General features: G+C 46.1%; 1 protein-coding gene and 1 long non-coding RNA gene across 2 annotated transcripts; one reads left to right on the forward strand and one right to left on the reverse strand.

Annotated features, from left to right (window-relative positions):
• Window positions 1-21727: 21727 nt before the first annotated feature.
• Window positions 21728-96239, reverse strand: LOC135378496 (neprilysin-2-like). The gene is made up of 8 exons (XM_064611545.1): window positions 96019-96239; window positions 93454-93681; window positions 90706-90995; window positions 80347-80495; window positions 71232-71374; window positions 51512-51776; window positions 31268-31623; window positions 21728-22387 (listed from the first exon to the last, which is right to left on the reverse strand). The coding sequence occupies exons 1-8, from the start codon at window positions 96172-96174 to the stop codon at window positions 21728-21730; spliced, it is 2247 nt and encodes a 748-aa protein (XP_064467615.1). The 5' UTR covers window positions 96175-96239.
• A 4177-nt stretch (window positions 96240-100416) lies between these two features.
• LOC135378497 (uncharacterized) lies at window positions 100417-108470 on the forward strand. The gene is made up of 3 exons (XR_010418420.1): window positions 100417-100486; window positions 106378-106546; window positions 106806-108470. It is a non-coding gene; the product is annotated as an uncharacterized LOC135378497 (long non-coding RNA).
• The last annotated feature ends 35709 nt before the right edge of the window (window positions 108471-144179 follow it).

Genomic DNA, 144179 nt, shown 5'->3' on the forward strand with positions numbered 1-144179 from the left:
CGTAGACGTCAGAAGTGAGGTCATTTCGTGTTGCTTTTTTCGTAGGTCGATGAGTTGATCTTCGCAGTGGCGTGATGCAATAGAGAGAAGGGCGAGCGACGCATCATGTAAGACAGCTTCCCACTCGGACAGATGAGTTGCGTTGAAGTTAGCAAAAGGTAGCCTGGATGAGAGTCGCGCTCCCTTTGGAATCGATTTGTTGTGTAGATGTTTGGAGATGAAACTGAAATGGCTCTCGTAGCGCATGATTTTGTCAGACAACTTCCTGGATTTCAGGAAAGCTCCGGATTTCTTTTCTTTCGAAGACGGTGTGTGAGGCAGTCTGGTGTCTAGTTGTGACAGACTTGTGGGTTCTTTTACCATGTCGGTTGCATATTCCGTGCGGCTGCGGTCCTGTCTACGGTCTTGCATTTCGTGTAGTCCTGGTTGTTTTTGGTACCAGCAGGGTCTTAGTGTCCGTGAATGAACAAACTTCAAATTCCATATCAATGGCACTTTTGACTGTGGGACTCAAAACGTAATATACCTTCTACATTGCACCATATGCCAAGCTCAATACATTGGACAAACCTGCACATCATTCAGAATTCGCTTCAACAACCACAAGTCCCACACCAAAACAAAACCGGAACTCCCGCTGTCTAGGCATATGGCCCTTCCAGAACATGCGATTGAGAAACTCTCTATTGCCATATTACAATCCGGATTCAAGAGCGATAGGGATCGTGAAATGAAGGAATCATTTCTAATACATAAATTCAATCCGGCACTAAACGAACACCCGGGATCACTGTCCACTGTGAAAAACATGAAGAAATAATAACGCCTACAACACAACAAGAAGCTACACCCGTTTACGCGACGCAAACGAGTCATTTCCACACAAATGCGTCTTAGGGAAAGACCCCCCCCCCCCCAAAAACCCCCACCCACGTGCGAAACACACTCGACAGGACCCCGCACAAAGAATTTATGACCTCCCTTCGGCAACCTCAACGCACTGCGATTTCCCTTCCCCCGCTACTGTCGAAGCACACGAAAGTGAGTGTTTTCTGTTTGACCAACTCATTATATCTTTTCACTTGAAAAAGAACGGTCCACCGTTCGAAACGTCGTGTCTGTGTAATTTCAAAATGAATTAAATGAAGTCATCTGAAAATATTCCTTTGGTGGTGCTCTGTGCGAACTTATTTATTCTGTGTATTAATACGGCGCCGTCTGAATCTTCAAGACCTTCAAGAATGTGTTTGCCAACGGCACCTGTTCCCTCTCGCATCAGAGTGTCCACAACCAATGAACCTTGGAACTGGAGCAACATTGCAATCATCGGAACTTCTCTGCTCGAGCATCTGCATACCAGGTTTGACAACACTCACCATCCTCCCTTGTTTATAATAAGAGATCAAGCTCGGATATTCGACACTATTCCTATGATAAATCAGCTTCCTTCTCACGTCACTACGATTTTTCTCTACGTTGGAACTCACGACCTTGAGGATTCGCATCCCATTGAATGTTTCGAGAAGTACAAGATTGTGATAGATCATATCTATACTGCAAGACCATGGACAGCAAAAGTAATCGCAACATTCGTGCCTCCCCGCTTCGTCAATCGCCATCCACACTGCCCTGACTGGGGGCGCATTACGCGATTCAATATTGACACCCATCAGCTCAACACAATGCTCCTTCAGCTCGCTGCAAACGACGAAAGAGTTGGCTGCCTGGATCATCGTTTCTATGACCACGACCCACTTCTAGTCCTCTCAGCCGACGGACTGCACCCCAGTCCGCTCGGAACCGACATAATGTCATCGCAACTGTCGCACATAATACCCTTGCTAGAAGCGCGATATTCTTCATATACATCCAGACATCCAGCATGCTTAACGGATTCACGGACACTAAGACCCTGCTGGTACCAAAAACAACCAGGACTACACGAAATGCAAGACCGTAGACAGGACCGCAGCCGCACGGAATATGCAACCGACATGGTAAAAGAACCCACAAGTCTGTCACAACTAGACACCAGACTGCCTCACACACCGTCTTCGAAAGAAAAGAAATCCGGAGCTTTCCTGAAATCCAGGAAGTTGTCTGACAAAATCATGCGCTACGAGAGCCATTTCAGTTTCATCTCCAAACATCTACACAACAAATCGATTCCAAAGGGAGCGCGACTCTCATCCAGGCTACCTTTTGCTAACTTCAACGCAACTCATCTGTCCGAGTGGGAAGCTGTCTTACATGATGCGTCGCTCGCCCTTCTCTCTATTGCATCACGCCACTGCGAAGATCAACTCATCGACCTACGAAAAAAGCAACACGAAATGACCTCACTTCTGACGTCTACGGAAAAACGCGCTCTCGCTGATTTTGAGACAAAAAAATCCAATGCCTTGCGGATAGTAAAGGACAGAAAAATGGAACGCGATCTTCCGTCGGCACACCAGGGAACTGTGCAGTCGCCTCAGGACCCGACGAAGGCCATTATTGAACCACCTTTGGCAGGCCGTTCTCACACTCCCTCCAAATCCATGGTAAATCTCTCATCAGTAACGCTAACAGACATCGAGGAACGCCTTCTATCAAGAGGACTCTCCTTCTGTCCAAGTACAACAGGATTGAACGAATTCCAACTGCACACAGATCTTGAAAATTTTGCCCGTAAACTGCGCCTGAGGGAATTTTTCCACGATAAAGAGAACTCCAGACAGACAGCTTCTCCTTTCAAAACAGGTTCCAGCTGGTCACCCCCTGAACACAGGGACCGCCATCTCGATGATTACATCCAAGCTGTGCAAAAGGACATCCTCAAAGTAACGTCGAAAAAAGGACCCCCACGACACAATCTGTCAAGTGAAGAACGCAAAGCACTCAGCGATCTTGAGAAACGAAAGGACATTGTCATCAAACCCGCGGACAAGGGAGGTGCTATTGTGGTCATGGACACCGAGGCATATATTCGCGAGGGAGCCCGCCAACTGGAAGACACAACGTTTTATGAGAGGCTTGATCGCGATCCCACACCAGACTATGCGTCAAAGATCGAGAGGACCCTAACCGACCTCCGTGATAGCAAAAAAATCACGCCTGATACACACAAACAACTCCTTCCACAATCTCCGAAACCTGGTCGCTTTTATCTGTTACCCAAGATTCACAAGCCAGGCAATCCAGGCAGACCCATCATATCTGGCAACAGCACAGTGACAGAGAACTTGTCAACGCTTGTGGACTACCTCATCAAGGACATCCCCCCCACCCTTCAGTCATATGTGAAAGACACCAACCATTTTCTAAAGACCATTCGCAACCTCAAACTACCTGAGAACTGCTTCCTTGTCACCCTTGATGTAGCGTCCCTCTACACTAATATTCCCCACTCTGACGGCATCGAGGCGGTCGTGGAGGCCTACACGAAATCACCGTCGGACAGTCCCTACCACGTGGACAGCGCCACACTGAAGGTACTATTGGAAATGATACTAACGCTAAACAACTTCGAATTCAATGACCAACACTACGTCCAGATAAATGGCACAGCTATGGGCACAAAAATGGCCCCAAACTACGCGAACATCTTCATGGGTAAATTGGAAACATGTTTTCTGTCGCGGTGCCACATCAGACCATTTCTCTATAAGAGGTATATCGATGACATATTCATAATCTGGGACAACACTGAGAGTTCACTACTGGAATTCATTCGGGACTTCAACAACGCGCACCCCAGCATTAATTTCACCCACCACTATTCGACCACAACTACGAACTTTCTGGACGTCACAGTAACAGTCAGGGACCAATCACTGGAAACTAAGGTGTACCGAAAACCAACTGACAGTCAGCAATACTTACACTTTAATAGCTCACACCCCCGTCACTGCAAACTCTCTCTACCTTATAGTCAAGCATGCAGATACCGGCGTATCTGCACAGGGGACAGCGACCTCGAACAAAACCTAGGTGATCTACGGCACGCATTCACCAATCGCAACTACCCTCCCGATGTCGTTAATGACGCAATTGAAAAAGCTCGCCGTTTAGGTCCCAACCAGCCCACAGCTTCCTCAAAAACCGATGAGTACTGCGCGCCGAGCTTAACTTTAACCTACAATCAAAATGTAGCTGGCATCGGATCCATTCTGAAACGCCATCTCAATATTCTGCACCAATCTGAACATCTTCGGGAAGTCTTCCCAGAGGCTCCCAAGATTGTTTATAGACGACCGCGAAACTTACGGGACGTACTGGTGAACTCAAAAGTCACGAGGGAACAAAAAGAATTCCTTGGCTGCAGGCCTTGCAAAAAACCCCGCTGCAAAATTTGTCCCCTCATGTTGTCAGCACGGGAGGTTACCAGCACCACCACAAACTTCAAATTCCATATCAATGGCACTTTTGACTGTGGGACTCAAAACGTAATATACCTTCTACATTGCACCATATGCCAAGCTCAATACATTGGACAAACCTGCACATCATTCAGAATTCGCTTCAACAACCACAAGTCCCACACCAAAACAAAACCGGAACTCCCGCTGTCTAGGCATATGGCCCTTCCAGAACATGCGATTGAGAAACTCTCTATTGCCATATTACAATCCGGATTCAAGAGCGATAGGGATCGTGAAATGAAGGAATCATTTCTAATACATAAATTCAATCCGGCACTAAACGAACACCCGGGATCACTGTCCACTGTGAAAAACATGAAGAAATAATAACGCCTACAACACAACAAGAAGCTACACCCGTTTACGCGACGCAAACGAGTCATTTCCACACAAATGCGTCTTAGGGAAAGACCCCCCCCCCAAAAAACCCCCACCCACGTGCGAAACACACTCGACAGGACCCCGCACAAAGAATTTATGACCTCCCTTCGGCAACCTCAACGCACTGCGATTTCCCTTCCCCCGCTACTGTCGAAGCACACGAAAGTGAGTGTTTTCTGTTTGACCAACTCATTATATCTTTTCACTTGAAAAAGAACGGTCCACCGTTCGAAACGTCGTGTCTGTGTAATTTCAAAATGAATTAAATGAAGTCATCTGAAAATATTCCTTTGGTGGTGCTCTGTGCGAACTTATTTATTCTGTGTATTAATACGGCGCCGTCTGAATCTTCAAGACCTTCAAGAATGTGTTTGCCAACGGCACCTGTTCCCTCTCGCATCAGAGTGTCCACAACCAATGAACCTTGGAACTGGAGCAACATTGCAATCATCGGAACTTCTCTGCTCGAGCATCTGCATACCAGGTTTGACAACACTCACCATCCTCCCTTGTTTATAATAAGAGATCAAGCTCGGATATTCGACACTATTCCTATGATAAATCAGCTTCCTTCTCACGTCACTACGATTTTTCTCTACGTTGGAACTCACGACCTTGAGGATTCGCATCCCATTGAATGTTTCGAGAAGTACAAGATTGTGATCGATCATATCTATACTGCAAGACCATGGACAGCAAAAGTAATCGCAACATTCGTGCCTCCCCGCTTCGTCAATCGCCATCCACACTGCCCTGACTGGGGGCGCATTACGCGATTCAATATTGACACCCATCAGCTCAACACAATGCTCCTTCAGCTCGCTGCAAACGACGAAAGAGTTGGCTGCCTGGATCATCGTTTCTATGACCACGACCCACTTCTAGTCCTCTCAGCCGACGGACTGCACCCCAGTCCGCTCGGAACCGACATAATGTCATCGCAACTGTCGCACATAATACCCTTGCTAGAAGCGCGATATTCTTCATATACATCCAGACATCCAGCATGCTTAACGGATTCACGGACACTAAGACCCTGCTGGTACCAAAAACAACCAGGACTACACGAAATGCAAGACCGTAGACAGGACCGCAGCCGCACGGAATATGCAACCGACATGGTAAAAGAACCCACAAGTCTGTCACAACTAGACACCAGACTGCCTCACACACCGTCTTCGAAAGAAAAGAAATCCGGAGCTTTCCTGAAATCCAGGAAGTTGTCTGACAAAATCATGCGCTACGAGAGCCATTTCAGTTTCATCTCCAAACATCTACACAACAAATCGATTCCAAAGGGAGCGCGACTCTCATCCAGGCTACCTTTTGCTAACTTCAACGCAACTCATCTGTCCGAGTGGGAAGCTGTCTTACATGATGCGTCGCTCGCCCTTCTCTCTATTGCATCACGCCACTGCGAAGATCAACTCATCGACCTACGAAAAAAGCAACACGAAATGACCTCACTTCTGACGTCTACGGAAAAACGCGCTCTCGCTGATTTTGAGACAAAAAAATCCAATGCCTTGCGGATAGTAAAGGACAGAAAAATGGAACGCGATCTTCCGTCGGCACACCAGGGAACTGTGCAGTCGCCTCAGGACCCGACGAAGGCCATTATTGAACCACCTTTGGCAGGCCGTTCTCACACTCCCTCCAAATCCATGGTAAATCTCTCATCAGTAACGCTAACAGACATCGAGGAACGCCTTCTATCAAGAGGACTCTCCTTCTGTCCAAGTACAACAGGATTGAACGAATTCCAACTGCACACAGATCTTGAAAATTTTGCCCGTAAACTGCGCCTGAGGGAATTTTTCCACGATAAAGAGAACTCCAGACAGACAGCTTCTCCTTTCAAAACAGGTTCCAGCTGGTCACCCCCTGAACACAGGGACCGCCATCTCGATGATTACATCCAAGCTGTGCAAAAGGACATCCTCAAAGTAACGTCGAAAAAAGGACCCCCACGACACAATCTGTCAAGTGAAGAACGCAAAGCACTCAGCGATCTTGAGAAACGAAAGGACATTGTCATCAAACCCGCGGACAAGGGAGGTGCTATTGTGGTCATGGACACCGAGGCATATATTCGCGAGGGAGCCCGCCAACTGGAAGACACAACGTTTTATGAGAGGCTTGATCGCGATCCCACACCAGACTATGCGTCAAAGATCGAGAGGACCCTAACCGACCTCCGTGATAGCAAAAAAATCACGCCTGATACACACAAACAACTCCTTCCACAATCTCCGAAACCTGGTCGCTTTTATCTGTTACCCAAGATTCACAAGCCAGGCAATCCAGGCAGACCCATCATATCTGGCAACAGCACAGTGACAGAGAACTTGTCAACGCTTGTGGACTACCTCATCAAGGACATCCCCCCCACCCTTCAGTCATATGTGAAAGACACCAACCATTTTCTAAAGACCATTCGCAACCTCAAACTACCTGAGAACTGCTTCCTTGTCACCCTTGATGTAGCGTCCCTCTACACTAATATTCCCCACTCTGACGGCATCGAGGCGGTCGTGGAGGCCTACACGAAATCACCGTCGGACAGTCCCTACCACGTGGACAGCGCCACACTGAAGGTACTATTGGAAATGATACTAACGCTAAACAACTTCGAATTCAATGACCAACACTACGTCCAGATAAATGGCACAGCTATGGGCACAAAAATGGCCCCAAACTACGCGAACATCTTCATGGGTAAATTGGAAACATGTTTTCTGTCGCGGTGCCACATCAGACCATTTCTCTATAAGAGGTATATCGATGACATATTCATAATCTGGGACAACACTGAGAGTTCACTACTGGAATTCATTCGGGACTTCAACAACGCGCACCCCAGCATTAATTTCACCCACCACTATTCGACCACAACTACGAACTTTCTGGACGTCACAGTAACAGTCAGGGACCAATCACTGGAAACTAAGGTGTACCGAAAACCAACTGACAGTCAGCAATACTTACACTTTAATAGCTCACACCCCCGTCACTGCAAACTCTCTCTACCTTATAGTCAAGCATGCAGATACCGGCGTATCTGCACAGGGGACAGCGACCTCGAACAAAACCTAGGTGATCTACGGCACGCATTCACCAATCGCAACTACCCTCCCGATGTCGTTAATGACGCAATTGAAAAAGCTCGCCGTTTAGGTCCCAACCAGCCCACAGCTTCCTCAAAAACCGATGAGTACTGCGCGCCGAGCTTAACTTTAACCTACAATCAAAATGTAGCTGGCATCGGATCCATTCTGAAACGCCATCTCAATATTCTGCACCAATCTGAACATCTTCGGGAAGTCTTCCCAGAGGCTCCCAAGATTGTTTATAGACGACCGCGAAACTTACGGGACGTACTGGTGAACTCAAAAGTCACGAGGGAACAAAAAGAATTCCTTGGCTGCAGGCCTTGCAAAAAACCCCGCTGCAAAATTTGTCCCCTCATGTTGTCAGCACGGGAGGTTACCAGCACCACCACAAACTTCAAATTCCATATCAATGGCACTTTTGACTGTGGGACTCAAAACGTAATATACCTTCTACATTGCACCATATGCCAAGCTCAATACATTGGACAAACCTGCACATCATTCAGAATTCGCTTCAACAACCACAAGTCCCACACCAAAACAAAACCGGAACTCCCGCTGTCTAGGCATATGGCCCTTCCAGAACATGCGATTGAGAAACTCTCTATTGCCATATTACAATCCGGATTCAAGAGCGATAGGGATCGTGAAATGAAGGAATCATTTCTAATACATAAATTCAATCCGGCACTAAACGAACACCCGGGATCACTGTCCACTGTGAAAAACATGAAGAAATAATAACGCCTACAACACAACAAGAAGCTACACCCGTTTACGCGACGCAAACGAGTCATTTCCACACAAATGCGTCTTAGGGAAAGACCCCCCCCCCCCCAAAAAACCCCACCCACGTGCGAAACACACTCGACAGGACCCCGCACAAAGAATTTATGACCTCCCTTCGGCAACCTCAACGCACTGCGATTTCCCTTCCCCCGCTACTGTCGAAGCACACGAAAGTGAGTGTTTTCTGTTTGACCAACTCATTATATCTTTTCACTTGAAAAAGAACGGTCCACCGTTCGAAACGTCGTGTCTGTGTAATTTCAAAATGAATTAAATGAAGTCATCTGAAAATATTCCTTTGGTGGTGCTCTGTGCGAACTTATTTATTCTGTGTATTAATACGGCGCCGTCTGAATCTTCAAGACCTTCAAGAATGTGTTTGCCAACGGCACCTGTTCCCTCTCGCATCAGAGTGTCCACAACCAATGAACCTTGGAACTGGAGCAACATTGCAATCATCGGAACTTCTCTGCTCGAGCATCTGCATACCAGGTTTGACAACACTCACCATCCTCCCTTGTTTATAATAAGAGATCAAGCTCGGATATTCGACACTATTCCTATGATAAATCAGCTTCCTTCTCACGTCACTACGATTTTTCTCTACGTTGGAACTCACGACCTTGAGGATTCGCATCCCATTGAATGTTTCGAGAAGTACAAGATTGTGATCGATCATATCTATACTGCAAGACCATGGACAGCAAAAGTAATCGCAACATTCGTGCCTCCCCGCTTCGTCAATCGCCATCCACACTGCCCTGACTGGGGGCGCATTACGCGATTCAATATTGACACCCATCAGCTCAACACAATGCTCCTTCAGCTCGCTGCAAACGACGAAAGAGTTGGCTGCCTGGATCATCGTTTCTATGACCACGACCCACTTCTAGTCCTCTCAGCCGACGGACTGCACCCCAGTCCGCTCGGAACCGACATAATGTCATCGCAACTGTCGCACATAATACCCTTGCTAGAAGCGCGATATTCTTCATATACATCCAGACATCCAGCATGCTTAACGGATTCACGGACACTAAGACCCTGCTGGTACCAAAAACAACCAGGACTACACGAAATGCAAGACCGTAGACAGGACCGCAGCCGCACGGAATATGCAACCGACATGGTAAAAGAACCCACAAGTCTGTCACAACTAGACACCAGACTGCCTCACACACCGTCTTCGAAAGAAAAGAAATCCGGAGCTTTCCTGAAATCCAGGAAGTTGTCTGACAAAATCATGCGCTACGAGAGCCATTTCAGTTTCATCTCCAAACATCTACACAACAAATCGATTCCAAAGGGAGCGCGACTCTCATCCAGGCTACCTTTTGCTAACTTCAACGCAACTCATCTGTCCGAGTGGGAAGCTGTCTTACATGATGCGTCGCTCGCCCTTCTCTCTATTGCATCACGCCACTGCGAAGATCAACTCATCGACCTACGAAAAAAGCAACACGAAATGACCTCACTTCTGACGTCTACGGAAAAACGCGCTCTCGCTGATTTTGAGACAAAAAAATCCAATGCCTTGCGGATAGTAAAGGACAGAAAAATGGAACGCGATCTTCCGTCGGCACACCAGGGAACTGTGCAGTCGCCTCAGGACCCGACGAAGGCCATTATTGAACCACCTTTGGCAGGCCGTTCTCACACTCCCTCCAAATCCATGGTAAATCTCTCATCAGTAACGCTAACAGACATCGAGGAACGCCTTCTATCAAGAGGACTCTCCTTCTGTCCAAGTACAACAGGATTGAACGAATTCCAACTGCACACAGATCTTGAAAATTTTGCCCGTAAACTGCGCCTGAGGGAATTTTTCCACGATAAAGAGAACTCCAGACAGACAGCTTCTCCTTTCAAAACAGGTTCCAGCTGGTCACCCCCTGAACACAGGGACCGCCATCTCGATGATTACATCCAAGCTGTGCAAAAGGACATCCTCAAAGTAACGTCGAAAAAAGGACCCCCACGACACAATCTGTCAAGTGAAGAACGCAAAGCACTCAGCGATCTTGAGAAACGAAAGGACATTGTCATCAAACCCGCGGACAAGGGAGGTGCTATTGTGGTCATGGACACCGAGGCATATATTCGCGAGGGAGCCCGCCAACTGGAAGACACAACGTTTTATGAGAGGCTTGATCGCGATCCCACACCAGACTATGCGTCAAAGATCGAGAGGACCCTAACCGACCTCCGTGATAGCAAAAAAATCACGCCTGATACACACAAACAACTCCTTCCACAATCTCCGAAACCTGGTCGCTTTTATCTGTTACCCAAGATTCACAAGCCAGGCAATCCAGGCAGACCCATCATATCTGGCAACAGCACAGTGACAGAGAACTTGTCAACGCTTGTGGACTACCTCATCAAGGACATCCCCCCCACCCTTCAGTCATATGTGAAAGACACCAACCATTTTCTAAAGACCATTCGCAACCTCAAACTACCTGAGAACTGCTTCCTTGTCACCCTTGATGTAGCGTCCCTCTACACTAATATTCCCCACTCTGACGGCATCGAGGCGGTCGTGGAGGCCTACACGAAATCACCGTCGGACAGTCCCTACCACGTGGACAGCGCCACACTGAAGGTACTATTGGAAATGATACTAACGCTAAACAACTTCGAATTCAATGACCAACACTACGTCCAGATAAATGGCACAGCTATGGGCACAAAAATGGCCCCAAACTACGCGAACATCTTCATGGGTAAATTGGAAACATGTTTTCTGTCGCGGTGCCACATCAGACCATTTCTCTATAAGAGGTATATCGATGACATATTCATAATCTGGGACAACACTGAGAGTTCACTACTGGAATTCATTCGGGACTTCAACAACGCGCACCCCAGCATTAATTTCACCCACCACTATTCGACCACAACTACGAACTTTCTGGACGTCACAGTAACAGTCAGGGACCAATCACTGGAAACTAAGGTGTACCGAAAACCAACTGACAGTCAGCAATACTTACACTTTAATAGCTCACACCCCCGTCACTGCAAACTCTCTCTACCTTATAGTCAAGCATGCAGATACCGGCGTATCTGCACAGGGGACAGCGACCTCGAACAAAACCTAGGTGATCTACGGCACGCATTCACCAATCGCAACTACCCTCCCGATGTCGTTAATGACGCAATTGAAAAAGCTCGCCGTTTAGGTCCCAACCAGCCCACAGCTTCCTCAAAAACCGATGAGTACTGCGCGCCGAGCTTAACTTTAACCTACAATCAAAATGTAGCTGGCATCGGATCCATTCTGAAACGCCATCTCAATATTCTGCACCAATCTGAACATCTTCGGGAAGTCTTCCCAGAGGCTCCCAAGATTGTTTATAGACGACCGCGAAACTTACGGGACGTACTGGTGAACTCAAAAGTCACGAGGGAACAAAAAGAATTCCTTGGCTGCAGGCCTTGCAAAAAACCCCGCTGCAAAATTTGTCCCCTCATGTTGTCAGCACGGGAGGTTACCAGCACCACCACAAACTTCAAATTCCATATCAATGGCACTTTTGACTGTGGGACTCAAAACGTAATATACCTTCTACATTGCACCATATGCCAAGCTCAATACATTGGACAAACCTGCACATCATTCAGAATTCGCTTCAACAACCACAAGTCCCACACCAAAACAAAACCGGAACTCCCGCTGTCTAGGCATATGGCCCTTCCAGAACATGCGATTGAGAAACTCTCTATTGCCATATTACAATCCGGATTCAAGAGCGATAGGGATCGTGAAATGAAGGAATCATTTCTAATACATAAATTCAATCCGGCACTAAACGAACACCCGGGATCACTGTCCACTGTGAAAAACATGAAGAAATAATAACGCCTACAACACAACAAGAAGCTACACCCGTTTACGCGACGCAAACGAGTCATTTCCACACAAATGCGTCTTAGGGAAAGACCCCCCCCCCCCCCCAAAAACCCCCACCCACGTGCGAAACACACTCGACAGGACCCCGCACAAAGAATTTATGACCTCCCTTCGGCAACCTCAACGCACTGCGATTTCCCTTCCCCCGCTACTGTCGAAGCACACGAAAGTGAGTGTTTTCTGTTTGACCAACTCATTATATCTTTTCACTTGAAAAAGAACGGTCCACCGTTCGAAACGTCGTGTCTGTGTAATTTCAAAATGAATTAAATGAAGTCATCTGAAAATATTCCTTTGGTGGTGCTCTGTGCGAACTTATTTATTCTGTGTATTAATACGGCGCCGTCTGAATCTTCAAGACCTTCAAGAATATATATATATATATATATATATATATATATATATAATGAGGGGGACAAGCCATTAAAGAAAGAAAGAAATGACACTTGACGTGTTTGAAATATATAAAAGTGAAATAATAAGACTTGGACTACAGATCACAGGAACGTTAACAAAAACTAATTTATTTAATGGGCAATTTAACACATAGATTAAAAAAAGAATGGTCGATGTTTCGACGGTGGCACTGTCTTCGTCAGGACAAACTCTGTAATCTGTAGTCCAAGTCTTTTTCAAACTAAATTTACTTAAAACTCGAAGAAACGATCATCCGCGTCGTCGAATGCGTTTCGACAACACGCCGGGCAGCGTTTCCCGGACACCCATTCCGAAACCGAACGCGATTCAGCGCCCGACGCGTTAACACGACATCCCGCGCGAGCGTGTTGCTTTCTTCCGGAAACGGGTTCGACGACGCGGATGATCGTTTCTTCGAGTTTTAAGTAAATTTAGTTTGAAAAATATTCGTAACTTTTACTATCCACGTCATAGAGAATTCACATTACGTTATAGAGTATTTAGAAAATGTCAATACACTCGATTAAATTCTTTGACATCGTCAAACAGTTCTTAAAACCTTCGCGTATCAAAGTGAACCAGCTAAAGCTGCGAAATTACAGTTTCTACAACTCAGTTCGTAAATTGCGGCAGCAGTTCAAATTTTAATTAAACACTTACCGATAGTCACCACTGCTCCGGAATGTGATCTGATAAATTTTAGCAATTAATGTACAAACAAATATATTGTATACAATGTGTGACTATATAGACAGCTTTTTAATCTAGATATTAAAAAATTGTAAGAAATAGTATACAGTTTTGACTTTGAAAATTTAAACAAGAACCTTTGGTGTTGGAGTTTGCGTTTTGTTTCATTATGATCTAAAATCTTCTAAAATTATTGTATGTCCTTCCCATTTGTAGTGCCTCACATACCGTGACATTGTGAGTAGACTCATAGTTTTTCAGTATGGCTAATGAAGAAACTCATGTGCGTTCAGTGAATTGGAGCTACGTTTATGTGTGCTGCTTTGGTTAAGTTTACAAAAGGAATATTCACTTATTATAATTACGTATCTTACGGATAGTGCTCATCTTCATTGGTTAAACATTTCTGATGACAGTTGCGTGATTCGATTCTCCCAAAATCTTATTGGAACTGTGTGCCGCGTGTTATGATGATTAGAAATGTAGACTCCGCCTGCGCATGATGCTTGTCCATCACTTGCATCGCGTCATTTGATAATAGATTCCTTTCAATATACTATTGTCAACTGTCCAATCGTTTGAGAAAATATATACACTGTGCAATTTAATTCATAAAATAAGCTTTCGCAAAATATTCGTGATCCTCTTTTGTAAACAAAGACTGATGTAACATGTCTCTAAATTTCTATTAGCGATTCTTCTACAATTCTTTCCTTCGGTTGTCGGTGTTGTATAGAGTGTGGTCGTGTAAAAATATCTTTGAATGCCAGCGCTGATTCCATGCGAAGGTCCTTGTACATATTGTCTCCTTAGCAATCTTCGATCTAATCATAAGCTGTTTTCGTTGCGATGTGTAGAATACATTACAATGATGACAAAGAATACATTTATTATTTCAGTTATACACTTGTTTATTTTGCTAAATTACAATTCTATTCCAAACTCTGAAGTTTGCGTTTGTTCTCTTGATTGATGAATTCCGAAGACATCAAGTAGTTTATTCTGATTATTGGGCGCTTGAATCCAGCGTTGATTAAGGCAGGTGATATGTTGTCGCCCTGTTTGTATTGCTTCAACAACTTGCACTTTGTCGCGATGAACCTACACAGTCTCTTATTGATGCTTCCTTTCTTTGTATGAATGTTCTTGAATGGCGTACAAGAGAGTATTAGATGAAAATCGTCTGGTGGTCCACCGCAATTGATATGTTTGTTGAGTTTCAACAGGTGATAATACATCAGACCTTGCACGACAATATTGAACTTCTGTTCATTCGACATCCTTGACTGGTAGAATAAAATAAATGTGTAGAGGTTCTAGGGTGGAATATACCACGTGATAAGATTTTTTATGTACTTTCCATTTCAACCGTTAGATGTAATTTCAACAAATCCGTAATGAATTGTGCGATATAGACTGCTTGTATATGATAATTTGATCTGATTGCTTTCTTGATTAATGCAATGCCCATTGCAATGATTACAATTGCGTTTGGTCTAGTGTATTTCAATTCTTCGTTAGCGAACCTCAAAAACTCCACCATCAGCCCAAGTAGTCCTTCCGACGATGACGTGCAAATATTTTTATAACTATTGTAGATTCGGCATACAAGTTCTCGCATCTTGAATTCCATAATTTGCACCATATCTCCGAATACGACCATGTCTAGGACGTATTGAAATGCAGCGATAAATGAATCGTTTCGCGTCTCCTCCTTTTCGAAGCAACTTTTTATCAGGTCCTCCCATGACGTATGGTAACGAGTACAAAATCCGTCCATCTCTTCAATGTATAGCAATTGTCTGTTCTGTTTTGTAGTGTGCCTCGACATTTAATTAAATCATATCGATGCTAATTTAGTTATTATGTTATCGGGTTTAGAATGTTCCACCCGACGATAGAATTATGAAAGTCAGTTTACAAAAAAAGATGTGATGTGTAATGAAAAAATGTGTGCTTTCAATGATTCTACGTACAAGACAGCGCTAGAGTCCCTCCTTCCCTAACTTGACTTGCGGGAGTCGGTTTATGGTACCAAGACCATTGTTTGGATTCCCCTACTCCCTGCGGGCGTAACCTTAACGAAAGTGTGCGGGAACTCTGCTTCCCTGTCTCACTTCGTTTCCATTAGTGGGTCCTGAATGAAAAAAGACATGTTTCCGTGATGTATATTTGCGCTGCATGGTTACAAAAAATGTTTGCCTAAATTAATTACTGCTTTCGACTTTGTTTCAGATGATCACTCGATTCATATTAATAAAAATATTCTACTAGTTTGGAATGTTGTGCGCGTTGATTTTCGTTGTAGCAAACACAATAATTTACATTTCAGATGAGTTGATTGTGGCTTCTGCGTGTAGAAATTACTGTTGCAAAGTTATCATAAAAAATATGTAATTAAATTTGTTTCTCGTTTTCGAATGAGTATTCTTTCTATCATTGAATAAATTTGACTTTCTCTCGATTGATATTTTGTGAGTTGAGAATAATGATTGCCTAATAGTTGTGTCAGATATGAAATACATTAAAATGCATCGTTTCTCGTTTGGTATTGTTTGCGCCGATAATATTTTCTCGTTTGCTTAGATAAAGTTTCTCTAAAATCAGTTTGCACTGACATAAACGTCTATTCTTAGATTTTTGCGTGCTATTGTTTTTTGATAGAATTCTTATTGTATTCTTGAGAGTCGAATAATTCCAATGTCTATTTGCAATCAATAAAAAATTTCGCCTCTGTACACTGGTCCTAAGAATATTTCCTTTCGGAGGAAAGAATGTGAAAGAGAGAGAGGGTTTCCCCACTTCATACATTGACAGCGGATTCTTTGCTTTGGGCTGTATAGATGGAGAGAGTGACCCCCACCGGGCTGCATAGAGGGAGAGAGTGACCCCTCTTGGCTCCAGTGCGGTTGTACTATGGAAAGCTTAGCTGTGGTGCGTGTTTGGACACCTCTGCCAAGGTAATGTTTATAATGGCTGAGTAGTGTGAAAATTCTATATTGTTAGCTCGCAAGGTTGATTTTATGATATTTCAAAAGATATATTATTTCAAATTGTAATGTTTGATAGTTTGTTTCGCTATTATTTTCCGGTGTGTTGTTTACATGTTGGCAGATGCATCGTTCAAAACGTTTTCTCTGCTATTCATCCGTGCATGTTTATCGTTTTGATTGATTATTTTTTCAATTATTTTCCTGCATGTTGTTTACCATTGGTAGATGCACTGTTTAGAGTCTTTCTCTGCTATTCATTCGTACATGTTTCTTGTTTTGTTAGATTGTTCTTCAACTATTTATCCTTTGTGTATCTCTTGTTTACGTGTTGGATTTTGGCTCTCTATTAGCTGTTGATCTTGTTTCAGCAATATTTTCCTGTCTGATGTTTACACTTTGGCAGATGCGCCGTTTAGAGTGTTTCTCTGCTGTTCATCCGTGCATGTTGATGGCTTTGATAGATTCTTTTTCATTTATTTTCCTGCATGTGTCTGTTGTTTATGTGATAGGTTTTGGCTCTCTATTGGTCGCTTTGTTTGTCATTATTTCCGTATGTCTATGCTGTTTACTTAATAAGAAAATGATTAATTGTGTAATGTTCGAATAATCTTCCCTACTGCGCTCGAAAATGTTCATAACTGTCAGGTGTACGCCTCCCGTCTTCAACAAATCAGGGCAGATATTATTAGAGCTGATTGTTGGCTAGGAGCGTGCTATGTGTTGATGTTCATTTTTTAATATATTTTCTGTGTTGAATTCATAAAACAAAGTAAGGTTTGTAGTGTCTCTTAGAATGAAAATTGTATGGGGAAGTCACGAGGATGATTTTATGATAGTTAAAATGATAGATTATTCTCCTCCTCTGTTGTTTTGATTAACCAATGTATTGTTATAGATTTTATTTCCTCTCGTGTTCGTGTCTCATGGTCTTCCAGGTTCTCTGCTGTTCACATACATATATTGGCACTTGTAATTAAAGCTCCAGTATGGTGGCCACGCATAATAATGTTTGACTTTTTATAATAAAACTTTTAATTTTGATTGTAATTATATTGATTAAATGTATCATAATGGAATATTAGCTATGTAATTAAACTCCGCTATGGTTGTCATGTTAGACTTTTTATAATAAAACTTTTAATTTGATAGTAATCATATTGATTAAAAATATATATTTTATTAAAAATGTGCTACTCCTTCTGCTTAATTGAAAACTTGCGTGATTATCACTAATAAAATACCCCTTCAATGCTACTGCATCAGATTTTTTGACTGAGTTTTTCTCCTTCACACGGAGTCATAACATAATTCCTGACACTAATGACTTTAATAAATATATTTTCACTCGTACTTTTGTGTATGGCTATCCTTCGCATGTAAATCGCCTACTGCACACCTGCTGTAGCGGGAAAAAAATTGCGATTGAAGTCGACACAGATTGAAAAATGATGAAAGAAGTCGGCCCAGGCTGAAAAATGTGAGCAAGTAAGCGCTCACGCAACCCTCCGGCCACCCTCCGCCCACCGCAGCAGCCCTCTACCCGAGCGCCGCCTGTCGCGCACAGGAAAAAGTCGCGAAAAAATTCGGTGCAGATTGAAAAATGACGAAAGAAATGGGCCCACTTTGATAAGAGATACCTCTTTAATGCCATTGAGTCATATCCATATGGAATCTGTGAAATTGGTAATGAGTAAGTATGTTCTTTATTATGTGTGTTGTGTTTCTTCTATTACAGGTTGTGAAGGTTTTTCGGCTGGGTTTTTCTCCTTCACCTGATTGGCATCACAATTGGCACAATTCCCAGCACTGGCTTTACAATTGGCAACTTGATTGGCATTAATAAATATATTTTCACTTGTACCTTTTGTGTATGACCCTTCTTTGCATGTCTCTGCATGTAAACCGCTCACCTGTTGTATCGCAAAAAATATGTGAAGTCGGCCCATGTATGGCCAAAGAAGTCTGCCCAGGCTGAAAAATACGCTACGATGAGCGCACGCGCAGCCCTCCCCCGCCGATAAGCGCGCGGACAACCTTCCGCACTGGCGCCGCGCAGGGAAAAATACGCGCAGGGCTTAGGGGCAAGGATACTGTAGTTTGGACACCCTGTAGCCTGGACAAGGCCTATTACTACTTACTACGCACTTAACCGTATTGAAATGTCGTCCGCTTGTTTGTTGTACAGGTTCGAGGCTGCGCGTTTGATTACGCAAAGACCATAAACAAGAAACGTGATGAGCTCGGACTGAGGACGGTTTGCAGAGAGAACGGTAAACTCAACAGGTGGTTCATTCGAGTGAGGCACCTGCCGTTCGTTCCGGACGACTTTCGTGTGCAGTTCGCCAGCGACCTCCTGTTTGCGAAGCCCTGTCTGTCGCAGCTTCATGCAGCAAGAGTGGACCAGTTTGGACGTTACTACAGAGGCTACTGGCTCTCAAACGCCCTACTGCGGGATCGTCGGGGACAATTTGGCAACCGGGGCCCCAGGACGACGAACATGGTCGAAGGCTGGCATAACGGCCTACACAGCCGCTTCACATCCCGCCACCCTAACTTCACTGAATTCCTGGAGTTCTTGCGTGTCACCTAGCACGCTACACAGAACAGGATACAAACACTCCTGCTTGACCCCCTCGCCGTGCCGACGCCGACATCACTGCCATCGAAGAGAGGAACCAGGGACTCTTGCAGGAGATGGACACCATGCTCTCAGACATGAGCGCGAGCCCAGTCTCATTTGCAGATCTGGAAGTGTATTTGGACAAAATTGCTTCGGTTGGAGTACTTCCCTCGGATGTATAATTTTATTTTCCATTTGCGCTTTGAATTGGATTTGTACAGTGCTGGACAAAAGTTTACGAAACATGCTTCGGCGCATTCCTTCCTCAGAGTGACACGCTAGCAGGAAATGGGACCGTACGGACTTAGACATGCGCCTAGGTAACCGAGTCACCTGTTTGCAAGTCCGTACGGTTACATTCGCCGGTAGCGTTTCACAATCAGGAAGGAATGCGCCAGAGCGTGTTCCGTGAACTTTTGTCCAGCACTGTACAAAGCAAGTAATTGAATCAATAAAAATTAGATATTGGATTTGCCATCTGAACTTTTATTTTATTTATACCGCACATAAAACGACTGCTTCGTATTTAGATCCGAATACTTTCTGCATAGCGCATGTTAGAGTTAACGGCGTAACACAAAGGGGACGAAAGAATCAACCCTGTGACGGGTCAAGAGATCCAACCGAGCCAAGAGATCCAACGGGCCAAGAGATCCACCGAGTCAAGAGATCCACCGGTGGATCTCTTGACCCGTTGGATCTCTTGACGTGGAATCGAAGAAACGATTAAACTGGTATGTTGGTCAACAATAAGAACTTTAACAGCTTAGATAAGGTACAGCTTCCTTTTCTTTTTCTTTTCAGACGAACTCATGACACCCTCCCCGACCCAAGGACGATGACCTCACGCCTGGACGTGACACAACAACGTTCCAGAGTTTGACCTACTGACGACCGCCACGTGGTGCGAACTGGTGCGAAGTTTCAAGGCACTCTAGTCCTGGCAAAGGCGCAGCTTACACTGCAGCATTGACCATACCCCTAGATACCTTTCTAGTAGTTTGAATTGTGTTGTAGTGTATATATTGTAATAAGTCACCACTTTGTGTTTCCCCTACCTTCGTTGTATGCCTTTCATTCTTCCAGAATTATCGTATTTACTTCCTGGCCTTCTGAACTTTTATTCATGAAGGAACACATTTTTACTTTATCCTGTTCATTGCCCACATCTAGAGACGCGTCTTTTCTTCACCCCCAATATGAGAGGATGAAAGAGCACATATCGCCTCTGGCGCCCAGGAAAAAGGTTAAAAGAAAACAGGAAATGCAACACAAGGTAAGGACAGTTCCGATATAGTCACCTGATACATTAATAAAAGCTACGAAGTTGTCCCAATGAGAACATCTGTTCCTTTCGGTGACTTGACATCGAAACCGTTTTCAGAACAAAAATTCGTTCGGTAGATAGTCTGCAAATCTGTATTTAAAAAAGGCACCCTGTATATACATATAGAAAGTGTTTCACTTAAGAGTGACCCCTAATTACTAATAAAATGTACTTGAAATAAAAATTGTCTACGTCATGCTTGTGAAAGTTTTTGTCGCCCAAACAGATGGTTTCCGTCAGTGCACCTCATTAATTTGTCTAATTACCTTAGTTGAACTCAAAATTCCCAACTTTTTTTTGCGCTAATTGGAAGTCCATGGCCACAACACCCCATTTCAGTAGCGCTCATCAAGGCGCGCTCGTTCAAGTGGCTCCGCCTAAAGTAAGGAGAGGATAAAAGGACAACACGGGAAACAGCACAGAACATCCGACGTCGGTGATTATCAGTAACTGATGGCTGCGAACAGATAAGCTTGCGAAGACAAAATGCGTGATTGAGCCGGTCCCCGCCCTCCCTTTTTTTTCTGTTTTTCTCATGCTGTTCCATGCGCAGTCTGTGTGTCTTGCCGATAGCGCCGCCACTGATGAAATCCGAAAACAGGCTTGCAGAGATGGCAAGTTTAGGGGTGTGAAATGTTTGGGGAAAGATCGTGAAAGATCCCGTAATCGTGACTGAAATGGGGTGTTGTGGCCATTGGCTTTCTAATTAGCGCAAAAAAAGTTACCTGTCCTTGGGAATTTTTTTAAATTCAATTAAGCTAATTAGACAAATTAATGAGGTACAGTGATGGAAACCACGTGTTTGGGCGACAAAATCCTTCACAGGTATGACGCAGAAGGTTTATAATTTTTTTCTCAAGTACATTTTTTTAATAATTAGGGCTCACTCTTAAGTGAAACACCCTGCCGACACCCTCTTGCCCTTCTTGGGATACCGTTTCTATTTAACAGTCTTAACCGTTAATTTGATAATTTTAACCTTCGTGTCTATCAACAGAGGTCTACTTTCGAAGTCTCTCCTACAGGTATAACGGTAACATGCCCCACTTGGCAGAAATAGAATACAAACGCAATCGATTCAAAAGAAAGTACATTTATGTCCCGGGTTCATGAACGACCCGTCCTTGCAACGAAAAGCCTGTGCGAACGGCTTGAAATTCTTGAGAGCCTTATTACACCTGTCCACCGGCAAGTTCGTAACGGAATCACCGCATAAACTGTGACAATAAGACATAAAAAATATTTGCTCAGCAGAGTACGTTTCCATAGACAGGAGCAACGAGTCCGGGACTTGGCTGACCACAGACATGTAGGCGCCGTACGCAATCTCCAGGGCGGGGACTTCCGGAAAAATTCCGACAAAGCTGGAAGAGTCGCATGCGACCTTTTTCGTGTAATTTGATAAGCTGCTGTTCGACCACCAGGATTGGTATTCGCCTTTGTCGCTGAGATGAATCCCTTCGGGATCAAAGACGCGCACAATACGCAAGGCGTATGTTGCGCCAAGTCCCCCATAGTTCACGGAAGAGGTGGCGTCCTGGTAGAAGAGCGGTGCCTCAACGGTGTTCATGGCGACGGTAATAGCGTGGTCGACGTAGTGGTAGTAGACTGGATACTCTCGGATATTATGTGGCAAGGAGGTGAGCTCCGTGTACCGCACTTCGCCCAGCAAGCTATGGAAAACCTTGGCGTTTTCGGTCCAATCTCTCATGTAGTAAAATGTGGCGCTTGGGAACACCTGCGTGTGCAAACAACAACTTTATTTTGAACCATACTGACCGACACATTGTCACATACTGCGAAACATGATACAGTGTGAAACGTGTTCCTTCTTTGGCTCGAATTTCAGGTTTCTGAGGGATTTGTGTTGTTTCGTTTATTGTTCATTAGAGGTTCATGAGAGCATCTCGATTATGTATCACGAAACTTTTGCGTCCCACCTATAACCACCAGGCGAATTTTTCGAATTCCGGAAGTAAAATTCGTGCCAACATGGAACATTCAAACACGCAAGAGAGTTAAGAAATTTTCCCAAGATGGAACTCAATGGCACAGAAGAGGTGCAGTTTCTTCTGTCCTTCGTCAAGTTCGTCCGCTGGATCGTTCCGCGTAATACCTTGCGGTCTATAATGTAAACGCCTGAGTCTGTGCACTCAGAGGGACTACACGAACACACGACTCAAACCAGCACTCAGACCAGCGAAGTTTTCAAGCAGCAAAGTTTTGAAAACCTTACTGGTTTGATTGCTGGTTTGAGTCGTGTGTTCGTGCGTCCCTCTGTGCGCCCAGACTCCGGCCTTTACATTATGGAGTTCATCCACTAGCTGGCCTGCAAATACGCCATCTTGTCAGCTACCCTGCGGTGGCTGGTTTCACGTCAGTTCAGGCAGGGAGGTCCCATCGAGCTCCTGGATTTTCATTATATTTTTATATTTAGAAACTCATCGTACATGATGATCAACCTCTGTAAAATGAATACATGGCACCGAATAGTTTTCGTGCAAAAAAATCGGGAACATGCGGTCCTAAATTCGAGGGTTTGTTTTACCGTGTTTGCACGCGTATATCTCTTGAGTGTTAAGATATTGTAGTGATTTTTCTATGTATTAGTATGCCTACAGGCTAACAGTCCGAGCGCAAATTCTGGCGCGCAGGTGCAACACTCTGTGCTATAAAAAATAACGAACATGTTCGCTTTCGCAGTTTTGTTCCAACTTTGACGTGTGATTTTTCTGGCTGTAGATGTCCTTCACTACCATATTTGGTATCAGTTCACTCGGCTTTTAATGCTGTTTCATCTCATGTATCCATCGTGCGGGTACCTCCTACAAGTATCTGCTGAAACAGGCAAATGTTTAGGCATATGTTTGGCATATTAGGTTTTTCGGCCTATTTTATTTCGGCCTGTTTTTCGGCCTATATTAGGTTTTTAGGGTTTTAGGCCGTTTCTCGAAACGGCCCGTTTTGATTTCAACTATATTTTGCCAGGTAAGACCCTGCACCTGATGTAAAAAAAAAACTGCTTCAAAAGGCGTACACTGGCGATTAGCGCATTAAAACGCGACCCTACTCTGCGTGTATACGTGTCAGAGCCCGGCTAGTGGTACCGCGGGATGGCGTATCTCAGTCGAGTCGTACACGGAAAGGGACAACTTTGTAATCAAAAGTAGCAGTTTAGGTCGATATATTTACAAGACTGCGAGAGCGGAAGCAGCATTGTGCAATGACAGCGACAAACGATTTCACTCAGGCACCTTTTCATTTCATTTACATTTTGCCAGGACATGGCCCGATCTTAGCCGTTTCACCTGACCTAAAAAGGAAAAAAAAACAGCTTCAAAAGGCTTACACTGGTGATTAGCGCGTTAAAACGTGGCCCTTCTCCGCGTGTGTACATGTCGGAGCCCGGCTGGCGATACCGCGGGATGGGGAACCTCCTGTCGTTGCATCCTCTGTATGGGCAAGGCTGTCTGGCCATATCCTTGCCTCAGCTATTCGTCGGCAAACTTTTGACATCCTGTTGAAGAAAGAATCCACGTATGGGAGTTTGCTATTTCCCCAAAAGCATCTAAATGAAATCCTACCTTTGCCGTAAAGCCGCATTTCAACGACTAAGTGGTCAGCGAAGGAAAAACCTCTCTTTTGCACGCTGCGTACACGGTGACATGCATACTGTACAAATAAATATCGAGTTAGGGGTGTCTTTTTCCCGCAAGTTCCTACGAAGCGTGCTTTATTTCATTTTCCGATATTTTTAAGTTATGCAGAGGGCTTTCAGCCCAAAACGCGTGGTTTGTGCTGCGGTTGCAGCACAGTACATTTCTTCTCAAAGCTAAGGAAACGCGCGGGTTCTTACATTTGTCACAATTACATTAGAGACGTTCAGAGCAAAGTTATACGGGAGAAAAATACTAATCCGCCTTCCACCACGCACATAATTTACTTCGATTTCACTGAAAGCAAATTGGAGATTAGCTATGCCTAGCGAAATACAAGCGTGTCACCGGGAAAAACAGATTTCACAACTCATATGTGCGTTAACAGCTGACACGGAAACGCGAGTGAGCACATTGAGCGATTGAGCCCACTAACTGTTAGCTTCCGTCGGTATTGAAGAGTGGCTTGCTGAGAATGTTCCTCTACCGGCTAACGATTTACGTGTCAGATGGAGCGGCAAGACATTTTAAAAATCGGTATAGGCGCTATGAGCTCTCCAAATCTGTTTTTGCGAGCGCGACATGGCTGTTCACAGGAACACGCTGCGACAAAAGTGCGTGTGTGACAGATTCGGTGGAATAATGAAGCACCATGCCAGGACACCTAACTTGCGTTCACCCGAGCAAGATGCCATCCTATGCTCACAAGATATGATGACGCGCTTGCCAAAACATCTAAAGGGCATTACTCCAGTTACGCGCTGAGGACGTGGCCTCTTTTAGAATACAAAAAGAAAAGGAAGGGGTAAATGTATACCGCATCAGAGCGGCATACAAGGTTGGCATGCGTGGCAAAGCGAGACTTCGGAAAGTGGAGGCCGAGAAACATTCACTGCTCGTACCGTGGACAGTGAATGCAGGAAAGTGACGTTTTCCCAACTGAGTGAAATCATTTGTCGCTGACATTGCAAAATGCTGCTTCCGCTTTCGCAGTCATGTAAATATATCGACTTAAACTACTACTCTTGATTACACAAAGTTGTCCCTTTCCGTGTATGACATCGACAGAGATACGCCATCGCGCGGAACCGCCAGCCCGGCTCCGACACGTACGCACGCAGAGTAGCTAGGGCCGCGTTTTAACGCGCTAATCGCCAGTGTACGCCTTTTGAAGTAGAATTATTATCTTACTTCTGATGCAGGGTCTAACCTGGCAAAATATAGATGAAATCAAAAGGGGCCTTTTCGAGAAACGGCTGCACAAAATCCTTGTTTTTCCGAAATACACCTAAACATTTGCCTGTTTCAGTAGGTACCTGCTGGAGATACACGCACGATAGATATATCAGATGAAAGCCCATTAAAACCTTATACCAGGTAGGTATGGTAATGAGGGACATCTGCTGCCAAAAATCACGCGTCGAAATTGAAAGAAAACTGCGTGCGAGAGCATGTTCTCCATTTTTATAGCACACACCGCTGCACCTGCGCGCCAAAATTAGCGCTCAGACTGCCGGCCTGTAGGCATACTATAAGCCATTAAAAATTACTCCAATATCTTTTAAAACTCGGGAGATATAAGTGTACAAACACGGCTAAACCGAAATCCTCGAATTCAGGGCCGGATTTTCTCGATTTTTTTGCACGGAAAATATTCGGTAGAACTTTGTCATTTTATCGCTGTTGATCATCATGTACGATGAGCTTCTAAATATCAAAAAATAATGAAAACCCAGGAGGTCGATGGGACATCCCTGCCTGAACTGACGTGAATCCGGCCGGTATTCTTTCTTTGAAAAGCAAGAAGGAAGAAAAACGGGACTGTAGAACGCCCATGCAGATGAATAGCCTCAGCTAAAAGATATCTTTTTCATGATTTCGAAGGACGCTATGGGTAGCCATTAAAGGAGCACAGAAATGATCGGAATAAAATATGACGGGGGAAGTAGAAACTACGATTCGGAGCCCTGCGATACATATTCGCACAAAAAGTTTGAGCGTAGCGCGCAATCCTGGCGCTCGAGGGAGCTTTAAATCTCGCGGCAGAAATGCCCCCTCTCTCGGCTGCCAGACGCTGACGTCATGTGGCCGCGCCGTCCTTTCCTTTTTTTTTTTTTTTTTGCGATTTGTACGGCGTCGCGGCGCCGGCAAGCCGATCGACCAGGAAGCGTTGTTCTTCATCGGACGTCGTGGAAAGGACAGGTGATGAACTGAACACTCTACAGGCGACACGTCTGCTCTCCTTGACAAAACTTTTTATGGAGTTGGAGCCTAAGCTTCGCCAGCTTCGATTTCACCACACGAGACTGGTAAGGGATGCTGCTAAGTGTGAACAAACATTGGGATTGAAATAGAGTGCTTCTTCTTGGTTACAAATGCATAGTCATGAAGATGCGGCGCAGAGACCACTGTTGTCATTTGAAGAGGTCGTGGACCATCCTGACTTCTCCGTGTTGTGGTCAACGCTATGGGCTCTGAACCGAATGGACACTAGCATCTCTGAGGCGCAAGAGCGGGCCGATGAGTGCATAGCTGTGTAACATTGCACTTACAATATCTTACTGATAGCAGGAGTGCGACACCTCCACAAGCACAACAACAAGGATTCCAAAGTAAAGTCAGTAGAGTTCATCTGCTCGCGATCTGTGGGAAACCCCAAAACACATGGCCAAAGAAGCGTTTTTTTTAATGGTCATATGCAGCGCACAACAGTGGTACATGGTATAAATCTCTAACTGACAGGAATGGTATCTAGTCGTATCATATACAGGGTGTCCCAGAAAACGTGTCATTGAATTATAATAAAAAAAACTACACCACCTAGAGTGATGCGGTCAATGGCATTTGTTCTTACTGGGTTTTTGCCACCTTCTCATGTGAATGTCGTGTAACGTAAGTTTAATTATGTACATTTTTGCGAGCTTAAGTTCGAAACTTGCCTAGTAAAGGTCACTTTTTTACCCCACCAATGTGAAGAGCGTGTCTAATTTAGTGAAATTAATGATAATTGACAGGGATATTCAGGAGCTATTCCATCGGAAAAAATAGCCGCACATCATGCTCTACGGAGGTCGCACAGAATAGCGCACGATGAATTTTTCAGCGCAATCTTTGTCAGTCCGACGAAAGGAGGTTGGAAACCCAGCCCTCCCCGACATCGCAGAAAGAGATAAAACAGGCACGGCTTATCACGTCCGACTGTCACTGGGATAACGCTTTCCCTCTCCCAATTTTAGGAACTGTTACTTTTTCTACTATCACTCTGTGGGCTGGCTTCGGAACCTCCTTTCGTCGCACTGAGAGCCATTGCGCTCAAAAAGTCATCGCGCGCTATGGTCCGGTGTGTATGGTCCAGCCTGTACCCATAGGGCAGTACCCTAAGGAGAATACCGTTCAACGTCGTAATGGCTGATCTAAACTCAATCATTCCTCGAGATGGTCGCGTTCCTTCTATATGCTGCTGATGTTCAACTGTTTGTCTGTCTCCAACAGCGGGAAACTCGCGATGTGCCATTCTGCGACGCCTGCATCTCGCATTAAATAACATCTACAACTACCTCAATGAATGTCTCAAAATATCCGAAGAATGTTGTACACCCAGCCGGCCCACGCGTAAGGCTATCACGATTTTTTCGATTGTGAAGTGGAAGCAACAGGCTTGGGGGCGGCACGCTTCCATTGACTTCGAGGCGTGATCATCCGCTGAGACTTTCGGCAGACTCACCGCATGAAGCACCTTGATGACAAGGCGTTACGACGAATTTCCGCTGGTCAACATCTTCCTAGGCCAGGATGGAGTATCTTATAGAGAACAACGATAGGGCTAGGACGAGCAATCTCGTCTCACAAAGCCAGTGCAGGCGACTGCGATTTCCAATTTAATGCAAGGGCTGACCCAACGGTCTCGGATGCAGCTCAGTGTTACTTTTACTAGTGGCATACGAAACCGCTTGCGAGAGGTGGACTCAAGGAACTGTCGTCACTCCGTTAACGTTGACATCCTGGAGTGCTTCATCATTGCCCGCGGTACTAAACTTCTAGGGCTATACACTTACAATACTTAAATTCAGCTGGTCTCGTCTCAGCATTCGATATATCCCGGGATCCCGCCTCTTTTTCACGTCCTGCAGCCTCCAGGTTTTCTATAAGAAAGGTGGATTGCCGGACTTAAGGGGAATACTACAAACCTAGAGTTGGCGCAGTCGTGACGCATAACTGTGGGACGATTACGTGTTGTTTGATTTTTAGCGCTGGTTTGAATTACCTACAATTCTTTGTTCTTAGGTGCCTCAGAAGCAACCCACGCGTACGTATATTTTCTTCCTTGCGCGGGACCGGCAAGCGGTATTCGATTGTTCACGCCAGTGACACACGCGTTGGGCTCCGTCATAGCTTAGCACATAGGAGTATATAGTATCGGCTGTGTAGGGCCTTGAAACGTGAGAGCAGCAAAGCTTCGACCAGTCTGTGGTTATATTTCCTGTGTGCATATCGGATGGACTCAACGCTTATGCGGCGAAATACTCAAAGCTCTCGCACCTTTAAAACAAGGTGAACTGCTTGCTTGGCAACTAAACTACCGGGAGTTTCGTAGGTCCGGCTTTTTTTCAACATTAAGTAACTGGCCGCATCAGTTTCCGGTTGTGCGCCAGGTGTTGATAATTAAATGATTAATTTAAGTGGAAGGTTGGTTCCGCATTTGGTGCCATTGTGAAATTGATTGATGCTACACGCGACCACTGCTCATAAAACAGCCTTTCATTTGAGAATATAAAAAAGACATGGTCACTTGTCCTATAAAAAGCGTTGAATATTCAACGTGTACTCGACAAACGTTCGCCACTTGGAAGCGCGCAATATAGGTTTCAAGGTCAACTTCTCGATGCCTAAAAGGAAACTCCCTACAAGAGGGCCTATGCCCATTCTAATATAGACTTGGCGAGCCTGTCAGGATGCTACATGCAGGGGGCGCAACTTTTTGACGAGAATAGGTGGTGCGAAAAGAGATAGTTGAAATGAAGATAGTAAATATATTAAAGCTAGTAGTTTGAAGGAACTGTGTATATTTACAATATGACAATATTATTTTGTTCCATCAGTTTAGTGCATATTTATTACAGTAAATGAAAGAAATGAAATTGCTTTTAAATATAGTGTTATTGCTGAAGCAAGTCTGTGGGTGAACGTTGCAGCGGCAGCAACAGAAACCGGAGTTTGCGATTCTCCGACCATGACAGATTCTTGGAATGGACCCATGTCGCGTCGATGGGAAGGTCAACGTGGTCGTCACGGACAATTTTTCGAAGTTCGTGGAAGTGAAGCAGTTACAAGTAACCACTACCAAAGACATTATTAGGGTTCTGAACCTCATGTTCACCAGGTTTGGTACTTCTGAGACAATACGCTCGCATAATGGTCCGCAATGCGCCTCGCAAGAATTCAGGGCGTTCCCGGATAGTTGGGGCATACAACTAGTGACGTTAAGCATTTATCATCCGCAAAGCAATGGCGAGGAAGAGAGAGCAGTCCAGACGGCAAAGAGGTTCGTGATGAAGTCTCCTAACATCTCAGCTTTGCTCACACACAGAACGATCCCTGGCCCGGAGGGTTTTCCCCTGCAATAATCCTTTTGCGATATCGTTATGTGTGTGCCAGAACCATGCATGTCCGTCGGATGGACTGTCATGGTGCATTTCGAGGACTCTCCGGACAACGTGTCGCTTGTTATCATCTTGGTTAGGATAGGACGGTATCACGGGCGGCAAGGCGGCGAGTCGTCTCACGACTCTGTTCAACACAGGACGATGGTACGAGAAACAGACGTAATTGAGGCACTTGATGCTGGAGTTGAGTGTAAAAGTGAGATCTAAAAAAGTATTGCGCAGAGTAGGACCCATCGTCACCCGTGTCGCGCAATCGATGTTGAACATGTCCTTCATCAAACAGACGAAGTGTGTGTTCCGCGTTATGTCCACATTAAAGTCGCCACGTAGGACTATCGATATGTCGGCGACCACTTGGAGAAACAGATGAGCACTGTTGTTGGCGATGTAAATATCCAATGACTGAAACAAGAGCATACCGATGTCATGTGACAGCGAGACGGAGCCGAGGACGAACCTCAGATAGAAGAAAATGTCCTTGGGATCCGTTGAGACGAGACTGCAATCTCCTTGGTAGAAAGACATTTCTCCTAGGGACATTCCGCGGGAATACGAGTGGCCGGGGTTCGGACCTTCCCTGGAACGTCCGTTCCCTGGCAATATCTGGATGTAACACGGAGCTACGCGGATATCGCACGGGGTTAGTGCATATACCCGCGATATACTACTTACTGTTACCAAAACAAATGCAGACACAGCCGATAGAATCATCGTGTCGACGAAGCTTTAAAAATATTAGGAAAAATCTTTCCATGGAGCAGTAGTGCAAGCAATACTCTGCCCAGCGACCGTTCGGTCGTATTGCAAGACACGATCCACCAAGGCAGATCGCTTTAACAGGAGAACAGTCTGACATCTGCCCCCATCGTCACGTAATTACGCGGTGTTGGTGAGAGACCTGAACATCCTTCATTCATTTCCAAAGAGAAGACAGATACTATACACGGCTTCCACGAATTCGAGAGTGCTGTTCACTTCAAGAGGGGTGAAGGTTTATTCGATTACGCACACAAAGAAATATTGAAGTAAGGAATTGCTTGGAGTAGTAAATCGTCGTCAACATGACGTCTGTTTCTTACTGGTTTCGTTTAGGATATCAGTTGGTCGACCGAAATTAAAGCTTCCACACTGCTACAAAATCTCGCGTTTCTCTCCCTCCCCCCCCCCTGCGCGGAGAAAGCTTCTAAGCCTGTACACATTTCTAAAATACAAAACGATTTCACTTTAGTTTTTTGTTCAGTTCTGACCCTTATTGCTTTATTTGGCTGAACACAAAATAAATAGCAGGAGTTGACTCACGCTGTACAAATCCTGCAGTTTGGTATTTGTCATAGCTGCTGGCCAAAGCGTGCGCTTCAAAGTCTTCAGTTTAGCCACCGACTGCTGCTTGCTATTGTCGTCTATCCACGGAGAACTCGCAAACATGTGCATCGTATGGTTCTCTATTGCGTCCAGGATCTCATCGACTTTCTTTCGAGCCGATTCGGTAAAGGTCTTCGCCACGTGGTCAGCCACAATAAGGGTGCGGTATACGTCCTCCACCAACAACTCACAGATCGTGGGGCTGTACTGGCTGGCCAGTTTAGGGTCGCCAAAATGGATGATGTTCGCTCTTGCGAAGGCTATCCCTGCATACTGTTGAACAAACCACCAGCCTGCGAAAACAACGGCAAATCATTGATTTTGTGTAAACATCGAATACGCATTATAAGTACGACGAAGTGTACGAGCATTGGATGACTTGCGGCACCTGCACTAGTCAATGTTCTACTTCACACACCCTGGTTCAGCGGTGTTGAAAGGTTGGTCAATATGCTCAGGGACAATACATGAGGCATATCATGAGAAGACAAGTTTGATTACAAAACCAGTGTCGCGAAAACCTCACTGAACTCTTTCTAGTCTGTTGCTTGTCCCATTTGCACTTTCAGTGGCTTTACTGACGACGCTGGCTACTACGTGGCTACGTTTGGTTGCCTATGAACACATACGGTACGCGCTGTCAAAGAGCTTGTTTACATCCCCTTGCATCAACTTGTTTTTTTTTTTTTTACATACTGGAGGCATTATTTTTATTGCATTTCCTTTTTCCGATGTGTCCCGTTACAAGATCTCTATCTAGGTATATGTCATGAATACTCTTCCAATGTACCTTTTATTCCACTCTACAATACCGCTTGGTGAAACATGTAACGAGTTGTTGCTGTACATGCTTTAATTTCCCTTTTTTTTCTAGCTTTAAACAGTTCAAGAACTGCTTGAATTTTAATTATAAGCCTAGTGTGTACAGTACAACAACTTTATTTAAATAATGATGGTGCATGGGGAGTTTTGTGTGCACAGTACGATTACCTGCTCTCAGTTGAGTATATGTTTGTTCACGCTACGTGACGGTATTTTCCAGAGTTCGAGGTAACTCGTTACTGTAACTAAGTTCGTTTTTTGGTAACTTGTAACTTAACTCGGTACTTTTGCGCCGTCGTAACTTTCAGAGCAACTCGCTCCTTTTTCAGATAACTTTGCCAAAGTAACTTAAGTTCTGTTCCAAGTTACTTTTAACTCGCTTTTCACTGACGTCTACATATTTTCTTGCTTTCTCTCGAGTTCCTTCGTGGCATTTTTGGCCATAAAACGTGATGTTCAACCAACGACAGTACTTTATTCAGGAAGTAAGAACCGCTGTAAGTTACTTTTAACTCGCTTTTCACTGACGTCCACATATTTTCTTGCTTTCTCTCCGGTTCCTTCATGACATTTTTGGCCATAAAACGTGATGTTCAGTCAACGACAGTACTTTATTCAGGAAGTAAGGACTGCTGCCATTGAAATGAAGCTGAACCACTGTGCGCCCACAGGGAGTAAGATGCAAACCGTTCGAATAGACCTCTACCAGAGAAACGTCATCATGACATTGGTAGACAGACTGAAACCGAGACAAATCTGAAGGAGAGGGCTGGGTTCCACGAACCGGCACTTGTTCGCTGCCTCCCATTGAAAGAAAAGTAGGACCGAGGGTCGCGTCCCTTTAAGGGACCATATCTTATTCCCCTCAAGACCGTGGCTTTCGGGACCTTTGTTCACCTCTAGCTTCGAGCGTAGTTCAATTCTACCAAATTTGGGCGCTGTCAAACACTACGACGTCATTTGTTTACAAACAGGGAGAGGACTATTGTTGGACATAAACGAAAGCGATCTAAGCGTGTTGCACCCTTTCATTTCTTCTTTTTTTTTCTGTCAATAAATCCCCCCACACCCTCTGCAGGCAACTCAAGGTCTAACTCAACTGCTCACGCGCGCTGGACCTGCATAATGTTATTTTGTGTCCGAAGTAACTTGGAAGTAATGCGTTCTTTTTTTAAAGTAATTCAGTAACTGGCCGGTTTCACGTCAGTTCAGGCAGGCAGGTCCCATCGACCTCCTGGATTTTCATTATTTTTTTTATATTTAGAAGCTCATCGTACATGATGAGCAACAGCGGTAAAACAAATAATTTCTACGGAATAGTTTTCGCGGAAAAAAATCGAGAAAATCCGGCCCTGAATTTAGGTGCTTCAGTTTTGCCGTGTTTGCGCGCGTATAACTCCCGAATCTTAAAAGTTACTGCAGTGAAATTTTTTATGCTTTAGTATACCTACAGGCCAGCAGTCCGAGCGCAAATTTTGGCGCGCAGGAGCAACGCTTTGTGATATAAAAAATGTCGAACGTGCTCTCTCGCGCAGTTCTGTCCCAACTTCGACGTGTGATTTCTCTGGCTGTAGATATTACTCACTGTCATATTTGGTATCAATTCACAGGGCTTTTAATGCTCTTTCATCTGATATATGTATTGCGCATATACCCCCTAAAGGTATCTGCTGAAACAGGGAAATGTTAAGGTATATTTCGAAAAAACAAGGAGTTTGTGCGTCCGTTTCTCAAAAAGGCCCCTTTTTATTTCATTTATATTTTGCCAGGACATGGCCCGATGTTAGACCTTTCATCTTACGTAAAAAAATTCTGCTTCAAAAAGTGTACACTGGCGATTAGCGCGTTAAAACGCGGCCCTAGTCTGCGTGCGTACCTGTCGGAGCCCAGCTGCCGGTACCGCTAATGGCGGGCCTTCTGTGATGTCGTACAAGAAAGGGACAACTTTGTGTACTCAAAAGTGGTAGCTTATGTCGATATATTAACAGGACTGCGAAAAAGCAGTATTTTGCAATGACAGCGACAAATGATTTCACCCACTTTCTATGAAAAAGTCACTCTTCTGCATTCACTGTCCACGGTACTAGGTATGAATGTTTCTCGGCCTCGACTTTCCAATGGTTACTTTGTCACGCATTCGAACCTTGTATGCCACTTTGATGTGGTATACGTTTACATATTCCCTTTTCTTTCTTTCCCTTTTCTATTTTTTTTCTTTTCCAGAACAGCCATGTCGCGCTCGCAGAAGTAGATTTGGAGAGCTCATAGAGCCTATGCCGGTTTTTAAAATGGCTCGCAGCTCCATCTGACACGTAAATCATTAGCTGCAACAGGAACATTCTCGTCAAGCCATTCTTCAATAGTTATGGAAGTCGACAGTGACCGTGCTGAATCGTGACACAAGCCTTCGCTCACAACACCAAAACTGTGTGTTTTCGTGCAGCTGTTACCGCACATGTGAATATGGAAATCTGTTTTCCCCAGTGGCACGCTTGTATTTCGCTAGGCATGGCTACTGTGCTGTTTTGAGCGAAATAGAAGTGCATTAGGTGCGTCTCTCGTATGACTCTGCTCTGAACGTCTATAGTGTTACTATGACAAATGCGAGAACCCGCCCACTTCCCTAGCTCTGAGAAGAAATGTACTGCTGCAAGTTCAGCACAGAACACGCATTTTGTGCTAAAAGCCCTCTGCATAACTTGTAAAATGAAGTAAAGCAAGCTTCGCAGGAACTTGGGGGAACCGTGGAAAAAGCAACTCCTGACTCCATATTTATTTGTACAGTATTGGTATCACCGTGTGCGGAGCTTGAAAGAGTGAGCTTTTACCTTCGCTGACCATTGAGTTTGACCTAGCCGTTGAAATACGGCTTTACGGCAACGTAGGATTTCATTCAGATGCTTTGTTGGAAATAACTAACTCCCAGGCGTGAATTATTTCTTGAGCAGAACGTGAGAAACTTGCTGACGAATAGCTCAGGTAGAAGGCTAGACAACCTTGCCCAAACAAAGGGAGCATCGACTCGAGGCCCGCCATCCCGCGGTACCGGCAGCCGGGCTCCGACACGTACGCACGCAGACAAGGGCCGCGTTTTAACGCGCTATTCGCCAGTGTACGTCTTTTGAAGCAGGATTTTTTTACGTAAAATGAAAGGTCTAACATCGGACCATGTCTTGGCAAAATATAAATGAAATAAAAAGGGGCCTTTTCGAGAAACGGACGCTCAAATTCCTTGTTTTTTCGAAATATACCTTAACATTTTCCTGTTTCAACAGATACCTGTAGGGGTTATATGCGCAATACATATATCAGATGAAAGAGCATTAAAAGCTTAGTGAATTAGTACCAAATATGGCAGTGAGTAATATCTACAGCCAGAGAAATCACGCGGGACAAAACTGCGCGAGAGAGCATGTTCGACATTTTTTATATCACAGAGCTTTGCTCCTGCGCGCCAAAATTTGCGCTCGAACTGCTGGCCTGTACGTATACTAAAGCATAAAAAAAATTCACTGCAGTAACTTTTAAGACTCGGGAGATATACGCGCGCAAACACGGCAAAACTGAAACACTCGAATTCAGGGCCGGATTTTCTCGATTTTTTTCCCCGAAAACTATTCCGTAGAAATTATTTGTTTTACCGCTGTTGGTCATCATGTACGATGAGCTTCTAAATATAAAAAAATAATGAAAATCCAGGAGGTCGATGGGACTTGCCTGCCTGAACTGACGTGAAACCGGCCAACTGCAAGTTACATTTCAGGCTGAAGAACTTCGTTATTAACTTACTTACATTTTGCACACGGTAACTTAACTTAACTTGTATCCAGTTCTTTTTGACGGGTAACTTCTCAATCTATGGTATTTTCTTTATGCTGCCTTCTGACCAATAATGCCTGTAATGTGGTTTACTCTTCACAGTTCGTGATGCTGAAGGGCACGTCATTATTGCATTTGTGATAAGTGTGTATTTTTTCAATATCTGCTTACCTATCTTCGTTCGCATAACTGGCGAGCTTAAAAAACTATACCATACCATATCATCCACTCACAATGATACCCAGTGCCACTAGTTTCACATTTCTTCCTTCGCGAATACAACTGTTGATGCCTTTCACCATGCTGCTAAAATATGTAATATAGGGGATGCATTATACGAGTGACCAGAATAAGATTCAACAGACATGTAGAGTAGAGATATGCAGTACGTTTTTAAACGTGGTAGTACACGTTCCATGCTTGCTTTCCGGCATCTTCCGCTGCTATGAGCAATTAAAGGAGCTTGGTATGCTGTACGTCAGACAAAGCATGGAACAAACAGCTGCGCGTACCTTAGAGTATACAGTGCTGGATTAAAGGTTACGGAACACTCTTCGGCGCATTCCTTCTTCAGAGTGACACGTTAGCAACTATTGGTATCATACGAACGTACAAACAGGTGACTGGGTTATCTAGGCCGATTCGCTGCTAGCTTGTCATTCTGAGGAAGGAATGCGGCAGAGCGTGTGCCGTAAACTTTTGTCTAACACTGTACCACTGCACAGACTTCGTGTGACTCGCACATATATACAAAGCTCGATGTTCACAGGTTTCACGAGACAAGTAACTCACCACTGACGCATTCAATTAATGCACACCCGCAGGCAGGCATGGGTCCAGACTCTTGCTTGGGAGTGGGGGGGGGGGGGGTTCTTCGTCGGAGCGAGGAGTGAGAGATGGGAGAGAGCACCAACTGACTTTTTCTTGGGGGGGGGGATCGCATAAGCCCCCCCCCCTCCGGATCCGCCGCTGACCGCAAAGCACCAGTGAACAGCGGCAGACGCTGGAATCTCGACGGTTCTGCCAATGGATGGATGGATGGTAGTGCCCCCTGGTGCCTCTTTGTATCGAGGGTCCAGCACAGGACTAATTCCAGGCGGACGGGCGACGGGCTAGATATACTTAAAGGAAAAAAAGTGGATCTACGTTTCTCATTCACTACTGTTCGTGGTGCACGTCCCCGATGTCTTGTACGCTACCTCGCTGCTGTTGGTCAAGCGCGCCATGTTGCGTCAATGTTGCTCGCTGCCGACCACGGCGCCACCATTCTGACAACCTCCTCTTTGTGCTGTCGACAGCAAGCCTCCCATTCAGTGAGTGCTCGAACCGAAGCGCTACCTTCAAGCCGATGTCTAGGGTTTCACCGAGTGCAGGGCACCGAAGCACGACGTGCTCTAGGGATTCCGGAACCCGTAGATCGCAGAAGGTGCACGTGACGTCCAGCTCTTTGTACTTGCTAACGAATCATCTCGTTCGGAGGACTCCACTGAGTGCTTCGAAGAGTAGCGAGCTGCCTCAACTATTATCGTACAATGAAGCTTCTGCGCATGCCTCTTGCTTACATTCGCAGTAACGTTGGAGTGATGGCTTGAGTTCCGCCTTTCGACGCCATTCGAATGTCTCAGCTTTCGCAACAGTGTCTCTTATTATTTTCTGGCTAAGGGTGTTGTGGCTAGTGTAAGTCATTTGGGTAGGTATGCCGTATTTCCAGCACAGCTTCCTCGTACGTAGGATCCACTTTGTTGAGAGCCCGGAGAAATGCATGGCCTTAAATATTTCTCTCGGCCAGCGTCCCTCGTCCATGGTGCACAAACGTAGCTCATAACTGTCAAGTATATTCGGACAACGTGTCCGACAGAAGTTTGTTGGACAGTTAGTTTTGGTTTTCTTCCTCCTTTTGTCTGTTTGGCCTGCCGCCGCGCGCTTTGAGCGGACCGCGCTGGCTCGTTCATTAAAACCGTAGTTCTCTATCGAACAGTACTGGTTGCCTTTCTCTTCTCCTGGCATCCTACCCAACAGGTTATGGGCCCAGTACACGCTGGACAGTGAGACGACGAAGCCTTCCACTGACCAGGCGTACCTCTACGTGGGTGCTGAGGACACGTCCGACGGCAATAGGAGCTTTGCGTTGACCCGGCACATTGAAGTTGACGTCTAGAACACATCTATCAGTGCGACGAAGTGGGACGACGACGTATACCACTGGACAAGCGCACTTCGCAAATGAGGAGCTAAGCTACAGCGACATGTCTTTGAAAGACGAACTCCGAATTCCGAAGCTGACGTCAGAAAACTATCATGCCTGGTCGATCCGAGCAAAAGCTGCAATGGTACAGAAGGACTGTTGGGAGGCAGTTGAACCCGGATACCAACAAGCACCCTTGACTAATGAAGAGAAGAAGGTTAACGATAAAGCCCTCACGTTTCTCTTCCTGGTGGTCGAGGACAATTACCTTGACGACATCGGTACCTGTACCACTGCAAGAGATGCGTGGAACATCCTACGCGAGATCCATACGAAATATGGTCTGCTACATATCCTTCAGCTTCTCCGAGACTTCGTCAATGTGAAGAAGGACCGAGAAGAACCTATGAAGGACTACTTGAGCAGATTGATGGATCTGCATCGGAAATTATCCAACGGGGGTTACGAATTCACTGACAGGGAAGTCGCCTTGGTGATGTTGATGGGGTTGCCGGAGGAGTATGAACCGCTTATTCTGAAGCTCGAGCAAGACGAGGCAACGCTCACAACAAAGGCAGTCAAAGCAAGGCTCTTGATCGAGGAGAAGCGAAAGCAGAGGCGAGATGCAGAGAATACGGCAGACACCGACGGTGAAGCAAAAGCCCTAGTAACTAAGGAAAAGTTTACCAAGCGTGGCAAAACTTCGGAGGAGAAGGCGTGGGACAAGAGACATAGCGGAAAGCCGGGAGCGAAATGGGACCCGCCGAGAAGACGCGTAAGGTGCTACGCATGTGGGAAGTTTGGACACGTGGCCAAAGATTGTGACGCAGATGATGCTGAACATGGAAGCCGGCTACGTCCGCAGGACGGAACAGGCTACGCGAAGTTGACTTACGTGGCACTCTCTGCGACACGCACGAGGGCAAAAAGAAGTTCTGTTTGGCACTTAGATAGCGGTGCTACGGACCACATGACGTCGGAGAGAGCGAAGTGTGATAGGTTTTCGCCTTGCACGTCAGCCGTAGAAGCGGCAAATAAGGAGATCATGCAAGTTCTCGGAAGAGGAGATATCAACTTCCAACTTTCGGAAGAGCACGGCGGAACTTTAATCAAGCTCAAAGATGTGCTATATGTGCCTGAGTTGGATGGCAACCTTCTATCCGTCGGAAGAATTGAAGAGTTAGGGTTTAAAGTCACTTTCGATGATGGAAAAGCGGAAGTGAGAGGAAAAGACAACGAATTGGTCCTGTTGACCAGGCGTACGGGGAGGCTATATATCGTGGACGAAGACTTCCTTCCTTCAACGAGACTGTCCAAAGAAACGCGTGCGACAAGTGGTCTATGGCATCGGCGTCTAGGACACCTCCACCAGAGCGCTGTGCATCAGCTACGTCCGGAGGGAACTGACATTGAGGAGGAGAGGTGCTCAACGTGCATGCAAGGCTAGCTCAAGAGGAAGAGCTTTCCAGTTGCTGATGCCTCGACGCGAGCCACAGGACCGTTGGAGCTGGTCCATTCAGATGTCGGGAGCATCACACCCCCATCGAAAGGAGGATCACACTATTTCGTCACATTCATCGACGACTACTCGAGATACACCGTTGTGTATCCGATGAAAACAAAGGGGGAGGTGCTTAAGAAGTTTGATGAATACAGGCGAATGGTTGAAAATCTCCACAACGCAACCATTCAGATCCTTAGAAGTGACAATGGAGGAGAGTACACAGGAAAGGAGTTCCGGCAGTACTTGGTCCAGTACGGGATTCGACGACAGCTAACGGTACCTGGGACGCCACAACAAAACGGAGTAGCGGAACGGATGAACCAAACACTACTCGACATGACGCGATGTTTCCTGATCGAATCGGGACTCCCCAAAGCGCTCTGGGTGGTCGCGATCGTCACAGCTGCCTACGTTCGTAACAAGTGCCCATCAAAAGCAATCGGCTCTCTCGTGCCAGAGACTCTATGGTTCGGAAGCAAAGCCAGCATCGACCATCTCAGAGTATACGGCTGCAGAGCTTGGGCCGTACAAAGCAAACCACGCAGTAGGAGAACGAAGCTGGACCCAAAGGCAGTGGAGTGCGTGCTCGTGGGTTACCCCGAAGGAGTTAAGGGCTACAAACTGTGGGATTGGAGAAACGATGAATTCTTTTTGGGACGAGACGTCGTTTTTGATGAGAGCACGTTCCCGTGTAAAGTGGAAGCGGGGACGCAGCCCGTCAGTGGTGACAGTGACGTAGTGATCGTAAGCAGTAACGCCGAGGACTGTGAGACGTCCATGGAGTCACCAGCGTTGGAAGAAGTTGTCTTAAGGCCGGTCATCGGAGAAGGGGGACAAAGTCTGGAGGCGTCACCGCCAGAAGCTGCACCGGCTGCGTCGTCACCGCCGGCAGCTGAGCAAATGTTGGAAGCGTCACCACCACTAGGGGCGCTAAGACGGTCCGAGCGGCTGGCAGCCAAGCCCCGGCCGAATTACTGCTGTATAGCCAAAGGAAGTGGTGCCGTCCCGGACCCCGCAACTGTGGAGGAGGCATTGCTCATGCCTGACGCAGAAGACTGGCGGAACGCCATAGAGGAAGAGTTGGGAAATCTGAGGAGAAACGGCACGTGGGAAATTGTCCCAAGGCCATAAGGCCGTCAAGTCGTGAAATGCAAATGGGTATTCCTGAAGAAGTATAACGAGGTTGGTCAGCTGGAAAGGTATAAAGCCCGCTTGGTCGCTTGCGGTTATTCTCAAGTTCAAGGAGTGGACTACAATGAGACCTACTCCCCTGTGATTAAGCTGAAATCCATTCGCATACTACTTGCGATCGCAGTCGAGAGAGGATGGATTATCCACCAAGCTGACATAACCGCAGCCTATTTGAACGGAACCCTGAACGAGACTATATACATGGAACAACCGATTCCATTCCACGAAAAGAGCAAGGAGGACGTTTGCCTCTTGAAGAAAAGTCTGTACGGGCTTCGTCAGTCCGGAAGGCAATGGAACATACGGCTGGACGATTTTCTGAAAAGCGAGGGACTAACAAGGTCTAAGGCGGATCCTTGTGTGTATTTCAACCTTGCAGAAGGTATCATAGTTGGAGTGTACGTAGACGACATCCTGATCCTGGCTCAGACTGAAAAGAAGGCTGAGAGTTTCAAGAAAAACATGGGACACGTTTTCGAAGTGAAGGACCTTGGGGAGGCAAGCCACATCTTATCGTTAAGGATTCAACGCCAGAAGGACGGAAAGCTCACCCTGGACCAGACGATGTATGCCGAAGGAATTGTGGACCTGTTCGGCATGAACGATACGAGAGGAGCCTCTTCGCCACTTGATCCTGGAACGAAGTTCCTACCAGCCTCCGAGGGACATCAAGCCTCGAATGTGCTCTCTCACAACTATCGCCAAGCAGTCGGAGGCCTACTTTATCTCGCCAGCGGCACAAGGCCAGACTTGGCATTCGCAGCGGCTTACATGAGCCAATTCAACCAGAACCCTACGGAGCAGCACTGGAGCGGCATCAAACATATTTTACGCTATGTCAAGCAAACTAAGCATCATGCGTTGACGTTCGAGAAGCTAGGGAGGAAAGTGAAGACCTTTTGCGACGCTGACTGGGCGAGCGATAAGGTGGACAGGCGGTCGTTCAGTGGCTACGTTTTCACCTTAGCTGGCGCAGCTATCTCTTGGAGTAGCAAGAAACAGAGGTCAACCGCTTTGTCGACCGTGGAGGCAGAATATCTTGCCATGTGCCATGCAACGAAGGAGGTCTTGTGGATGCAACATTTCATGCAAGAGTTGGGAGCGAGCGAGTTCATCGACGCACCACACACAATGCATGTCGACAACCAGGGCGCGATCGTACTGGGGACGAACCAAGTGACATCGGAGCGCAGCAAACACATCGAGCTCCGACACTTTTTTCTGCGAGAAAAGATGGAAGAGGGCAAACTAAGGCTCGAGTACGTCAAGACGTCGGACAACCACGCTGGCATACTGACAAAGGCGCTGGACGGCAAGAAAACCCGACAGCACCGAGGGTCTCTACGCCTTCGTGACATCACGGGCACTTTGACGACACGTTGAGGGGGGGTGTCAAGTATATTCGGACAACGTGTCCGACAGAAGTTTGTTGGACAGTTAGTTTTGGTTTTCTTCCTCCTTTTGTCTGTTTGGCCTGCCGCCGCGCGCTTTGAGCGGACCGCGCTGGCTCGTTCATTAAAACCGTAGTTCTCTATCGAACAGTACTGGTTGCCTTTCTCTTCTCCTGGCATCCTACCCAACAATAACAGGCTTTGCTGACCGCCTCGCGGGCTTCAAAACTGGACCACTCAAGGTCGCCCATAATAGCTTTGTTGGGGGTGTGCTTACCAACTCGGAGTGCCATCCTCACTACCTCGCGTTGTTTCCTCTCAAGGAATTCGCCAGATATGCACGTGTCTGCATTTGCATACGTATGGTAAGGGACGACGACCATCTTCCACAGCTCCCGCGTCACGTCAAAGCAGCTGTAGCTCCATTCTGCAAGGCTGTTCAGATGACCCTTAGCTTTCATGACTATAGCCTTCAGTCTCTCCTCAAAATTTGGAAGGCCCAGTGCTTCAATATCCACCCCGAGGTATTTGTAATTGTTGCATCTTGGTAGCTGTTGGCCCTATAGTGCGTGCTGGCAGCCTGTGTTCACGATGTGGCTGGTTGTCAGGAAGGCAGATTTGCAGATGTTAAACGACAACTGCAGGCTGTTTGCAACATCTCCACTTATGTTCAGTAACTGCTGTAGATCCTCACATGATTCTGGATAACGAGATCCTCACATGCCAGGATAACGAGATCATCTGCATAGAGGAGGCCAGGTATTGTGGTAGTTCTTTTCACTCCTCCTTCCCAGTACTCAACACAGAACCCTAACCCGGATGCCATGAGCCTGGTTTCCAATGCCGATATGTAAACATTGAAAAGAAGGGGTGAAATAGGACAGCTCAGCATCACCCCCTTGTCAATTCGGACCGGTGCAGTGGTTTGACCCTCCACTTCACCACAACATCTGTTCTTAAGTAGATTGTTGCCAACAGTTCACATAGGGCAGGATCTATCTTCTTGTTGCTCAAGATTTCCCATAGTTTTGCACGATCCACCGTATCATACGCCTGTTTGATATCCAGGAACACTGCATGTATACCTGTACCTCACTTTCGTCCTATTTCCAGAGCCTGTGTTAGGATGTAGATGTTGTCTTCTGTTCCTCGCCCCCTCCTGAATCCATTCTGCATTTCGCCTAGGATCTTTTCTGCCTCCAACCAGTCGTCAAGTCTTGTTCTGATTATGTGGGCAAATAATCTGTACAGGACAGGGGTTACTGATATTGGTCGTTAGTGGTTCAGGTCTTCCCTGGAGCCATTTCCTTTGTATATAAAGCTCACTCTGGTTTGGGTCCATCGCTCGAGGACCTGTTTGGTTTCTGCAATGCTATTAAACCATCTCAGTATCTGTTGTTTCATACTTGGTCCAATTGACTTTATCACACTTGCTGGTATATTGTCTAGGCCTGTGCTGGTTTGTGTACTGATACGTTTAAGGGCTGATTCTAGCTCTGACATGGAGATTTCTTGCAGGTTAGTGCCTTGGTTGGAATGTAATGGTCGCTTCAGCCTCTGTATTGCCTGAACTAAACTTTTGCTTGATCCACTTTTCGATGTGTTGCAGGACATCCTCCACTTCTTCCCCTGTCTCTGTGTTCCTTAATGTTGGTGTCCTAGTGGGTTTTCTGGACAGTTGCTTTACATACTTCCAAAACTTTTGAGGTCCATTTTTGTCTTTTCGGAGTTCTTGTATGAGTTGAGAATCTACCTGCTTGATCTTCTGTTGTATTGGCGATGTTGTGACCCTTTTCTGTTCCAGATATACCTCCCATCAACGCTTTACAGCGGCCATGTCCAACCCCGCAGCTCTAGCTTTTCGGTGCTCTGCACACGCTTGCTTCCTACACTGGATGGCATTAGCAACTTCTGAGTCCCACCATTTCTTGGGGTTGCTTCTTCTGACCTCGAAACTCACACTTTTGCTAGAAATTATCTTTGTAATTAAAGATTCAGGGCTACTCGTACCCTTGTTTGGCTCGTCTTCTAGCGCTGTCATTACTTCATCTATATTAAATTTTGTCGTTGTTTGTGGCTTCTGGTATCTGTTGTTTCTACCTCCAAACTTAATACAGATACTGTTATGGTCACTACCTGTGCTCCAGGTGCCTTCATCTATATGCATAGCTCGCAGGGCTTGGTGGAGTCTATGTGACATGAGACAGTAGTCGATACAGGTTTTCGACTCTCTTGACATCCAAGTGTATTTTCCTTGGCATTATTTCTCCAGGTTCACAATTATGAGGCCATTGGTCTCTGCAAATCAACAGATTTGCAGAGCAAGCTGCCTTGTTCATCTGTGTACCCATCCAAGTAATCAACATGTGCGTTAAAATCACCTATTATTAGTGTCTCCTCTACATTGGATAATGACTTCAGATCTTCCTGTACACAATACAAAAATGGCCCGACTCTTGTCAACAGGTCCTTGTCCCGTCCACAGGTATACAAAAGCAGTTTTGACGTCCATGTCTCTAATTTTGCCTACCATCCACAAATGCTCCTTGCAGGTTGCATTTACCCTTTCCCACTGGATTCCAGTTCGAAAGGTAACTCCTATTCCCCCACCTTGTCTGTCAGCTGTATCTCTGTTGCAACATTCTACATGGTAACCTTCATATTGAGGGGGAGCTTCCGCTGCTCTGAGGTGCGTCTCCACAAGTCCGTAGACATCTATGGCTCCTTCATTTATGGTTTTATATATTTCCTCCCATTTCCTTCTATTCCTTCCTCCTTGCATGTTCAAGAAAGCAATGCAGATCCTCTGATGCTTTTTCCTCTGTCGTCTGCTTCTCCTCTTTTTTACAACATTTATTTCTCTCCCACTTGCCCCTTCTGCCCTGACCACCTGCGTCGGCCTCAGGTTCAGGTTCAGGATTGGTTCAGGAGGGCCGTGACCAGTGCTTGTACCATTTCTCCATACGAGTTTTTTGCCACTGTGCTATTGTGCCTTCCTCGCTTGATATCTCTTTGCATTCTCGGCCTGTTGTATTGCTGGTACCCTTCTCTCCTGACATAGGCGATTTGTACCCCCAGAAAGCTTCCCATCTTGTTACCAAGTCCCACTTTGAAGGCTGTCTCGTCATTGAAGTGGATGCCATCTCTGTCAAGGTTATGCGGCATGGAAGGGAGGCCCATAGTAGATACTCTTGTGTGCCTTGCTTTGCATACCTCATATATTTGTCTGTTGAAGTTTTCACCTATACCCTCAAGCCCTGGGCCTCCTCCATATATGCCTGGGAGTGTGCATATTTCAAACAGAGCTTCTGGGTAAGCTGTACATGCCCAGTCCAGCCATTTCTCCTTGGCCAGGTCTTTGGCCCATGCTCCTCTTAAGATGTCATTTGTGCCTGCTTGTATGACTACCAGGTGCTTCTTTGCGTTAGATTGTTGGATTTCTCGGGTTGCTGCTTCTAGGATATCGTTCAAAAATGCTCCAGCCATGCCTATTATCTTCACTCGGTTATCACCTTGAACGTTTTCTAAAGCACTACGCTTCAACCTTAGCATGTTGGAGTCACCTACACACAGCACTCTTCTTTGATCATAAGAACTCTGCGAGTGACAAGGGAGCGACAGCGGAACTGTTGCCAACGTCAGGTCTACTTTGCGCCAAGTAGAGCGCATATAATACAAAGCATACTGACAACCATGAAAAAGGCCGCAGCATTCCTGCCTCTACATTAGAACGAAGGACTCGTCTTGTTGGTGCTGGCTCATTTGGATGGTAGAGATTTTCAAACACACGTACACACCCGCACGGCCTCACTGGAAGATGTCCAGAAGTTCCACCCCATCTGGACATCTTCCAGTGCACTGCAGGCAGTGCGGATGTGTACCTGTGTTTGAAAATAGCTGCCACATTCCAGAACCAGTCTGATAAGAATATTTATGAAGCCTTCTTAACAAAGAAAGTGGAGAGAAATGTGTGCACTCCTTCCTAGAGCTCAGGGAAGCAGAGGTTTTGTTTTTAACCGATGATAAGTAAGACAAAGGTGATCTGTGAATCCCACAATGGTTGCCAAAGCTCAAGAAAAAGTGCTGGCCCATCGTTTCAACAAAGATGGTAGCGTTGCTGTGCCTGTGTCATCACTTGGAGCTGCTTGGAGCTGGACTTTCCTAGTCGGGATCGCTGTACAAGCAACCATCCAGCAGTCATATGCGAAGAACCAAGGGAAAATAAAAGCAGTTTCACGGCTTTATGAAGAAGCTGCGCTCCAGGAGTACCTGCGAGACTACTGGGTAATCTCTGCTAAGCGTCAGAAGGCATTTCATCGTTGCGAAAACGGAGCAGTAGAACATCGGGTACTGTTAAGTGTGCTGCTAACGTTCCGTGCAGACGTATCGATCCTTCCTCGGTAAGCTGTGCTTGGACTGCCTCCCTGCACAAGCGTATATTGAAGGTCCTCCAGGTTGACTTATAAGTGGCAACGTTTCGGTCATTTCTCTGATCGGTCTTCGGTCATCTAAGCTGCCGAACATGTTCCGGGCCCCATAATTATCAGTAGTTCACAGACCGCAGGTAGCTCATGTCCGCTAACTGTGGCGGGCCCCATGCAGCATCTTTTGTGGAGTGCCCCGTGAAAATGTCCGCCGCACGTAATCGGAAACTCGAGGTTCTGCAGGGCAAACAAGCCCATCGACACACTAGTCCATTTAACAAGGACATGATGCGTCCACCTATCGCGATTACGGGAACCACCTCTGCCACTTCGAAAAGTCAAGGATGTCAGCAACCCAGTGCAACGAGTCATCCTCGGAAAACACATGATCATGTTGCGACAGTCCGGAAGGAAGTGAGAAAAGAACATAGCTATACAGGGAGTGCGGGCTGTCCTGAGAGCCGAATGTCGGCCTCGATAGAAGCTTTCCCGGACACGGCATCATCCATTCGACACAAAGAAGATTGGGTAGAATCAGCCACAAAAGGCTCGCTCAGGTAATCAAGTACCCCCTGTTGCGTTCCCACAGACCAGGGAATCGCCGGGCAGTTTGCGTTTTTTTTTCTTTTTTCTTTTTGTTTTTGCCAACTGCTCCACACATGTCATCGTGCTATTGTCGCTGCTTCTCCAACTGCGCAAGATCTCCCGGAAGTACACACGTTTCTGGCCATGGAGTCTGTATTGAACACCTCAGTGTCACTTCAGAGCACGGTTCCCCATAAATAATGGACAAATCGTATAGGTCTACTTCTATTGTGCAATGCAGTGCTCGACGTCAGCGTGGCAAACTCAGTGATTTACGTAATATTCTTTACAACTACCAATTTCCAACATTAACCATCAGTGTAGGGCAAGGGTAACTGGATCATTCCGTATGTCGCGGTATGCTATCTACACCTCTCAACGGCCGGTAGGCTAGAACCGCTTTGCGTGAGCAATGCTCTGCGTGCGGCAGGACCTCCCAGCGATCTTACTACAGCACTGTGACAGACATCTGTGAATTTGTGCTGTGTGCCGTTGACCATGCTGAGCGTATATTTACCTCCAGCTCCCACAGTTCCTTATTGTGACTTGCGTGGCATATTCGCCGGACTGGTCCAACCTTTTGTAGTGTGTGGTGACTTCAATGCGCACAATTCTTTGTTGGCGAGTGATGCAACTGAATCCAGGGCTAGAGTGCTAGCTCACGTCATGGAGGACCTAGGGCCGTGAATACTTAACAATGGATCGCCACACTTTTTTCCACAATTCTTCTAGCTCATGCTTGAACTTCACATTTTGCTCTCCGGATATTTCCAATTACCTAACTTGATGAGTAGATATGGAGACATGGGAAAGCGACCACCTTTCGATACTGATAATCACTCCTGCCTGATAACATCTGGGACCTGAAAGCAAGTTCCGCTTACTAACGGGAAAGAATATTACTCCTTGATCGAGGCTACTCCTGCAGCAGGGTTCAACGCTGACAGCTTCTCCCGTTCTGTGCGTTGATGCTATGACAGTGCTACTACGTTGGTTACCGTCGAACAAGGCCGTCACACTGCTGATCCAGAGTTCCAGCGACTTCCTGCGTTCCGAAGACGAGCCCAGAGGAAAGCACGATGCTCTGGTCTTCTGGACGACATAACAGACGCCAGCAGATCACATGCTAAGGCAAAGCGACATATGAACGCTTTAGATCGCAGACGATGGCCGAACTTCTGCGCCTCCCTCACACCGTTGACACCTACGACTTGTATCTGGAAGGTTGGTCCGAGGTCTGCAATCGCAACCAGCGCACACTTCTCCTTTCAAGATTCTAGCTGTACATCGTGGGGAACCAGAAACGTGGTTGTTGATGAGTTCTGCGCTACATAATGCGTCCTTCGGAAGCGGCCCTTCAAACCCGCTGCAAAGCCACCGTTGCTGACATGTGGACAAGTAGTCCCACACTGCGTTCTGCTCACCCTGCCCTGGATGAATCCTTTTGATGATTGAGCTACGATCTTCATCACTCGCAGAATCGCGCTTCAGTGGGGCCAGACGACATCTCCTACCTATAAGCCCGGATGTTATGCGCTCTCTGTTGTCTATCATCCACCAATCAAGTTGCCTCTCTCATGGAAAGAGGCTACTGTCATACCTTTGTTAAAAACGGGAAATATGCAATGACGGACATCTTTCCGACGATTCAGTCTGACCAGTTGCGTATGCAAGGTCATTGTACGCATGGTCCTGCTTCGGCTGAGCTGGTGGCTGGAGGTACATCAGGGTCTGCCTGATGGCATGGCAGGATTCCGCCGCTGTGTTCGTCACCGTAATCCACAGCCATATTGTCACACCATTGCAAAGCAGAAGTGTTGAGGGGCGCATGATATCCCGGATAGGAGACTTCCTGGGGGACAGGTGGATGACACTAGGTGTTCTGCAGGGAAGTGTCCTTGTCCCTGTGCTACGTTTAATATTGTACTATGTTATCTGCCGAAGCTCCTCACTAGAAATGTTGACATTTTTATGTCTGTCGTCTATGTTTTGCATATGGACGTCAGGCAACGCTCGACCGCGAATAAAGCAGCCGCTTCAGAAAGCACTTGACAATGTAGCCGACTACCTTGCGGAACGAGGTATGGATGTCTCGCCTGAGAAGGCTCCTCTGACGCTTGGGAACCTGTACGCTGGACAAAACCAGCAGCGCTTTTTGGGCGCAGTTCTTGACGCTGGCTTGACATAGACTCCACACGTCAGGCTCTTCGGTACATACAGACGGCAAAGCCTAATCGTTCAGTCTTCTCCTGCGACAGCGAAGTCGTTCTGTCTGCACTTCTTGCACGTGACCCGTACTCGTCGTGCGCTTCACTTGTGTATAAAGCCCTTTTTATCCATGATGCTGTTGTCCCCGGTGGAAACGAGATTGTATTTCAGTGGTTATGTGGTCCCTGTGGCATCTCAGGAAACGAAAACGCGGCACATCTCGCTGCAGAGGTACGTTGTATACGAAGAAGGCCACATCCCATCCCCTCCAGGCATGGAATGCTCGTCGGTTACTGCGTAGTGTTGCACAAGACGTTTTCCGTAGACTATGATTCTCTGACAATGGGCCTCGCCTGACTGAGCTCCAGCTGCTGCATCCCAACTTACGATTCTGCATACGTAACAGCATTTCTCGTTCGTCAGAGAAGCTCGTCCACCGCATTCGCACTGTGGTCCCATTTTGCCGGCGTGGGCTTTACAGAATGGAATGGGACTGGTGGACTCTCTAATAAACCTTGTATGTGGTGTAGTGGATGACCTCAACCACATATTGCTAGAGCGTAGACAATTTACATCGGAAAGAGTATCGCTTCTGACTGGTGTCTCGCGCGTGACAGACCACCCCGCTTCTCTCGATAAGCTGGGACAAGTCCCTGGGACAACCCCCGCAAACAAAGACAAGCGATCTCCCAGGCTGGACTCAGCAATGAAATGCGAACAATGGAAATAAATTGCTCTTGCTCTAATTCCGTACACAAACTGGAAGACGTCCATCTGACGATGACGGTGTTTTTATTCGTTTTCGTTTTGTCTGTGTGTTTTTTTAGTTTTCGTTCTAGTCTCGGAGTCTGCTGCGGTTACCCATCCCTGGCAATGGAGCATGTAGCGCCTTCAATGCCTGCTGATAGCTCCAAGCTTTAGTCTTATTTTTTATTCCCATCGAAATGTGATTGACGGCAGCAGCTGTAAGTGTGTGTTCTATTAAAGATTAACCAGTTGCGAGTACACAATCACACTGTGCGTTGCCTTTCTCTTGTCCTTTAGCCGTGTTTTGCGATTCAAGAATGGCATACCAACTACCCCGCTTTAGTACTTTGCTGAGGCACTTCCCTTCACATTTCCTTACCGGTTCACGGGATTTTCTACCCTTCTGCCTTCCACGCAGTATGTTAGTTGCTACAAAAGGTGTGCCCCATTCTCTTATAAGATCCTAAGGCCACTTGTATCATCAATCCGCATCCAGCGCTTTGGTCAGCGCTGACGTGTTATGCGGTGAAGTTTTCTTTTCAAAGCGTACCATGATTACAATATGAAAGCGTTCGGGTTGGAAGCAGCGGAGTACTATTGGTACGATATGTACCACCGCTGCATTTCTTTCGTAGCTCCATTAGTATACCTTGAGTTATTACGCGGCCGTTACTGTAGTAGAGGACACATTGATCGTTGGATGTGTGTAGGGAGGGTACTGCCGCCATATTCTTTATGGGCTGCTCTCCAGTATGGGCATTTTTGTCCACTGTCTTGTTTTCCCATCACGTGCTCTCCTATAACTCCCACACTTAAAGCGCCCATGAGGAGGTTCCCAAAAAATCGGAGTTCTCAGTGGAAGACGGCTCGCAAGGAGGCCTATCATATTTTTTTGCCATATTGCGCTCAACGTGAGCGCAGTTCATGCACACACACACACAAAAAAAAAAAAGCGTCGAGCGGGATCTCGACGCACCCCCTGCAAGCCAACTGACGTCACTTACATCCCTTGGTCACTCCAAAGTTGCACAAAGCTACCCCGCTAGTGACCAAGGTCACCTGCTTTTCACGTCACAGCCAGAGCCAGAAGCGGTGGCGTCTAACCAGTCGGCCTTTTGGGCCGTGGTTTTTAGTTATTCCGTTATTCTAACCAACGTTGGGTTCATAATCCGCATGGTGAACGGATTAGCGACTAGGAATGCATTACATATGCTTGCACATGTTTTTGGGATCTCTTCATGGTCCCTTTAATGAGCCTCCTAATATCCCATATAGTGACACAGTGTGCCTCGCGGTGCAACTTACCTATGTGGTTGAGGAGCTCTTCATTAGTGTGGGTGCTAATCAATGAGTCTACGGTTTCCAGGAATCTTTGGTTGTCGCACTTGACAATTGTATTCGGGGAGAACCTGTACTTTGGGCCGTAATGTCTGTACAGAGCTTCTAACCAGCGTTCGGCCCCCACGTTCGGAGTGTGCTTCAACGACACATTTTTCAGCGAGCCGCCTACGACCTTCTTCACGCTGTCACTCACAACGTCGGCCATGACAAACATGATTTCTTCTTCTACCTGGGCGTAGAATATTCAACCCGTGTAATTCACCACTGTATCACGCGGAAGTCACACTGCAAAGCACACGTCACCAAACTGCTCTACTCGGTTCCCGTATTTACGGTAGTAGTGCAACTCATTTACAAAACAAACTCATTGCAAACTGTTGCACACGCAACAATCCACGTGAACTACATCGGTTCGTCGAGTGACACACTGTTATTGCTTCATTATTTTCTTGTCATGACCAAAATAATGAAAGGCTCTGTGCGGCCGACACAGGAAGAAAATTAATTTCCCTGCCGTGTTCGTTCGGTTTCAGAATGACCCTGTAATTTTTGTACTCACGGCAAAAACATTATTGTTTTTCAAAAACCAATCGTTAACAGATTTCGCGGCTATTCTTTTTTAATAACTTCTAGATGTTGCTCGAATCGGTTAGATCATATCACAGTTCCCACGGCGGACTGAGTTAGTTGTACTACCTACCCTTCGGTATAGAGCAGCTTATTACAAACCCTACCTAACAGAATACCGCTCCTCCACTGACAAGTAACCTGATACCGCTACTTCTACCACATAACAGTAACTTGAGTACTTTACCGCAAAACTTCCGTCAACTGTACTCTTGCTCTTCAAACACCTCGTGGTGCAATACAGCATTGACGTTATTGATTATTGATGATATTGTAATTGATGTTGTTTCAAACAGACGTCACAAGGTACACGTTATGCTTATTTACGTACGTTGTGTGATGTCATCATTTTCGCAGCAGAGAACTGTCGTTCTGCAAGAACAGCTTCTTGTACGACATATCGGCAGTTTCATCAAGCTTGTCCCTCTGTGTACATACTGCATTCCAATTATTGAATTTTCCTATATTTCGAATACTCTCCAAAATATTCAGACATAGCTTTTAGGATAGGTTCATTTCTTGTTTTTTATTCGTTATGACATGAGAACTTTAGAAATTTACAACTTTACATATTCTTTCATAGGGGATGCAAGAAGCACCGAGCATGCAGAAGCGGACGAGCACTACGCTTAGTAGAACCATCTAACAAACATTCATTAGTTTAGTCATTCATAGCCATTAGTGCGCACAGCTACAACCTTCGCTCATTGTTCATACCACGCGGAATCAAACACATGTGCGTTGTTCGGTAGATATGAACCGAAAGAAAGCTGGAACGCACGCGGATACACGCGCGAATACACTATTTTGATGCATGTAGATATTTTTATTTATTTTAGATATAGCAGAACAAAATTTACTTATTTTTTAAATAATAAATGGGACACGAAATGGTGTCTTGCTCCGACACACGTGTTCGCTTTTACGGGAGGTAGCGGTAACAAAGTGGCGGAGAAAAAGATGGCCGCAATCCCAATCTGGAGCGGAGATAGTTTTCCCGCTACCGATTTGAAACGCTACAATTAAGGAAGCGGAGCCGCTACAATTAAATAATGTTAAAATGTGGGCGTGTTGGTTGTACATACAGGGTGGTCCACAAACCATGACAGAAATTCATAGTAAACAGGCAGCGCACTTCGTCGCATTGTAGGCCAACCAACCTTCAGAATAGTATCGTTTTATTTTCCGATTCGAAGGAAAGTTGGTGTGCGCACTCTTTCTCAGTTTATCAGGAGACACAAGGTTATCATCCGCGATGGTGATTGGCATACTATGGCATACTATGTGCTATGTAGGGTGCCTCAATAATATCTACCTCTGCAGAGGGTGAAGACAACCGCGTCGTCTGCTACGGATTTCCGCCATCCTGACGCCCACGCACAGCTCGCGATGCGCTCACACAAGTGTAGCTACACGCTACATTCTGGAGTTGAGTGATACATAGCAGAGGTGGTTTGAAAAAGTGGGTGAAATCAGTACACAGCATTCATGCATGGTAAGCGTAGGCGTAAACATGGCGGCTTTGCGGCATTCGTTTCTACAAAGGGTGACTCCACCCTACACGGAAGGAGCTAGTACTCATTCACACTAGTGCTATGCAGCGCCGTGTATGCCAGATGGAGTTTGGCCATTAGGAGGAGCCTAAAGAAGATGCTTGACCTGTCAATCAAATTGAGCTTTTTTTATTGGCTGCTGTTTCCTATGCGGACTGCCACGACACCTAAAATTTCCTGAAAATGGCAGCGTAGCTTGGAACGGCGAAGCGAGGAATTCATAGCAATTTTTTTTCACAAATTACTTCAATTTTATTCCGTAAGTGTACATTCTGTTGCGATTGTCTTGCAAATCACCTCTAAATTACGCTCCAGTGTTGATGTTTACCTGAAAAGAATATGTTTCGTCGTCCTTATTAGGCCTAGTAATGACAGCGATCACAGGAAAATAGCAAATGGGCAAAATTTTGCATTTGATGACATACTTTTATTCATATACACACCTTTGCCCGTTCTTGATTCAATCTCGTTATGTTTCATTGTTAAAATATGTATAATAGCGGCAGTCTGTTTCAACAGGCGGTTCTTCCGGCCAGTCAGTTCTGCTAGCAAGCACTTCTGCTATTCTGAGTCTTCCTGACATGCCCCACTCCATACAGATGGCGCGTTTAAAAGTGGATGCAAAATCCATTATGTTGGTAGGTCGTCAGGGAATATCCTATTCAATCTAATCCAATCCAGTTTCCCGAAAATGTCGGCACCCAGTAAATACAGGTAATATATACCTTGGATAGCTTGGGATTAATGGCGAACTGTATTTTGGATAGTGATTGGCCAGAGAGCTCAAAAAGTGGGTGGAGCTCCAGGTATAGGCAGGTCCCATTAATGGCCAGACTCCCTTTGGTATACACGGAACTGGTTCTATGCAGGGCCGTAAATTAAAAGGGAGTCTGGCCATTGGGAGGAGTCACAATAAGAGGCTCGACCTGTCAATCACAATTTCGCTCCTCTGATTGGTTTGCTCTTTACCAAGGGGGTCGCCATGACACCATACTGCCACCCAAAATGGCGACGAAAACAAACACAGTGAAGCGGGGATTTCGTGACAAAGTTTTTTCCTCATATGTAGGTTTCTCGGAAATTAGTTTCAACTTACGCTCATCCATCGATATCTAACCGAAAATAATACGTTTCGTCGCGTGTGTTGGGCCTAGTGAACACGGCGATCACAACGAAATCATAATAAAAACGGCACTCTGCTGTACAATCTGATATTTAATTGCTGGATTTCATGGATATAAACACTCTTGCCTTTTATGTTCAAACTATTCATGTAGATTCGTTTAAAAATATACCGACAACAGGATGTGTCCCAGCAGGTAGTTCTGCCGGCAGCGGTACAACGACGAAAGCAGACGACAATTCCCGATGTGCCTTACGCTCCCCAGGCGGCGCACATCAAGTTTGCACCAAAAATCCACTAGATTTGCAGATTGCGTGAGGTATCCATTTCAAACCCATCCAATCCATTTGCCACCCAAAATGGCGCTGCCCATGTTGGATACGGGGACAACTAGTGAGGATAGGCTGATTGATAGCGCCCCATATTTCAGAACTCTCTTGGTGGGAAAACTGAAAAATTGGGTGGAGTTTCAGGTATAGGCATGACCCATTAATGGCCAGATTCCCTTTTAATATACGGCTCTGATGCTATGCAGAGCCGCATATTAAAAGGGAGTCGGGCCATTGGGAGGAGTCACAAAAAGAGGCTCGACCTGTCAATCACAGTTTCGCTCCTCTGATTGGTTTGCTTTTTACCAAGGGGGTCGCCATGACACCATACTGCCACCCAAAATGGCGACGAAAACAAACACAGTGAAGCGGGGATTTCGTGACAAACATTTTCACAGACTAACCTGATTTTACGCTGCAAATGTACATCCTAATATAAGTTTCTCGGAAATCAGTTTCAACTTATGCTCATCCATCGATATCTAACTGAAAATAATACGTTTTGTCGCCGGTGTTAGGCCTAGTGAACACGGCGATCACAACGAAACCATAACAAAAACGGCGCTGTGCTATACAATCTTATATTTAATTGCTGGATTTCATGGATATAAACATTCTTGCCTCTTATATTCCAACTATTCACGTGGATTTGTTTAAAAATCATACCGACAACAGAATGTGTCCCAGCTGCCGGCAGCGGTACAACGACGGAAGCAGACGACAATTCCCGACGTGTCTTACGCTCCCTAGGTGGCGCTCATCAAATTTGCACCAACAATCCACTACTTTTGCAGATTACATTACGAGATGTATCCATGTCAATCCCATCCAATCCACTTGCCACCCAAAATGGCGCTGCCCATGTTGGATAAGGGGGCATTTAGTGGGGATCGGCTGATTGATAGTGCTTCATATTTCAAGACTTTATTGGTCGGAAAGCTGAAAAAGTGGGTGGAGCTTCAGGTATAGGCATGACCCATTAATGGCCAGACTCCCTTTTAATATACGGCTCTGGTGCTATGCGGCCAAGAGCGCCCCCTGTTATTGCTTAAAATTCCGCTCTCTATAAATAATCTAGGCAACGCAGAGACACGTGGTCAAGGGATTATTTTTCTGCCAGGAACATCTGCCGCATATTGGTGCCGTTTGCTTGAATTTCTTGAATTGAACTCCGAAATTTCCCATGTCGACCTAACGTTGTGTTTGCGGAAGTGGGTTCCTCGTGGTCATTTTATTCAGTATGGCACCCTTAATGTAACGACAATTGCTCAAATTGAACTGAAATAAATTGATCAAAAGCCGGGGAAATGAGTCCTTGGCTCCGCCTCTTTTTGTGGGGCTCTAGTTTAAGCGTCAAAGCTTGTCGGCTTGTTTCGCGACGTCAAGCCACGAATTGTTATATATTAATTTATAGGCTGTAAAGGCGGAGTTTTATATAAAATCCATTTAAAATGTAAACGGGTTTATATCGGACAGACGTCGAGATGAATTAACGTATGATTAACAAGAACGTGCAGCAAGTGAGAGTTTAGTGTGCATCGTACGCTGGCACCTTTGCGTACGTAAGTGATGGCATTGGTGGTTCCGCGCACGCGCAAAAGAGAAAGAGCTTCGCGAATCGCGCTGATCCACCACGCAATTCCTTACGTACGCAAAGGCGATAGCACTAAAGCTCAAGGATGATGGTAATTCGACCTTACACGTTCATTTAAGCACGGTCTGAGGTCTTGTTCCACAACTGTACTAGAGACTTTTAGTACATCGCACGCAAAGTGGACAGCGTACGTAAAAATAGCGTTGGTGTACTGAGCCGAGCACTCTTTCTGTTATGGGCGTGCGCAGAACCATCAACCATCCCTTAGGTATAGGGATAAATGTGAGGGCGTTGGCGGCCTTTTATACAGGGTGCGTTCCTAAACAAACCATCAGGTAGGTTGTCACATGACTATATTGTACAACATGATCCAGTGAGTAACTGGGTTTTGGAACGGTGCAGTGGGTCGGGATGCCCAGCTGACAAGCGCGATTACTGCTGGCAAACGAGAACGACCACACTCTAAGAAAAAAAGGAGTACTTTTACTCATTTTGAAAACTAAATGCATTGCCACAAAAAATAATCCCATTCGGGAGTAAATGCACGGGAGTAAATGAATGTCACAGAGTGGAGACCGTATTTCACGCGCTGTTGTAAGAGTCCCAGGTACATAATTGGTGTGCATGCATGAAACTACTTTGAAGCAAACCGTCAACCATGATATATCGAGTGATATAAAATCTTGCGCCATACTAGGGCACAATTTGCGAAGAAAGATGCGCTAACTGTTTCCTACTCTGTGTGGCTGGAAAATTGCTACGTTGTCTGAGTTACACAGCCTTATGTCGTTGAAATTGACCAAAGCCACATATTTACGTAGACTGTTGCATTCAGGAGACCATTCGCGAAGTCACAATTTGCAGTCCTGGGGAGTAAATGTCGGGTTAGGGGACTAAAATAGGGAGTAATTGCAGACTAGGGGAGTAGAAGCTACAATTACTCCCGTTTTACTCCTTTTTTCTTAGAGTGCAGAAGGGTCAAATAATCACATTTTGCTGGCATACTACCTTGTGGGACATAAAAATAAACGATTGCAAGAAAACGACTTGTCTTGTTTGGAATTGTTCCTGCACTTTATAGCCGACATGACAGCGACAATGGTCGATAAAGCGAATCTTCGTACATTTCAGCTCAGGGCAACCAAATTTTTCCACTTCCACTGGGATGACGATCGCGATGAAGCACTTCCCATTCTAAGTTGCAGTCCGAACGAGGAAGAAATATGCGTTTAATCTGATCAAGAAGTTGATTGCGTGTCGCATGTGACCTATGCAGTGGATGACGACGACTAAGGCATCAGCTGGAGGCTCTCGCTCTCGCACATCGCGCTATCAGCTGTTCGCAGCAACTGGATCCAACTGATCGTACCAGAGTAAAACGCTGCTCCCGCACGAACCCTCACGTATTGTGTTTATGGTGGTCACGTATGTGATGCTATAGCTGACCAACCACAAGCTAGCAGGTTATTGCAGAATACATCAGGCTGCATGCTTTTTTCCTAGTCTTTTGTTTTGTGTTTTGTTTGGTTTGGTTGCGGCGATACTGCGTACATGACAGCGCAGCTTTAAGCCTTTTTGGATACATGCGTGTCATCAAAATGCTCCAAGCTGAAACTGCATCACGGCACTCGTGTTTTTCTGACGATTCTGACAGCTTCATATTGTGGTCCAGGCAAGCATATTTACCGGAGGTTGCCACTATTTTTGTCCTGCTTAGCAATTTCTTTTAAAAATACATGCATTTGTTTTTCACCTGGGTGGATGACACAACTGGCCTTTTTCTTGAAGCGCAACCGTGGCCCTATGCGTACCGAAGTCGGATATAGGTAAATGCAGTGAACCATGATATGGTCGAACACAAGTGAGCATAACATACTGCATCAAGTGCGTTGTACTGCATGCTCATGCGTTAGATCCCTGCACAACTCAATCGGGTATTTCACTGCAGTGACCAGTAATATGTTAGAGATCCCGACTGCCGTGTAGAGAGGCTCCAATCACAACAGTATGCATTGATGTGGTTTGCAAAATGCTTCCTATATCGCTAATCCACCCGCAGGCAGTACAACTATCTAACAAGATCGCAATTAAAAAAATCAAGGTAATATTAAAAATTGACACACGTATCATCCACGTCCAATAGCGCGAATTTAGTTAGATCCGTTGTGACCGTTGTTGAGTAAAGTTACATACAGTGAAGCAAACCGAAACGATGTGAAAGATTTCTGTGCGACATATCCCGAAAAACAAACACCACCCGCCAAACGCTTCCCTTTTTCTAAGAACTACCATGCAGTTTGCAACCGCCCAGCGCTACCGCAGTTTACTAACCATATTTGATCAGGAAAACGAATCTTGCGAACGTGCGTGTGTGCCTCCCCTTTACAAGGAAAAGCCCTGTCACAAAAAGCAGGCAGATACACTGTTCATAAATAAACCGATTGTATCGCATTACGGCCGATGTCTCTATACGGCAGAAAATCTCAATACGGCCGATAATCCTTTAATCCCCAAGTGTGTCATTATGACCAACGTCTCAATACGACCGAAGGCAGTCTTATTACGGCCGAAGATGTCTTATAACGGCCAAAAGTCAAAATGTGTATTGTAACGCACATTGACATGCAACGTTGCAGCCAGGTATGCAGCCATGCAGTGTGCCCTTAGGGCCATTATCATATTGTCACGAAGCGAAATGGGTCGCCGAGTCGTCGAATAAACAGCGAACGGTTTATTAGACTACTTGGTAGCAAAACACAAGAGTGATAGCTCTCTGAACACAACTGAGTCCAAAGAATGAATGCTCCAGCTTGGAGCGCACAAGCATTTAAGCGTCGCGCCGAAAAGTCTAGAAACAGCACATGCGTTTGCCAGAGAGCAGGCGATGTGTCTGGAAGCTTCTTGCTTCTTCTTCAGCATCCGCCGGGATGCGATGTATCGTTTCGTGGCTGCCCAGTTTCGCGATCATGATTCGTGACATTGCCCCCTCCGTAGACGGGGCATCGTCTCGATGCCGTTTCTTCTCCTTTTTTTTTTTTTCATGTTGTTTCCTTCCAGCCAGTCTTCAGCGCTATCTGCTGTAGTACGGCTTGAGTCGAACGACGTGAACTATTTCAGTCCTCGGGGGTCGTCGAGAGGGAACGCTGCCCTCAGGTACCACTTCGTAATCCAGGTTCCAACGCGTCGAAGTACTTTGTAGGGACCGAAGTACCGCTTCAGTAGCTTCTCGCTCAGGCCTCGTCGTCGAATCGGCGTCCAAACCCATACCAAGTCGCCTGGACTGAAGCGTACGACTCGTCGGCGCAGATTGTATCTTCTTTCATCGACGCGTTGTTGTTGACCAACCCGTAGTCTGGCCAGCTGGCGGGCTTCTTCTGCTCGCTGTGTGAAGTCCAGAGCGTCGTTTTCCACATCACTAGGTTCGTGGGGCACCATCGCGTCCAGCATAGTCGATGCGTCATGGCCGTGTGCAAGGCGGAACGGTGTGAATCCCGTTGTTTCCAGGACAGCCGTGTTATAGGCGAATGACGTAAGGCAGTATTTCGTCCCATGTCTTGTGCTCGACGTCGACGTACATCGAAATCATGTCGGCAAGCGTTTTGTTTAGGCGTTCGGTGAGCCCGTTCGTCTGCGGATGGTACGCCGTTGTCCTCCGGTGAGCGGTGTGGCTGAGTCGAAGGATTTCTTGTGTTAGCTTGCTTGTAAATGCCGTTCCCCTATGCGCGAAGAGAATCTGAACTACTATGCGAAAAGGTTAAAGAGCGTTTTGCTCCCCCTACCAGCCGATAGAGAAGTACCAATGTGGTTTGAAGGGGTAGAGGGCGTCTTCAAGTGGTACCAAGTGCCAGACGACGTGCAAACTCACCTTAATTCTACCGCTCATGGCCAACAGAGTAGGGCATCTCTATTCCAAATTGAGCACAGACGACCTCAACGACTACGAGACGGTAAAAGAAGCCGTGTTGGCAGCTCTGCGACTATCGCCAGTGGAGTATAGAAAGCGCTTCACAGAAGCAGTCAAAACCAAAGAAGAAACATGGTCTAACTATTGGGCTAGGCTTCCGAGCTACGTAGGTGCGTACGCGAAAGCAAGAGAAGCAACAAGCTATAACGATCTAATCACGCTCCTTATCGCCGACCGCTTCGTTGATTCACTCACCGAAGAAGCGCGTCAGTTCGTAACACTGCAACTGTGTGAGGTTAAAGCCTCGGAAAGTGACCTAGTAAAGGCCGTAGAGAAATATGAGGATGCGAAAGGCAGGGGAAGCGCCGTGCAAGGGACAATGGAGGCCCCGAGCGGCGAAAAGAAATGTACAGAGAGAAAGCGAGGGTGGAAGATAAGGGATCTCCCCACAAGGGAAACGGGAAGGATCGTCACGAGGGAAGACATGGGTTTTCCTGTTTTATTTGTGGCGGTAGGCACTATGCCCGGAATTGCCCAAAGAAGAATTCGCCGAGCGCAGACAAAACGACACCTAAGGTACTAGACAACGGGGAGGCTAGTCGCAGGAGGGTGAATCGCGTGGCAGTAATCGGCAGTAACGAGACCGACAACCACAATGGCCGAAGTGGGGTTACGTGACAAAGCGATCGTAGCGAAGGTCAGTCCTGTGGCGACGGGAGACCAGGAAAGTTTCGCAATTTCGAGTCGCGAGGTTGAGCTGCAGTGCGGTACACAGAAATTCTGCGCGTTGATTGACAGCGGTGCCGATGTACCTGTCGTGCGAGCAGACCTTTTTCCCGAACATGAGAGCGACTCCCGGAGTCCACTGCGGTTAGAGTCAGCGTTTAGACACGAGGTAGAGGCCAAGTTAGGTATTCTGCTCCTAAGGCACGTGGGCACAGAAGGTGACCACATACAAGTAAACCGAAATGTTCCGATAGAGTGTGCTTTCACGGACAAGTTAGCTGGAGGCATAGATTGCCTACTGTGAAGCGTGGAACGCTTTCCAGAATTTAGGGAACCCAGCAGTCGAGCGTCCAGAAGTAGAGGTAGAACCGCTGAGCAACGGCAACGAAGCCAACGAAGAGAACGAGAGTCTCACCAGCTTGTTCGAAGAGAGGGTCGATCGTGAAGACGACACCACCATAGCCGCAGTGAATGCGATTAGAAGCAGCGAAGAAGCGGTGCATCTCCAAAGCGAGAGGAGCACATTTAGGACAGCTCAGCGCGAAGACGAGAGTTTGGCGGGCGCCTGGGAGAAAGCCAGGGCAGGTACCCACGGGATGTCCATCGACGACGGCGTTTTATATCACAGCGATACGGTAGCAGGCCAGAAAGTAAGACAATTAGTATTGCCGGAGGACAACAGACTACAGGTACTGCAGCTTGCGCACGACACGCCGTGGGGAGGACACCTCGGCCTGCGTAAAACCTTGAACCGCATCAAGGGAAGCTTCTACTGGCCAGGTATGGAGAGCGAAGTACGCCGATACTGCCAATCTTGTCATGGGTGTCAGGTGAATGCTGATAAAAGCGTGGCAGACAAAGTGCCAATCGCGCCGCTCACGGGACCCGACTACCCCTTTCAGGCTGTGAACATAGACGTGGTGGGCCCATTCGATGTGCCGTCAGCACGCGGACACAAATACGCGCTATGCGTCACAGACCTGCATACCAGGTGGCCGGAGGTAGTCCCGTTAACGTCACTGACGACAAAGAAAACGTGCGAAGCGCTACTAGATATAATTTCGCGGACAGGTGTTCCCGAAACCCTTTGCTGCGATCAGGGCACAACCTTTACCTCGCAGCTTACCGAATAATTTCTCACACAGATAGGATGTTCGTCCCGTTTCTCCACCGCGGAGCACCATGAGAGTAATGGGGCAGTCGAACGATGGAACCGCATATTTCGCAGAATGTTGTTCCATGTAACCCGGGACGATCCCAGAAATAGGGACAAATTTGTCCCCTTTCTGCTCTGGGGTACCGGGAGGTGCCCCATGATACCACGGCCACCACCATTTCAGCTGCTGTACGTGCGAAAACCGACAGGGCCGTTGGCTATCCTAAAAAATACTTGGGAAGGAGAGATCAACGTCCCGCGTCAACTAAGAGAGGCCCCTGCAAAGTATTTGGAGCAACCGAGAGAAAAATTCCGCGCAGCCACAAAAACCGCAGAGTTAATCGCGGGAGAGCGCTAGACAACGTACTACAACCGCCGAAAACTACAACGAAAACTACAACCGCCGGGCGAAGCAAAAAGGGTTTAAGCCAGGGGACCAGGTGATAGTTTTTGACACACGAAGGTCGGCTAAACACAAACCGAAATGGCTGGGTCCCTATCAAGTCATAGGACAACGGCGTCAGCACTCTTATGAAGTGCTTATGGACGACGGCAAAACGCGCACGATTCACGCAAACAACCTTCGGGCGTACAAAGCGCTAGTCGATCATCAGGAATACGCTTGCGCCTATCTTGATGATATCGCGGTGTATTCTAAAGACTGGGACGAACATTTAAGACACGAGATTAATTCTTGCCGCATTAGAGGACGCGAAGTTAACCGTGAACGTAGCAAAGTGTCAAGTGGCGCACGGTTCTATCCGCTATCTGGGCCACATCGTGGGCTCAGGTGCCCATTCTCCTGATCCAGAAAAGGTAGAGACCATCTCAAAGCTCAAGAGACCGACCACAAAGGTAGAACTCGGAAGCGTGTTGGGACTTTGTGTTTATTACCGCGAGTATGTAAAGGGATTTGCGGAAATTACGCAACCTTTGACAAGGTTGACCGGGAAGAAGGTCCCCAATAAAATTCCATGGGACACAGAGGCGGAGGCGTCGTTTCAGACTCTAAAGTCTAGGCTGGCCGATGCGGTAGCACTTGCGACGCCGGACCCCGAAAAACCATACTGGATTTTCACAGATGCTTCAGCGCACGCGGCTGGTGCGTGCTTGGCCCAAGTTAATGACGTCGGCAAAGAGGTACCAATAACATTCGCGAGCCACAGATTCTCGGGAGCGCAGACTCGCTGGGCGGCGATCGAGCACGAGGCGTTCGCGGTTATCTGGGCTCTAAATAAATTTGATCATTGGGTGTTCGGGGCTCAGGTAACTGTGGTATCCGACCACAACACTCTTGCTTACCTCAAATGCGCGACACTCCAGGGATCCAAGCTGGCGCGTTGGGCACTCGTTACAGAGGTACAATGTGAGGATAATCCATAGGAAGGGCAGTGCTCACACTAACGCCGACGCTCTATCGCGTCTGCAGTTCGAGTGAAGTTAGGTCGCATCAGACATATTGGTGTCTGGGGTGGAAGGACCTCGAGAGACACTGACTCTCACCTCATTGTGGGGGCAGTTCCTGTGTTGTGTCTTGCAGTAGGTTTTTGTATGACACTGTAATGACAACTAACCTGTAAATATGTGTGTTGTGACCCACAACCTCTGAACATGTATTGCGTTATGTTTGTGGCAGTCTTAAGTGTTTGCAGCCTGTTGTTATCGTAATCCAAATGACTAGGCTACACAACTCTTATTGATATTGGTCCTTGTGTCGCAATAGTGCCCCACAAGTAACTTAAGGGGGGCGATGTAAGAGTTGTACTTTTTAGAAACCTCGCGAATATTGTACATTTCCAACTCAGTGGAATAGCCACCCGACAGAGATTCGGGGAAGGCACGTTGGACGGGGGACACTTGACACCTCAGGGGGTCTTCGCGACCAGATGCTCGCTGGCAATAACTCAGTAGAGTGGGCCAAGGAAGATACACTGTCCAAAGTTGCATGGTGCACGGATTGACAGCTTGGTCCGTTACCCATAAATACCGAGTAGTGGGCGGACAATTAGGAAGTGCCTGGTTCGGTCTAAATTCAAACAATGCCAACCATGAGTTGGAGACGTTTGAATCGGGGTTCTGGGATTGGTTTTTGCTGGCAAGCGTTGTTTCTCAATCCCTTTTAAGCGGAGGACACACGAAAATCTGTGTGTGGAAGCCGCAACCACTTGATGAAGACAAGGCGAAAGGCCCGTGACTTCAGTCGCTATAGTATTGTCTTGTATACAGTTATGTAAATAACTATGTAAATAAAGCCCAGTTATTGTTCGAAAATACCGCCTGTCGGACGTCTCCTACATCAACGGACCATCTTCCAGCAACAACGAAAGAAACTTTGCTTGGGCTCAATATGGGGCCCGTTTCGCCAAGATTTTCCCAATATTAGCTCAATGTGGGCAATATGGGCCCCACATTGCACACAAATATGTTGCACAAATGCCCAAGCAGCACGGCATCATTGGACGTTGAAGCGTGTGAAATGCCTAATTCAATACGTCGTTACATCCAACAACTTCCCGTAGATGATACACATTATTCAGTCAACATACATGGCAATCCCATTGTAACATTCGCTAGAACCACGGAGGAGAAGTAAGGAGAACGAACTCTGCCGAGCCACCGTTGAGAAAGCGTGGTCTCGATTCCTCGAGTCTAATTGTGGCCGCGCCGCGGCGCTCGCGCTCCGTCAAGTACTTGCTCTTCTGAAATAAGGTTGCTGTAATGCACTCTTTCAGATGTACTTGTGTGTCCAGTGGAAGCAGAAAAAAATATTTTGATAAGTAAACACGCTTGTCCTGTATCAAGGAACGATTTCTCCGTGAATTTTTCGCCTACAGTTTTTGTTAGTGCAAAGCGGAAAGCTTTTATTTTAGAATGCGGGGAAGCCGCCGTGAAGGGGGCGCCGCGTTGGCTGGATGGCTTGAATGTCTCCGTAAGCGCAGTCAAGAAGCTGTTCTCGTTTTCTTTTTTATTTGCGATAAAACACGACTCCCGAAGAAGCACAAAGGTTGTTATCCGACATCGTACAGGATGGTACGCGTATTTACGTCACCGCAACGCACGGCCACGAGATGTACATTGATGAATGGTTTGCATTGATCACTATTAATTCCCGGGAACACCTCGCAGTGTAGGGTAATGATGTCATTGGGCTAGTTAATTCACATTTGCATTCTAGCTGCTGCACGAGAGCTTTGTCGCACGTGTTTCTACCAGCCGCTTCGTACGCACAACGCTTTGGGAAACAGGAGCCTTTTGTCGTAATTGTGATGCATCCGCTGGAATCGAGAGTTACATCTCGCATGCCACCATACACGAATTTAATACCAAGGTACCAGAACGCACTTCTGTCGTAGGTTTTGCACACGCGCGGTATGCATTCAGTGCATGCACTTCATGTTTCTCGATTTCTGGAAGCGTCGAATTTCATCTTGGTATACCGGGGGGGGGGGAATCCCCTATCTACTGGAATTTGGGCTTTTTAGCTTTCCTGGCTGGTATATATTGGTGGTGTTGCAGTATTGTTCCTTTTTTTGATCGTGGTGGTGGTAAAATCCTCGGTGCAACGCCTTGAGCAGCATGCTTGTACAGAAGTTGAAACTGAACACCAAAGCGATAGTGCATAATGTAGAAGTAAGTGTTGTTCAAGATTTCAGCGTTCGTCAACATAAATCCCGACTTTCTTTTGATGTTACCAAAAGCGAACGATTGGCATGCATGACATGATATAAGAAACTAAGTGCCAGAACCTTCGGAACCCCACCGTGTCCCATCATCAGAGCGTCCCGCCCATCCTTGCACTCACACACACAAGGCTCTCTTAACTGCTTGACACGTACGGAGATAAAAATTTCTCAGTCCCAGCTTATGCAACGACCCACATAACGCGCGATTCCGGAAAGATCGCATCCGGCGACTTTCGATTACAGAGCTTCTAACATACTCTTTCCTCCATACCACTCAACTGTGGCTTTTCGGAACAACGTTTGCTTCCTTTGGGGTATGTTAGCGTGTTAGCGCAGCGGTCAAAGTACGCGCGCTCCAGAGAGAGAAGGGCACGATACCCGAGACGGCCGGGGAGAAGCTACCGAGGATTCCGTCGGAGGCATTCGACATTACACCTTTTGCAATGCCAGACATTTGTCTTACGTATTAAAGTTTCGTTGTTGTTGTTTTTTCTTCTTATTTCCGATCCCATTTTTATCGGACAGGTAGCTTCCATCTATGAGACAAAAACAAGGTAGCAGAAACAGAAAAAACAAAAAGAAAAAAATAATTGTAGCTGACCAGAACATATTAACTCGTTACTGGAGACACCGTTGTTTATGCTTATCAAACAAACATTCGTTTTGAGCGCTTTTTAGTAGAGTATTCGAGCACAAACGGCGCATTGCCGTGCAGGCGATTTCGCGGAGCTAGTACCGGAGGGAACGCGAGCGCCGCGCCGCGGCCAACAATTGACTCGATAAATTGCGACGTCATTTTCCAGCGGAGTTCGGTCTCCTTACTTCTCATCCGTGACTAGAACTCAACAACTTAACATTCCGCTCACCGTGATTCCACTTTCTGGAAGCAGCCGCCATCTTACTTCGCTATGCCAATGCCAATCGGTCGGGCTGACTGAGAGCGAGCGGGTCGTTTGAGCGAAATCACGCGTCCTACAACTAATGCACATGCGCGACAGCGAGATCGGACGTTTCATACGGACTAAAATGTCGCTGGTTGCCGTAACGATAACAAGTAAAAGTAAAACAAAGTAAACAAAAACAAGTAAAAACACAATGTTTGACAGGAAGAGATGGCTCTTTTGTAAAGTTAAGTGCTTTCAAGTTGCTGCAAGCGGTGTGAGTTGCTCTGGCGTATGCCCGTCACCGTCACGAAAGTGTTTCGCTCCTTTGTACTCTCGGAGCGGGTTGGAAATATTTGATTCATAGAAAATTGCGATCCCAATGAAGGCTTGTGAGGGATCTTTGGCATTGGCAGTTCTGTGGGACTGCTTGTATCCTTAAGCGTTTTTTTTTGCGATGCAGTGTTTTTTTTTTTATCGTTTGCAACGTGGGTCAATGATATCTGCAGAAATGAAAAAGCATAAGAAAGAGAGAAGTAATATCAGTTGTGGATATTAAACCGGATAATGCCTTATTATTACACGGACTGCCGCTTTGGTGTTTTCACAGAAATATTGGCAATATGGGCGCAAACTGGGCTTGCCAATATGGGCAGGCCATGTTCGTCCAATATGGAGCCTGGCTGCACTCCCAATACTGGCAGCCCATATTGGATCAATAGTGGCAATCTTGGCAGCCCGTATGGGTCAAATATTGGACCAATATTGGCGTGCTGCTTGGGACCCCTCAACCATTGACTTTGGCCTTTGTGAAGGGATAATAGGCTTGCGGGATAACCCAAGTCCGAAGGGCTATTTTGGGAGTACAGACTTTGTAGAGAACCAATATAGGGAGAGAACCTGCTGCTGGCCGGAGAGCAACTGACTATAGGGTCTTGTTTTATCTTGCAGTATGCGCTGCCAATCGGCATGCGTAGCAGGAAGGGCAGGTACAACAAGCGAGTTTCAGATGTAACAAATAAAGAGAGTATGTACATGCCTTGACACTCATAACATATAGATGAGAGCACTAATTGTAAGGGATTCTAACGCTGTGCTAGAACCTACATACAACACAGCACAACGGCAAGTTGAAGTCGGTACCATACGTTTAAATCAGAAGGGCAGTACCGACAATAGAGATCATACAATACAGTATAGGGCAGTACAGATTAAAGCACGGCTGCGAACAAAGACAACGGTAAATCATATACGCCACCCCCACCCCTTTCTCAAGTTTATGGTATTAATAAAGAACGTAGTTTGTTGAGAAAGTCTGTTCTGTTTTTGATTACAACAACATCTTGCAGCAGATTATTCAAATCATTTATCACGTGTACGAAGAAGGAATACCTAAACATTTCTACCCCCGCGAAAGGAGGTGCGATGTGCAGCGAGTATCTGGTACGTGACTGTCCAGGTCGCGCTAGACTTTCTATGTCAGGAGCCTTCAGTATCATGATTCAGGAACTGCCAAAAGAATTTCAGTCGCTGAATCTCGACCGTATACTGCTTAAGTTTTCTAGGCACAAGTCCCGACCGACAATACCGAAAGGTCCCTGGAATATGTACTGCATATAAACCTTGCCGCTTTCCTTTGTACCATTTCGAGAGCATTCATTTTAGTCGTCTGAAAGAGGAACCACACCACAGCCGCATAATCTAAAACTGACCGTATCAAGACTGTATAGTTTAGTCTCTAGCGGGGCATATCTTAACGTTCTCCTCAATATGTTTACACGAAAACTACATTTCTTAATAATGTGTTCGATGTGGCTATCCCAGCTTAACCGGCTGTCGATGAAAACACCCAGATATTTGTTATCCGCAACGCGTTTAATCTCATTTCCTTCAATGGAATAATTAAATTTACGAATGGCTCGTTTTCGTGAAACCGTCATACACACTGTCTTATTGACATTAAGTTGCATTTGCCATGTTTAACACCATTTAGATATCAAATTTAAGTCGTTATTTAGTACAAACGGATCATGAGGTGAATTAATTTCTCTATATAGTACACAGGTCATCTGCAAAGAGGTTAATGTTTGATTTAATTCTGGTCGTTATATCATTGATGAAGATCAAGAAAAAAGGTGGCCCGATAACTGATCCCTGTGGAACCCCAGAAAGAACAGGTAACACCTTAGATTCGCTAGAGTCTAAACAGACGCACTGACGTCTGTCGCTTAAGTAGTTCCTGATCCAGTTCGTGACATTTTCATTTAAAAAAATATTTTGTATCTTTAACAAGAGTTTAAAATGTGATACCCTATCAAAGGCTTTTTTGAAATCCAAAACCACAATGTCCGTTTGCCTATTCTTGTTAACGGTCGACGCGAGGTCATGGACTATACTAATCAGCTGACTAACCGTTGAACGCGATCGACGAAAGCCTTGTTGATTATTACATAGAATGCTATTTGTTTCTAAGAACTGGGTCATTTGTTTGGACAAAATGTGCTCAAAGACTTTGCAACACCCCACCGGTAAGGAAATAAGCCAATAATTAGCAACGTCATCGACTTTACCGTTTTTGTGAATGGGCACGACTTTAGCTAACTTCCATTCCTTGGGCAACACACCGTGTTCATTGGACAAGTGGAAGATCTGATATAGGTAACGCGCCACCCATTCTGCGTACCTTATCAAAAAGCTATTATGAATACCATCAGGTCAACACGCTTTCTTACGCTTCAAGTTAAGCAACAGGGAAAAAATTCCCTGTATGCTATCTGCAAATCAGATAATGGTATAAGGTCCTCATTACCCCAGAATTCGGAAGTATACCATCGTCTGACGTAAAAACGGACTGAAAATATTCGTTGAAACGATCTGAAGCGCCATTATCCATAACGCTTTTTTTGATACTTTTACACGTGTGTAATACATGACGCCAGAAGGTAGCTGGGGCGTCAGAAATAAAATTCTGTAGTGATGTATTGTAAAAATGGTATTTTGCGTCTCTTTCCTTCTTGATGATGATGATAATTAAGGTTTTTTTGGCGCATTAGCGACGAACCTTTCCTTCTTCCTCTTCTCTCTCTTCTCTTTGCTTCTTTTAGGTTGGTGGCTCCCCGTATTGTCAGCTTTCTTGACCGATAGGGATGGAGAAAGGTGGGACTGTAGCCTTAAAGGGAAAGTCGTCTGAGTAGCTCGTCGAGTTGTTGCGAGTTACTTTTGGACGCTAGGTTACGATGTCATCAAGTAGCTGCGGTAGGTTTTGGAACGTGCCTTATCTACTCTTGATTTGCTTTAGTGAGTTCAGGAACGCACCCACACAATCAGGCCAGGTTCATTTGTGAGACTGCGTCAGCAAAGCGTTGGCTGATTATTAAGAGCAAATTCCTAGGTATATGATTGGGTCATGATAAGGCGTCGGTACTGAGAACCTTCCTGAAGTATCAGATGACTGGCGAGGGTTATTTTCACTTCAATAAACTTTCGCTCGCAGTCCTCTAAACGTAGTCCAGTGCAGTGGAGTGTTGTCCTTTTTACGTGTTTACTGCACTGTTCTTTTTTTTTAAATGTTTTCAGCAAGGAGGCTGCTCTTACTTTTTGTGATCAGATTTTGATATACTATCAACTGTGTTTTTGAGCGAGCGTGATTTATACTAATGAAAAATATTTTTCTTAGTCCGTAGCAGCAATTTAAAGTGCTTCGCTTGTGCGATCAGCCAACCATGTCGTAGCAGCAGTTCAAGTGTAGTCCAAGGCTTTAGTGTTAGTGAACCTCAGTATTCGCGCCCCCATGAATTGTCAAAAGCAGCCCCAAACCGCCATCGATTGGGATTCTCGAAGAATACATGACGTCATCGAGACTTGGCAGCGTCTCCACCATCATGGTCTCCCGTGTTCGTCCATAGCTCGAAGTCTGCCAGCGGCTGTGGAGAGCAGACCAAAATCGACATTCCGGGAGTAATTTTTAAATTTTCATTTGATCTGATTTGATTGATTGATTTTGATTTATAGGGAGACAATATTTTGGGAGAATACAGTGTGAAACACGTGGATTTGCAATGTCAAAAATTGTGCCATAAATTTAAGTAAGAAGTTGCAGACAACTTACTTGAAGGAGTTTGGTGCAGTAGCGTTTGTCCTCAGGCTTCTCTCCCGTCGTTAGGAGGTCGTAGTACATGAGACAATATTCATCCCGCTTGTTGTAGCCCCTCACACGTTTTATGTTTGACGCCCAAAACAAGGATTGTTTTGCTGCAATTGAGAACGCCGGCAGGGGCTAAGTACACGACCACAAGCAAACACAGACGAAGCCTCAAGTTTAAAAAATATTGTATTTGAGAACCTTTTCTTTTTCGTTTGCTTTTGCATTTGCTTGATTGGTCTTGATAAATGCCATCACCTCATTACACATTCCCAGACAACAATAATTCCGAATGGCACAAAGGGTTTGCTCCTCAACTCTGACAACGGCATCACTCTGTGCACAGAGCACAGGTCGCCGTTGAAAGTCTTATCACGATTCCTCAATACTCTCTCTGGTCTGGCAACTCCGGCGATAATTTCGCGCAGGGGGCCCCGACGACGCGTGGTGGCGCATCGTTTGTTCGTGGAGAGGCTTTGATGTCCGCGGCTGCCTGCGCGTATGGATTGCACAGTGTTTCTGTGGGTGTTTGGAGGTGAGAACTTTTTCTTTTTCGGTGCTTGCGTTTTGCGTGCGTAAACTGAGGTTCTTTTTTTAAAAATCCTAAAAGTTTACTGCAATATTTGCACTCTGTTCGTGTGTAAGAATGATCAATACAGATCAAGGAGACCGATACGAGCACGTAGCATTTTAGAATGAGTACATTTCTCATGGAAGGGGAGCCTTAACTTTACGAGAAGTGAATGAAAGTATTTTTCTTTGTCTACAAAACAGCGATGACTTTGTATACGGGAATAAATACAAAACATTCGCTAATAACCTTATTGGACGTGTACTGCGATGAGCGTGATTTGTGGAGCATCAAACACTATAAGAACCGTAAAATTTTCAAATGATAGGTCTTTCGACCTAATGTCAATACAATAGCATTTCTTAGGGTAGAATTTGCGGGGAAAGATGTAACAGTAACCGAAGTTAGCTAATACCCGCTTACTCGTTTACACACCCGTTTCCATAGCCGCTTACATACCCGTTTTTGCTAAATCGGAAGCGTGGAGAGGGAGGGCTGATACTTTCTCTTCTTACATATTCATTTTTCGTTTTCTGCAGCCCATAAACTACAGACTCTAGAGCTCATTCATGCCGTGTATAGTGCAAAAAAATATCGTTTCATTGTCTTCATCATTAGTTTCAAGCGAAATTCTGACTCGTGGAATTTTCTCTTTCCGGTCCTTATATTTATTTGTCACCAGATACCGCAATGTTGTTCTCGTAAATATAGTTTTTGACCAATCCTCGAATTTATTTCCGAGCTATGAGAACAGCGGCAGCTCCCAAATAAAACTTCATTATGTAGCAGCAGACGCCGCTACAATTTCATCATTTTGAATAGTTTGTTCATTGGAACGTCCTGGAACTGATCTGACTGATACGCCGAGGCTATCTTCAATCGATCAATTTGACACATGAATCTCGTCAGTCAATTTCTATAGTTGGAAAGCGCTATTTAGGAACACACTTCAGTAAGCGGAAATTATATCCTGTTGATTTAGTAACCCGGCTTGAATCATGTTGGAATCTCATCCCTCATTACAACTGGTTGGTCAGTCAATCCAAGCTGCAAAAACAGTAGGAATACTTCTGAAATATTATCATGGGATGATTTTGTGCATTATCTTTAAAGGGAACACACCGAGAGCCATTGCTATCTTAAGTCGATACATCTCTTCCCAAAGTATGTAAAGATGGCTATCTACAATACGTTAATAGTATAATATAGATCAGTTGTTGTCAACCGCATCGAAAAGCAACATAAGTTTATTTCTTCACCGAAAACGAGCGATTTGTTTAGGTGTACCCCGTTTACCCCGAGAGTTTATAGTAGGTGTATCCCGTCTCTCATACCGCCAGAGACGACTTTACATGATCATGATTACAACGCAGGATTTCTATAAGTATTCTTATGAAGTCCTATCTGCCTTCTCTGAAATAGAATCACCTCGTAATTTTATCTCTGCTCAGATTGCAACAAAGTGCATGCTACGAGGAAATCACGCGTTTGAAAAGTTTCGCCCTCACGCAATAACTACCGAAAGCGTCATTACTTTGAACACATCACTAGTTTGTGTGATTGTGTAACAGAATGAATTAATGTGTTTCTCGACTCTCATTTAGAGATACGAGTCGGAGCAAAATCAAAATTGTTTGTGTCGTAATCTACGAAAGGTGTATAATCAACACGGAAAATCTGCAAATGTACGTTAACTGAACTGAAATGTGTCGGCTCAACTCATGAACGTATTCGAGTATTAATTATTTCTGCTCTGAACCCGAAATGAACTTTAAAAAGTAACGTATCAAAAATGCCCCCGAACGACGCGATCGCCCCACGCGGGAGTAGTTGTCCGTAAGTGACCTTGTCTATTGTATTAGAGCGGAGTTTCCTGACCAGAAAGAGTATTGAGGGACCGTGGTCTTATGTAGTGACGTTCTGTTCCAAGATACGGCGACAGCAGTATGTGCTTGAACCATAACCGGGATCAATAAAGTTATCCTTGTGGAAGCATCCGTGTCTATGCTGTGGTATTACATATTGCTGGTTGCGCTGACAGCGTGCCTTCCTTCATGAAGCGTATAATGAACTAAAGTACAATGTAGCAAACTGGTGCACAGCGACTGCTCAAAGTCCGCGCAGTGAAAACGAAAGAGATGGGCTTGCCACGCTAAAGGCATTCGTTTGCTGGCTGTTCACCAGTAATCTGGTGTATCGTGGGGCACCCAGCTGCTAATTTCGTCAGGGCGACAAATTGTGTATCATGAACTGATTGAAAGAAAGAAACGTGACGCTTAATGTTGGTACATCGTCAATACACATTGTAGATTGTTTCAGCAACGTCCGTTTACCATTCAGCTTCAGTGAGGCCAACCTAATTTTTTTTTGTTTTTTTTTTGGGGGGGGGGGGATAGCGCAGGAATAAATTTCCAACGAAAGTTTTGTCAAGCAGAGTTCGAGGTAACTCGTAAGTTCCTTTTTTCGGTAACTTATATAACTTAACTCGGTACTTTTGCGCCGTGGTAACTTTTACTTACTTTTAATTCGCTTTTCACTCACGTCCATATATTTTCTTGCTTTCTATCCGGTTCTTTCCTGGCATTTTATGCGATAAAGCGTGATATTGAATCAATGACAGTATTCTATTTAGGAAGTCGGAGCCGCTGACATTGCAGAACCATAGTGCGCCCACATGGAGTAAGATGCAAAACGTTTGAACTGTTGGACATAAACGAAAACTATCTAAGCTGTTGCACTCTCCTGTAGGCAAGTCTAAATCAGTTACTGGTCACGAGAGCTGCACCTGTGTAGTGCTGTTTTGTGTCCGAAGTAACTTGGAAGCGACTCGTTTTTTCTCCGTAACTGCGAGTTACATTTCAGGCTGAAGAACTTCGTTATTAACTTAGTTACATTTGTCACACGATAACTTAACTTGTAACGAGTTCTTTTTGACAGGTATCTTCTCGATCTATGGTGTCAAGCACTCATTTCATTGATTGGAGATCTGCTTTCGACGGTCGTAACTGCTATGATGCATGTCATGTGACTCCTTCGTTTTGATGCATGTCCAACTAATCGCTCATGCATTCAAACATGATGTCTATCGGTTATAGATGCAGAATAGACGCATGCTCGATGTGTCGAATATGACGAATCTGACATTTAGATTTCAGGCGAGAGTGGTAAATGGCTGGGGGTACCGGGTTAGAAAACCGCTCACGTGAAAAAATCGGCGTTCATTTTAATCTTCAATGTATTCCACATATTCTAAGCTATAACCACTGAACCAAATCACGCTAACCTTATTAGGATATACGGAAGCAAGAGCTCTATTTACTCCGTCGATTTTAAATCCAACGCAGCAAAGAATCCACACGGCAGTCTTGAGGTCAGTAGAAAAATTATCGCGGTTATCAACTGACTTGTCGAGTAAATTGCAGCTGTGCTTGTACGTAATCTGCGGGAACACCTCCCACCAGTTCCGGCGTTTTACATCACGAGATAACCACCTTTCGGATGTTTTGTTATCCTGCCAACAATCCATAAAGGTCAGCCTGGGGTATTACGTTTGGTCCTATTCGAGACGTTCGCACGCAGATACGATCGCAAGTGTGTTATCATGTCTGTTCAGTGTCTAGCAGTTGTAACTCACACTGATCTATATGGCAATGGTACTTACATCCAGCGATTTAACTTTGTCCAAACTTTTGACTCTCTCTGTCCTGAGGTTTTCATCATACGGCTACGTTGTTCAACATCAAAAATACGGAAGCACCTAACCAAGCTCTTTCCATGGCCCCTTTAATATCACGAGTACCCCACTGAAATCACGAGCTGTACGTGGGAGGTGCTACATCGGGTATTAGACGTAGCCAGTCGGTTGGCCGGCAAAAGTGGTTGCAGAGATATGGGTGCCATGGCGTGTAACGAGGCAGCCTTGGAGGCCTCTGTAATGACTCAGGCCCTACTCTGGTTTTTAATCGGAAGACTGACAAAACTGTCGAGCCTGCCTATTTTACTCCCTCATCTTTCTTGCCATTATGATATCATCTTCCGCTACATTCGTGACGATGCCTACGGGTGTGAGGTCAACTATAGCAAGGTTTTACCACCAACAACATCTTCGGCCGTTATCGCGTGCACGTATTCACGTTTGTGTATATCGGCACAAAATCAATTTGCGAGTGATTAGTATTCTTAACCAGAATTATGTTCTTGTAAGCACCGTCTAAAATATGGGCAACCCCCAACCTGAGGGCTTTCGATTCAATGTACTGCTGGCGACCACGGTGTTCTCAAATCGACAGCCTGTGACAGAGCGGTCCCCTATCTGCAATGCCGCGCTCGAAGGAACTACACCGATATTGACTTCGAGGGGTGGCCTCAGCCGACGCCTGCCTGGAGAGATAATCGTTGGATACCCGGGCGTCGTCTGCTAGTGAGATAGAGAGATGGATAGTGGCCTCACCCAGGAGGCTGTTTTGGTTTCATAGAGGGAGGGGGGGGGGAGATATGTTCATTAAAAAAGAAGAGAAATGGAAAGCAGGAAAGGTCAGACAGGCCAAGGCCGACTTGCTATTACCAAAAGAGAGAGAAAAAAAACGAAGCAAAAAAGGAAAAGAAAAAGTGACGGGGGGCGGTGGGGTGGATCAAACGCTGCTGAGCAGCCCAGTGTCCTTCAGGTAGCGCAGGAGGGCTCGGGTGACTGCCCACTGTTTGGAGTGCCGGACAGGTCCCTAGCAGCGTCGCCAGGGAAAGTTCCCTGTGGCTTAGGGAAGTGAGACTTGAGGCGAGAACGGCTCGAGGGTCGGCGTACAGCTTGCAGTGCAACAAAAGATGGCATATGTCAGCGACTGCAGCACTGCAGGGACATATCGCGGACGTCCGTCTATCCATCTTAGAGAGGAGCAGCGGGGTCATGGCAACATCGAGGCGTAGGTGATGAAGGATCGACTCCTTCTGTCGCGACAGCCGCTGAGTTAATATTGGAGGACTCTAGAGCAGCGTTTCCCGAACTTTGGGCGGTGACGGACCCCCGGAAGCGATGAGAACCAATTCACGGACCCCCCCCCCCCCCACACACACACAAATATACCGGGATACGCGCTGTGTACACTGCATTGCAGACCGCTTTCCGTTGAACCGTTCCGAGCCAAGATAACACACTCCTACGCCATTCCGTACTTTTTCTTCGATGATGCACTGCTTGTCAACTCTCAAGATTGATAATACCAAACAGAGGTATCATCTGTAGTGCCACCATCGCTGCAAGAGGTCCGCAGGCTGCCAAATATAAAATGCGCTAAACACAGGAACACTCTCAGTCAGTTCGAACTCGAAGCAAAACGATATGACGGACTGTATTTCCCATGCTAGCCAGTGCATAACCAGCAACCTCGTCCGCTGCTGCGTGCTTTCGATACAGCTTCAGAAACGATTCCGGACTGGTTTCTTCTTCTTGTTTGTATGTGTATGACGCGGACAAACGTGCATTGCAGGACTTTTCTATCAGAAATTAAAAGCTAGCCGTTGAAGCATGCTTGTAGCAATTTTGGAAGTTCTGGGTGTTTGGAAATCGGGCAGCATGTACGAGCGTGTGTTTGTGGGGACGAAAATCCTCACTGAAATGTGAGAGGCGGTCGCGGACCCCCGCGGGCACTCTCGCGGACCCCCAGGGGTCCGCGGACCACACTTTGGGAAACACTGCTCTAGAGAACGTACTTGGCGCGCGCGTCAATGGGATTCTCCTATCCCGAGCGTGACCGCCCGGACGCAGCCATCCGTTGGTCGTGAATAGTGTTATTGGACGAAAATCTGTCCCCTAACTACAGCGGAGCTGCTCCGTTTGTTGCCAACCCTGCGCAGTCATGTGGGATAATAAACGGGGAAACGGGCCAATGGAGGCATACGATGGAGGGAACGGCGTCCAGCGAAGGAAGCCAGGCATGTGCGTTGAGTACATACGAACCTCTGGAGGAGTGCAGAATTGAGTAGTGCTATTGGTATCAGAAGATAAACGTTGTCATGTCAAACGTGAATCATATGCGAGATTACCTGCGACACCACCACCACTTTGCTTTCCACCGACACGGAGGAGCGTGTTTACCGCCTATGACGTGTTACAGTGGCGTTTGTATGCTTTGCGGCCGAAATCAATCGTTTTCCATTGTAATGAATGTAGGCATGTATTTCCGAAGACAACAGTAATCCAAAGATGAATACACAGAGTTAACCATCATCTTCATGCTGATCTGCGAACCAACGGGAACCGGAAATTGCAAAAACGACACCACCGGCCATTCGCCGTTCCATGCTCTGGTTTGTCGAGTTTCGTGATAATAAAGTGACGAGCGAACGACCGCACACAAGCAAGTGATATGGTTGGAAAATATTCACTGCACATTTGTTTAACAAATGCGTATGAGATACCCACATAGTACTCGAATTTAGATATCAAGTGATGAATTTAGGAAAACGAGTGATTCAAGTTTAGCGGAATGAAGCAGCCAACGGAAGACAACGCCTTCCGTGACCAACGGGTGGCAGCTCCCTCATGGTCACACTTCCCTGAGCGAGTCTGGCACCTCCGATTGGCATAGTTCATCCGTGTGTGGGACCACTGATAGGGGACTGCTCCGCCACAGGCTGGATATTTCAGGCAAACAGTTCGCGAGCAGTACCAGCCCCCCACAGCTCTCGCAAAATCTGTATCAAAATGCGTGTTACTGCGCACGGAGCAATCCACACCTCTCTATTGGTCGGACGCCATGCACAACCTTGTCCAGTTTGGTTGCCAGAATTTGAACACGGAACTTCGCGCTTCCTCGCCTGCGTGCTGCTACTCCCTCGGCAGTTTCATTTCAAATTTGAACGGTGGACGCCGGGTCGGCGGTGTCTTTCGTTGGGAGGCAATTGCGTCCCCGTCTTATCCGTGTATTATGGTGTCTTTGATCGTGTTGTACTGTTTCTTGACGCAAGCATCGGTCTACCAACAGCCAATCGGATTTCAAACTGAATTGTTGTCGTGAATTCTGGCTCGATGAACATGTTCGAGTACCGTCAGATCTGCATAGCGGTGACAAGAATTTCATAAAGTAGCAGCATTTTATGTTTGACGTGTAGCAAGCAAGGACATGATGATCAAGAGATTGTGCGCAAGTATGTGACAGTTGTTTGTTGCTGGGAATAAGCTGTGTCGGTATGCGTGTTTTGCAACTTTGAACTTTGTTCCAGTGTGCTAAGAAGCACTACGCAATAGACTTAGTCCGCTCATTGCATGCAAATGCGTCAACCTGCTGATTGTGTCAGTATAATGAGTCAAATAAATTTCTGTTCATTACGACACTGTTCACAGCTGTTTGGGAATCACGGAATAACATTACGGCGTACATGAAAGCTAGTAGACATAGGGGCAGGGCCGGCGATAAGGTGTGTGTGTGGGGGGGGGGGCGAGTATAGGCTACGGCCCTAGGGCCCGCGCTTGCATAGGCCTCGCGCACGAAGCCCTCAACCAGGGATTACTTTTTTTTTAAGTATCAAGTATGCACTTAATCACACGCGTGATCTTCGACTAAAACATAAATGAGAGAAGAATGTGTTATGTGCCATTCCGTCATCCCTACTGCTAAAATCTCCCACTGCGAAAACCTTATCATTTCTTATCTTTTCATTACTGCTGGTGTGAAACAGGCCCCGCGATGTGCCTTTGCCTCAGGCCACGCACACCCCTAGCACCGGCCCTGCTTAGAGGTCAGGGGAAGCCGGTACAAGCCAGTATGCAGAGAAGAAGTCCGCAGCAGCCAGAACCTGTCGGGCTGCTAGCCGGGCGGCAAGACTTCTGGTTGGAAGATTGAGGGAGCAATCGCTGCACTCTCATTGATCGCGTGCCCAGTGTTGTGTGGATTTATCTATACTATGTGCTCTATGGGGAGTTGGTGAGAGCTGGCAGTACCTTCACTGTATCGCTGCATTTTCCTCTTTTCTAATATACACTGGTTTGACATGTCGCACTGCATGAACAGCAACGTTAAACCACACACTGTCTCCACGTACCTACCAATCACACAACAGAGAGCACGTTGTAGAAAACTCAATTTTATGTTTGTGTTTCAATATTTAAAAAATCATTCGACCAGCGGCATGTCCGAGCGAGTTAAGGCGTCCCGCTCATTGGTGATAGCCAAGGACGTGGGATCGAATCCTACCACCGCTATGCTGTTTTTTTTCTGGATTTTCCGAAGACTTTCCAGACGAGTGTCGGCACAGTTCCTCCCGAGGTGGGCCCATGACTCAACTAACCCTATGTCTCCCACTCTTTCCGGCTGCCCTCTCTCTGTCCGAATCTGTACGCCACTCATAGCGACAGTTGCTTCATGGCGCTAATACGGAATAAGAATCACTCGAGCAGAATGAGAAGTACAAATCAGTCAACATTCGTTTTCCAGAGTTCACTTGCAGACATATCGGACACATGTCATAGCATATCGTTCGCGCCGTCGCTCATTGAAACTTGCGTGTGCATTCACTTACAAGGTATGATGACAATAGAAGCGTTCGGTTGTCGACCACGTATGCTTATGCGGAACCACAGATCGGCCAGCAAGTTGGTGTCAAGGTCTATGAGGACACTTAAAGGATCTACATTTGGCGGTTCATATGGCCACCGGATATTCTTCGACCTGTAGGAAGCAAGAGGGACATGACAATTTAAGAACTGATGTAACTTTGCAGAAAATTATACTATCAAGGCATTCGGTAAGAACGAAAAAATAAATAAACCACAGTATAGGTGAAACAGCATCCAAAACTTTGAACGACAGGGTCTAGATGGCTAGTTAGCCATAGACATAGCAGGTCAAGGTCCTATATTATAAAATACGTAAGAGAGCTTTTCGCATCGAACCATTGCATTCAAGTTTAGTTGTTTCATTAGTACATGGTAGCCACATCGCGCAGACCAGATCACGGATCAGATAACTACGAGATACGAAATTAAAGCGGTAACCGCATACTACGAGTTCTCGACGGGAAACCGGCCAACTTTCTGATCCGCACGACATCTCGGCTGAGAAACGGCGGGACGAACCGCATGCACAGATTTCCACTGCGGCGGACGGGGGTGCCCGAGCGGGCGTTTCGTTAGTCTGTTAAATGTTGACTTCAAATTTACTGATAAATATGTTGCTATGTTCTGATAACTATGTTGCTACACGTCGAAACATTGTAATGGCACACGCCGTACGCCGGATATTTCTGTCCGTCGCAGTCGTCAGGAAATCGGTAACGTTCGCATTCTTTGCATCGGCTCAGCGAAAAACCGGTGACGTTGCCGGTTTTCCGTCGAAGAACCGTCATATGCGGTTACCGTTAAAGGTGAAATTTGCGCTTGCCACTTGATCCTTGGAGAACGCCGACGGGTCCTGCGCTTTTGCTCACCTTTACCAATTTCGTACCTTGTATTTTTTGCAAAAACACAAGATACTCCTGTTTTTCATACCTCGGTGCATCTGCTAGACGCCGAGTAATTAATTGGATAATTTATCCATGATATAGCATCGCATTCAGTGGCTTGTACAGCCAGCATCATTTTAAATACATCAGTCAGTCAATAAATAACTACATGCAGATACTGCATACTTGCATTGTATGGCAGCAAATAAGGCACCCTCTGCTCGCATTATACTGTTCAGCATCTAGGAGCTTTCAAAATTCGTACATTTCAGTGTTCGTAGGGAGATGTGTTTTTTAGCAGACTAAACATAGAGACCACATGTTAGTGATCTTCTAGACACAGTCTCGTAGTAACAAAGTAATATGCACTTATGCTGATTATGGATTTCAATTACACCGTCCTGTTCGAAGATCCCTGCGGTACACAATAAGTCCAGAGGACGAAGCACTCTTTGAAATGAAACTTAATATTTACAAGCTTTCGTGCAGAACCTGCATTTAATGAGGTGAAGACACGTTATCTGTGTCTTCACCTGGTGAAGTGCAGGTTCTGCACGGAAGCTTGTGATTATGCGAGTTTTATTTCAAGGAGTGCTTCATTCCCCGGACTTACTGCGTTCCCTCTATTACCAAACTGGACCATATGTTTTTCCTTCATCGCCCAGGTAGCCCTACTGTAGAATGATGGCGTGGTGGAATTCAAGACACGGAGGAACTTTTGTAAAAGGAATAGCTTTTCCAAGTTCTAGTTACGTGTTGTATCCCATACTAGAAGGCAGTAGTTGAAATGAGAATAAATTAGCCCATAGTACAATAATAAAACAACACTCTCCGTTATGCGTCTTCTCTGTACAAAACACAAAAGTTGCGCGACGCTTTTGTACGCACTTCATTGATTTGCATTGGCCATGTAAGTGTGGAGGTAAAGATTACGCCTAAGGTTTTTAACGGTACCAACCAAACTGATTGTTACCGATGACAAGGTGAATTGTACAGGTTTAGTTTTTGCTCCGACGAAAACTGCTTTTGTTTTCCGTGCGTTTATCATTAAACAGGTGTGGTCTGCCTAAGTCTTGACAGCTTCGAGTGCTTGGTTTGCATTTCTAACTAGCGAAGCAGGATTTGACCCAGTAAAAAACAAGCTACTGTCATCCGCATAAATGACAAAAGCAGCTTCATTGGTTGTCAGAGAGATACCATTTCTATAGATACAAAAAGGAGCAGGCCTAGTAAGTTTCCTTGTGGGACGCCACATTTAATCCTGTTGAGTGTGGATGAGTGGATAGAGACTACCAAGGTGTGATGGAAATAGTGAAATTGCTGCACCTAGAACCCCGGAACATGATAGCTTTTCTAGTGCCACCACTAAAGAATAATAATAATAATAATAAGAATAATATCGTTATTAACGTGCCATAGAATAGCCAAAGCCTTGATATTGGCGCACGTAGAACTTACACATATATACGCATACTATATATACATACATATGCAGATTAGGCAAAACATAACATATTCAGGACATATTCAGGAACATAAACATAACAGGAAGATATTCACATTGAGACATACAGTACAGACATACAGATATACAGTACATGGCGCTAAAAGGGAAATAAAAAAACACAACTTCACAACTGTACAACTTCACATGTTACTCAGTGAACGCCAAAGGAGCGTTTTGAAAACGTTTGTACGGGGGTTAAAGTATCAAGTGAGGAGTGAACTGAGTCATTTGTTGAATGCGTGCGATCGGATTTGCAGGCATATGGTGGGATATGTACAATATATAATAATAATAATAATAACAAATAATAATTTTCATTTCGTTTTTCATTTTCATTACATTTTGATTTAGAAATAATAATAATAATAATACTTTATTTTTGGTAGGGTGCCCATAAACAACCAGAAGGTCTGGGAAATGGTGCACCAAACATAAATTAAATCAAAAATGCAATGATAAACAAAAATACACATAAATACAAAGAAGCTACACATCAAATACAGTAGAGAAAACAGCCAATGTTGAAGTCAGTCGTGGGGAAAACGAAACTAAAAAGAAGAGTACATAAACAAACAAGAAAAGAGCAACATAAACAGACTATAAGGCAGGGAATCAAAAGCTTTGCTCAAGTAAAGAATTCCGAACGTTCGTCGTCTATTTTCAATTTTTTTTTATTTTTAATATTTTTTCAATATCCATTATAAGTTCCTTTTGCGCTAGAAGAGCAAGCTCTGTGGAACTGTTTTTCCGGAGACCAAACGGAAATTCTGAGAGGAATCCACAATGTTCAAAGTAAGATGAGAGACGTCTATAATTGATGCGTTCAAGGCCCTTAGAAAATAGTGGTAAAATTGATGTGGGACGAAAGGTGCCAGACCTAAACATAGATTAAATATATGAACAAGATAAGGGGATAGAGGTGAAGGACCATTTTAATCGGAACAATCTCCATAGCATATGCATCCAGAGCACGACTTTCTTTTTAATGTAAAAAAGCTAGTAAATACTTCCGGAATGTTGGTTGGAGACAAAAACATTTAGTTGTGACAGGCATGGTTTATGCTGGTTTCATGAGCTGGACGAGATACGTTGATGACACATTAGTTGAACATTTGCGCCGTGTCATTTCCGTAGTACATAACTCCGCCTACAGTTACATGCAGGTGCTGCTGAAGGCAAACGCATTTTCCGATAACCTAGGAATTCGTTCACGTTGCGCCATATATGTGATGCATTACGCGTCGCTCATAGAAAGACATTCAAATTATGATTCTTTTGCTTTCCTCGCCATTGAGTTGACTCTATCTCGCGTCTTTTCATATATTCTAAACGTCTCACGGTCGTTATATATTAGAAATTTTTTGAATAGTTTGTCCCGTTTTCTCATTGTCACACGCACGGCGGGTACTCAGGAGCTCGTGCAGCTCACTAGATGGAATTACGTTCCTCACTGAGACTGTACCATGGGCGCGAAAAGAAGATTGTGGTGTGGACGGTGGACACGGTATTCCTGGAGAACGGACGGCGATAGGAACTGGAAGCCAGACACATGGTTCAACTTTTCCAGTAGCAAGTTTACCGCTTTACAATAAACATAATTATTGCATAACACCGATCATAATTGACAGAGATTACATATGGCGTAAAATTATAAGCCAAACGAAGTAGAGGTTACGTATTCAGTCAAAGGTTATAACGAAGTCTACTTGAAGTTCGACAGAAAATGGGGTGAAAATTCTTTAGCCGTGATGGCGTGGCGTCCCCGATGTCCGATGAAAGAGGTCCGGAGTGGAGCCGGCTTCGAAGTCGGTGCACGTTGTCGGAGATCTCTCGCGTGGCGGTGAGTGACCACTCACGCAACACATGGCACAGATCTTGGCGGCTGTCTTCGGTCCACACACTTTCACGCCACGACCCGGCGCGCAACCGATCACAAGTCCTGCTGATGTCCGACTGCCCAGAGTTTTCGTCGTTTTACTGCGCTTCCCCATTTCCCGCCTTATTCGTCTCCTTTATCTACTCGTTCAAACGCCTTCGGAACATTTGACGCTGCAGTTGGCAACAAAAAGAAGCCTACTCTCCGGGAATGAGGGGAGCCGCACTGGATCGCACGATGGGGTCAAAATGAGTCTTTAAATCAGTTGCAGCTTCAAAATACAAGCGTCGCCTCTCTCAGCTTCTGAGATGGAGCAGGGTTGCTGCCGGACACCCCTCGTTAAATCGAAATCTTTATTGCCTCATGTACTCAAAACCATGGGTCTCGGTCTCCCCGCTGTCCTCGGTTAACAAACCACTCGAGCTCTGTGGGAGTCGTCTTTAGGATGTTGCGTATCATCCATAGTTTGCGTACAAGTCTACGCCTTGATTTGTTAACGAAAGGAAAAGATCAGCTGTATGCACCTGTTACAGCGGAGAAAAACAGATTGTACGCATGCTCCGGATCTTGACAATTCATAACATCATCCCAGTCAGTAGCTTCAATTTTCTCTCTAAAGCTCAATCATTTCCTTCATTAATTTTTGTTGCTGTACAGTTATTCTACTCCAGGGACTCCGCGCATGGCAGGCTAAAAAGATAGAGAAATGATCACTGACGTCCGTACAGATTGTTCCGCTGCTTATATCAGAATAGGGGTAGTTTGTTATAAACACGTCTATTGCCGTACAGCTATTCCGAATGCCTCGACTGGGAGCTGCTGAAAAAGCCGTATGCTTCAAGCAGTTGCAGTTGTTCTGCCTGCCGCGCCAAAGACCACGACATATCAATGTTGATATCACCGCCGAAAGTGTTCGCCTGTTCGCTCAGGTGAACAAGATCAGATTTTCCACACACACAAAAAGAGGAAACGTCGCCATCAGGGACACGGTGTATAACACAGCAAACATCACACCCAGACAACAGAGAAGGCACTTCATAATCAACATTGCACACGCTGTACTATGATACAATATCACGACATCTGTTTCTTATTAAAAGTGATATCCCGCCACCTCGTCTTGAGGTACGATTAAGGAAAATGTTTGGTACCCTGGTAAATTAAATACATCCTGATCATTTCCATGCCATGTTTCCGTTGCAGGTTCGCATATAATAGTTTTAATCCAGAACTACTGAGGACATGGCATACATCGTCTGGCAGTATATTTTCATAGTTTATTGCATACAAGTAGAGTACATATCAGGCTAGGATTTACACGATTTGAGACAGGTCATCAACTGCTTCCATACCACCCTTCACACTACTGCTATGTTCCTTTCTGACAAAAATCGTTCCATTTTAGCCCAATTTCGAAGGGTACGTATTCTTGCGACTTTTTCTTTTCTTTTTTTCTACGATACTGCCAGGACAGGGTCTGATTTGTTTCTGTCAGCACCTCGTGCATGTAAGTAATTTTCATAGATTCGCTGTTTCTTCTGCCACGACCCTGCCTAGTTTCGCCAGTAGTCGGTGAATGGCTCCCGTTGTATTCTTTTGTAAGAGGCGTATCTGGCGAAACCTGGGCTACAGCATTCGTCGTTTTGTAAAGATCCTCATTCGCCGTAACTGCCATGCATGTAATTCAATATTATTCAATCGACCGTACTGCTCCCGTCTAACCAATTTGAGTGTCACCTTAGATTGATACGCTTCGATAACACCAACCCGTTTTATAAGTTGTTTGAAATCTGTCTTGCTGTGCCATACGTTCATCATATTTTGCCGACAGCATTTCCATAGATATATGTCTATACTATGCACGGTTTGAACAATTGGAAGTACGTAGCTTGTCAGCGTTTGCTTTGATTTCAGGCAGGCAACTAAGTTGACATGTTAGCAACGCCAGCTGCCCGTGCATAGTAGGCAGTTGATCATCTTGGTCACTACACTCAGTTTCGATCTTAGTTTAGCAATTGCGCGAATGGGACAGCGCCAAGTTTTTTGTCGAATGGTTTATTTGGAGCACTTGCTGAAGTGATTCCAGAGTAATTTTCCATACGTTATTGATTATCGCAGTCACAGCCAGCTCAGGTAAGGAACATCCCTGCAACCTTTCATGCATACTAAACAAAGAGACTCGTGAGATGACTGATGATTTGATGATGATTTGAAGGCTTATTCGGAAAGAAACCCACACTGAAAATTTTATGTGCGACAGGAAATTCTATAAATATCTGTGAATTACGACTGAAATTGCGGTGACGAGATGCGGGGCGACGCTTGGTATGAAACAATCGCCCATTCGTCGAGCAACAGTGTTTCATGTCCCCAATCCTCTATCAGCTGTCATGGGCTAAGTAGCCGACATCATGAACGTTCTAGGAGATTTGGTAAAACTACATCGTTCCTGGCATATATTTTCTCAAAGTGCATGCGCATTGGTATATCGTGGAAATGAGCAACAAACTGTCAGCACAATCACCATGAGAGTCACCTACGTAAAAATGATTGTAGCCGTCCACAGATGTCGCTGTACGCTCCCATTGTCATGTTTATGTTCGCCGCACTGTATGGTGGGAACTGCGGAGTTCGCGTCGGGTGTTAGACACAGGGTTGCCCCACATATTAAATCTGTTTTCTAAAAACTACGAGGTGGGTTTGAAGCGTTTGTATACTGAGCACGCAAGCATATGAGCCAGCAGTATAAAGATGTATTGTCTTCTGCTTCACATTACCCTTAAGGAAACCTTGCCTGCACAGTTTTCTGTATCACAAGACCGTTTGTTCGCGTGTCTTGTACAGTACGTTTGACCACCTAGCCAGGTCTGCTGCATTTGAGTTCTCCCTACCGAAGTACCTTCATCACACTGAGGTGTCCGCCTTTTCGCGCAGTGGATGTGGCTCCTTAGGAACACGTAAGCACGCTTTCTATATCTTTAACAGAAAAGAAACTGGTCTTCCTCAGAAACGGTGCGCCCAGAATGGTGACACTGTGCTATGATTGTGTTTTTCCCCCTTTTCCTCATTACCCCTTTCCCTCAATAAACGTAGTTGGACGTCAACGCCCGTCCTGTCTGGTTCTCCGTTCTTCGTCCGTGTTTCTTGCGCTCTCAGCTCAGATGTCTCGATACCAGCTAGCCCAATCCTCAACCCTTCCTTAGGAACGTGTCCTCGCATCTACAACCACAATCATTTAGGCTCCATCCCAGGGCGATGATCTGTACCTATAGCACCGACTGCACACTCACACAGAGCTTCACCGCACAATACTCTCAAGAACGAAAGTGATTCAGAATGAAATGGCTCAGCCTTTTCAATTTGCAGACGGCGATGGACGTACGGCATTTGTTACACTTTTTATATACGAAATGTGTTCTAGAGGAGACGTGTACTGCGCGTTTCAGCAATCAAAAAAATCGCGCAAGATCACTCTGAATACTGGTTCACCGTGAGCGTATATTGCAGTGAAGCTGAGTAAATGTTGATTGATTTGTTGTTTTCTAGCGCAACTACAGCAAAGGCCATAATACACCAAGTCTACGCTGAATACAAGCGTTCTTTTATGTTTCGGTTTGTGATCTTCTTATGACAACAGATGATCATCGTGAAATGCTTCGCAAACATGTAAGATTTCTCAAAATAATGTGCTACATTTGCCAATTTCCTAATAACAGGCCAGAACATGCGCAGATTTTCATTTGGTTCATTCCCCTCCATTTAATTAAAAGGCCACCAACGAAATGAGAAAGTCGCTGAAGTGGCACCGTAATCCTTGCCACGATGTTTGTTTTACAATTATTATACATAACTTACACTTTATGTTCCCTTTGTTTAGAAGCAGTTTATACGCCTTGTAAACTTGATTTCACCCTGACTCTGATTCTTCGACAGCTGAAGAAAACGATCGGATGGGATATGAAAATCGTGCCGGATTAAATTAAACGTGGAACATGAAAATATTTCCACACTTCACCGCATTCCGTATGTACATCATTGACAGAAGCGCCCGTACCAATGCGCATGCACTGCAGCGTTGACCATTCTAGACAACGCATGACTTCGTTGCTGACAGTACTGTTATCATGCTGGCTTCACCAAATTGCTACGAGCAATCAGATAAGTGCATTGTCCTGCTGAACAACCAATATTTTACATTACTATACTTTGTGCTGCAAACTACAATATCTTTTGCAATGGTTTTTATGACAAGCTATGGTACAATCTCCACAACCCCCCTCCTCCACCTATGGCACAATGTTTTTCATTATTATTGAATTATATGTTGAGTATGCGCAATATGACGTTTCATTATATTCTTATTGGTAATCATTTAGAGTTGTAGCTGGTTCCTATGGTATTGCACGATAAAATATGCATGTATCATTAAACTGATACCTATCTTTACGTTTGTTCTACGGCAGCTTGCCACCTTCTGACTGCTGCGTGTTCCTGCCCTGCCCAGGTGACGGCACACAAGTATTCCATTCAGGAAGACAGATTCTCTTTTACAGCAACAGCTGCAAAGTGCAGGTATAAAGGGGGTGGGGGATTCTGGAGTTGGCGGGAGAGTGTCTGAAGCTGAAGCATCCAGTAAAGCGCTTTATGCCCACGTTGGTATTGGCCTGGGCAGTGCTTCCGCATATTTGGTAAAAACTTCAACCCCCCTCCCCCAGGGCCGAATATGTTGGACCAACTAGCCCACATCAAGAGGTATGCGCCGCCGCGCCGAGAAGCCACCGACCATTACGGTCGCCGCAGAGCAATAACGGTCAGCGCGTGGGTCAGAAGCTGTCAAAAATTGTGTCTGCATGCGGGTGTGTTTCTGTCAGTGCTCGTGTGTGTTTGTACTGTGTAGGGATCATGTGTATCCCCAGGACTTTCTGTTTTTTTTTTCGAGGGGGCGGGGCAAAGTGCACCGTGAATGGGGCAAAGCGTGCAATCCTCTCATATCTGGAGATGGATTGGTGGTTGCTGACTGTGCGTATGTTCAGAGGATCATATTATTGTGGCATCAGAAAAATCGTGATGATCTATGAATAAAACGTGGACGTAGGTGGAGGGGGGCAAGGGTTGCCGTGGCACCCCTGGAGCTCCAAGATCGCTTGTGAGTCACAGGTTATGATTATCCTCAGACGTCATAATAGGAACCTCTGAACACCCGCACAGTTCGCAACGTCCAACTCTCCAGAAAAAGAGGTGGTATGGGGCGGTTGCATCTCCCCCTCTCCCCCTGGAAGCACCTCACCCTTGGAAAAGGTCCCAGGAACGCCCATAGAATAAAGAACGGAGAATTTTCACAAATGACTTTGAAGATCCAGGGGGGTGGGGGGAGTAGACTAGCCTCGCAGTGCACATGGAAGGTTTTGAACGCTCGGTACGGTATACTGTTTACGGTTCAGTACAGTTTTGATCCCTCTGTAAAGTACACACTTAGACAAAAGGGTGGAGCGGTTACACCATTTAGCAGGTAATAGTTGTCGCATATGTTGTGCCTAAAAGGTTGCAAATTTCTACCTGCTGCATACGAATTATAGGGTTACCGCTTCCGATTCGGTGAGTGATGGGGGGGCGTACGCCTTTTTGTAGCACTTTCAATATAGGGTGATTGCAAGGCGGTAACTATAGAAGTTGCCACCTTTTCACACCCTTTTTTTCTTAGAGTGTAGAATAACGACGTGTCCGCTGTTACTGGTGCAGGCAAGGTTTTCGAAGTGATATATTTTGAAGTAACGCTTCATTCAAAGAGCAAGCCAAGCTATGTATGCGTGGCGTTATTTTGGCACCTTGGAAAAGGTGCGTCGATGGAAAATGGAGTTTGTAATCAATGCCTTCATCTCTGCAAGGGGGCTGGCAATTCAAAGTCGTTTTGAAGGGTATGTTCGTTTGAGAACTTTGAGAAGAAGAAAAGCAGTTTTGTTGCTGCGTATGGCGCCTGTTTGACGCCCATAAGATTAAGTGTCATTCCGGTGATCCTAAAACTACGATATATGAGATATATCGTTCTCTTGCTTACCTGAGAAGGTCTATGAATTCATTTTGCGCCTTATCCTGGTCAACAGTGGACCGGTTGGAGCAGGAGGCGAACAGGTCGACAGCTTTGCGAGTTGCACTGAAGTGAGTGTTGCCCCGGTTGAGCATGGTCACTATGTCATCGACCCACTTGAACTGCATGTCGGTGGATGTCGAAAAACTCATCTCTAGCTGAGACTTCCAAGCGGAACAGACGAAGGCGCCGAAGTCGTCACATGGGTCGCGGCTCGTGTTCCAGCCACTTTGAAGCGCTCGAGCATGTGCAAAGCAATTCTACGAGTGGGTAAAAGGATACACATCACCTACTAGGAAGGTGTAGCTGTATTACCAATGTCCATAAAGAATGCACTCTATCGAAATACAGTTATAAAGGTTTATACACACAAATACTTTGCTACAGATAAAATAGTGGCAAATTACGGTATTACTTATGCACTTCACTGTATTACATTCATGTTGAAGTGATAACTGCGACGTACAGAGTGCGTACTTATCATCTGCAGACTTTCATTCATTAAACAGCTATTAGAGCAGCATCCATGTCGTTACTGGCTGAGTTATTCTCTTTTTTTTTTTGTCTTTTTGTAAACAATCCGTAAAGGATAAAAGACAGATTGTATATACAATGCATTTCTTCATAAATTTAGCAGGTACGTACTTCGTAGGGCCGAAGAGGAACATACTCGACGTAGAGGCGCGTCTTTGAAGCGCTAGGTAATGACGGTAATCTGTTACTCAAATTAAAACATTTTTAAGAGGTGAAATTTCTCATCAGTCACATCAGGTATTCATGGTATGGAACGCGAAAATGGTAACACTCGTGTGAATGAGCATTCGTGTACATCCCTGCGCATCTGCCTGTCTGATCGATCAATTCAGGTCAGGATATAGGGGAGCGGCTACATAAATGCGACGCGCGAACGATCCTATAGATGTTAAGAGGACCGCCGAAGGGGTTATACAAAAGTCTCAGTTCCTCTGTGGGGAACCGTTCTCGAGGATGACTTTTATCGGAATCATACACGTTTCCTGCAAAAGTGCATTCCGCGCAGGCGCAGTTCAGGGGCAAAAATAGCGGTGATAGCCTTCTTGCTCGTCATATGTGCTCGACAATGATGCGTTCTGAGTGGCATATACAACATCAAATAAATTTATCATCAAATACAATACTATACCCGCTTGCAGCAGTATACGCGAAACCTGAAAGTATTTTCGCCCGACTCAGTACAAGCAACCGGTTTCGATTTGCTAACGTTATATTCTTGAAACTCATCCCCTCTCCGCAGAGACTGAGATGAAGCTTAATGCTAGAAGTGACAGCCAGTGTGTCCTCATCATGGGAGGGGAGATATGCAATATTGCTAGACCTACTTTATACACGCGCTAACTAAAGGCCAACATCCATGGAGCGTATGTACAGCGAAGAACCTGCTAACTTCGCTCAGCGTCGGACTCCCTGCGCGAGGCGTCAAAAATGAGGTCCGCCGGCGTTCTGCCGATGCCAGATATTTCCGCCAAGTGTCCGCGATTCCGGAAGCGTCAACTGCGGATGAGCACGAGGCCAATCAAAGCGCTCTTTCGCTATGAATCTGCGCCAGCTAGGCTGTCTTGTGGTCTGCACGTGGTTCTACGCTCTCGTGAGTAGTCGTCTTCTTGCTATGGGATGCTCTCGTCTGCACGCTGTCGCACCTACTACACCTTTCATTTTCCTTTCGCAGTACCGAATATGCCTTTCGGTACATTGCTGGACACACCATTTTACATTGTTGTTGGATTCAGTTGCAAACTTTTTGTGACATTACTGCATTTTTGAGCAAGTCATTTCCCTTTCTACTCTGCACTCTTAAAAATGAACTTCACCACATAGCACGCTCCTAGCCAACCATCATCTCGAACGATATCGTTATCTGGCCTGATTTGTTGAAAACGGGAGGCGTAGGCCATTTTTGTGACACGTATGCTGTTCATAATTGTCACAAAAAAAAATGCGTACGCATCCCGTTTTCAACAAATCAGGACAGATAACGATATCATTCGAGATGATGGTTGGCTAGGAGCGTGCTATGTGGTGAAGTTCACTTTTAAGAGTGTGGCAACAGTGACATCAGGGCATGACTTTCCGACGCCGTCCGCTGGTTTTCCGTCCATGGAGCTGGTGCCGCCGACCTGGCGGCCGAACGGCATTCAGTCACGCGAACTTCGTCGCAAAATATTCGCTCCATGAAGGTTGGCCTTGAGTTCACTACGTTCTGTGCATTCTGGTTACATTTCCTACATCCAAAGTTACGGACCACTGTAAGTAACACAGTCCACTGGTGGTGCACATTTCGCAATTGCTGTCCGAATTTTCTAAACTGCCACAGTGAGCGTAAAGAAACGATGTTCGCCAATTCTCCAATCACCTTCGACGTGTGTTAAGTATTTGAGAATTAACTAGCGATCAATCACCTCAGCTGGTTGAGTGACCGTGCAAACTATGTGGCCCTCTTCGAATTATGAGTTCCCAATGTTATCCCATACCGCGTCTCAGTGCGTATGCTCCCTTGGAATAATTGTGAGTGTCGCTCGCCTATGTGCGTCAAACACAGAACCTTGCATTAACGACAAGCTGCAATAGCTTTTTTTACAGCATCATGGTGGATGGTGACGACAGTCAGTAACGCCTCCATGTAAAGCTTTCTATAACTATTGGTAGCAGCACGCGCATGCCTGGAGTGAAAGGAGCAATTACCGAGTTGCTACAGACGTTTGCCAAGCCAAGCTGTTCACCAGAGTGCAAGTATCGTCGGGCGATCACGTATGAGACGATGAATATGATGGCAAACGTTACTATGGTGGCAACCACTCCGATGACCATCCTGTTCCGGGATGTACGCGATGGAGGTGAAGCGGTGTCTCTGGTAGCGACATTCTTTCCTGCCTTCTCCATGGCTTGACCAAGGGAATGTTGGAGGTTCGCCTGGTGGAAATAGGTAGACAAAGCGGACCATTATGCCGTGGGTGTACAGTGCAAACGTGCGTGTCGCACGTAATATATACAGGGTGTCCACGCTAAGTGTGAACAGATTTTTAAAAAAAATATATAACACTTTTTCCAAGATGAAATCAATTGCAATATAGCATATGCTAAAGGGCACTCCCTAGCAGGGCATTAGCAAAGTAGAAAGGCAATGTCTTAATTAACTTTCATTAAATAACTTTTTAATTATAAAAGCTACAAAGTTGTCCCAACGAGAACATGTGTTCCTTTCGGTCATCTGATACCGTAGCCGTTTTCTGAACAAAAATCCGTTCGATAGATCGCCCGCAAAAAAGTCGTGAAGGAACGCATTTTTTTTCTTTATTTTGTTCATTGCGCTTCTTAGAAGGCGCGTCTCTCTTTCACCCCCAATGTGAGAGGGAGAAAGAGCACAGAAAGATTAAAAGGAAACAGAAAATGCAACCCAAGATAAGGCCCGTTCCGATAGAGTCACCCGATACATTTGTTTTTGTTTTGTTTCCGCAAGTCAAAGCTAATCTTCGACGCATGAGGCGGCACTGTGCTCCTTCCCCCTCTCCCGTTGGAGATGAAAGAAATACGCGTCTTCTAGGAAGCGCAATGAACAAAATGAAGCAAAAATGGCGTTCTTTCACGAATTTTTTGCGGGCGATCTATCGAACGGATTTTTGTTCTCAAAACGGCTACGATATCAGGTGACCGAAAGGAACAGATGTTCTCATTGGGACAACTTTGTAGCTTTTATAATTAAAAAGTTAATTAATGAAAGTTAATTAAGACATTGCCTTTGGACTTTGCAAATGCCCTGCTAGGGAGTGCCCTTCAGCATATGCTATATTGCAATTGATTTCATCTTGGAAAAAGTCTTATATATATTTTTAAGAAATCTGTTCACACTTAGCGTGGACACCCTGTATAACCAAATCAAACAGCTGTGTTAGCTACTTAACCATAGAGCAACCCTGGTATGGAAGTAGGTTATGCGATTTTTTTCGGTTTTGCCCAAGGATCCCACGGAAATGGAGGGTGATCGACAGGAGACAAGGAAGCTATCTCATTGTCAGGAGCAAACCGGAACAATGTGATGAAAATCAACAGGGCTGATACTACAAAAGCTGGTATGTTCGAGTCCGCAATTTTGTTCTTTTGGCCGAATCTGGGTGGAGTGTATGATAGTCGTCCCATGAATTTAGCGCTCTAACCCTATTGAGGGCAAATATTTCACTGAAAGATTGAGATGTTTGACTGATACGGACAAAACTCATAACCCTTGCCAAAATGTGTCTTTCTGTGGGTCAAACCTCTCAATGTTTGAAGAAGAATGTTGCTTTGTTTTTAATCCGGCACAAACAGACATAACAACGAGGTGTATAGAGAAGTATTAAACATGAAACACAAGTTGGTACTCTCCGTGGCATCATTGCCGAAAGACGCATGTCTCATGCTTGTTAGCTCTGCAAACAACAGTTTTGTTGTATACGGTGTCCGCGATCGGCTGATGGAGGGACAGCAATAGAGCCCACCAAAGAGGTAGTTCCAACGAGATAGAGAGGGAATGGAGTGATCAACCACCCTGGCGAGGTTCCAAGCTTTGATGCCAGTAGGCGGCACTCTCCTTTCTCTCTCGCACTCCTTCTGTCAACGCAAAAACCAAGGAAGAGCGAAACAAAGGACCAATGAAACGCGAGTGCGCAACAGAAGTTGGATTGAAGTGGCCCTCGGACATGCATGCTTCAGCCAGTGCAAAGTCTGATACACGAAAACAATCAGCTGAATGCGCTATAAAGCCGCCTCCTTATCAGACAGCTCCAAAGACGGGGTTCTGACACACGACGTTCCAAATTCTGCTATCTTATCTGCCTCAATGATTTCTCTGGTGGTCTTATTCATACATCTCGCTATCACACTGTTTGGAAATGTGTCTATCATACTATCTCTTGCATAGATTCGGGAAAAATTGTTGGCGCCATTACGGAACCAATAAATGCCACGGAATGTGGAAGGGTATGCGCGCCGCATGTGTCCCTAACGTCCGCCATTTGCAAACAAGGGAAGGTGAGCTCGACGTGGCGCCATCCAGAGTGGCTTGACCATATGGCTCCCCGGCTTCTCTCTCTATTACCCTCGCTATCTCGTTGGGCAATGCAGTCGTGACGTCATGTGACGCGCTTGAAGCTTGGCAACTCCCAACTCAACTACACCCATGTGTACCTATATGCACTCGTACTTTCAGTGCATTGCGTCATGATCTACGAAAACGTCCATCAGTGAGGATTACACTGGATGAGAGGAGCTCACCAGTCCTGTGATTGTCGCTGCCGTAGCTTTCCTCTTCTCTTCGCTCTTGTCGTTTAGTTCCTTCGGAGGGCGTTTCGTACGTGAGGCAGGGCGAGACGTTTCCATTCCGAGCACCCTGTCAACCGTGACAGACTGACGATCCGGGTTTTTCCGCATGTTAACGTACACTTTCGTCGTTTATTTGAGAGAATGAGGCACATGCAACGTGCTCACGAGCTCGTGACAACCTTGTCTACTTCTCTTTCCTTGTTGTTTCTGGTCACTTTGTCACATATCGTAATACGCGGCGGAAAGTTAAATTATACGCGCGTATTTTATTTATTTATTTATATTACCCCAAGGGCCCTTACGTTCAATTTGTTTATTTGTTTGTTATTTAATAATAATGGAATATCTGTTTGTTAACACATACAAGGGACGTGTTAGTGTGCAGCACTGCATAGTTTTTTTTTTTTTTCGAGTGGCGTTAGGGACAACAGCGATTACGCAGGTATTATTACAATTGTTATTATTCTAGATTCCGTGTTAGCGCCTCGAGGCTAATGTAGCTATGAAAGGCGTATAGCCGTGGTCCAATACTTAGAATGCTTCAAATTGTCAACAAAATATGTTTGCCAATGCGGAAGGAAGGGATGGCAGTCCAATCCAGTGTCCAACGAATTTTACTGGGAGCACATCGTGGCCCTATAACACCGCTCAGGTTGGTGACGTTTGCCACGACTCCGTTTCGTTGCTAATGGGTCGAAAGAAATCGCGAACGAGGGCACGGCAAGGATGATCGGTAATTTGTCGTTAAAGGTCAGCCACGCCGATTTTCCGATGTGTTGAAACGGTTGTGATATTCAGAATGAGCACATCCAACTGCCCCCGAAACACGCCTTCGTTTCTCAATTTTGTCTTCCTATTACGAAAATTAATTAATCAAAGAAACCAAAACAAGCCATGGGCGCAGCCATTTTTGTGACGTAGATGGGATAAACCTGCTCCATCTACGTAGATAGAGAATCGTGCGTCTGATTGGATGAAAGCTGAGGCTTTCTCTGACTTCCCTGGCGTCTTCTCCCGTTTGCGAGGAAATCCAGTTATGGCCGCCGGCTACGATGAGCGTTTCGTCCGAGGTAATCCCGAGAACTATTGAACGATGGAAACAACAACCGCGAACTCACCTAAACATCATTTTCGGCGTGAAATTGTGATTCTGTGCTCGAGAACTTCGCAGTTCAACCGTTCAGCTGCCATTCACGTCAACCCGTTTGCTGCTTTTACTACAAGTGCAGGAATGGGAGCGATTGAGCAACGACGTGAGACTTGGTGATTGTTTGAGCATATACCTGCAGAGGACTGGTCTTCAAAGAAAGAAGGCCGTATTTCTGCCCATGCACATCGTGCGATTGCCAGGCTTGTTACACGAGATACATATATTGTGCAGCATCATAGCGCGACTGCAATGAACGACGTAGGAACGTATCGTAACTACTCGAACTGCATTTGTTGAACCATTCGTCGGTTATATGAAAGTGCTCATTAGAGTTGCCCCGCACAAAAAGTGTTGGATGTAGTTTTGTAGTGTGTTGTTTATCTCGTAGAGCGCATCGCGGCATGTAGGTCGAGAGACCTTATACGTATTTTTTGCATGTTTACTTGAGTGTGCGCATTGTTCTATACCACACAGGCCATATTTCATTCATAATAGTTTCGCAAATAAACACGTACGGGTCGATCTCATATTTGCTTTTGAGTTAGGCATAGTGTCTTCAGATCAGGTGTGTGTATCCTGTTTGCTGGGCCCAACAGATTTTATTAAGGGTAGTGCAACATTTCCCACTTCGTGAACCATGCTAACATTGCCAGAATAAGGAACATTACACTGTGCTGTGTGTTCCACACTCAGTTGTCTCTGTCTCGCGACGTAAACCCCTAATTATTATATTGGGTACTCCACATGTTCAACCAGTCAGCACTTCCCATATCCTATTTTTTTAAACATGTGCTTAAAATTGCACAACTGCCACTCAAGTAACTTTGACACCAAATTAGTCAGTGACAAAAGGTATATGTGCTTTATCACAAATTTAATAACCTTGGTGGAAATGGATGATAGTGTCCTCTGCCTTGTATGGTGCACTTCATAGCAAAATACACAATAGTCCAAATGTTTTCCTTGTCCACAAATGCCCTGTCAAAGCTGCAAGACTCTTATCAAAATGGGGAAGCGGGCTTGCTTGTCCAGAGAAACAAATATGAAACTGCAGTGCTCAACGAAATAACTGCATGCTCAGCAACTAAGGCTGGTGATGCCGAAGACCTAATATTTCTAGGTTAAAAGGAACAAAGGAGAAAAGACCACTGAGGCGTATTAATGTTGTTTCAAAAGTATAACACCACAAAATTTGTGAGAGTCAGTTGGTGTATTTAGTTATGTTGGTCACCTCTTGCACAAATTTTTTATAAGATTCAAATGCGTTGCTACCAACCAGGACCTAATCCTGACCTACGATCTAATAATAATAATAGTATCTATCTATGACATATATGGACCTTCACCACTAGTTTGGTCTAGGTTTCACACGTGGCTTCTAGTGAAATTCAAAGCTGCTCTGTAGAACTGACAGGAGACTTGCAGAGTAGATAATTTTTTATTTATATTTTCCAAAGAACATGTAAAAAACAATGTGCTGTACCAACTGTATTCAAAGAAATACAAATATACTTTGTTTTAGCTATGTGCATATTAGCAGATTACAGGTGACCGATGACACACAATGGGCCTCAAGGGTGAGAACACAAGAATACTACCACTGCAGGCACTGTCCTGAAATTCTAAGTCACCATTTGTCAGAAAGAGGTGACCACACACAGCCTAAGGATCATATTGAGCTCCCTCCATTATTCTTTTTATTGACAGCATGTTGGCTGCCATCCAGTCCATGAAAGCGACCCTTATTGTTGAAAGAACGGTTCAACAGCAAGCGAGCTGGTGATAGTGTCCATGATGGCGAGACCTGAAGAGGAGATACAAGAAGGGACATAAACACGCTATGTTGAGACATTGTGTATGTCCCTTCCTATCCCTCGTCTCAGGGTTTTTTGCTATGGACCTTCATGATGTTTCCTTCGGCAAACTTTACATATTTTTATGTAGAATTGTGAAGGTACAGCCAGGCGCTGTTAGCAAATCACACAGTAATTTTCTTGAATCAAGAATCCATAGAAGGTACACAGTCATCTTCAGCATTGCACACATCTATGGGACATGTTAATCACTTTGGAATGTCACAGACATGTCATGGAGGCCGGCACATGATTAGTGGTGCTGAACAGACAACTATTTGTCATAGTTTAGGCATAAAAAGCAGTTTTGTCACCTGCATGTTGAGACAGACGTATCTCTACATACTTTGCCATGTACCCTCTACTTTATTATGGTTATTAGTCAACGTTGCCAAGAATGTGGGAACACAGTCTTGTACCACCTACACTCTTCAAAATGACCTTCACACACGACACATTGTAGGTCAACGAGACTCCAGAATGATGTCCTCTCCCTCCCCATTAGCTGAAAACATTTTTCTACAACCTTGCATAAGGGGAAGTTAGTACAAGAAATGCACACATTCCTTTTTTGAGCAAATCAGTATTCAGAGCGTTACGATACTGTGGTAGGCCTGCAGTGCATTACGTGGTACAGCACACACTGTAAAAAATTTCACCGTAGAACATGTCTTCATTCTAATGACAGCCTTCTCCAGTTTTTCAAACTGCCATTTCCCATAGTGCTTTATGGTATGACACAGTATTTCTAGATCTTTACTGTAGTTTACTGGTTGTAGCAGAAAAAAGACACCACTGTTTCCGATCACAGGACGCAAGCCATAAGTGCTATACGGAAACAGTACATGCTGCTCTCTAGCAGTTGTTCGTGTTTGGTCATGGTATAGTGCCATGCAGGGTAAATTCCATGGTTAAAATATCCAAACGTGAACAACTGTTAGATTACATGATTTAGAATGCTCTATAGTACAGTAAAACCTCCAAAGCCGGACACCTCCCTACCTCGGACAACTCCCCATGATTTCATTGCACGGGCAGGCTCCCACTGAAACTACATGGGGACGAAATTCTCTATGCCGGACACCTCCCTATCTTGGAAGTAGGATAGGGTTTTCCCTGCAAAGTCGGACAAAACCCTGGCCAAATTACCTCAATATCAGCCCATCTTTGCACCAAAAAGACCCAAAATGAGCCAGTGGCCTTGACTTTTGCCCCTTTTTTCCGTCATACTGGTCTCAGCATTTTGTTGCTTTAGTTTTTGAGTCCAAAAACAAGTGCTGTCAGTCTACATTGTAATCCTTTATGTGAGCACTTGTCTTCAGTTTGTCTAGAGCCTTTGAACGAGCACTGCACCAAAGCTATGAGAAGTGGGCTGACGCTTCAGAGACAAGTCCTTGCTGCTCGAAAAGCTCCAGAGGTAATGCCATTGAGTAGAATCTGAATGGAATTGAATATACTAAAATCAGTAATAATTATCAGTGAAGAGTGGGTAGAGGTACCACTACCAGGCACCACCACCAGGTACAGCTTGGGACAAAAGTTTACGGAACACGGGGTTGTCACATTTCTCCATTTGAGCGACACCCTAGCAGAAAACAGAGGTGAACGCACTCATTGAGAGATGGACAAAATAGCCGGACACCCGTTTCTTATTTGATATCTTCTTGATATGTAGCAGGGGGCCGCCCCCATGAAGAAATACGCCAATGCCATGTTCCGTAAACTTTTGTCCCAAGCTGTACCACTAAGGACCTTAAATTGAAGAAGGGGGACATTTCTCACAGCTGTGGTCTCTTCCATTTTTTGTTGCCGTCATATTCTGTAACTCGGACACCTCTATAAGTAGAAGACGCGACGGCTGCACCGCGGGTGTCCAACATAGGAATGTTTCACTGTATTTATGTTCCGTGCCATGTGACCACAAACAATATATGCTTTTGCTCATGCTGCACAGCACAGGCGAACTGAGCTGCATGTGAGGATAATAACATGAAACCCGAGGCGCGAGGAAAAGGCATGACTTCACGGTCCCTGTGTCAGTTGTTTCATGTGGTAATTGCGTACCAGCTGGCCTGTACCTGAGAATAGGTTTGATGCATTGTACACGCACCATAGACATGCAGTATGTGGTGTGTTGTGATAGTAATGCCACTGCCAATTGAAGAATATAATGCTCCAGGTGGATTGTTTCGGTACAATCTTGAACTATGCATACCAAAGGGTAGGGCATCTGCGTGACAGGTTTACCTGGAAGTAAGAATGTAAATGTTAGATGAAGTCATTGAATAATTAACATTATCAATATACTGCTTTAGATGATACAAACAATAGCACACAAGATGCTCCGATATGTTCTGCAGGAATGTCTCTGTACTCACAATATTAGTACAGCAGCTACAGAAAGGCATAAAACAACCTTTTGTATAAATGATACCACTTGAATGCAACAAAAGCTTCTGCTGCACGGCCAGAACACCATGGCGGACAGATTTACCTTACTTCACCTGAGAAAAAGCATGTGCTGTTGCACACATGATGCTGTTTCAATGTCTCGAAAAACATAATTTATGACCGAAAGACATCAACTGGAAGATTTCGATTTACCTTAGTCAAAACTGAGAAAAAGTATGTGCTATTGCACACATGAAACTGCTTGAACTGCCCTTGAGTGCTCTGGAAGAACACCTTATTTGTGACCAAAATACAACAGCTGAGCCAACATTGAATTTATACTTTACTCAAAATACAGAAGATGTGCTGCCGTGCATATGATACGATGATACTGCTTAAATGTACTCTGAAAGCGCTGGCACCTCAGGCATGGTTGCTCTAAGCTAGCGAGCAACAGCAAGGGTATACGAACACAAGAAGTCGAGCACAAGTGATGGAATGCAGTTGATTAATCCGAAAATGAAATGTCTCAGTACCAGGTGTTACTGTTCCGTCAACAAAAACAGATGAACTTTGAAGGGGCGACTGGTTGGCACTGGTGACAGCCTTCAGCTTGAAACCCAGACGGTGATAGTTGAGACGTGGAGTGCAAGCTTTTCGGTGGTGCCAGAATGCCTGCGAAATCATTTAACAAATAAGGCAATTCCAAATCTGTACTGAGAATACACCCGCTGGGGCGTAATCTCTAAAGGATGAAGCAGTAACTGAGAGATAGCGTATTTTTCTCTTCTACGTGATGCAATTTGCACCACATGATTCACTTGTCTAACATTACGCGTCTTACCTTTATTTGCTGCCTAGTCCTGCCCCTGCAATCTCCTGCTGCAGATAAGGTCACAGCATCCCGGACGAGACATCTTCGGCTTCTTGTGAAACAAGTTGCGCATTGCTTCCGTAACATTCGTATGAGCCAGATGAACAGATCAACTCGCTGCTTTCGAAGGTGGCACCCAGTCGGAGTTGTAACCGATTGTTGCAGTCAATAGATTTCTCTTTCGCCTTTCGGAAAATTGTGGTTTGAAACATGGGAACTGCATGCTGAAGTGTTCTTGCAGACGGGAGCAAAACGCTCACGCATTCTCGGCACGCAGCACAGAACACGAATCACACCAGGAAGACTGTACTGGCCTAGCAAATGCTTTGCAGTCGAAGGAAGCAAAACTCACGATCCTTGTGGGTTTAGTGAAGTCCAGAAATATACTGGCTCTCTAATAGCGAACTGTTTATCACTTCCCCAATGTGAATCTGCGCAGCAGACGGCTCGGCAGAAGAAACTAGCCGGCTTGGCGGAAGAAACCAAGCCAAAAGTCATGCTAAGCCGGAGCGCGGGCAGACCACGAATGTGACGTCGACACAGGGTTTGCGGGCCACAAGACGGGATGTCAGTGAAACTAAAAATTCGCTTTTTCGGAAAACCGCGAGGAGTTTGGGATAACTATGTTGCATATATAATCAGTGTTCCCTTATGAACACATCGTGTGAGTACCATTCCATTCTGTAACACTTGAAAATCGGCGTAGCTGAGCTTTAAGAGTTCAGTATATAGGACGTGACAGCTCCGCTAGTACGCGCTGGCAAAAACAGGAAGGAAACGGTGCCCTTTCTGGACACAGTGAACACGTGCTCCCCGAGGCGCGTCCCTACGTGGAATGTGCCAGAAGAGACGGAAGCTACGGGGGCAAAACCCCTGATTAACGCAAGCACTGAAGAACGAAATTCCTGCCGCCACGAAGTAATCTCGCGCCCCCGGCGAACGCCCATAGAGTCCAATGCATTCGCCCTGTCTCAACCTCGAACAGTTTTTTAAAAAGCAGTCCCGCATTGACAAAAGTTTGAGGTAGTGACCTGCAACGTTTTTTCGGCACATGAGCAAGCTGGTAACCAAGAAGCATTAAAGTTGCAGCAACGCACTCATTTTGGTAGCACAGTGTGGTTAGGGCAAGCTGGCCTGCAAGGCTGGGGCCATGTTGCTCGGAAAGAGGGTATGACTCCACAGGAAACTGTGCGGAAATTTGTCTTAAAGCCCCCACCCCCCACCCGTCTCAGAAGCACTCAGGAAAAAACACCGAAACAGCTCAGCCTGTGCCCGTATCACGGCGGGTTCACGGCCTTCCTAATTTATCGAAAAAAAATCGTAAAAATTACGTACGTAAAACTGAACGGTAATCGGATTTATCCGGAAAACTCGACTTTCGGGGTCCCTGGTAGCCGAGAGCTCATCAAGAAAAATAATGTCCTGGTATCTGGCGCGGTGCGTGTCCTTTTGCGTCGAGACTGCCGTGTATCGCGGGAAAATAGCCTCAGCGACAAGGAACGGTGTCAAAACTGCACCCAAAACTACTGTGCAACAGTCTTTTACGTAGGAATGCCAAAAACATCCGTGTAACGCGTGTTTTCTCCGCTCTTGCCAAGAGACACCTCAGCATTGGAATCACAGAATGGGGCGCAATGTTTAGTGACTACTCGACAGCAGGTAATTTTAAGGTCATTTCAGCGATTTCCCAGTATTGGTACTGATTAAAATTTCTGCCCACAACAGTTGGTGTATGGTCCCACCCCTCTTCCTCTTTCTTTTGTGAGTAGACACTTCAGTGTCGTCATCTTCGCCCCTGAATGTCACATATTACGTCCGTTGCAGGAATAAGATAAACCACGACAAAACTCGGTATTGTTGTTAAATCACTAATTCTGAGAAACGACCTCCGACCATACAAAAGAATAGACTTCAACTATGGAATTGATCAACCAGCTTGTCTGTACTCTCTTAAAAATGATGATGGTGGTGGTGGTGGTGGTGATAGGGCTTGCCGTTGTCGGCCTCACGTATGTGGGCAACGTCACGACTGACGCCCTGGGGGAATGTGCGTCCTGGGCCGACTTCTAAGGGAACTGTGCCGACATATGTCTGAAAGCGTCTGAGGAAAACCCAGGAAAAACCCCAGACAGCACAGCCGGCACCGGGATGAACGCTTAAAAATGAACTTCACCACATCGCACGCTCCTAGCCAACCATCACCCCGAATGACAACGTTCTCGCCCTAGATTTGTTGAAAACGGGAGGAGGAGCCTATTTTGTGCCCTACATAATGGGAACAAAATAGGCTCCTCCTCCCGTTTTCAACAAATCAGGGGCGAGAACGTTGTCATTCGGGATGATGGTTGGCTAGGAGCCTGCTATGTGGTGAAGTTCATTTCTAAGAGTGTACTTACGCTGTATTGTCAGTTCGAATACCGTAATTCCCTAATCATGAGGCGATGAGAAAAGCATGCTGGCTTTTTCATTGCTTCATAATTCATGCGACGACTTTCGATAACTGTTTAAGAGAATGATCAGCCGTTACGAGAGTGGCTTCGTAATGCTCTATCGCTGAGTGTAAATTGTGGGGTACAGTATCGCGCGTGGCGATGATACTCCCCATTCATCGTCTTAAAAATAAACTTGTGTCATTGTTGACTTCAAACAACACTCCTGTGTGAACTTTTCATAAAAACCGTTATACATTGAAACTCATCTGCTCTTTGCCATGAGAGCTTACAACGCGGCCAGGTCCACAAGAAAAGAAAACAGCCACTGATCCGCTCGCGTGACGTTGCATGACGCTCACTCTGCTGTGGTTACGTGGGAAAGAAGATGTTAGCGTACAGGGGACGGCGACGCCTCTGCTGTTGCCGGGCCTCGCCTAGACTGGCGGTGGGTGAAAACGCCCACGTAACATCACAGTGTTGTGCCGTCGCGCTTTCGTCTCTGTGCGCAGGAATTTACAATCACGGGGATGCCAGTGCCGTACGATGCCGGTACTAAATTATACCGTACAGCTTCACACAAAGTAACGCAAAAACTTGGTACAGTAGCAAATGCAGAAGCCCTTTCCAATAAATTATAATAATGTGCATAAATAATGTGTCGCACAAATGAGTAACTCTTGTTTAAATGGAAGTTTTTTTATTATTATTTTACTGTGCACTCTTAAAAATGAATTTCACTACATACCACGCCCCTAGCCAACCATGATCTCGAATGATATCGTTATCGGCTCTGATTGGTTGAAAATGTTTCTTTTTTTGTGTGTGACACTTATACCCCTGTCAGACTGGCGACTTACTGTTACGGCCGTGAGCGCATATTGTCATTAACTTCTTGCACGATGGTCAAACTTACGGCCCTTGCGACGAAATTGAGAATCCCTGCTTGGGTCGGTAACTTTGGTGCATGGCGGTAAAGGTTGATATCAAATTACAAAGCGTAGGTGGCTGCACTGCGTGGTTAAACAGCACATGTCCTCGAGTTAAAATTTCGAATTGAATTTCTACGTTTCTAGCAAATCATACAATATAGAAATATATTTCCATTGTATTTGAATCCTGAGACTATTGAAAAAGTGTCTTTGTCCTTATGTTCGTTTTTAAGGCCCTTAGTTTTACGCATTTACTATGAGAAATGTACTCGCTAGATCGCTTGCTTTTTAGCAGTTCTATATATACAGGGTGTTTGCTCTAACGTGTCCAGAAATATTACTTAAACCGAGCGATAAAAGAGAAACGAGCGATACTTTTCAGCTACTTTACTAAGAAACAGGTGCGACTAGTGAAGCAGTACCTGCTTCTTACTCAAGTGGCAGAAAAGCGCCACTTGCTTTTCTTTTATCGCTCGCTTTAAATATAATTTTTGGACACGTTAGAGCAAACACCCTGTATAGTGTGCCCGCTGCAAAACAATTTTCCTTGGCCTAGTTATTCTGGCCTAAGTAGCAAACGTTCACATCTAGCATTTCAATGAGAAATTCCTGTGCTTTACGTGCATTGCAGAGGTGGTGCTATGTTATTGCACACATTACTATACCAATTAATCATTCTTAGGCGAGTGAACAGAAGCCTGGGAACCGGATCAGGAGCTATAAGCTGGATTTTTTATTGACCAATACACAAGTTCCTTGGCACCCTCCTCTCCAATGATGCAAGCCTCGTGAAGGAGTCACATACACAACCGGAAGAGATCGTAGTTGGAGACTAAAATGAAATATCAGATGTACGTGTTAAATATTTCGAGTGATACTATGCGTTTCGGTACCTTATGGATCGCCATTACTGGTAGGAGTGTGGCCCCATTTCCCCGGACTAGGAAAATATAAAAAATCGAATAAGTATGTACTATAAGAGCTCACAAGCCATTTGCATAGTGATTGCATACCGGTATTGGGTGCACAGTTCTGCCATGAGACAGTAAGGTCTCTGTTACGTATCGCCCCATAAGCTGCAGAAAGGTAAACAATTCTCTTCCATTCCAGATTTTTACCAGTATGACAGCCTGAAGCTAGAGGGCAGCGTCGTTTCACTTTCTTTTGAAGAACCCGACCCAGCTGCCAATTCGCGACTCCAGCGAAGCCGTAGCCGTCTGGCGGCGATTTTGAAAAGCTGCGAGTGCAGATTCGAGATCGCGTCGGGACAGGGAAGCAGTACAGCGATATACGGTTCTCTTGCTTACGGACAGAATGCCGGCAACAAAGAATGTACGAAATCGAAAACAGGAATGTTGCCCTACTAATTTCTTCTCAGCATGTTGGAAATACGCCACGCTTTATTTTCATCATTTCCTAATCAAGAAGAATGGAACGAAATTCTCATACTGTATGTGACTCTTCTCATACTGTATGACCCACTTTCGTGATCGACTGTGTCGCCGCGGTTTCATCATAATATTAATCTTCGGAATACACAACAAGGAACCGGCATTTTTTTTTGTCTTGCTGACATGTATGCATTTTCAAACCTCATGCAAAGTAAACAATATCACCGTACTAATGCGGCGTAGACGAGCATCCACTAAGGGTGTTCCCGCGAGAGAAACACCTTCTGTCTGGTGTCGCACACGTATCAACGAATGACTCACAAGGATAAAAGTGTCAAACAAGTTGTACGTGAATACCAAGAGCAGTGCAGAAAAAGAGTACTTCCCTGTGCCAGAGCATGTCTGCAGCGCTCAGATTTTCGCCGCGTAGCATATGGAATGTCAACTAATTGCATATCTATGGTGCTAGGTGAAGACAAAGTGTCAGATATACGCGTGTGTGCCACGGTTTTCAAAATATGTATCGTTTACGTATCCCTCTGACATGCAGTCACAGAGTTCCGCAAACGTCACGTCATATGAGCATGTTTTGTCATCACCAAACGAAACAAAGACGTGTTCGCTTGAGTTCTTGCAAATACCCACGTGTACGTTAACTTGTTCATCACAATAACTTGTCCATCAAAGTTCGGAAAAAAACTAATTCCGAGGGACACTACACTTCAAACGGAGTTGTTCATTCGCAGCATTCACATACTACGGGACTATCGGAGGAGTAACTAAAAAATTACATTACCTTGCAGACTACTAATCCACATTCCAAAACACATGCTAAGACACTCTTCTTAAGTAACTTATCCCTCTTTGCCTTCTTAGTTTCATTGCTAGTGTTTTTCTTGTCCCTGAACGTCCGTGGTTCAATCCTGACGACGTTAAAGCAGGCACAACCTGCATTGCATAACGCTGAGATATATCAATATTTGTTGGGAGTGAGATGAAAGGATCGTGATTTCACACGTGGCATTATTTACTGTAGTTCTAACCAACTTCTTGCCTTACAGCAGTAACACGCTGAGGAAGAAAGGTCCACCTTAGTCTTAACAGAAGGAGCGCAAGTGCGCAGTGTGCAGGATGACGTAGGTAGGAAGAGGAAGACCACAACAATAGTTGAGATTTTAAAAATGGTGCTAAATGAGAACGAGAGGCTTCGTGAAAGCCTTCTCGAGGTGCGTAACAAGGAATACTGGAGCTACGCAAAAGACAAGTGCAGCTTATGGAGCAAAGCAATAGCATGCAGGTGCTTCTAGCGCATGTCAGAAAATTGAAACTGTGCAGAGATTTTCAAACACCTTATGTATTTATTAATAAAAAGTAAGGAAACCAATGCTTAATTCAGGACATATGAAACAGGCAATTATTAGAAATGAAACGGAGCTTAAAATGCAGTATCAATTTTGAAAATAAGAGACAAGTGCCTCGCGAACTCTGGTACCGCAGCTTGTGCATGTGGAAGTGAGGTGCTCCGGCTGACCCCGTGCCTGATCGAGTGGATGTCGCTTCTGCGACCCACGTTGGGTCCGCAACATCGCTGAAATGTTCGTACATGTTATGCAATATGCAGCAAGCACGTATGATGACATTGACGTTTGCTGGGTCGCTTCCATCATTTTCGTAACGTATCGGAAACGGGCTTTCAATCTGCCAAAAGCGTTCTCAACGACTATCCTCGACCGTGACAGGTGGTAGTTGAAGGGGCTCTGTGCCGGTGTAAGTGGTGCATTGTGGGGGAAAGGTTTCACCAAAGACTTGCTCAGCGGGAACACTTGATCACAGAGTATAAGGAGTGGAACTGCTGTACCACTAATCAGTTTCGTAGGATGAACAAATAGTGGGCCCTGTATTAGCGAACTCAGACTTGATCGGGCGCATACGTGCGTATTATGACAGCGCTCGGATGACCTAATATTGATGTAACGAAACTGGCACCTGTGGTCCACCAGGGCCAAAGGCACCACACTATACCTGAAACCGTACATAAGATAGCTTGGCCTTCCACCAATAAACATTACATTGAGTGTACGCCACGGTAGCACATTGACATGCTGGAGGCCCTACCAAAAGATGTGAATTCCCAGAACAGCGAAAATGGGGACTCACCAGCTCTTGTAGTCAACAGCATGCTCTTTTGGAGGTGGCACTACAACGCGGCATCCGTCAAGGGTACTGACACTCTGGGGAAAACCACATACAGCTTCGAGGTCCCGTATGTGCTTCATTTTTGAGAAGCTTTGAGCATTTTCAAGAACTGCTCTTCTGGACGGGCGACAACGACGCTGCAAAATTCGCGGTAGACCTCATTGAGGGTGGACCGTCCCACAGCGAACAAGTTGGCTACCGTCCTGTCCTCGGTGCTGGAACAAAGACGGTACAGTGCCATAGGACTATTTCGTTCACGGGGATAGGTCGTCCCATATTTGTCTCTTCGCTTTGCATGTCGTGCCGGCAAACGTCCACAATGAAACGGAATGTGCGAGATCAGATACGAAAGTTCTCGCGGAACCTTGTTTCGCCAAGACGTGGGAGGGTTTCTTCAAACCACCTCTCGTTTCTCACATACATCGACGTGTCTCGCTGGGCTGCCATAGATGCGTTGGACGCTACGATATAAGCGAAGAGCAGATTGTTTACGTGCAGCTGAGCCCCTAGTATTTCCGCTTCGTCAGACACATCGCGTATTTCTACTTCGAGAGCAGCAGCTGCTGCGTTAGTTCCAGATACGAGACCGGCGGTTACTGTGACAAGTGCATTGACGTCATTTTCTTCCATTTTGAGCAAAATGTGTACGCATACCTGACGGGCGATATGCAGCAGAGTAAACGCGCGCGAATCGGAAAATGCCGGCCCGAACGAAAGCAGATTATTCGAAGCAGACGACGCCGAGACACACGGTGGGCAGATTGTGTCAAGACGCCGCTCAACAAAACATCAAAAGCGCTTTAAAGCAAATCTCTTTTGTTGCTGTATTTTTCAAATTAGCTAAGTTCCAACCAAACATTCTTTCTGTAAACCTATGGCGAGAACAAATGTGATTTCACTAAACCTCGTTCAACGCTCGTGCACATGTGTTCATCAGTATTCATCGTTGTAGACATCATTGGTAAAACCCCTTCAGGGATACCGTCTGGCAGCCTCCCAGAGTTTAAGGCCGTATTTCAACTACGGGCTTTTCTTAATGCTGTAACCCTAAAGGCCGTGTGTGCCCCTCTCACAGAGGTCTTATGTTGTTTGTAATTTCTATGTGACTGCGACCTGCTGTATCGAAACTCCGGCCTGGTTTTCAAAAACTGTGCTCTAAGAAACAAGTTCTCTTCAGCGATTAGGGCCAGTCAGTCCTGATTGCACACGTTTTCTTTTTGTTTCTTCTTTTTTCTTCATTTTCGCGATGCTTTCTAGCTCAGCGGATGCACACTGCCTATATCAGCTGTCAGATCAACTGTTGATTGATAACTATTCTCGAGAGGCGCCGTGTCGTGCCACGCGTCACACCGCAATAGGCAATTGTCGGATGTCGTCAAGACGTGGACGTAAATGGGAGACGCGGACGCGTTCTCGGTTTATGTTGCTGCGGTCAGCAGTCACCACGAGGTTGAGCGAAACAGAATTGGGTCGCGGTCTTGGATGTTGCGCCGCTAACGTCTCAGTTGGTACGAGAACCCTGTAGCTGGCCGTGGACAACGACGAAGATGGCCACGCGTCTGGAGCACCTGCCTCAATTCCACCGCCGCTGCCATGGAGATGGGGCACCATCATCGCCTCTCCGTGGCATACCATTATCGTCGGTCGAGACTCATGTGGAGGAAGACCATCGTCCTCTAAAACCCCATGTGCGATCTCGCCCACGTCGGGAAAATTTGCGAGTCTGCCCAGCATTTGTTCTTGCTCGACCTTGGAGTTGCGGAAGCTATGACAATCCTTCATTGGAGTTCGGAACGAGTCAGAGCTTTCTCGGCGGAGCAACAAGGAGCACTTCGTGGCGGAGCCAGCTGATCCTAACGACCTAGAGAGGAAGGACCCATGGAGGGTTCTCTGGTGACAACCTTCCCAAGCAGCACGCCAATATTTGTCCAATACTGGACCCATATGGGCTGCCAAGATTGCCAATATTGGACCAATATGAGGAGAGCAATCAGGCTTCATATTGGACCAATATGGGCTGCCCATATTGGCAAGCCCATTCTTCCCCCGTCTTCCGCCCGTCTTCCTGAAGGATACAAGCAGTCCCGCGGAACTACCAATGCCAAAAATCACTCAGAAGTCTCCATTGGGTTCGCAATACTCTATGAACCGAAAATTTCCAACCCGCTCCGAGAGTACAAAGGAGCCAAACACTTTCGTGACAGTGACGGACATACGCCATAGGGACTCACACTGCTTGCAGCAACCTGAAAGCACCTAGCTTTACAGAAGACCCATCCATTCCTATTAAACATGTGTTTTTTACTTGACCTGCCTCAATTCCGTTATCATTACAGGAACCAGCGACATTTTAGCCCGTACGAAACGTCCGATCCCACCGTCGCGCATGCGGAATAGTTATAGGACGCGTGATTCCGCTCAAAACAACCCGCTCGCTCTCAGTTGGCTCAACCGATTGGTATTGGCATCGCGAAGCAAGATGGCTGCTTTCAGAACGTGGAAAGTTGAGTTGTCGAGTTCTAGTGAACGTTACAGTGGGATTGCCACGTATGTTCACTGTTTCGAACAATTTGTATCATCTGCGGGAAATTGTTGGATGTAACGACTTACTGAACTGGGCATTTCACACGCTTCAACGTCCAATCTTGCCGTGCTGCTTGGGCATTTGTGCACCAGTGGTACGTACAATTTTCTGTATTTTCAGCCAATGAGGGGTGTAGGGGTGAGGGGGCCCATATTCCCAGGATTTTCCCAATATTGGTTCAATGCGGGCAATATTGGGCCCATAATGCCAGGATTTTCCCAATATTGGTTCAAACCGGGCAATATGGGGCACATATTGCCCTGTTTCAGCCAATATGGGGAAAATCTTGGCGAAAGGGGCCCGTATTGGACCCGTATCGCCAATGACCAGCCAATATGGGTCCAATATTGTGTGCTGCTTGAGTTCATACAGCGTTTATGCTATCGTACCGGTCGCGGTACTGCCGTCCACTCACCCTCGATATCACGCCTTCACTGAACTCTTCAATGGGACCCAACCGGCTGACAGCGCACGCCGAATTTAGATGGCAAGTGAGGAATTTAGGAAAACGAGCACGTCAAGTTTAGCGGGATGAAGCAGTCAGCGGAAGGCAACGCCTTCCATGATCAACAGATGGCAGCTCCCTTGTGGTCACGCTTTTTTGAGCGAGTCCGACCCCCCTGGCCATCACTAGACAGGCGTTCCGTCTTCTCTGGTGAGTTCGGTAGAGTGGGTTGCAAGATCCCGCTTGCAACGTATGCGTGACTACACTCTAAATCTGGTCACCCATAGTAAGGGTTAAAAATTGATCATTTTTTAACCCTTACATCAGGGGCTATGGTCTAACCCTTTTGTACGGGTTATGTAGGCGTGGCCTGCACATAAGGATGACACTCAAGGCCGCAGTTTCTTAGCCTTATGAGTTACGGATCGTAACCCTTCCCGTAGGCGCTGAACCCCGCTTTATGGGTTACCAGTCCTCTGCAGCGCCCTTCCCCTCACAGCAGTGTAGCTTGTGGTGAAGCCCGCTCGCTGAGTGCATCGCCATGTGGCCCCAGCTCATGTACTTCTAGAGAAGTGCCAGTGTACAGGCATGAAAATAAAATTGTGTTTGTGATAAAATAAACGCATGCACACTTGTACATGAAATCCGAGTATGGAACACATAGATTTATTATGGCTAAATGACAAATTACAAAATTATTTCACAACTACTCAGAGTCGGGAAACATTAGTTTGCTTCGTTAAGCCAGTTGTCCTTTGATGCGGGTGTGAGTACTGACAACAAATCTGCTCCTGGGAACCATATACGAAATGCTGACAAGTACATGCAAGATATTGCATGAGACTTCACTCTGCGGCTTGCGTTATCCTGGTGGTGTACCGTAGCTTGTACTCCCGATCATTCTAGAATAGTCGAATAGTTGTACACAGAGGCTGACTGCGCCGTGAAATTCGATCCCTGTGTACCCAGGTCATCGCTGTTTCTGCATCTTGAAAAGACACATGCATGGACAAGCCTTAGCTTGCGTCAGACAGCTACACTCGCTCTCAAAAGCCGGTCACACATTAAAAGAAACAGAGGGACAAATGTAAAAAGAGAAGAGGTACACACCGTTGCAAACTCACTGTTTCGTCTCGAATGGTGGCCACAGCCATCTCCTCAACGCGAGGCACGTCTACAAAAAGCACCGCCCCTTGTTTGTTTTGCGACAGCACAATTCATGGCTTTAATAACTGCGGAAGACACTCACGAATTGATTCAAGACACCCCTGTGTTGAAGGTGAATGGCCGCGGAACACACACCATCCAGTGCGGTCGCCGGCATGATCCTCAATCTTTCTCATAAACTCAGCACAATCACACTCATTTTGCTTGCACCGACCGCAAAGGTTGCCGCGAATGTCCTCGGAAGTGAACATCACAACAGCAACAACAACAAGACGGAAGAGTTCAAAGCCAACGGGTCGCAGAGACAACTTGATCCAAGCCTCGACTCGAAGCTCCGAGCGTCCGCGTCCGTTCAGTTTGAATGTTTAAGCGCAGGCGCAGAAGACGCGAAACTTGTAGCAAATTCGTTCTTGTCCTCGTAGTAAGGGTTACGGTTGAGAGTATGGGTGACTGGAATTACGTAAGGGTGATATTTCAAGGGTGACATCGATGACACGTCACTGTCACCTTTGTAGCACTGCGCCGAAGCGTTACAGCGGGCTCATGTAACCCTTGGAATGGGTTCTAGACAAAGTAACCCATGGTTTTAAGGGGGAAATGCCAATGTAACCCCTGGAACACAGGTTACAGGCCGTTAAGGGGGACGATAAGGGGGACCGGATTTAGAGTATAGGGCGGCTTAGCAGTGCCGGTGGTTTATTTCCAGACACTGCACAGTACCGGTCACCCAGCGTGCGCATTAGTGCAGTACCCTCTCGGATGCGCCACCTGGTGAATCATTGAGAGCCCCGCATTTCGACAAAGGTCAGAAGTCCTGCCTCGTCAATATGCTGACTCTGTTGATGTTGTGAGGCGTTTGCGATTCCAGCTTTCTGACGCTGACATCCATCAGCTGTCAGCGATTTTTATACGGCAAACAGGGAGTTGTGTCCGGCGTCGAATCGCTGCCGGATGGCGAGACGCCCGCCGCACCAGCCTTGCCCGCCGTGTCCTTCCTCTCCGCGAGCCATTACACCGGTTTAACATTTCGCGCTCTGACGGTTGCTCTTGCGGGATGTATGAAACCGCAGAGCACTGCTTTCGGAGACGCAGCTATATTTCAGGCTGTCAGGGCAGGGCTTCGTAGCCACATTGTCCGTGAGGAAACACTCTACGGTCTTGTGGAGTGCTCCCCGACGTTGGCTGACGTCTTGTCGTCTTTTCGGCCATGTTCAGGGTGAGTGGCAAGTCATGTTCTAGCCAGATCATTAGGACTGTACTGCACTTCGCAGCGACCCTCCCGTGTTGGATTGTTTGCTTGGTATGGTCAGTACCAAAAGGAAACTCTCCTAGAGAGTGTTGCTATCTAGCTTGTAGGACTGTAACGGGAAGATAGCTGGGGGGGGGGGTATATAAGTGTAATAAACAGGAGGTGACGTCCACGCAAGGAGAGGTCTGCCACACCTATATCGGCTTGCTACGCCCTGGTGGAGCAAAAAAAAAGGAAAAAGAAGAAGTGAGAAACGGCCGGCTTCGTCGCTGTGGGGGCGAGTGCCCAGGGCCGCGGTTCTCAGTTTACACTCAGCTGGGTATCTTGTAGGTATTGCAGGAGAGCCCTTGTAACGGCTCCCTGCTGTTGGCGCGCGACGGGGCCGAGAAGCACCCCCAGTGAGAGCGAGCCGTGTCCCAGGCGTTGGATGCGATCGGCGAGGACAGCGCGGGCTGCAGAGTACTCCGAGCAGGTTAGTAGGAGGTGCTCACGTCTGCTACTGCGCCACAGGTAGCGCAGCTAGCTGAGCGAAGCTTTCCGACCCTGCACAAATATTGCGGTGTATATGCGACGTTGAGTCGGAGCCGATGCAACAGCGCTTCTTCGGCGCGGACGAGATGCTGGTATGGGTTGAATTGCATTGCCGGGTCAATGGACAGAGTATACGCATTGGAGCGTACAGCGTCTTTGGCAGAGCGACGCATTTCGGAGGCACACCACTCGCGGATCTTTATAAGGCAGGCGGACGATGTGAGCGGCATGCTAGCTGGCGGGCCGACGTCTTGGTGGGCACGCCTCGCGGTGGCGTCTGCTCGGGAGTTCCCACTGAGGCCTATGTGGCTGGGAACCCACTGTTGCCGCACACCGTGGCCAGAGGCGCAAAGAGTGTTGCATGCGGTGATGATAGCCGTTTGGAGATAGCTGATGATTTTGGTGACGTGAGAATTCAGGATCCCCAGGGCTGGCTTGCTGTCGGTGAGGATCGTCCACTCTGCAGGTGGGGAGGACGAGATGTGCTGAATGGCCATATTGATTGCGAATAGCTCTACTTCCGTTGAGGACGTCTCGTTGGGGAGCTTGGACGCTTTCTCCAAATCTTCACGGGGCACATAAAAGGCTGCAGTAGCTCCACCAGGTATCACAGACCCATCAGTATAGATGGTCTGCCTTCCATGGTGCAGCGAGGCTAGGTGTTCCAGGGCAAGTTGATGTGCTACAGCCGCTGGCGTGTCGCTTTTTTTCCTGAAGCCATGTATAAGTGTACATATGGGAGGTTGGTCGAGAGCCCACGTTGGGGGAGCATACGATACGTGGGATGTGGGACAACACCCTTCAGACGGCGCACTGCGCTACCAAAGGCACACGCGGGGCTGTCGTGGTCGATGATCCTGAGCTAGTGGAAAGGGTACCGAGTCATTAGCCGCGTGTAAATGCGGAGGGTCTCTCTATCTCGCAGGGTGGTAACAAGTGGTTCCCCTTGCCTCTGCAAGTACCGAATAAGTTGCCGTTGTCTTGGGTAAGGACAGGCATGCGCGAAGGCTGCGAAACTGAATGTTCAGGACTTCCCGCTCGTGAGTCGTGCGCAGGCCGTGCAGCACTGGGATGCTGTACCGCAGGAAGCCGAGCACAAGGGAGCTGTGAATTTGGCGAAGCTCGCGACAGGTGGGGCCCCAAGACGCTCCGGCGATGCGCCGTAGGACGTTCAATGATCTGCTCTTCTTGACGGAGAGGTTCTTTGTGTGCTTAGACCAGGAGAGCTGTCTGTCAATGATCATGCCAAGGTGCTTGCAGTGCGTCACAAATTGAAGCGGGGTTCCGACAACATGGAAAGGTAGCTGGTGAAGGGCCGCCGAGTAAATGCCATGGCGGCTGTCTTGCTAGGGAATACACGGAGTCCTTTGTCGGCAAAGTAAAACGCGGTGGTGTAGAGAGCGCCTTGTAAGCGTTGATGAATGGCGTCCCGTCGGACTCCGGATGTCCATATGCAGATGTCGTCGGCAGACATTTTGGCAGACTTTGGCATAGATTGTGATGCGGATATGCTCAGAGAGGCACGCCGGGAGTGATGCCATATTCAGATTCAACATCAGTGGGCTCAGTACACTACCTTGTGGCATTCCACGGGAGACGGGAAACGCTGGCGCATCTCCTGATGCAGTACAGACGAACAGCGTCCGGCCGGACGGAAGGCATGGACCCAAGAACCCATTCGAGCTCCCACACCCGACTCTTGCAGAGTAGCAACAACGCCACTGTGCAGAGCGCTATCATACGCCTTCATGACATCCAAAAAGAGGGCAACAGTAAAACGTCCTTCCAACTGTACTTATTGGACACTGGATACCAGGTCGATCACGTTGTCGATGAACGACCTCCCTTGTCTGAACCTGAACCCTGCCATGGCCTCGGGGAAGTACCTCACAGTTTCAAAGTACCAGGGCGAGTGTACAATGCGCTCCATTGTCTTCGCCACGCAGCTGGTGAGTGCAATCAGCCGAAGGGAATCGATGTCGTGGGGCGATTTTCCAGGTTTTAAAATGTGGACCCCCAGTGCCGACTTCCATTCTGCGGGAACAACACCGGCGTGCCACGACTCATTAATGAGCTGCAAGCGCAGCTGGCGTCCGCGAAGGGGTAGGTTGCGAAGGGTCCTGTATGTCACTAGGTCCGCCCCAGGAGAGGTGTGCACTGGTGACTGTCTTGAGGCCGACTCTAGCTCCATGGAAGAGAATGGGTGGTTTGAGGAAGGCTCCATTGGCGGATCAGGAACAACTGGGATATCGCAGGCTGACGTCAGGTCGACAGTGGGTGATGAGGTCAGCCTACTGTAATAGTCTTCCGCAAGCTCCCTCTCCGAACGACCTGTGGCTAAGGATAGCGACCGGAATGGATCACGCTGAGTAACCGGCTCGGTTAGACCCTTCATCATCACCCATATTCGGGAGAGACGTGTGCGTGGGGACAGCGACGCTGCAAAGCTTCTCCAGTGGTTCCTGGCTAGTTTGCGAAGGTTCCTATCGACGGCTTTCTGCACCCGTTGAGCTTCACGTTTGTCATCAGGGAGGCGGGTTCGACGAGCGCGCCTTTCCGCTCCCCGGCGTATCGCACGCAGGCGCGCGTACTCCGCGTCAACGGCCGAGATCTTCGTCGGAAGGCGAACGACGCTGGTGCAAGCGCGCGTGGTGCCAACCACAGCACGGCAGAAGTCTTGGTGGTTGGCGCGCTGGAGCACGGAGTCCGTGAGGGCGGATTCAACAGCAGCCCTATAACGGTGCCAGTTCGTCGATCTGGCGGAACGCCTGAGTTGGGTGTCAGGAGCTCCACGGATGTAGATCAACAGCGGCAAGTGATCACTCCCAAGCGTGTCAGCATCAACTTACCACGTGACCTGCCGGGCAATCGAGGCGGATACAACCGTGAGGTCCAGGCATGACGAGACATTAAAGGGACTATGAAACGATTTTTTTTCTTCGTTTCGTTCGAAAGAAGACATTTTTCTGAGTCTAGAACCGAAATTTTACTTTCGTCGCGCGAGCGGACTTCTCGGGAGCGAATTTAAACGGAGCGGCGAAGGGAGGACAGCTGGCGCCGCGCCGTGGGAAGCTGCCGAGCGGAGACACAACGGGTAACTTGACGCGACCACGGCCGGCTCAGCAACACGTCATCGTGACGTGTTGCCGAGCCGAGGAATCCCGCCAGGAGCATGCGCCGTAGGATCCAGCGTATGCGTTCATCGGGAGTGGAAATCTCCATGACAGCAGCTTTCGCGCGATCGGCTGATTTCGGCAGTGGCGGCAGCCACAGCGCGAGGTCGCGGCATTACTTGCCATTGTGCAACACCGGTGACGTAACGGGGAGCCGAAGTGCGGTCCGTACAGTTACACCATCGGCAGGGAAATATGCGCGAGAGAGGAGGAACGCGGAAGAGACATTTCCAGCGCGCGCTCCTCGCAGAGTGGAGCGATTTCGTCCGGAAAAATTTGTGGCATATTAGTTTCTCTGCGGGAAGAACAGTTTCCACCGAAAAAAAGTATGGGGGTTCGGGAAATTTCATAGTCCCTTTAAACTCGGAAAGGAAAGAAGAAGAGAGTGAAAGGGAGGGAGGCCCAAGTCTGTACCACACAAGGTATCACAGACCTGAGCCTCAATAGAACTAGAAAAAGCTAAGGACAGCGAAAGTCATAGCGAAGATGTTAGTAGGGGAAATTACAAACGGAGCCAGAAGTAGAGCAGTGATAAAGTTCGCGAAACGACAGCCAAGGGAAGGGACTTAACTACACGTGAGGCCTTTAATGATCATAAGTACACATCAATGCCACAAACACACACCAAAAACAGTTTTAATTACAAAATTGGTAATCGTACTCCCAGTCCCTGAGCACACATTGCACTGTTAATGTAAATGCCAAAACATGAACACAAAATAAATCTTTACATATATGAGTCCAGAGCGAACTTTCCCAACTCTCACGATGCTCCGTCATGAAGGCGTCACCACCATCCAATTGGCACTGCAATGCGGTACCCACGTTGCCCCCGGCCGGAGAACATCCCACACTGGAGTATCTCGCACTGTCCAGGCACCGTTCCACCCACTTCTCAGATCAAAGTTCCTAAGGCACTGCCACCACCTCAACAAATATGTGCCCTCGGGGGAGACCCGGCTCCGGATGGGCAATGCCCACGGCCCCAGACCAAAAGTTATCCATGCTCAGCAACTACCCTGCATTCCTGGGAGCGGTCCACGGCCATATGTCGACTCAACACTAGCAGCTCCAAGTCGAGGAGGCGCAGAACCAGTCACCGGTCCGGCACACCAGGCCTGGGCCTAAGTCCGAGGGAGCCACAGCCGCAGGTCCTCAAGACGGCCACCAGCTCCCGACTTGTAGTCTATACTCGCAGTAGGACAGTCACCTGTGCTCTGCAACCACCCTCCGTCCGCTGTCTTGCGCTGTCTTGCACCAACACCTGCCTCAAAACTCGAAGTGAAAAGTATTAGTAGCCCCCTCCCGACCCATGAAGGACACCGTATAATTACCGTTCACCCAACAGGCCCACGTATACTGTCCTCCCACCCACCCGGGCACCATGTCCATGTAGGACCTCAATCGCTGCAGCAGTGTGAACCATTGACTGTGCATTAATTTGACACACCTTCCATCCTATAGCCCCTCGACCACCACGTAAGTCCACCCAAGCCGGACAGGGGAGCCCGGACCGCGGATGAAGGCCCTCGATAGGGCTGCAGCTGACGCGTAACCACCCCGCCGACCGCCCCCACCCGCGCACCGCACGCCCCCCTCCACATAAGGCGACAAAACGGAGGAACCGTGCAAACTCCCCGACCGGGGAGGACCTCCAGCAAGGCTGCAGCTAACGCGTAGCGACCTCGCCGGGATCCTCCCCCTGCTGCCCCGCGTGAGCCGCCCGGAGTCTCCCGAGGGGCTGCAGCAAACGCGTAACCACCCCCCAGGAGAAACCATACCCGACACACAGGAGAGAAGTGAACCCTCGTGAAACGGACAACATACAACGCCCCACGCACTAACTGTTCTAAACGAACACAGAGCTGAAGTAACGTATTATGTGAAGGTACTAGAGGAGCAGACCCATAGAACACCTGACACTATTAGCGATAGAAAGAGAGAGAGAAAAAAAAACTAATTACAAGGGCGCCAGCAACACGGGGAATCTACTGGACCGGACCCAGCACCCATACAGTATATGATATGGCAGGCCAAGTAGCCATTACCTCCAAGTCAAATTTAAATTGGCCCATGCAGGGCACCAGGCCAGCCCCCTTCCCCAAACACATAAACGACGTAGCTCTAAAGCAACGTACACTGAACCCAGCGCACCCACGACCTGTCGAAGGCAAAGGAGGAACTACGATACGCACCAACAACTACAAACCGAGAATGCAAATAACAAAAAGGAAAACAGAAGAGAACCCAACTCATAAGGCCCAAACGTACTGTAAAACTCCCACCCGACAAAAACTGGTGAAGCATAAAAAAACAACAAAAAAAACAAGCACACTGCAAACTGCTCCCCCATCACCGGCCTCATGCAACAATATAAGCGATACATGCAGGGTATATATCCGCAACACCGCTACAAAGCAGGTGTTATTACCAACATGTAATCCACCATAAAAACACCGCTACAAAGCAGGTGTGATTACCAACATGTAATCCCCATTAAAAAAAGAAAAACCTGAACCTACCACCTCGGCAACGTGACCCCAGCACCAGTACACCATCACAAGTAACATCACGTGCATAGATGCCAAGACGCAATAAAAAAAGACAACAACAAATTAAAAAAACTGCCCCTGTACTCGCTAGCCCGTGCCTCAACACCCACTGACTTACAGTACCGACCCCATAATACTACTCAATAAGTGTCCACAAACACCGGCTCAGGCTCCCGACCCGGTACAAGATCAAGAGCTGGTCTCATTCTATTCTATTCTCACTCATCAGTGAATTTTCTAGACGTGACTGTCTCTATACAGTCTGGTAAGCTGGTCACGAATCTATACAAGAAACCCACTGACAAACGCCAGTACCTTCATTTTAACAGCTAACATCCTAATACTCAGAAAAGGAACATCCCCTTTGGTCAATTCACACGTCTAAAACGCATATGCTCTAACCCAGAAGATTTTGAGGCATGCGCTGAAGAAATGTCCAACGATTTTAGAAAACGAAACTACCCTCCCAACCTTATAAACAATGCTCTCTCCGCGTGCAAATCTCTAGATCGGGATAAATTACTTTCACATGAACCGCGGCAGCAACAAAACCCCTTATCCTTCGTTACCACCTATAACAAAGCACTGAGTGGCGCAGGGTCCATCTTCGCCCGCCATCTCAACATACTTCACAGCGACGAAAAACTTGTAAGTTACGAATGTAAGTTGTAACTTGTTGTAACAAGTTGCAACTTGTAAGTTGTAAACTTGTAACTAGTAAGTTACGAATGTTACGTGATCGACGGAATGTGATATTGGGGGGAGCAGGAAAAATTATTTTAATTTTTCTTGCTCCCCGCAATATCACATTCCGTCGATCACGTAACATTCGTAACGTACTAGTTTCATACCGGCTATCCCGACCAAATCCTGGGTGTTCCCCTTGTGGTAACAAACGCTGCCAAACATGTCATTTCATTAGCCCATGTACACTTATCTCGAGCACCTCAAACTCTTTTATTTTCGAAATCCGACAGGGATTGCACTGCAACTCTTTTAACGTATGTTACCTCATTATGTGCACTAAATGTTGTATTCAGTATATTGGAGAAACCTCGAACACCATAAGGGAAAGGTTTTACGGCCATAAATCCGATATTGATCCTAGCCACCCGTTTCTACACATTTTAACCTTCCTGGACACGCTTTAGGTACGGACCTCAAAATCGTTATCCTTGAATCGGGTTATAACAGTGACATGAAGCGCAAAAATCGCGAATCATTTTTAATTGCAAAATTCCAGTCTCTGAAGCCTCATGGCTTGAACATCCACGCAGGCCCACTACAATTATTGAACCCGTAAATATAATTTTTTAAATAAAAAAAAAAGGTAATGATGAACAGGCACACACAACTGTCCAATTTCCACATTTTCTTCGTTTGTCTCTCTCCTGAGACCACCTCCGTCTTCACTTTCTCACGGTCCACTGGTCACCTTTGTACTCCGCACCTGTGTCCTCATTCCGTCGCCATAACCCCCCCCCCCTTTTTTTTTGTCCTTAATTCCTGGAACGTCACCAACAAGTGTTCTCGTTTCCTGTGTATAAGCCCTTGGCCTCGCGTTATGTTTCGCTTCTGATACCCCTGCTTTTGTATTTATGTTCTTTTGATTTTATCTGTGTTTGCATCCTTTCCATCAACCTGTTACCCTCTCATGCCAGAACTCCCCCTTCAACTGTATATATGTGCCTGCACCATGTTTATATTTTTGTAACCTGAAGTGCAGCTCGTGCACGAAAGCCTTGTTTACCATGTGTAAATAAATAAGTTGTTCCTACCGTTTAATATCACTCTTTGATTTACTCACCACCGGCAACTTGACATCGCCTATTTTTTCTGCCTTCGTATCTTCTTGTTCACCATGTCAAGCCCGAACGGAGTGGAACATCTTCCCCGAATCGCCATAATCGGTAACTCCCTAATCAAGCTGGTACCCAAGTTCTTCAGCTCGCAAGACGTCATGATCAAAGCTTTCCCGGGAAGAAAGATTCTGGATTTCATCACCGTCGTGGATAGCCTCCCCCAAGATTTGGACGTAATTAGTCTTCAAGCTGGTTCCATCAATGTAGGTGAGCATCAGTGTTCGCTTGTGTGGAGCATTTTGACCTGTTACTTTCACACATCCAATCTTCCCGACCACACCTTTTCGTGGTATTGTCAAGCCTCCCTCCTCGACTCCCATCTTGGTACGTCCACCAGGACCAACGAGCCTTTATCCATGATACCAACTACAAAATCCCTCCTGAACCAACATTTTTGGTACCTGTCGATTGTAAACAACCACAACCATGTAGGCTTCATCCGGCACTACACCTTGGATCAGTTCCCATGGGATCTACTTGCGTTGGACGGCCACCATCTGAATTCTCGAGGCGCGAAAGTCCTAGCTTCCCACTATAGGAGTGTAATCAGGCTGCATTTTCCTCCCACCGCTGACACCTCAGCAAGCCCAAACCGCAACGTCATCAGCTCCAGCGGCTTTCACCACCGTCTCGAAGATTTTCCTCCCATCGGTCAGCCGTCTGCTGCCCCTGCTGCACCAAATGGGAGCTCCGACCCCAGTCAACCATCCCTATAGGGTAACAGTGCAACGAGTACGGGGAACCGCCCAAACTCAGCAAGCCCACACCGCAACCTCAACAGCTCCAGCGGCTTCCACCTCGAAGAATCCCCCTCCATCGGGAACCGTCCTAAGTTGTCACCTTCGTCTACACGGTCACCTACCCGGCGAAATGCTCCCCGTGATCATTGTGCAACCCAGTCCACGTCCTGTGCCAATCCTGTGCACAGCCCTCATCCCCAAACGCCCGGAGTAGCCCCAAACAGAAGCCCACCGTGTTCACCTCGCAGCGCGGACGTCACCGTTCGGACTGACACCCCTATCACTCTAAATCGTTTCACACCTTTAAAGGTGTAAAATAGGTGTATTAACAAAGATCACACCCCTTTCACACCCTACAACTTTGTTTTGGAAGTTCCTGAGGGTGTAACAATGGTGTACTACACCCTCAGGTGAAATATGGCGATAAGTGTGTCGCCTGGGTGTAGGAAGGGAGTATGTTTATTTTCGTTCACATGACCAAAAGTAAATGTATACAACAACCGGGAACGGGAAGTTACATTACAAAAGTGCACGGCGTGGATTAACAACACGTCTACTACTTTTTACTTCTGCACTTTTTACATAGACAATAGATTGTGCGTGAATATCACGGTGATGAATATAACTCTGAATTGCTTCTGGGGCATGTCGAAGTAGTATCTCCTTGGAACCATCAGTAGATGTGGCATTTCTGATGAAGGGCTGCGACCACGAGTTTTTCTAGCAACATCTTAAAATGCTGGTGTTTCCTTTCGAAACGCATACACAATACAGCTAGGAGAGGACCAAACATCCTGATGAGTCGCGGATAATGAACAATGTAATGCATTTTACAGGGGTTAGATATTTGTGGGTACAACACTGCAAAGCCTTGAAGAAACGAATAAATGCAACGTTCTAAGTAATGAACATGCATATGGGGGAGGTACCTGCCCATGAGAAGGTCTACAATTTCACGAAAAGCTATATACAGCTGCCATGTTTGATTGCCATGCACAGCTGCCACGCCATACATGATTTTCTGTATGTCGGCTGTGCATGTTTACACACATATGTAATTACCTTGATATACATACATATATGGACCTCAACGTGATTATATTCAATATAATCTGGAAATTGTGAATACACGGTTACCAGCATATTGCCACGAACCCGACAGTTTTATTTTGCGTTACAACCTTTACACCCCAATTGCCACGAGGGTGTTAAAATACACCTTAAAAGGTGTGCGCCATGAACATTTTGACTTACACCCTTTAAGGTGTAAAACGATTTAGAGTGTATCGCCGCCACGACTCCCTCGGTCCGGACACGCCAGCCTAAGAAGCAACAACGTGCGATACGGAGGTACAACACAAGGAGCTCTCACTGACTATGTGCGGACAATGTAAACTCTACAACGTTCCTTAGGGCACGTAAGTTATTAGACAGAAAAACTAGATTTGTTTCTCACTTCCATTTCTACTCTGATTGTATAGCACAGAATATTGTACCTAAAGGTTTAATGGTTGACGTTCACCCAACATTTAATTTCCACTCACCGCGTAATTCCAAGAGATGGCGTAACATATTAACGCATGCTTCTATAGAACTGATCAAAATTTTGCGAACAGAAAGTTCTTACATAATCAAAGACATAGACAACCAGCTCCGTCAACTAGCTCACGCTCTAACGCCAGAAGAATTGCTCACACTAAATCGTTTTTCTTCCGATAAGCTCGCCCAATTACAGCGTACGAAGTGTAAGAAAGCTTGTCGTGATAATATCCACCTTACAGACATCACCAGCCTTAATCTTTGTACTGTTTTATTAGACCACCCACACACTTCTGTAGGTCCACCGCTAAATGTTGTTTTTAACCTATCAGGCGTTACGTTAGGCAAAGCTGAAACCAGCGTTTTATCCAAAGGACTGAGCTTTGTCCCCACTCCCCATGGTGTTGACGAATTTGAAATTCTAAATGATCTCCAAAATTTAGGTAGACGAATGCACTTGAAAACATTTTTTCACGGCAGTGCACGCACTGAAGTAACGCCATTTAAGAAACCTTCCGTCTGGACCCCTGACCCATCAAAAACTAGCCCTATGATCGACAATTATATTAAAGCAGTATCCAATGACATCAAAGGCCTTCTTAACATTTTTGACAACCGGGGATCATTTAATTTATCTAAGCAAGAAAGGATAGCACTACGGAATCTCAAGTCTCGTGATGATATCATAATCAGGCCCGCTGATAAAGACGGAGGAATTGTCGTGATGAATACTTCAGACTACGTCAGCAAAGCAAATGAGCACCTCAGTGATGCTAGGTTCTACAAGCCTCTTGACTCAGACCCCACTCCACTATTTTGTCGCACAATTAACCAAAAGATCAGCGCGCTAATCACTAACGATTCAATTCCACGTAACATTGCGGAGTTCATTAGACCCAAAAATGCTACTCCAGGTTCATTCTACCTATTGATTAAGGTACACAAGAAAAATAACCCCGGCAGGCCTATAATATCAGGAACAAACACGCCCACCGAAAATATTTCTCTCCTTTTAGACCACTGTATCAAACACGTTCCTCCGCTTCTGCCCTCTTACGTAAAAGACACCAATGACTTTCTCCTCAAAGTCGATTCGATTAATAAGCAGAACAGCGATTTGAGCAACGTCATCTTGACTACTATGGATGTTACATCCCTTTATACAAACATACCACACGATGAGGGTCTCGATGCGGTGAAAGTTTTTCTTAAATCTTTCCCGTCTGAAGTTCTCCAGACATCAGCTGTCCTCTCGCTCCTTGAGCTTGTGCTCATGTACAGCAACTTTATATTTAACGAAAAACATTTTGTCCAAATTCAAGGTGCAGCAATGGGGTCACGCGTGTCTCCCAACTATGCGAATCTTTTCATGGGGCAATTCGAAGAAAAAACATTAGCATCCTTCCCGATCAAACCTTTAGTCTTCTTAAGGTACATTGACGACATTTTCATCGTATGGTCGGGTGATGAACCATCCTAGGAGGAGGAGGAGGAGGAGGAGGAGTGTCGTTGGGAGGAACCCGAGAGGTCTGCCTGCCTGATTAGGCGGCATGTTTCTCGGGAAGGGAAAGGTGGTGGAGAGGAGGAGAGGAAAGGGTGAAGTGGAAGACCGAGCGGAATCCGCTCGGGGGGAGGATAGCTGCGTCCATGGGCCGACTTCAGGGGAACTGTGCCGGCATACGCCTATTACACATCTGAGGGAAACCCAGGAAAAACCCCAGACGGCACAGCCGGCCTGCGGATTCGAACCGCGGACCTCCCAGTCTCCAAGCGCACGCGTTACCGCTGCGCCACCGGAGCTGGTGATGAACCATCCTTAATTGCGTTTTTCGAGCATTTTTACTCCGTACATCAGGCCATCAACTTCACGTGTAATCTTTCCCACTCATCAGTGAATTTTCTAGACGTGGCTGTCTCTATACAGTCTGGTAAGCTGGTCACGAATCTATACAAGAAACCCACTGACAAACGCCATGTACCTTCATTTTAACAGCTACCATCCTAATACTCAGAAAAGGAACATCCCCTTTGGTCAATTCACACGTCTAAAACGCATATGCTCTAACCCAGAAGATTTTGAGGCATGCGCTGAAGAAATGTCCAATGATTTTAGAAAACGAAACTACCCTCCCAACCTTATAAACAATGCTCTCTCCGCGTGCAAATCTCTAGATCGGGATAAATTACTTTCACATGAACCGCGGCAGCAACAAAACCCCTTATCCTTCGTTACTGCCTATAACAAACCAGTGAGTGGCGCAGGGTCCATCTTCACCCGCCATCTCAACATACTTCACAGCGACGAAAAACTTAAAATAATTTTTCCTGCTCCCCCCAATATCACATTCCGTCGATCACGTAACATTCGTAACTTACCAGTTTCATCCCGTCTATCCCGACCTAATCCTGGGTGTTCCCCTTGTGGTAACAAACGCTGCCAAACATGTCATTTCATTAGCCCATGTACATTTATCTCGAGCACCTCACACTCTTTTATTTTCGAAATCCGACAGGGATTGCACTGTAACTGTTTTAACGTATGTCACCTCATTACGTGCACTAAATGTTGTATTCAGTATATTGGAGAAACCTCGAACACCATGAGGGAAAGGTTTTACGGCAATAAATCCGATATTGTTAATAACCATCCTACACCCGTTTCTACACATTGTAACCTTCCTGGACACGCTTTAGGTACAGACCTCAAAATCGTTATCCTTGAATCGGGTTATAACAGTGACATGAAGCGCAAAAATCGCGAATCCTTTTTAATTGCAAAATTCCAGTCTCTGAAGCCTCATGGTTTGAACATCCACGCAGGCCCACTACAATTATTGAAACCGTAAATATAATTTTGCAAATAAAAAAAGCTAATGATAAACACACACACACAACTCTCCAATTTCCACATTTTCTTCGTTTGTCTCTCTCCTGAGACCACCTCCGTCTTCACTTTCTCACGGTCCACTGGTCACCTTTGTACTCCGCACCTGTGTCCTCATTCCGTCGCCATAACCCCCCCCCCCCCCCTTTTTTTTATCCTTAATTCCTGGAACATCACCAACAAGTGTTCTCGTTTCCCGTGTATAAGCCCTTGGGCTCGCGTTATGTTTCGCTTCCGATACCCCTGCTTTTGTATTTATGTTCTTTTGATTTTTATCTGTGTTTGCATCCTTTCCATCAACCTGTTACCCTCTCATGCCAGAACTCCCCCTTCAACTGTATATATGTGCCTGTACCATGTTTATATTTTTGTAACCTGAAGAAGTGCAGTCTCGTGCACGAAAGTCCTGTTTACCATGTGTAAATAAATAAGGTGTTCCTACCGTTTAATATCGCTCTTTAATAAAGCAAAAAAGAAAAAGAAGGTACTTTCCCTCAAAAGGGAACAACAGTACACTGATATCCAAATGGCAATGCATCGGTTGTGGTAGACTATACACGAGAAAAAGAAAAACAAAATTCAAAAACATCATTCAATATGCATGTAAACCTAACACCATCGGCCATCCACCCAACCTACCGAGATGAACGAGAGAACCCCCACAACCCTGGGTAGAGGCCTCCTGAGGCACCAGGACGGTCCCGTGGCACTGCGGTATGGGTGCACACGTATAACTATCCTAGCGCTTTAGCCCACAGGAACCTCCGCGCCACGGAGCACCCCCACACCGGTAACTTATAAAGAAACAGAGAAAAAAAAGAGAAAGATGAAAAAAAAGAAAAGAAAAGGAAAAAGTCATACGCTCACCCTACATAATGTACTACACACCTGTATGACCATTTACCCGTAACGAACTGCAACATTTACCGAATGAATTATTATTGTCGACAACTCACTATCGATTTATCTTAGCAATATACCATGTACCATTCACGATGTAATGCACCCCTTACACCACGAACCCGGTGTAGACCCGACAGCTGGGACCCTCCCCCCCCCCACCCCCACACCCGGAAGCACCCCCGGACCAGGAGCCGCGAGGGGACAGACACCCGCGTGGGAGCAAGCCATAAGAGACAGCATCCAAATAGGCCAGAACAGGAGGTTGTGTATCACACAATCTCCCCCAATACATCCTGATCAGCGTACTGAATTGTGTCCTGACCCAGACGGGCACATGCAAGGCACCTGCCACCGAAAAGAACAACGCACTCCTATCCTGTAAGAAGTCGCACATCATTCCGACTGGGTGGTAAACCACCCTGTCCATTGTGGTGTGCAGGAACCCAATAACCACTAAGGCCTAGCCAACTGGTAGGTCCACGGAACTCCCGGGATCCAGAAAAAATGTTCCCGGAAAAAATGTCCCCGGAAGAAATGTCCCCGGAAAAAATGTTCCCGGAAGAAATGTCCCCTGGAAAAAATGTCCCCCGGAAAAAATGTCCCCTCGAGAAACATCCACTTTTGGTACGCGTGGAATTTTTGCGAAATCCCCGGTTGCGATATTGCAGGTCTTGAAGTCCTCGGGCTAAAAATAAATACTAAAATTCCTAACCACTTACTAAGTTTTTTTACTTGGAAAGCTCGACCTACTTTCACTTACGATTTCTAGTAGCGAATACACTGCAATCAAATGTCACGTTCGTTGATACAACGTGCACACTTGGCTGGGATATTCTTATTTTGTTTCTTTCTTCTTATACTAAGAAGTATATCCTGCGTGACGTCGTACTGACTGATGTGCAATCAGAACGCCGGGATTTTGAGACTAGATTTTTGGCCTGATGACACAGCTATCCTTTCAGGTTTGAGGGAATTAACGTCTCCCTAGTATTTTTCTTCATCAACATCAACATAAGAGCGGGACGTACTTTTTTCTGTACCAGCTCGCGTGGAGTAGCGGTTTGGATGATCGCCTTTCACGTCGAGACACGGAGGTGACACGGGTTCGAGTCCTGTCACCAGGTGTGCTCTCTGAGGTTTTCCCTGGGTTTTCCGTCAGACTTTCCTGACGAATATCGGCACACTTAGCCCTGAAGTCGGCCCAGGACGCATACTAACCCCCTGTCACCCTCCCCCCTGCTGTCCTCTGTCCACGCCTGTACACCGCGTACAGCAACAGTTGCTTCACGGCGCTAACGCGGAAAAACATTTTCTCCGCTAATTAGCACAAATGTGAAGTGTCACACAAAGTAGTACGCCGTCCAGTTTCAACAAATCAGGAGAGAAGATGTCATTCGGAATGGCCAGGAGCATGTCAAGTTCTGTTTTAGAAGAGCGCAGATCGACGTGCAGGGTGATGTGTAAAAAGGAAAATAAAATGGGGGGGACAACAAAATTGACAGGCAAAAATGTATTTCAATATGTCTAGCGGTGTCACATCTCCGGAGCCCCATGACTGTACAGGCCGCTTTGTTGCAAGACACAACGAAGTAAATTCACCAAAACTGACCCACAGCGACTCCCTAGGCAAAGAAATGCTATGTGTGAGTAGTCATTTTAAAATGGAATTTAATACGAATAAATTAAGCGACTCGTTGCATAACCGTAATTGGATTCATATACAACATATACTGGAATACAAACACGTGGGGGGGGGGGTATATGTTTATTCACACAAAAAGGAGATGCCGGCCTTACATGTGCAGCTTCGGGACTATTCAAATATATTCGCATTAGTAGAAGCATCAATTCGATTTGGAACTCGAACATTGAATTCTATATTTGATTCGGAAATGGAATAGCATATACGATTACTCGCTTTGGTGCTCAAAAATCCAAACGTTCACACCGTCCTAGTAAAAAATCAACGTCCGAAGTCAACCAGTCCACACGTACCAAAGTGAATTTTCCTCAGGGAACATTTTTTCCGGGAACAATTTTTCCGGGGGCATTTCTTCCGGGGACATTTTTTCCGGGGACATTTCTTCCTGGACCCGGAACTCCCTCTTGGTCCTATAGGACTTAATTATACTGTGCAGGGGAGACTGCTATGGAGCATTACCCCAATCCTCCTCAATAGTCGAGTACACGTTTTGACGCGTACACGCACCCGCTCCGACATACTACCGACCAAGTCAGCAAGACACACGTATCACAGATGTCCAACTCGCCGAATCTGGCTGCTCCCCCTCGCCGTGTACGAATCGAAACCCATCCCCCACGTACTCCGGCCCGGACACGCCCACGCGCGCAAGGAGGGAGTACCCAGCACCCAGCTCCGCACCAGGATCGAAGTTCAATTCCCCCACCGAAGTAGTGCATCCGAAGTACAACATTCTGGTGTAACAATATAAATCACCCAAAACATAACCTAATCACTAGTGAAAGCCTAATTCTCCGGACCAGCACACGGAACGCTGTGACGGAGCCCCTAACACTGAACGCAAAGAGGGACAAAGTGGGTAAATAACAAAAAAGAAAAAGAAAAAGCAATAGTGGCGGCAATGGTGAAGCAGCAACTCTTTGCCGTACGAAATACGTTAAAGTTGATCTGCCTGAAAGCAGAGGTGAAAATTTCTCAAAAAAACAAAAGAGAGAAAGAAACCAAAAGTATATGTATAACAAATACGTAGCACAATATAGCCATCCCCTCTTACTTGTTCTACGGGATAAAGGGAATGAGATGCGGGATAAGAGAGAAAAAAAAAACTTTAGCGTGACTATAGACATCCCCTCTTATTTGTTGTGCTGTGTAGACAAAACTGCATTGCAGCACAAAAAAAGAAAGCGGGAATAAGACGCCACACAGCCTACTAACGAAGGGATCAGAATAAACAGATAATGTGGTCTTCGCATGAACCCAAGGTATCATTGCCATGGAAAAAATAAATAAATAAAATGATAATAATAACAAAAAGAAAAGGAAAATAGGGAAGAAAAAAAAAGAAAAGAGATAACTAATCAGCCAGGACGTTAGGTGCACTCGTACTGTGCCAAGAATGCATTGATTGTAACAACAATTGCAGAAGAAAAAAACGCAGTGCCAGTGGTGACATACAGCATGTAGAGAAAAAAAACAAAAAAAAAACAAAGAAAACTACCTTTATCATGTCATATCTACGTCCTCATGCATAAACACCTACGTACAACTACACACATAACAGCTAAACGACGTTTATGTAAGCTCCCGCTCATAAGTGTAGTAATTACGGATAGAAGAAAAAAAAAAGAAATCCTACAATCCCAATGAAACATATACTAGGGACTAGTCATACCGAAGCCACACTCACATAAGTGTTATGAATACATACGAATTGACAAAGGGAGGGGAAAAAATTAGATATAAATTACATAAAAAATAAGAAAAAAATGTGATGTCGTGTGAAGCGATGTGTCAGTACAAAACAGCCACCTCACACAGTATTGCGAACAATGCATTTGGCGCTGTGGGCCCATCCGCCGAGGTAGGATACAATTTGCAGTGCAAAAAGTCGAAGAAAAGGGAAGAAGGAAAGAGTGAAAAAACAAAACAAAACAGAAAAACACTATGTTGTATACAGGGAAGTATAGAAGGATCACGCATTCTCAGAATCGCTGTAATCAAAGCATTTTGTGCGGAGAACTTTGCTGCAGCAAGAACATATGCCCCCCCCCCCCCCCCGAAAAAAAAAATATATATAGAGTCCATCAACCCCACACGGGTACATGGGCGGACCCGCGGTCGGGGCTGCAGCTCACGCGTAACCACCCCTAACGCAGGCCCACCCACGCACCGCCGTGTAATACTGTTGACGTCTCCTCCAATCTACTGAGCGTTGGCCACCCGCACGATCTCCATCAATATCTTCGCGGTACCCTTCCTGGACCATAGGTAGGATATGTTCTCCCTCGACAGCCTTTTACCCAGAATTTTCTCCAACTGATTACGGTATTCAACAGTGAGCCCACATCTCAGGAGATAGTGTTCCGCACTAGTTGTCTGATTCCCGCATCCACAGGTACCTCGCTCCCTAAAGGCCTGTCAGCCAAATACTCAGGAAAACCACCATGTCCCGTTAGCATCTGCGTTAAATAATAATTTGGGGTAAAGGTGATCCCCAGGGAGATATGTGGTATGAAACGTTTTACCCAGTGTTCCTACTCATGCCATCTTTCTGACCAGGCCTTCCAAACCCCTTTCCTGACGCAATTCTTAATAGGGGTCTTGGACCACTTCATTTCCCATAGAATAACATCCCTACGGGCCTGGTTAGCCAGTTGATTCGCAAAATCGTTACCAGTGATACCCGTGTGGGAATATACAAAATGAAGTGTTAACGTGACTCTCCTCCTAACATCTTTAATTAATGCCTTCAAATCTTGAACTTTGCTATTATTATGAGTTGGGTTCCCAAGAGCCTGCAGTAGAGACAAGCTGTCCGTGTATACCTTTACTGAGTCCCCTAAAGTCCCATTACCAACCATGAGAACACCATGATCAAGGGCAGCCAATTCTGCTTCGAACACACTGGCATATGTAGGGAGTGGTATTCTCGCAGTAGAGGTAACCTTCCCATTTATCAAAACACATATCCCTGCGCCAACGCCATCCTTGTCTTTAGAACCGTCCGTAAAAACCGTGACCGCTCCATAACCCACCTGTAAAGGTCTTGTGTAATCGATTGATATCCAAATAATCGGGTGAACCTTCCACACAGGGAAAGGATAGTCTACAAACTTAGTGGTTAGGGCCCCTCCGACCTGTGTAATGCCACGTCTTAACTGCCATAAACGAAAAAAAAGGACCTCCTCCCTTGCCTTCACATCAAGTGGCAGAACACCACACAATGCAGGTAAAATTACATTGGGAACCGTTGAAGATCCCTTACTAGCACGTAGAAGGGGGATGCGCTGGATTACAGCAAATTTCTTACGGATTAAAATATTTTCACTATGTTTGTACAAGGCACCAGCACCATAGAGAATAATCCTTTCAATGTACCTACTGTAGAATATCAAAAATAACTGAAATGGATCACCTCCCGAGTTTCTGCATATAGTCTAGAGATATCAAGGGTTGCTTCCGTCACCTTAGCCCTAACCAAATCCAAATGCGATATGAAATTTCATTTCGCATCAATTATTACACCACGTATTTTGATTTCTTTTACAAACCTAATGGAAACACCATCCATCTTAATGACGGGTGGCCTGCCGGCCTACCTGTCACCACGAGCAACTACCATTGCTTTAGTTTTAGCTGGGTTAAAGTTAATACCCTTATCCCTGCTCCAGTCCATTAACTGCTGTAGCGCAATATTGGCCTTCTGTTCAGCCCTGGCACGAGAGGTGCTACTAACAAAAAAATTCACGTCGTCGGCGTAAAGGTATGCCGTGACTCCTTCCGGGAAGGGAAGTCCTGCAATCTCGTTAACTAATACATTCCAGGTTCGGGGGCTTAACGGCGACCCCTGGGGGCAACCGAAACCAGACTCAACCATTACCAACCCAGAGTTAATATCAATGGCATACCTTCTATTACTTAGAAACGACTCAACAGCACTAATTAAATTCCTCGAACAGCCTATACTACGCAATGCCTCAACGACTGGAGACGGGGTTACACTCGAAAAAGCATTCTTAATATCTAACGCCAGCAATATTCCACACCCACCTGCTTTTCTTATATCTCTCATAGCCTCCACAATAAAACAAAGAGCCAAGGTGCTTCACCTATTATGAAGAAACCCAAATTGATTTTCTGCAAAAAATTTCGTGACAGAGAGGTAGTAATCCAATCTCATAAAAATTAGTTTTTCATATATCTTTCCTAGAATGGACGGGATACTAATGGGCCTGAAATCTGTGGGGGCTGCAATCCTTTAATTCCCCTTGGGGATCAACACTACTTTACCTACCTTCCATTGACCCGGAAAGATTCCAAATCTATAACATATACAACCACCTGAGGAACCCCTTGTGACTATTCTGTAGTGTACTGATAATATCCAAATTTATTTTATCGAGACCAATGTCAGAATTCTTGTTAAGTCTTTTGATAACAGTATCGAGCTCTAACTTTGTGAAACCGACATCCCAGGGTCCTACTCCATATTTACTAGTGTCAGCCCTTCCACAGCCCTCCTCACTATCGGTAACGGCAGACCGTAACTGGAAGAGGCTATGTAAGATAGTTGCACAACTGTCGTAGTATCTTGTTGTAATGGTGCCGTCCTCTTTCCTTATGGGTGGGATTATGTGTTGCACCTTCCGTCTACCCGTTACCAATTTAAAAGGTCTTAAAAAAGGGTTACTGAGCAGAAGATCTGCAATAGCCTTATTCCAGAACAACTCTTTTGCTCTAACTATTTTAGTTTTGTACACTTTGAATAATTCAAAATATACACCCTTTAGTTGCACTCTGTCCTGTTCTCGCGCCCTCTGATACCGTCTCCTCGCTGCACGAGGACCCTGCTGCGGGACGAAGTTAAGTCATTCGTCCACCACCCCACTATACGCTTTCTCTTAAAAACCCTTCTAAGCTCTTGTCTTCTCTAAGTACCAATCCTACTATAAGCAATTGAAATGATTTGTTCTAATTCTATAATATTCAAAACTCTAGCGTTCTTTATAAGGGTAAACCAATTATCTTCTTCAATTTTCCTATTAAGATTAATTTGTTCAGTCTTAGTAAGTTGAAAACACCCCTTCCACTTAGTCTTAAAACATGAAAAAGTAAAAAAATCTATGATCTGACGCCGACGGAGTATCTTCCACCTTCCAATTATCAACCCTATCGAAATCCCTTTCCTTAACCATAGTAATATATACCCACGAATCTCCATTCACACTATGGAAAGTTGATAGTGATCGCGGGTTGTTACAAATGGCTAGATCAAACGCCAGGATGAAATCCAACATTTCTTCGCCTCTATCATCATATTTGTCACCCCCCCCGCACGCACACACACAACACATTTTAGCATTAAAGTCACCCATTATTAATATCATATACCCTGAATAATCTGTCATTATCTGTTTTATTCTTTCTGTAATCACATTCATCTGGGCAGATGGACTAGCATACACGTTGATCAACACGATGTCCCCTGTAAACGTATTTAACTACACCCCAACCATGTCGGTTTCAACATTAATTGGAAAGAATGCAATGTTCTTATCGTCCACACAGACAGCTACTTTAGGGTACCTCTCGGCCGCAACCACCCTAGCGCCATTGAAATCTCCAAATAATTTTGCGTCCTTAACACAGTTCATATCATATAGCAGATCATATACCCTGAATAATCTGTCATTATCTGTTTTATTCTTTCTGTAATCACATTAATCTGGGCAGATGGACTAGCATACACGTTGATCAACACGATGTCCCCTGTAAACGTATTTAACTACACCCCAACCATGTCGGTTTCAACATTAATTGGAAAGAATGCAATGTTCTTATCGTCCACACAGACAGCTACTTTAGGGTACCTCTCGGCCGCAACCACCCTAGCGCCATTGAAATCTCCAAATAATTTTGCGTCCTTAACACAGGGTTCCTGTATACAATATATATCTATAGCCTCTTCCATACCAAAACTAGCTGCCACCCCAGTTGCTGCACGAACCCTACCTAAATTAATTTGTAAAAATTTAATACTAGACTAATCCAAGAAAAAGTGAAAAAAAAAACGAACCGGAATCTATTGAGAAAAATAGAGAAAAAACAAACACACAAATGTAGCTATAACGTCTGGTCTTTCTGGCCTGTCTGCTCCTCTCCTGTCTATATAACGGACACTGTATCTTTCCAAAACTGTGCTCAATGTTCATTTGCTCACCGTTTGATGCCTTCACCTTGCATGCTCTGCAGATGTCATTACCCCGTTGCGCTGTGCACTGTCTCGCCAGATGTCCCGGCTCTCCGCACCTTAGGCAGTGTTTCCTACCATCTTGACATTTCCCTGCAGTGTGATCGTAAGACAGGCAGTTAAGGCAGGTAGTGACAAATATAACCTCTTCAACGTAGCAGGTGGCCCATCCGGTATACAGTATTTGCTTTGCCAACAGCTGTTCTGTCACTGGTGGGGTGACCTCCACTGTCTTGCCCTTAGTAGGGCCTTGTGTGTACTCTTTAACAATCTTGAAGTCGTCCTGCTGGATACTCAATTCATTTTTGATGTTCAAAATTCATAATAGAATATCTCTATTTATACGTTTCTCCACTCCACCGATATACAATCGGGGACTGCGTTTCCTTGGAAAAGATCCCTTAATGTTCTCTCTCAACCCTTCGTCTTTCTCTATCTTTTCTGCAAGGTTTCTCAGCCCTGGACCGTATTTTGATTTGACCAAGACCGCTCCTTTTCGCATACGTACCACAAGGGCATCCGGTATACCAATCTCTTCCGGTTTAACCTTGCTACGCAACAAGTCCTTAATCTCCTCCGTCTGCATAACACCTGTAGCGTGAACAAAAATGACTTCAATATCCTCAGTCTGTGTCTCCTCAATACGGGGACCTTTATTTGCTAACACGCTTGTAAAGGAGGGCTGGGGTGTCGACTTGATTAGCTCCAGTTGAGTAATTTCTTGTTCCGTTTCCTTCAATACCTGTGACAGGCTTTCTAACTCCTCCCGTGAGACGGCAAGTTCAACTTCCAATTTTAAATGATTTCCTTGTTCTACTTCATTGTCTTCTTTAGCTTCATAAAACAGCCGGGCAGATAAACTCCTTGCCTCCTCAACGACTCTGATTTTCTGGTGTAGGGTAACATTCTCCTCACGCAGGTGACTACACTCCTTTGTAAAATTCTCTTTGAACTCTTCCATAGTCTCTATTTTTGGCTTGCAATTCTACCACCCTTTGTTGGAAACAATTGACAATTTTCTCATACTCAAGCCAAATTGCTGCAAGACCTGCTCTCTTGTTCACCGTCAACGATCCCTCATAATTCAGAAACGTGACTCTCAGTTCTTACAATTTTCCTCGCAGAAGATTGCTACCCTCAGAGACCCCTATGAGGTGTGAGTTTAATTCACTTCCAAATTCGCCGACTAATGTAGAAAAATGGACATTACCTTTACTATCTTTCTTATGTTCAATCTTCTTAGAACCATCATGGCCCACCCTGACAATTCCGTCGTCCGAGTCATTGCCCAATCCACCCGATGAGGGAGTGTACCTGGTGTCGGTGAATACCTCCAATCCACTCTTCTCCACGACGCCTTTGTCCATGGTCCAATTTCTTGTCCCTGCGCAGGGCAGTGAACGCCTCACTAGGGAGCTGCGACCAAACGCGGCCGCTTCTTCTCGGTCCATCTTGCACCACCCAGCTCCCTGTAGCGCTCACCAGTAAAATGTGATCATGATGCAATTTCCAAGACTCGGGTCACTGATCGTCAGGATGTTCTGTGCAATAAAAACACGACCAAAACGAACAGAGCCACACAAAGAAAAAGAATGAACCAACTAAACTCTGCACCACAATTTACTTTATACCTGCAATACCCAAAACCAATTTATTACGAACTTTTAAAATACGAACTTCACAACTAATTGCAAGAGAAAACACGTGCCCACCTATCTCCTAATGAAAGTTACAAAACAACTTTACACAAAAACCAGAGTTCCTGCACAGTCGAGCCACTGTCTCTTTACATCAGCAGTAAGCCTATCTCTCACCTCGCCCACGTGTATTGAAAATATTACAAGAATGTGGTTTTCAAAGAGTAAACAGGAGCTCGCTCACCCACCAGGGATACGTACAAAATTATTCTACCATACACCATAGACTACTCAAACTGGGCCATTTTTCAGTTGTAGCTGTACCAATTCTGAATACAAATGTATGCCATAACACCAAAACTTAAGAGAAAAAAAAAACAGTGTTAATCAATAAGAAAAATGAAGCACCCCTTCCTTCCGAAAATAACTATAAAGTTAACTTACAATCCCACACACACACACACAAAAAAAATACTACGTGAGCGGGGCCGCACCGCAGCCGCAACACTGTTAGGCCTATAACCAAACTACCTCAACGCCGAGTGTGCCATTAAATTAATAAAACACCCCCCGAAAGAAATAGAAAAGAAGTACTTACTGTGCTTACCCACACATTCTCATTGCCTGCCAGCGGTACGAAGACCACCGATCGAGTCTCCGGCGCCGCCTTGCTCATCTAGGTTACCGAGAGCTTTCCCTCGCGGTGCTACTTGGCCCTACCCAGCACGCTGAAGTCACGTCTGCGCTGACACGATTCCTTCGGGAATCTAAACTCCTGGGCACTCTCTGATGCGCAACGATTAGTGAAGGAGCTGTTTCTTCTGTATTTTTTGATAATTTTCTGTATCCCAGCTGTTTTCCTCTGTTTGCTTGAAAGCATTAGGGAATAGCAAGCCCACACCGTGGCTAACCTTTCCCTTTCCTTCTTCTTACTTTGCATTAAACATATTCCCCCCCCCCCAAATTCAAAAACTTAAATTTTGGTCACACAGATTTAATTCCACGGAAAAAGAACACACCTAACCAAAGGGAAAAAATTACACAGGCACAGCTGCCTCGGCGTGGAGGGGGCGTAGATGCGGGAGCCTAGCTGGGATGCGACTGCTCTCTCCGAAATCAGTTCGCGAACTCGACGTGTCCTCCAGGCATGACGAGACAGTAGACGACGGTACAAACGTTGGAGAACCGTCGTTAAGGAGATGGAGGTCATACGTGGAGATGGAGGTCTAAGGAGATGGAGGTCTTCAAACAGCGCTGCAAGGCGTTCCCCTCGCGGGTCAGAGCGTGTGCTACCCCAGGTGACATGGTGCGCGTTAAAGTCCCCACACAGTACATATGGAGGTGGGAGGCGTTCTAGAATGCTCCCCAAGTCGTTCACATCATACGAGTCGGCTGGGGGCAGATACACAGAAACAACGGTGAGGTCGGTAATGCTCATCCGAACCCAGCAGCAGGCGTATACGCCTCCATCGGTTGGCCCGATGTTGCTGCTGAGAAAAAGTATGTCCGACCTAACAAAAACAGCTGCTCGACTCTTAGCACCTCTGGGCTTGGAGGCGAAGGTGATATAGTTAGAGAGGCGGAAGTCGTCACGGATTCCGCATTCCGATATGCGCATGAAAGGGAACTTGACGGAAATCGGATAGCTTCGACTGCAGGCTTCTCGCGTTCCACTGAAAGATCGTTGTCGTTTGGTACTGAACAGCCATGCTACCAGTGGCGGAGCGGTAAGTGCGCCCAGCTGGTCTTAGCAGCTGCTGCGCTTAGGGCCGGATAGTAAGGTGGGAGCGATGGCGTTCTCGAGCTGTAGGATCGATCTGATTTCAGCAAGTGCCTTGCACTCAGGACAAGCGGCGATGATGACTTTTAATGCCGCGAAGAGCAGCCTAATCACCACGACCTGCATATGTCCAGGGTCGTCGTTCGCTCGGATCGGTGATGACCGGCGGGCCTTCTGAGAGTGGGTCGCCAGTGGGTCGCCACTGGCCTCAGCAGACGGCTTTAGGGCAGGAGTGTGCGCCGTTGGTAGAGAATCGCGATGGTGGGGCAGGGGGGCGGGCGAAAGTCACTGTCGCTCAAACGTTACTTTTTACCGTACCGAACCCCAACCAAACCGTAAACATTTTTTTCTCTTCCCTTGAGCGAACCGGAACAGAACCGAAAAAAATATGATGCGGTAACTGGTTCGCCCGACAGTAAAAACGCCTATACCTTTCCACGCGACTGCCGCACACTAGCTCCCTGCATCGCTAGGAATCTTGCCGAATTCATAGAGCGAGCAAATTGATAAACCAAGAAGTGGTGAATCCATGCGCCTCCTACAGCCTCACCTCGAAAAGGTTCACGACCTCGCTGTACATTTTTGTGACTCGAGGTATAAAAAAACACGCGCGACACGACAGCCACACTTTGCATTGTTGCCTCGGCTGCTTCCTTTCATTCAGCGCCGCACTGTGAAGGCGACGTAAAGAGTTCACAGTGACATCCACAAGCAACACAGACGTCTGGCGACCATAGGAAAGAGGTTTAGGTGTTGTCAAAAGCATGGAGGAAGGAAACCCAGGAGCGGTCTCTCACCCTCTTTTCAACGGGGAGCAGCGTACCGGCCTGTGCTTGGGACTCTGGGATGCTCCTATCTACCACGTGATAATACACACACTCGGATGTCTACACAAGATTTGGCTTCGAATTTCGGCTTTGGATTTCCGCTTGTCCTATCCTGCAGTTGATAATACGATTTTGGAATGCAGAAACGCGGTTATGCACGGCGAACTAAAGGAGTCTAGACAGGCGAAGCCCAGTGCACGCGTTTGCGCTGACGGCGAAGGCGAAGTGTGCAACAGTGTCTGAGGAGCGACTCGGGGAGCCACTGGTGAGAGTCGATGGGTTAGAGGACAGGATATATTCTATAAAGGCGGCCTTCAATCCGTGGATGCTTTATGGTGTCCTTCTTCTGGTTCCGGATGGTGCTGAAGTACTTGGCCAACATCTTGATGACGGGATGAGGGCCGAAGTATGGGGGCTTGCGAGGACTTGTGGATGACATCGGTACGGACAAAAAGCTGGGAATCGTTTCAGAAAGCCTGAGGAACGTAAAACCGGGTCACGAAACCATGTGATCGTCCAAGAGATGTTGCCGAGGCAAAGGTTTCACACCAACAGGTTTATTGATAGTGCGCGCCAGAAATTTAAGGGTCACCTTGATGGGGGTAACGGTTACGCTACGGTGGATTTGGGCATTCGAATTAATAAACATTTGGGTTCGTATTGCACCCGATTGTGTTACGGCTTCCTTCCCGTATGCCTTTGGCAAAGGGTTTGGGATCACATAGTGGGAAAATTCTCACAAAATCAACCAGTTGGATTCAGCGTGCATGTCAATGAAATGATCGTCCTCTTCACATATACAAAGGTCGCTCGAGGCTGACCGGGACTCTTGCTGGAGAAAAATGACTGAGTTGATGTAACTAATAAAACTTTAGGAAGACCAAGTGCAATATTTCTCGGGACAGCGGCTATCATAGCAGCGAGCAGTGTCTCTGTGGCTGTGGAACAGGGATGCATAATCAAATTCCTCGTGAATGAGAATTTTACAGCACCTTAGAGTTTGCAGACCATACAGACTGAGTATGGAGAGCAAACTATGTCAAGGGGTGAGACGGCAGACGATTGGGGGAAAGTTGTGGTACGGTGACGAATTAGCTAGTGGACACGTTCGTGCGACTGGGAACATCGCAGCAGTTGGGCAAGCCATATTCCAGAAACGGCTAGTAAGAGTTCGGGACACGGCAGCCCAGCGCAGTATTAGAGTCGGTGGTGTAGAGACAGTAATTCGCAAGTAATTTCTGTTCCGTAATTCCGCAATTACATGCATAATTAAATTAATTGTGAAACCAGCTCAAAGTTTGCAAATCACCTCCGCAAAGCCTACGAGATTGGTTCTCCTACACTCTCAAAAATGAACTTCACCGCATAGCACGCTCTAGCCAACCTCGAATGAATCGTTAGCTGCCCTGATTTGTTGAAAACGAGAGGCGCACGCCTCCTGTTTTCAATAAATCAGGGAAGGTAACGATATCATTCGAGATTATGGTTGGCTAGGAGCGTGCTATGCGGTGAAGTTCATTTTTAAGAGTATAGACCTCACTCGTAGGGAAGCGCGCATGGCAGTCTCTCAGCTGCTGCTACACTGGTTTCAGTCCATGTGGTACGCATTTTTGCAACCAATCATCACGTGCGATGAAACTTGGATGCATCATTTCACCGCAGAGAGTAGCATGGAATGGCGACATCAGGCTTGCCCGCCGCGAAAGAAAAGCAGGATGCAGCCGTCTGCTCTGAAGTCCATTCGAGTTGTCTTCTGGGATTTGCAGTGCGTCTTCCACGTGGACTTCATAGAGCAAGGAGTCAAGATTAATGCCTACTACTACTACTACTCCACGTTAATATAATGTGCCGTGCGAAACCTAATCCGCAGGAAAAGACACGAGGTCTTGTCCGAAAGGGTCGTTTACCTTCATGACAATGCCCAGCCTCACCCGACGAATTTGACAGTTGCATCCCTGGTCGAAGTTTCGCTGAGTGTTTTTGACCCATGCTCCTTATAGCCCGCCCCAAGCGACTACCATTTGTTTGAGCCCGTCAAAGACCACTTTGCAAGAATAGCGTTCCACGCAGTCAAAGCCAGGCCTCCAAAACGATATCCTACAGTGGCCACGACAACACCCCACTTCTTTCTACGCCAAAGGCATTAAATAGTCGTAACAGCGATGACAGCGGCACCTAGATGTGCACGGCGAATTACTGGTGAAAATCTGACGTAGTTTGGTGCCTCCCGAATTTTTTTCCTTTGTAGTTAAAGAAACAAAAAGCAGCAGTGGTAAATAACAGTGAAAAAAAAAAGAGTATCCGTCCACCTCTATTATTTACAATGAAGGGAAGCGCCTTCCTCGTCTCTCTCTCTCTCTGTCTCTCTCCCTCTCTCTCTCTCTCTCTCTTTTGGCGTGCATCACAAGTTCTCAGGAGCCTCAAATAACATCAACGTACTTGGCTAAAACGATACAGCTGCCTTGTAAGGAATTTGTTCTGTACCAATTCCTGATTTGTACGCACATCGTCGGAAAAACCGATGTTGTCAAGACGGGCAACGCTCAGAATGCCAAAGGCTATGCACTGGTTGCAAGCAGAGGGGTGGGCAAATGCCCTCACGGTCTTTGCCCTCACCCCAATTTTCGTCCTAGATGCTTTTCCTCACCTCACCTTATTTTTCGGGGAGAATTCGTTCCTCACCTCACAACATTCCTGAAAAAATTCCTCATCTCACCTCACCTCCAACCTCATTTTTAAATTATATTCCTTACCTCACCTCGTTTTTTCCTGAAAAATATTCAACTCACATCAACATTTTGCAGGACACTTTTTCCTCACCTCACCCCAACCTACTTTCTAGAATATATTCACTACATCTCATTTCAACCTACTTGTCATAATTTGTTGCCTCGTCTCACCATAACCTGTTTCTGTAAAGCGTTTTCACTTCACAATTGCTCTTTCTATTAGGAGTGGCGCCGCTTATAGCCACAGTTGCTTCGCGGCGCTAACACAGAATAAAAAGTATTAGGAGTGAGTAGGTGTATATGTCATGGTTAGCTTAGTTGGCTTTTTACTGCTTCGTTGGTT

Source organism: Ornithodoros turicata, chromosome 1 (genome assembly GCF_037126465.1).
Source record: "Ornithodoros turicata isolate Travis chromosome 1, ASM3712646v1, whole genome shotgun sequence".
Classification (NCBI taxonomy): Eukaryota; Metazoa; Arthropoda; class Arachnida; order Ixodida; family Argasidae; genus Ornithodoros; species Ornithodoros turicata.

What these genes read in the sequence shown, in the direction of transcription:
- LOC135378496 (XM_064611545.1), bottom strand. Translation starts at nt 96,174, where the DNA reads ATGCGGAAAAACCCGGATCGTCAGTCTGTCACGGTTGACAGGGTGCTC. An exon ending in CAGCGACAATCACAGGACTG is followed by an intron (nt 93,682 to 96,018) that starts GTGAGCTCCTCT and finishes TATTTCCACCAG; the next exon opens with GCGAACCTCCAACATTCCCT. An exon ending in GAATTCATAGACCTTCTCAG is followed by an intron (nt 80,496 to 90,705) that starts GTAAGCAAGAGA and finishes TGCTTCCTACAG; the next exon opens with GTCGAAGAATATCCGGTGGC.